At 41.2% G+C, this 142,314-nt stretch overlaps 7 protein-coding genes, 4 non-coding genes and 2 pseudogenes across 15 annotated transcripts in view; 7 read left to right on the forward strand and 6 right to left on the reverse strand.

Annotated features, from left to right (window-relative positions):
* PARP2 (poly(ADP-ribose) polymerase 2) overlaps positions 1-12,531 on the reverse strand; it is a 17,087-nt gene extending 4,556 nt beyond the window's left edge. The window contains exons 1-9 of the mRNA XM_053595271.1: positions 12,397-12,531; positions 9,168-9,335; positions 8,419-8,489; positions 6,930-6,980; positions 4,874-4,970; positions 4,168-4,243; positions 2,084-2,186; positions 853-1,015; positions 467-605 (exon numbers count right to left, since the gene is read on the reverse strand). Of these exons, the coding sequence (XP_053451246.1) occupies positions 467-605; positions 853-1,015; positions 2,084-2,186; positions 4,168-4,243; positions 4,874-4,970; positions 6,930-6,980; positions 8,419-8,489; positions 9,168-9,335; positions 12,397-12,436 (908 nt within the window). The 5' untranslated portion in view covers positions 12,437-12,531. The remainder of the gene's footprint in view (positions 1-466; positions 606-852; positions 1,016-2,083; positions 2,187-4,167; positions 4,244-4,873; positions 4,971-6,929; positions 6,981-8,418; positions 8,490-9,167; positions 9,336-12,396) is intronic.
* A 639-nt stretch (positions 12,532-13,170) lies between these two features.
* On the forward strand, positions 13,171-13,291 carry LOC128589288 (uncharacterized; annotated as a pseudogene).
* Positions 13,292-23,705: 10,414 nt separating this feature from the next.
* Positions 23,706-56,570, forward strand: CCNB1IP1 (cyclin B1 interacting protein 1). Of its 4 annotated transcripts, XM_053593795.1 has the most exons (7): positions 23,706-23,877; positions 26,686-26,773; positions 29,609-29,687; positions 32,026-32,141; positions 46,053-46,384; positions 53,453-53,786; positions 55,794-56,570. In XM_053593795.1, the coding sequence occupies exons 4-7, from the start codon at positions 32,117-32,119 to the stop codon at positions 55,994-55,996; spliced, it is 894 nt and encodes a 297-aa protein (XP_053449770.1). In that variant the 5' UTR covers positions 23,706-23,877; positions 26,686-26,773; positions 29,609-29,687; positions 32,026-32,116; the 3' UTR covers positions 55,997-56,570. The 4 variants fall into 4 exon arrangements, with proteins under 4 accessions (XP_053449770.1, XP_053449769.1, XP_053449772.1 ...); XM_053593794.1 differs by lacking the exon at positions 29,609-29,687; XM_053593797.1 differs by lacking the exons at positions 26,686-26,773; positions 29,609-29,687.
* Positions 29,982-30,058, forward strand: LOC128589523 (small nucleolar RNA SNORD126). The gene has a single exon (XR_008381078.1). It is a non-coding gene; the product is annotated as a small nucleolar RNA SNORD126 (small nucleolar RNA).
* LOC128589510 (small nucleolar RNA SNORA79) lies at positions 33,596-33,742 on the forward strand. The gene has a single exon (XR_008381072.1). It is a non-coding gene; the product is annotated as a small nucleolar RNA SNORA79 (small nucleolar RNA).
* LOC128589522 (U6atac minor spliceosomal RNA) lies at positions 44,045-44,170 on the reverse strand. Its single transcript, XR_008381077.1, has one exon. It is a non-coding gene; the product is annotated as a U6atac minor spliceosomal RNA (small nuclear RNA).
* A 2,196-nt stretch (positions 56,571-58,766) lies between the features above and the next one.
* On the forward strand, positions 58,767-58,939 carry LOC128589289 (uncharacterized; annotated as a pseudogene).
* A 1,676-nt stretch (positions 58,940-60,615) lies between these two features.
* On the forward strand, positions 60,616-81,397 carry TTC5 (tetratricopeptide repeat domain 5). Of its 2 annotated transcripts, XM_053593789.1 has the most exons (10): positions 60,616-60,712; positions 65,934-66,066; positions 67,262-67,473; positions 67,869-68,019; positions 68,444-68,535; positions 71,982-72,038; positions 72,578-72,724; positions 73,289-73,503; positions 78,270-78,414; positions 80,789-81,397. In XM_053593789.1, the coding sequence occupies exons 1-10, from the start codon at positions 60,662-60,664 to the stop codon at positions 80,906-80,908; spliced, it is 1,323 nt and encodes a 440-aa protein (XP_053449764.1). In that variant the 5' UTR covers positions 60,616-60,661; the 3' UTR covers positions 80,909-81,397. The 2 variants fall into 2 exon arrangements, with proteins under 2 accessions (XP_053449764.1, XP_053449765.1); XM_053593790.1 differs by lacking the exon at positions 65,934-66,066 and having other exon boundaries at positions 60,656-60,712.
* Positions 81,398-97,239: 15,842 nt separating this feature from the next.
* Positions 97,240-97,343, forward strand: LOC128589532 (small nucleolar RNA U13). Its single transcript, XR_008381086.1, has one exon. It is a non-coding gene; the product is annotated as a small nucleolar RNA U13 (small nucleolar RNA).
* A 5,823-nt stretch (positions 97,344-103,166) lies between these two features.
* Positions 103,167-104,199, reverse strand: LOC128587540 (olfactory receptor 11H4). The gene has a single exon (XM_053593792.1). It carries the CDS (start codon positions 104,182-104,184, stop codon positions 103,213-103,215), a length of 972 nt encoding a protein of 323 aa, XP_053449767.1. The 5' UTR covers positions 104,185-104,199; the 3' UTR covers positions 103,167-103,212.
* Positions 104,200-116,412: 12,213 nt separating this feature from the next.
* On the reverse strand, positions 116,413-117,363 carry LOC128587544 (olfactory receptor 11H7). The gene has a single exon (XM_053593800.1). It carries the CDS (start codon positions 117,355-117,357, stop codon positions 116,413-116,415), a length of 945 nt encoding a protein of 314 aa, XP_053449775.1. The 5' UTR covers positions 117,358-117,363.
* A 6,872-nt stretch (positions 117,364-124,235) lies between these two features.
* LOC128587539 (olfactory receptor 11H6) lies at positions 124,236-125,228 on the reverse strand. Its single transcript, XM_053593791.1, has one exon. It carries the CDS (start codon positions 125,226-125,228, stop codon positions 124,236-124,238), a length of 993 nt encoding a protein of 330 aa, XP_053449766.1.
* Positions 125,229-139,574: 14,346 nt separating this feature from the next.
* On the reverse strand, positions 139,575-140,605 carry LOC128588640 (olfactory receptor 11G2-like). The gene has a single exon (XM_053595523.1). The coding sequence runs from the start codon at positions 140,511-140,513 to the stop codon at positions 139,575-139,577; it is 939 nt and encodes a 312-aa protein (XP_053451498.1). The 5' UTR covers positions 140,514-140,605.
* Between the last annotated feature and the right edge of the window lie 1,709 nt (positions 140,606-142,314).

The raw sequence follows: 142,314 nt of genomic DNA on the forward strand, positions 1-142,314 counted from the left end.
TATCTACAAATCATTTTGGCTCTGTATCTGTTTAAGATAGTCATTTCTTTAACAATAAAATAATTAGGCATGGAGCCCACTGCACAGTCACATACACCGAGGCTGACAGGTTTGAACCCAGCTTGGGCCAGTTAAACAACAATGACAACTGCAACAGAAAACAGCTGGGCGTTGTGGTAGACGCCTGTAGTCCCAGCTACTTGGGAGGCTGAGGCAAGAGAATTGCTCAAGCTCAAGAGTTGGAGATTGCTGTGAGCTATGTTGCCAAGGCACTCAACCAAAGGTGACATAGTGAGACTCTGTCTCAAAAAAAAAAAAAAAAAAAAAAAAAAAGAATTAAAAGATTACAGCTGCTTCACAGACAACACAGTCTGGTTAAAAACCAAAAAAGATTATAGCTGCTACTGATTGATATTGGGAAATGTATGCTTAGAAGAACAAAGTGAAGTAACAGCATAGGCCTTACCCAAAGTCATGTGGGATCCTGGTATAGAATTCATTGCATGCTTCCACGAGAGCTCGTCCATGCTGGCCAGCCCGAATACAATCCTCAATCTTCTTAAGAGACTGGTAACCTGCCTTGATTTGTGCCACTGTCAACTTCCCTGCAAACCCAGCCAGAAATCAGACTGCAAATTAGGGTTTTACCCTATAAAGTGTACTTACTTCCCTGCCCCCCAAAAGATTGTCACCTTTCAACTTTCAAAATAGTTTCTCCTCCCCTATGCAACCTCTCACTCTCATTTTCTTCAGTACTATCAGCAAGCTTTAAATTATGCCAGGGATGGAATACTCCATTAAAGGAAGTAGGGATTATGAAGAAAGAATTTAAAACAGAATCTGAAGTCCTACCAAGGGGGGCCTTCTTGGTATTATACTTCATTTCTATCATCATTTCTTCCATGGCCTGGATATTACAAATCAACTCTATCAGTTCCTGTACCCGAAGATCTAGCTGTGACTCTGGTTTCAAGGGAGATTTAAGAGATTCTTCTTTTTTTGGTTCTTCTTCACCCTATTAGCCAAAAACAAACAAACAACAAACCCCCTATAGATCATTTATAACACCTAATACAATATAAATGCTATATACATTTGTTATACTGTATTGTTTATGGAATAATAACAAGAAAAACATCTGTAAAAGTTCAGTACAGAAGCAATTTCCTTTTTCCAAATATTTCTGATCTGCAGTTGGTTGAATCCCCAGATGTTTTGGAAGGGTAGACTGGGTAGGAGAGTTGATGTAGGATCAACTTTACTGGTTCTACTTCCCACAGTTAGACACTCAGATTAAGTCTAAAAGGCCTTTGTCAAGATGTTGTTAAGGATATAGAGATTCTTTATGCTATTACATCTCAGATATTTTGTCCTAAAAAGTCTATGATTTCTCCATCTTTTGATATATGACAATTTTCAAGACAGTTTCAGCATCCTGGCATATCTCAGTTGTCAAAATACATTTTTTGGGGGGAAGACAGAGTCTCAAGCTATTGCCCTGGGCAGAGTGCCATGGCATCACAGCTCAAGCAACTTCAAACTCTTGGGCTTAAGCGATTCTCTTGCCTCAGCCTCCCAAGTAGCTGGGACTACGGGTGACCGCCACAATGCCCGGCTATTTTTTGTTGTAGTTGTCATTGTTGTTTAGCAGGCCCAGACCGGGTTCGAACCCGCCACCCTTGGTGTATGTGGCCGGCACACTGCTGGCTGAGCTATGGGCACTGCCCAAACAAATATATATATATATTTTTTACAGTAGTATAGAATCAGAAATGAAGACAACTTTAAATGTATTTTAATCAGTTTGATTTTTTATTACTCCTCTCTTGGTCCATAACATTAAACTTCTGGAAAGAGAGCCTAAGATTTTATAAAAACTTTAGTAAACTAACAAGACTAGAAGGGCACATTCTATTTTCATTCTTACTGCTCCTTTAAGATTACAAATCAAAGCGTTACCCCTGCAGTGAGAAATGACTCAAGATATCCAAGTCTGTTCTGGTCTACGACTGATCTAAGCCATCCTTTTACACTTTACCCTGGTTAAGAAGAAACATCTCTCCCACAGAGGTACAAAGTTTACCTGAGTATTGGTGGCATAGTCCATCTGCAGCATATCATATTTTCCAGGCACCTTTTCAAACTTCTCACGATCCTCCCAATTATTTTGAGTTTTGTCAAAGAATCTGTAGAACCCAAAGTGATGAGAAAACCTTACAAAGATCGACTTAGAACTGGTTCCTTAGACAGAAAATCTCCAAAAACTGTTTTTCCTACCACAGAGCTCCTTTACATATTAAGTTTCCATAAATCTGGATTCTAAATTAGAACATCAAATGGACAAAAAAGCTCTGGAAATAAAGGGAATTTTTAAAAAATGAGAAAGGGGGCGGCGCCTGTGGCTCAGCGGGTAGGGCGCCGGCCCCATATGCCGAGGGTGGCGGGTTCAAACCCAGCCCTGGCCAAACTGCAACAAAAAAAAATAGCCGGGCATTGTGGCGGGCGCCTGTAGTCCCAGCTATTTGGGAGGCTGAGTCAAGAGAATTGCCTAAGCCCAAGGATTTGGAGGTTGCTGTGAGCTGTGTGACGCCACGGCACTCTACGGAGGGCGATAAGGTGAGACTCTGTCTCTACAAAAAAAAAAAAAAAAAAAAAAGAGAAAGGGCCGGGCATGGTGGCTCACACTTGTAATCCTAGCACTCTAGAAGGCCAAGGCGGACTGCCTAAGCTCAGGACTTCGAGACCAGCTTGAGCAATAGCAAGACCCCATCTCTAAAAATAGCCAGGTGTTATGGTGGGCACCTATAGTCCCAACTACTTGGAAGGCTGAGGCAAGAGGTTCACTCGAGCCCAAGAGTTTGAGGCTGCTGTAAGCTTTGACGCCACAGCACTCTACCCAGGGTGACAAAGAGAGACTCATCTCAAAAAAAAAAAAGGCTCTAAAATGCCATAAAAGCTGTTAAGGTTTATTTATTTATTTATTTTTTTAAGAGACAGAGTCTCACTTTATTGCATGCGCCGTGGTGTTACAGCAACCTTTGGCTCTTGGGCTTAGGTGATTCTCTTGTTTCAGCCTCCCAAATAGCTGGGACTACAGGAACCCACAATGCACGGCTAGTTTTTGTTGCAGTTCGGCTGGGGTTGGGTTTGAACCCGCCATCCTCGGTACGTGGGGCTGGCACCCTACTCACTGAGTCACAGGTGCCGCCTAGCTGTTAAGGTTTTAAATAAAAAAATATCTATCCGGGCGGCACCTGTGGCTCAGTCGGTAAGGCGCCGGCCCTATATACTGAGGGTGGCAGGTTCAAACCCGGCCCCGGCTGAACTCCAACCAAAAAGAAAATAGCCGGGCGTTGTGGCGGGCGCCTGTAGTCCCAGCTACTCGGGAGGCTGAGGCAAGAGAATCGCTTAAGCCCAGGAGTTGGAGGTTGCTGTGAGCTGTGTGATGCCACGGCACTCTACCGAGGGCCATAAAGTGAGACTGTCTCTACAAAAAACAAAACAAACAAACAAAAAAAAACGAAAAAATATCTATCCATTCCTTTCGCTGAAAGAAAGACTCCTAGAGTCAGTTTCCATGACTCTAGGAATTTCTTCATCTGTATCACAGTAAAAGTTTTAAAAACACTAGCTGAATATTCCCCATCCCCTCTGAGAATCTCCTAAATTTGCTAGTCATGTGCTAAATATATTAGATTTTTCTGTTTGTAGTCAATTTTAAGGTTCTAGTTTGATGTAATCACTAAATAAGGATGTGGTTTGGTGTTCCTGTATCAGAATATCAGAATAGAAAGACATTAACATTTAGGCCAAATCACACTTATAAAAATCTTTTTATTTTTGAGACAGTCTCACTGTGTTGCCCTCGGTAGAGTGCCATAGCGTCATAGCTCACAGCAACCTCAAACTTTGGGGCTTAAGCGATTCTCTTGCCTCAGCCTCCCAAGTAACTGGGACTACAGGCGCACCACAATGCCCAGCTATTTTTCTGTTGCTGTTGTCATTGTTGTTTAGCTGGCCTGGGCCGGGTTGGAACCGCCAGCCCTGGTGTATGTGGCCGGCGCCCTAACCACTGAGCTACGGGTACTGAGCCACTTATAAAAATCATAAGGAAGATACAGCTAAGAAGAAGAGGGTGTTTTTTTGTTCTCATTTTTTAGCACTCACTTTTTCTGAAAGATTTCCTTGGCCTTGTTGAGGTTGCCTGAACAAACCACCAAGCTGTGCTGCCCCCTTTTCCCAACTGCAAAACAAAGGCCACACATAAGATGTTGTCCCAGTCCTCCAAACCCAGAATCATCCCCTAATAGTAATGAGACAGCTCTCCAGGATCTCACTGCTTACCATCTAAGCCAGTGGTTCTCAACCTTCCTAATGCCACAACCCTTTATATAGTTCCTCATGTTGTGGTGATCCCCAACCATAAAATTATTTTCGTTACTACTTCATAACTGTAATCTTGCTACTATTATGAACCGTAATGTAAATATCTGATATGTAGAAGACCCCCAAAGGGGTCGCGACCCACTGGTTGAGAACCACTGATCTAAACGAATGGCAGGAAAGGGAGAAAGAAAAGGTGAAAGCACTTAGGGAGCTGATCATATTGATAGGCGTTACCTGCTAACTACCATAGTCTATGAACACTGCTGGCAGTTGAAATGCAAGAGGGTGGGTGCTCAGATTCCATGGGAACTTCCTGATAAGGATGACTGCCATTCCAGAATTTCAAGACTCCTGACTCGATTCCCAAGTCTCTCCCAGACTCCAGAGCCTCTACTTAAGCGATTTAAACCCAGAGGATTCTTTGTCCACTCACTAAGCTGCTTCTGGCTTTCTGAATGACCCATAAAATCATAATAAAAGTCATTACCTCGGCCCCATCTCATCCAAACACTGAAGTTTCTCTGGGCATCATCTTCTAATAACTGAATCAGATAGTACTTGTTGTTGTTGAACTGGACATTGGTCTACGATGAGTGAGAGAAAAATGAACAAAAAAGGAGTTTTTTTCAACACCTGTTCTCTGAGTTTATAGAAATAGAAAAAAAAGAAGAGAGTTTTACAAATGGAAGTCACATAAACCAATGACTTCCTTAGTCATAGGTGCTATTAATTTCCATAAGGAAAAGGTTAGCATGATCAAGAAAATTAGATTCCCATAAGGGAAAGGATTTAAAAAAGGAACAGGGTTTATACATTAAACTTTGGTTCTGAGAGATTAAATGGGAGCCTGGAAGCTTCCTGATACCCTCCATCCAACCTAAAATGTTGTTGAGATTGGTTCCTCCCGCTTTATTCTTGCCTCAGCTCCCTTCATACATATTTTTCTAGAACATCTATGCTTTCTGGCTCCCAAGCCACTCTCCATAATTACTTTCCAATTGATGACAATTTTGATGCTCCAAAGGTCTAAACCCATTATGCTAAATTTTTTTTTTTTTTTTTTGTGAAGACAAGAGTTCTACCCTATGCCTGAGCAGAGTACAATGGCGTTGTAGTTCCCTGCAACCTCAGACTCAGGCTGTGGGCATCCTGCTGCCTCAGCCTCTGAAGCCACTGGGATTACAGGTGCTTGCTGCGGCACCCAGCTGGGTTTTTCAATTTTTTTCACGAATCGGGTCTCATTCTCATTCAGACAAGCCTTGAACTCTTGAGCTCAGGCAATCCTCCTGCCTCAGCCTCCCACAGTGCTGGGATTACAGGCATGAGCCACTGCACTCGGCTAGATGACTTACTCTTTGATAGTTTGTTCTACTTTACAGCTTTGGTTTGTCAGTTGCAGAAATTTGACAATGAGCTGAGTGCAGGACAATGGTGGGAGGGGACAAAGGACATGTAGAAACCACTGCCACATCTGTTCCATACCTAACCTGACCTTTCTTGGAGACAAGCAGAGAGAATATGACCAGTATCTCAAAGGAGGTATCTGTAATAACTTACGCAGAGTGAAGAGAGAGGGTAGTCCATGATAAGCACGGCAGTTAGTGCTGTAAGGCTGAGCCCTAGATATGGAGGCACTCTTTGTTAAGCATGTCCCCACTTCTATTTCCTGCTTGCTCACATTACAAAGTCATTGGATGTTAGGTCACAAAAAGAACCCTTAAGATATTTTCTACCTGCTCATGATATTTTAAGTAGGAGTATTGACAAAGAAATACTCCTAAAATAATAGTAATATAATAGTAAAAATTATATATGTTGGATAAAAAAATTCAGATTTGAAATGATATCTAGGAAATACATTCACTAGGAAAGTATATTACCTATTCCAATCATAGAAATTGACAAGAAAAAGACTAATTAAAAGGGAGAAATTTAGGCCTAGTGCAGGGACTCACGCCTGTAATCTTAGCACTTTGTGAGGTCAAGGCAGGTGGATCGCCTGAGCTCTGGAGTTCGAGACCAGCCTGAGCAAGAAAGAGATCCCATCTCTACAAAAAACTAGCTGGGCATTACGACATGTGCCTGTAGTCCCAGCTACTCAGGAGGCTGAGGCAAGAGGATGGCTTGAGCTCAGGAGTTTGAGGCTGCTATGAGCTAAGACACTATGCCACTCTACCTAGGGGAGGACTGAGTGAGACTCTGTATCAAAAAAAAAAAAAAGGAAAAAAATTGTATATTAAGTTCCTCAAAGCCAGTAAGAAAAAGACCAAGAACCTATTAGAAAAAGTGTAAAAGAATATAAACAGAAAATTCAAAAGTTCAATTATCAACATAAAATTTTCAAAAGCATTTGCTTCTCAAAGAGGACTTTCAAAACAGATGAGAGTGTGCTCTAGGACTGAGCACTCAGGTATTTAACCAAAACTGGCTAATGTTGCCTCAGCTCCCTTCATACTTCTAAATTTAAGATCTAGGCAATGGAATGCTATTACCAATAATTATCAAGAAGAGAGTCCCATAAACAGAATGGCTCCTCCTCTTACCTGATTTAGCATGACATCATAGACATCATTTCCTTCACAATACACATGAGCCTAGAGAGAAAAAAAACAACTGACATTAGCATAGTCTCATCTATGAAATCCTAAGTGAGGCTTTAAATTTTCCTATGCCTTACTGAACATGTCACTCTCCAGCTCCATCAATATCTATCTCCCAGGGAAAGAATTACAAACATATTTTTCTACACATAACCTGCCATTACTATAATGAAAAATGTTGCCTTTTTCTAATTACAGAAATACAAAAGATTCTGAATTAAAGGAAAACTGCTTCAGAACCAATTTTTCTTCTGTTTTCTTCAAATTCTTTATTTATGTATTTATTGATTGATTTTTTAGAGGCAGAGTCTAACTTTGTTGCCCTTGGTAGAGTGCCATGGCGTCATAACTCACAGCAACCTCAAACTCTTGGGCTCAAGTGATGCACTTGCCTCAGTTTTCATTTTTAATACAGATGGGGTCTCCTTCTTGCTCAGGGTGGTCTTGTACTTGTGAGCTCAAGCAATCCACCTGTCTCAGGCCTTCTTCAAATTCTTTCCCTGTTCATTAGTAGCTCATGCCATTCCAGGGCAGTTTCTCAATAGAGTAAGGAAACAGTTCCCATGGCTGGGTGCTTATAGCTTAGTGGTTAGGGTATCAGCCACATACACTGAGGCTAGTGGGTTTGAACCCGGTCTGGGCCTGCTAAACAACAATGACAACTACAACAAAAAAATAGCTGGGTGTTGTGGCAGGTGCCTGTAGTCCTAGCTACTTGGGAGGCTAAGACAAGAGAATCACTTAAGCCCAAGAGTTTGAGGTTGCTGTGAGCTATGACGCCACAGTACTCTACCAAGGGTGACATAGTGAAAGTCTCTCTCAAAAAAAAAAAAATACATAGAAAACAGTTCCCCCTTAACAGTGATATCATTTTCTGGTTGAAAAAGAGAATGAATGGCTGAGTATGGCTCACACCTGTAATCCTGGGAGGCCGAGGTGGGTAGACTGAGCTCAGGAGTTCAGACCAGCCTGAGCAAGAGTCAGACCGTGTCTCTACTAAAAACAGGAAAACTAGCCAGGAGTTGTGGTGGATGCCCGTAGTCCCAGCTACTGCTCAGGAGGCTGAGGCAAGAGGATTGCTTGAGCCCAGGAGTTTGAGATTACTGTGAGCTATGATGACACCATGGTATGCTAATCAGGGCGACAGAGTGAGACTCTGTCTCAAATTAAAAAAAAAAAAAAAAGAGAGAGAAAACAGAATGAAATGTAGAAGGCTGATGGCAAGCCCCCAAAGTAACCATATTAAAAACACTCTGATTATGAACCCCAAGCCCCACCAATCCCACCCTTGGAAAAAATTAATCACCAGCAATATTTTGGAGAGGATTCCTAAAATGAATATTAACAATATCCCAAACAGGAATCCTAGTAACAAAAGAACACGGCTCTCTGAGAAATCAATGGACCAAGGATCACTTCCAGAGTCTCTTACCTTTCCCACCTTGGCTGTGCATTCTGAGTCCACAGGAGCTTTGCCCTTTAACAGCAAGGCTTTCACAGACTCTGAGGAAAGACAGATATGTACTACTGTTTAAGAATCAAAAGCAGCTGTTGAGGTTAGACAGAAACCTGTCATAATTAACTTTGCCCTTCCAAAGCAATTCTGGTCTTCTGCCTTTTCAAAATATGAAGAATCAAGCAAGTAGATTAGGCTTGGTGCCTGCAGTTCAGTCGTTAGGACACCAGCCACATGCACTGGGGCTAGTGGGTTCAAACCCAGCCTGGGCCTGCTAAACAACAATGACAACAACAACAACAAAAAATAGCCAGGCATTGTGGCGGGTACTGTTATACCAGCTACTTGGGAGGCTGAGGCAAGAGAATCGCTTAAGCCCAAGAGTTGGAGGTTGCTGTGAGCTGTGACACCACGGCACGCTACCCAGGACAACATAGTAAGACTCTGTCTCTTAACCAGTGTGATGAAAGTATGTCAAATGGTATATAAAACCAGTGTATGGTGCCCTGTGATTGCATTAATGTACACAGCTATGATTTAATAATAAATTAAAAAAAAAAAGACTGTCCCTCCCCCCAGAAAAAGAAAGTAGATTAGTCCTGTGATAGACCCTGCAGGAAGAGATTATATCCTCTAGGAAGGAAGAAAGAAGAGTTAAAAGAACAAGGTATCAACCTTGCACCTTCCACAGACCCTCTTGCTGGGCCATGTCCTCTTTGACCTACCATCTTGCTTGTCTTCTTTCCTGTCCTTATTAGCTGCCACTCTTCCAGACATAGGTATCTCTTTTACCCCCTGTCTCTGACATCTTTGAATTTTCTTAGCAGGAGGAGGGTCTTCTGGAACTGTGTTACCATTATTAACTTTCTTGGCTTCATTTGATGCTACAGAAGCTAAGGGTAAGAAGAAAGAGCAAAGAATGAGGACACACTGACTTATGATCCTTCCTTGGAAATACCTCTTAAAGAAATGATTTAAGAACTCAGACACAAAAGAACAAATACCACATGTTCTCAGTTAAAAGCAGGAGCTCAATGTCTACATATAGAAGCAGAGTGTAGAATGATGGACAATGGAGACTCATAAGGGTGGAGGGGGTGGATGACAGGAGGTTGCTTGGTGGGTAAATCAAGTGAGTTGCTTCAGTATTGTATGCATGGAAGGCCCTGACTTCACCATATATAATATATTATGTATCAATGCAGCAAAATTACACTTGTATCTCAAGAATACATACAAATAAAAAGTACATGGGAAAAAATGGTTTAAGATGTTTTTTCAGTTTACAAAGAAACATTAATAGACTTGTGGTGGCTTAAGTCTGCAGTCCTACCACTCTGGAAGGCTAAGGCAGACAACCCTCTCTAGATCACTTTAGCTCAGGAGTTAGAGACCAGCCTGACTAAGAGTGAGACCCGCGTCTCTACTAAAAATAGAAAAAGTAAGGCCAGGTGGGTGGCTCATGCCTGTAATCCTAGATAGCCAGAGCAAGAGTGAGACCCCTTTCTCTAAAAATAGCCAGTGTGGCGGGCACCTATAGTCCTAGGTACTCGGGAGGCTGAGGCAAGAGGATTGCTTGAGAATCTAGAGATGTACCCAACCACATATCATCATTTAATCTTTGATAAGCCTTACAAAACATGCAATGGGGAAAAAAATCCTTATTTAACAAATGGTGATGGGAGAACTGTTTATCCACATGCAGAAGACTGAAACTGGACCCACACCTCTTACCATTGGCAAAAATTGATTCTCACTGGATAAAATATTTAAATTTAAGACACGAAACAATAAAAATTCTAGAAAGAGTGTGGGGAAAACACTTGAAGATACTGGCCTGGGAAAAAACTTTATGAGGATGACCCCCCCTAGCAATTGCAGCAATACCAAAAATAAATAACTGGGACTTAATCAAGCTAAAAAGCTTTTGCACAGCTAAGAGTACCACATACAAAGCAAAACAGACAGCCCTCAGAATGTGAGAAGAGTTTTGCATGTTATAAATCTGACAAAGGCCTGATAACCACAATCTACAGAGAACTCAAATTAAACAATAAGAACAGGGTGGTGCCTGTGGCTCAACGGAGCAGGGTGCTGGCCCCATATGCCGGAGGTGGTGGGTTCAAACCCAGCCCTGGCCAAAAAACTGCAAAAAAAAAAACCAAACAATAAGAATAGTGCAAACAACCCTCTCTAGAAGTGGGCAACTGACTTGAACAGAAACTTCTCTGAGGATGACAAATAGCCAAAAAACACATAAAAAAAGGCTTATCGTCTTTAATCATCAGAGAAATGCCAATCAAAACCACTCTAAGATACCACCTAACCCCAGCAAGATTAGCCCACATAGCAAAGTCACAAAACACCAGATGCTGCTGTGGATATGGATAGAAGGGAACACTTCTATACTGTTGCAAGCTAATACAGCCCTTTTGGAGAGAAGTATGGAGAATCCTCAAAGATCTAAATGTAGACCTTCTATTTGACCGTGCAATCCCATTACTAGGTATCTACCCAGAAGAACATAAATTGTTTTACCACAAAGACATTTCCCTAGAATGTTTATTATGGCTCAGTTCATAATTGCCAAGTTGTGGAAGCAACCTAAGTGCCCAACAACCCATGAATGGATCAACAAACTGTGGTATATGTATACCGTGGAATATTATGCAGCCATTAAAAAAGACAAAGACTTTACATCTTTTACATTTACCTGGATGGAGTTGAAATACATTCTTCTTAGTAAAGTATCAGAAGAATGGAAAGATGAATATCCAATGTACTCCATACTAACATGAAATCAATATATAAACAATTACATATTCCTAAGAACAATCAAACACTATTTTAATCCAGTTCAGGGGTAGAGGGAAGTGGGAAAGGGAACAGGGGAGGACATATGGCAGAGGAAGGGAGGGCCCGAGGTGGGATCTCACCTAATGTGCACATTGTGAGAGTGTGTAACACCCCCCCTGGGTGAGGGGCTCTTCTACAATTGAAACTTTGCCCTGGAAGTGAGAACTAAATATTGTACCCTCATATAATTTGAATAAAGTTTTTTCTTAAAAAAAAAAAAAGAGAGAGAGCTTGCTTGAGCCTGAGAGTTTGAGGATGCTGTGAGCTATGATGCCATTACACTCTATCCAGAAAAAAACAAAAAAAAAGAAAAAAATAACAACTGCCACATCACTACTCTTGGTAATACTTAGACTGAGTAATCCTTCCTAAATTGCTATTCTAGCCAAATAAAAGGAAGTACCATGGCTCTTGTAAATTCAAAGACAGAGGCATGAGTCTCATAGCCTGCTAATCTCTTCTGTTTACTTGTTACCTGATACCCCCTAAATACTTACCTCATCTCAGAGGCTGTAGGAGTTAATGGTTAGCAGCAAAATAGGGTCTGTGCCTAGTTTAGAGTCCAGTTTTGTTACTTCCAGCTATAGAAACTTGGAGAAATGATTTGCTCTCTTTGTACCTCTGTTGCCTCAAGGGTAAAATCCCGAAGATGACACACAATAGTTTCTAATTTAGAGGGTGTATGTACACGTTTTAGAACATAATACACAGAGAACTATCACTCAACAATACTAAGATTCTCATTTTACTGTCTTTGGTGTTGGGATGCATCTTAGAATGGATGACATATAAGTAGTGCATTATAGTTTAATTGGCATATAAAATAATAGTGCACCTAATGTTTTATTGGATGACAGTATTAACGGTATTAACAGCAGTTCTGGCACATTAGTTGTTACAGGTCCACAAGCCTCCAGCTACAATTTTGGAATAAGAAAAAATCTGAAAACCGAAATTTTGAAAAGTTTAGCACCAAAACTAGTTTGGTAGCCAAGTGCAAGTCGCGATGAGCTGGAAAGCGAAGGAGGCTAGTGTTAGAAGTACAGTTCCTCTTCCGACATTCCCCCCAGCATCCCGCCCAGCTAAAGTCCCCCGAACCTCGAACCCTGTCGCCGCTGGTCCTCCGTCGGGTCGCCATGAACCTCCAGAACTGAGGTCACCAATCAGATCCCACGAAGCGCAGGGTTAGCCACCGGCGGGAAACGCGCAGTGCGCGCGCGCACTGGTTAGTTGACGACCTTAAGGTAGCGGGTGTAGGGAGGCACTTCCTAGGATATTTGCATGTCGCTGTGCATTGTGGGAAGTCGCCATAATAGTGAAATGTGTCTATGTTTGGGAACCTTATAAATCCCTTGAATATGAAGTTTTAGGTGTAGGGCGGAGGGAAGCTCATCGGTGGGGCTACGAGCTGAGTGCGCTGTGTCACTCCACCCCCTTGTCCCCTGGGAAGGTCTGAGACTAGAGCCACATAAGCGGCCCTAACAGGGCTCTCCCTGAGTCTCGGGGAGGTGAGTTCCCAGAGAGCGGGTCTCTGCGCAAGGTTGGACTGGGCAGGAGATGCCGTGGACCCACCCCCCTCTGGGAGGGGCCCGGCGGATGCCTCCTTAGCCAGAGCTTGGAACAGACTCACGGCTAGCGAAGTGAGTTCAATGGCTGAGGTGAGGTACTCCGTATGGGGGCCTCATAACCCAATTCAGACTACTCTCCCCCGTCCTTCATTTTGGTTTGTTACACTTTTAGTCTTTTCTTGTTGTTGTAGTTTTTGGCCGGAGTCGGGTTTGAACCCGCCACCTCCGTTATATGGGGCCGCCGCCCTACTCCTTGACCCAAAGGCACCGCCCTTTCCCAGTCATTTTTGAAGAATAAGTCCCAAACTTAGCGCAGTGGCAGTGTCGTAGCCAATGAGGTTTATCCAAGGAGCGATTATGGCTATTTGAAAACTTTTCCCAATACCCCCCCATGACGACTTGAAATATAGTCGGCATTGGCCAAAAAAAGAAAAAAAAAGGAAGTCCCCAATGGTGGAAGACAGGCTGCTCTCCCTAAGAGTCGCAAGCGTCGCAAGCATTATTAGGATAAGTGTGCCAACTGTTACTGGGAGTGGTGTGTGAGAAGTGGTGTACACAAAACTTCAGAACATGGGGTAGGGAAGCGACGAGAACGTTACTGTCAGAAACTCCGAGAACGAAGCACGATGGTTAGGTACTTGCTGACGTTAGATCCGGGGCTCCCAAATGTCTCGTCGCACATGAACTGTGGGGTAGGAGGATGCACAGTTGAGCCGAATCTCTTCAAACCCTCTTGAAAAAGAGTAGGGATTCTGAGAGACAGGTGTTTTGTTGAAACTCACGCTTGGAATTAAGAAAAAAAAAATCAAAATTCGAAAGATAAATGATTAAAGGAAACTAGTATGTTTTAAAAAGCTTTAAAATTCTACATTTTAAAATATTGTTTTCTGTTGGTCTGTTTGATTGATGGTGTTTTTTTTGTTGTTGTTTGTTTGAGACAAGGTTTTCCTCTGTCGCTAGGGCTAGAGCACAGTGGTCCATCATAGGTCACTGCAGCCTGAAACTCCTGGGGCTCAAGCAATCCTTCCACCTTGGCCTCCCTGTGTGCTAGGGTTACAGGGGTGAGCTGCAGGCCGGTTGTTTTTAATATTGTTTTATGCTATAAATGAAGTTATCTATTTTCCAAAAGTAATTCGCAACACCTATTGAAGGAATTTGCATGCATATCTTGAGGAATAGCTAGGAAAAAGGATGTTGAGGAGAGCCTTCTGTGAAGTTTCCACAACTTTGGGAGGATCAAGAGATGCTAATTTAAACTGGAGAGGTCTTAAGCCAATTAAAAGATGGGGAAAGTGGTAGTTTGGGATTGGCGTGGAAGGTGGTGAACGGGTACAAAGACCCAATCTTTAGAGACCTAGGCTTCATTTAGGAAATAGGTGATATGGTGTCCTTTAGCCACTGAAGCCTATCCTTTGCTGCCATAGGTTGTTGGGGTCTCCTACTTTTCTGTTTTTTTTTTTTCTAATTTTTTGAGACAGTCTTACTCTGTCAGTCACTGTGACTAGAGTGCAGAGGCATCATCACAGCTCATTGCAACCTCAAACTCCTAGGCTCAAGTGATTCTTCTGCCTTAGCTTCCCAGAATGCTAGGATTACAGGTGTCAGCCACGGCACATGGCCTATGATAGAAATTATTTATTTATTTTTGAGACAGAGTCTCAGTATGTCACCCTGGGTAGAGTGCTGTGTCCTCTGAGCTCACAGCAACCTCAAACTCTTGGACTTAAGAGATTCTCTTGCCTCAGCCTCCCAAGCATCTGGCACTACAGGCATCTGCCACAACGCCCGGCTATTTTTTGGTTGTATTTGTCATTGTTGTTTAGCTGCCCCGGGTCAGGTTCTAACCTGCTCTTCCTGGTGTAGGTGGCTGGTGCCCTAACCACTTAGCTACAGGTGCCGAGCAGATGATGGAATTTTTTTTTTTTTTTTTTTGTAGAGACAAGAGTTTCACTTTATTGCCCTTGGTAGAGTGTCATGGCATCACAGCTCACAGCAACCTCCAACTCCTGGGCTTAGCCGATTCTCTTGCCTCAGCCTCCGGAGTAGCTGGGACTACAGGCGCTCGGGACAACACCCGGCTATTTTTGTTGCAGTTTGGTGGGGGCTGGGTTCCAACCCACCACCCTCGGTATATGGGGCCGCCGCCCTACTCACTGAGCTACAGGTGCCACCCAATGATGGAAATTTTTTTTTTTTGTAGAGGCAGAGTCTCACTGTACCGTCCTCGGGTAGAGTGCCGTGGCGTCACACGGCTCACAGCAACCTCTAACTCTTGGGCTTACGCGGTTCTCTTGCCTCAGCCTCCCGAGCAGCTGGGACTACAGGCGCCCGCCACAACAACGCCCGGCTATTTTTTTGTTGCAGTTTGGCGGGGGCTGGGTTTGAACCCGCCACCCTCAGCAAATGGGGCCAGCACCCTACTCACTGAGCCACAGGCGCTGCCCAATGATGGAAATTTTTAAAGAAAAGAGTTTTATGCTTTCTGGGATCTTCTGAAACCCAATAGGAGGTAGTGCAATGTAACTGAGTTTGGACTCTTAAGTTAGATGAGTGGTGTCTTGGCCTAGCCTTCTGTTTCTTAAAAAAGATTACCTAGATAATTTGTAAAGAAAAGAAATTCATTTCTTACTGTTTATGGAGGCTGAGAAGCCAAATGTTAAAGGGTCACATTTGTTGAGAGCCTTCTTGTTTGTGGATACTATCTGTGGAGTCCTGAGGCATGCAGGGCATCATGTGGCCAGGGGACTGAGTGTACTATTGTGACATCCTTAAGTCTCTCTGACTCTTCTCTTCTTTTTTTTTTTTTTTAGAGAGTCTCAAGCTGTTGCCTTGGGTAGAGTGCTATGGCGTCACAGCTCACAGCAACTGCCAACTCTTGGGTTCAAGTGATTCTCTTGCCTTAGCCTCCCAAGTAGCTGGGACTACAGGCACCCACCACAACACCCGGCTATTTTGTTGCTGTGGTGGTGGTGGTTGTTGTGGTTGTCATTGTTGTTTTAGCTGGCCGGGGCAGGGTTCAAACCTGCCAGCCTCCGTGTATGTGGTCATCTCCCTATCCACTGAGCTATGAGCACGGCCTTCTCTTACTCTCCTTATAAGACCACCAATGCCACTCCCATCCCAAGATATCCTATTAATCCATTAACACTTTAATCAATTAATCCATGAATGGATCAATGCATTCATAATGGCAGAGCCTTTGGGATCCAATCACCTCTTAAAGGTCCCACCTCTATTGAGGATTAATTTTTTTGGGGGGGGGCAGAGTCTCACTATGTCACACTTGGTAGAGTGCTTGGGCATCACACCTCACAGCAACCTCAAACTCTTGGGTTTAAATGATTCTCTTGCTTCAGCCTCCCAAGTAGTTAGGACTACAGGCGCCTGCCACAACGCCAGCTATTTTTTGTTGCAGTTGTCATCATTGTTGTTTAGCAGGCCTGGGCTGGGTTCGAGTCTGCCTGCCTTAGTGTATGTGGCCAGCACCCTAACCACTGAGTGCAGGCGTGGAGCCAGTATCTTTAACTCTGTTTCCTTATATGTAATTAATTACAATGAAAGTACCTACATTCTTGGATTACTGTGAAGATTAAACAAAGATTAAATGCTTAGCACCATGCCTGTATTTTTTTTTTTTTTTTTTAGAGACAGAGTCTTACTTTCTTGCCCTTGGTAGAGTGCGGTGGCGTCACACAGCTCACAGCTACCTCCGACTTCTGGGTTTAAGCGATTCTCTTGCCTCAGCCTCCGAAGTAGCTGAGCCTACAGGCGCCTGCCCTAACGCCGGGCTGTTTTTTGGTTGCAGTTGCATTGTTGCTTAGCAGACCTGGTCCAGGTTCGAATCTGCCACCTTAGGTTCATGTGGCCGGTGCCCTTGCCGACTAAGCTACAGGCGCCGCCAGCCTCAAACTTTTGGGCTCAAGTGATTTTCTGGCCACAGCCTCCCAACTAGCTGGAAGTACACAGTTTGCCACAACACTCTGCTATTTTTAGAGATGGGGTCTAGCTCTTGCTCAGGCTGGTCTTGAACGCCTGAGCTCAGGCAATCCACCTGCCTTGCCTCCTAACGTGTTGGGATTACAGGCAGCAGCCGCTGCGCCTGGCCCAGAAGGCCGGCTATTAATAGATGCAAGCATTTTGAACTAGGAAGAGCTAAGAAAGGAAAGGGCCAAGTGGTTCAGTTCTAGCATCCTCTTTTGTTTTATTATTAAAACATTAACATCTTGAAGTTATGTTAAAAAATTTAAGCATATCTAAGTCTCAATTTATAGGAATTATCCTTTCAGTGGGACGCGGTGGCTCACGCCTGTAATCCTAGCACTTTGGGAGGCTGACTGGTGGTTACACGGTACCAGTGGGTGGATTGACTGAGCTCACGTGTTCAAGACCAGCTTGAGCAAGAGCGCGACCCCGTCGCTACTAAAAATAGAAAAACTGGGGCGAGAGGATTGCTTGAGCCCAAGAGTTGGAGGTTGCTGTGAGCTATGACATCAAGGCACTCTACCCAGAGCGACAGCGTGAGACTCTGTCTCAAAAAAAAAAAAAAAAAAAAGATTTATCCTCTAAGGTTAAAAATTGGTATAGCATGCATTAGGTCCATGTAAACAATAACGTGTATAAGTAGCTTAAATCAGCCTGTTTTTGTGCTAAGTACATTAACCCAGAAGATAACTTGGTTTACGTTCACTCCAAAAGCAGCGCCAAGAAGCACCGCTGGCTCAGAAAGAGACTAGTGGCCGAAGGAGCGGCTTGCGTCATTTCAGCACCTTTTAAGGTGAAGGAGGAGGGAATCCTTGAACTCATTAGCCAATCAGGTTCTGAGGCCACTTCTAAGGGCACTTCCTGTCTCTTCACTTAGTCTCTCTCTCGGGTTTGGTGCTCTGGTGAGTGTGCGCTTAATTTTGCTTTCCAGTTGTTTTGAATTTCTCTTCCATTAGAGCCGTGTAACCACGTGGCAGGCCTTTATTTCAAGCCAGCATTGGACTTTGTGTGAGTGGCAAGGCGATTAATTTCGGCTGTGTGGAGGTTGTTGGAAGGCAGGAACGCAGTGAAATGCTGTGCCGGGCTCATTCCCACGTGGGCTTCTGCCGTACTGGGTTTGACTTACCCCAGACCTGGTGACCCAGGAACAATAGATTCTGCTTCAGGTACAGAGGGTATGTGTTCCTAGAAAACCCCGGCTTCATATTGCTTGGCGGGAAAGACATTATTATTCGGATGCTTGTTTAGATTTATGTCTTCCTGCTGACCATACATCTTGGAAGGAAGAGTTCAGCACAGTAGATTTTAATCCTCGGGTGAGTCTGGGGCCCAGGTAGCCATTATCTTTCCCTTGTCTGCTCAGAGTATTCCAGCTTTCTTGTTAAGACTGAGAGCAAACTCTGAAGACATGATTTTAGTGAGCCCTAAAAGGAGCCCCTGATTTTAATATTACCACTATGGTGAGGGTATCCTATAACCCTTAAAACTGACTGGAAAAAAAAAATTGCACCGGGCGGCGCCTGTGGCTCAGTTGGTAAGGCGCCGGCCCCATATACGGAGGGTCACGGGTTCAAACCCGGCCCCAGCCAAACTGCAACCAAAAAATAGCCGGCGGGCGCCTGTAGTCCCAGCTACTCGGGAGGCTGAGGAAAGAGAATCGCTTAAGCCCAGGAGTTGGAGGTTGCTGTGAGCTGTGTGAGGCCACGGCACTCTACCGAGGGCCATAAAGTGAGACTCTGTCTCTACAAAAAAAAAAAAAAAAAAAAATTGCACCATAGCTTGGTGCAATTCCAAGATTCAAATTCCAGTACCACAGTTTACTGCCCCTGGTGACCTTGGGAGCTGCAGGGAGCTATTCTGAGGCTCACCTTGTAAAGATCAAATAAAATGTATGAAGTCTTTTAATAAATATAGTTGCAGTACTTTCTAGAAGTAAACAACACTTATTTCCAATACATATTTTCTGTCTTTTTTCTCACAGAAAGTTTTATCTAATGACCTTGAGAGTAATTTCGTTGAATTCCTGTTTTTCTCCGTGATATACATTGGTTTAAATATATGTGTTGATTATCCTTATAGGCAGAAAATGTGAGAAAGACAAATAATAAACTTGCTAATTTAATGTATTAGTAACAGGCATTTGTAGGCCTCCCATAATCCTTATAATTCTCAAGCTTTATTGGTAAATTACTTCTTATGTTTGGAGTAGGTAATACATTCACATAGTTCAAAATTCAAAAGGGACAAACTATACAATGAAAATAAGAATATCCCTGTCCCGGCTCTGCGTGTGTGGCTCAAGCGGCTCAGGCGCCAGACACGTACACCTGAGCTGGTGGCTTCGAATCCAGCCCGGGCCGCCAAACAACAATGACGGCTGCAACCAAAAAATAGCCAGGCGTTGAGGCGGGCGCCTGTAGTCCCATCCCAGCTACCTGGGAGGTGGAGGCAAGAGAATCGCTTAAAGCCCAGAAGTCGGAGGTTGCTGTGAGCTGTGATGCCGTGGCAGTCTACCCAGGGCGACAGCTTGAGGCTCTGTCTCAAAAAAAAAAGAATATCCCTGTCTCTCAACCAACTGATTTCCCTCTCCAATAACAGTGTTAACAGTTTTGTTTTGGTATCTTTGCTAAGGTATTTTATACACATTTAAGGATACATGTGCATAAAAATATGTGTATTTATCTTTCCCTTCTTATATTAAGTGCTCTATCATGTTCCTTTCTTTTCACTTAACAGTTTTATATGAGTAAATAGTGTCTGTTCTTTATAATGGTTACATAGTATTTTAGTAATATGTACAAACCATAATTTACTTAGCTTTTAATGGGAGGCATTTTTTTGTAGTTTATGATCTTGATATTTCCCTCCAAATGAATAACTTTATTTATATAAAGTCACTTGGCACATAGTCATTTTAGTTGGGTTTTGGTATATTTTTCTCTAAAAGAACTGTAGATATTTTGTAGCACTTCTTGTTATTTAGTCAACACCCTAAATATATTGCTTAAGCAATGAAGATTTTCTACCAAAAGCAAAACCAAGCTTCTGGCCTTTATGTGAATATATGTTTGACCACTTTGGCTTGAGTAGGAGACAGTTTACCTTGTTAAGAGCACTATTTACTGCTGGGAAGGATTGACAGTGACCTAGAACATCCCAGTAGTCTTTGTATTCACAAGGGGAGAAGGGGCATGCTTTTGGTGTTTACTTAGAAAATGTATGCTGGGGGCGGTGCCTGTGGCTCAGTGAGTAGGGCTCCGGCCCCATATACGGAAGGTGGTGGGTTCAAACCCAGTCCTGCCAAACCGCAACAAAAAAATAGCTGGGCATTGTGGCGGGCACCTGTAGTCCCAGCTACTTGGGAGGCCAAGGCAAGAGAATCACCTAAGCCCAAGAGCTGGAGATTGCTGTGAGCTGTGACTTTATAGCACTCTACTGAGGGCAACAAAGTGAGACTCTGTCTCTAAAAACAAAAAAAAGAAAATGTATGCTGGATCTCTCCCTGGAATTAGGGTGCTGAGGGAGCAGACTCATGTTTTAGAATTAACTTAGGAAAAACTGAAATGTAAACATGTAAAATGAAAAGGAAGCTCTTGTGAATTTCTCCAAAGCTTATTTAAGTCTTATGAGGCTTAGTTCATGTCTTGTTCAACATCTAGTTTTTCAGTTAGGTTTTCTTAGTTGAGGAAAAAATTAGATTCTTTCCAACAGAAGTACGTTTTTGTTAAGAAGTAACTTCATATATATAGAATATGCTGGAGTTTTCATTGTTAAGAGGGAATGGAAAGGAAAGCAAGTGTGCGTCTTTTTCTTAAAAGACAGTAGTATCTGGCTCAGCACCAGTAACACAGTGATAACTGTGCCAACCACATACACTGAGGGTGGCGGGTTTGAACCCGGCCTGGGCCAGCTAATCAACTGCAACAAAAAGATAGCCAGCCTTGTGGTGGTGCCTGTAGTCCCAGCTACTTGGGAGGCTGAGGCAAGAGAATCACTTAAGCCCAAGAGTTAGAGGATGCTGTGAGCTGTGATGCCACCACACTCTACTGAGGGTGACGTAGTGCAACTCTGTCTCAAAAAAAAAAAAAAAAGACAGTAGTATCTAGGAGTTGGAAGAGCCCTTATAAATAATATATGAGTGACTTCTGGATTATAAAAAGTTAAATTTGAGGGCGGCGCCTGTGGCTCAGTGAGTAGGGCGCTGGCCCCATATGCCGAGGGTGGCGAGTTCGAACCCAGGCCCGGCCAAACTGCAACCAAAAAATAGCCGGGCGTTGTGGCGGGCGCCTGTAGTCCCAGCTGCTCAGGAGGCTGAGGCAAGAGAATCGCATAAGCCCAAGAGTTAAGAGGTTGCTGTGAGCCGTGTGACGCCATGGCACTCTACCCGAGGGCGGTACAGTGAGACTCTGTCTCTACAAAAAAAAAAAAAAAAAGTTAAATTTGGGAGTAAAATATCTGTATTACTACTCCTTAGCTGGTTGAGCTTGGATTAGTAATACAAATGAAATATTAAACATTTTTTGGGGGGGGTGGGGAGACAGCCTCAAGCTGTCACCTCTGGTGGAGTGCTGTGACGTCACAGCTCACAGCAACCTCAAACTGCTGGGCTTAAGCGATTCTTTTGCCTCAGCCTCCCAAGTAGCTGAGACTACAGGTGCTCGCCACAATGCCTGGCTATTTTTTGGTTGTAGTTGTCATTGTTGTTTGGCGGGCCTGGGCTGGATTCGAACCTGCCCGTCTGGTGTATGTGGCTGGCACCTTAGCTGGTTGAGCTACAGGCGCCGAGCCAATATGTTTTTAACATAGTAAACATTTAACTTCATGCCAGCTACAGTGCAAGATATACAGAGGGTGCCAAAAAAATGTATGCACATTTTAACAAAGGAAAATGTATTAAAATTGTAATGCTTGAGTCATGTTTGACTTTTGCTGTTACAAGAGGTGCTCAAATGTGACTTGAATCTTTTGTTATTAGTATAAATTGAGCATTGCAATTTTAATACAGTTCTCTCTTAAAATATGTATACATTTTTATGGTACCCTGTGTATTTATTACTTTATCATCTTCATGGAAGTTCTAAGAGGTAGGTTGTATTTGTCCTCATTTTACAGAGGAGGCAATTGAGGCTTTGAGAATTTGCATAATTGCCAAAAGTCATATTGAATATATGACACAACCAGGATTAAAATCCTATTCTGACTTCAAAATCCGTTTTCAAGAATACAAATGAGTGTTAGATATGGGAAATAGTGTGCAGGTTCCTCAAAAAATTAAAAATAGAACTACCATATGATGTAGAAATCCCACTTCTGGGTATATATTCAAAGAAGAAAAATCAATATGTCAAAGAAATATCTATACTGTCGTGTTCATTGCAGCACTATTCACAATAGTTAAGTTATAGAATCAACCTAAGTGGCCATCAACAACAGACGGGTGGATAAAGAAAATATGGTATAGATAGAGTGGAATACTGTTCAGCATTAAAAAGGAAGGAAATTGTATCACTTGTGACAACATGGAGGAACTTAAGGACATTTTGATAAGTAAGCCATGCATAGAAAGATAAATGCTGGGTGGCGCCTGTGGCTCAAAGGAGTAGGGTGCTTGCCTCACATACTGGAGTGGTGGGTTCAAACCCGTCCCCGGCCAAAAACTGCAAAAAAAAAAAAAAAAAGATAAATGCTATATGATCTCACTTAATATGTAAACTCTAAAAAAGTTGAACTCGTAGAAATAAAGTAGAATGGTGGTTGCCAGAGGTGGGGAGTGAGTGGAGGGGAATGAGAACATGTCGGTCAAAGAGTATATATAAAGTCTCAGACAGGAGGAATAATTTCTGAAGATCTGTTCTGCAGCATGGTGGCTATAGTTAAAAATAATGTCTTTGGTATACTTGAATATTGCTAAGAAAGTAGAACGTGTTCTTATACCAGACAAACATAATGTATACATGCATTAAAACATTACATTCTGGGCGGCACCTGTGGTTCAGCGGGTAGGGCACCGGCCCCATATGCCGAGGGTGGCGGGTTCAAACCCAGCCCCGGCCAAACTGCAACAACAACAAAAAATAGCCGGGCGCTGTGGCGGGCGCCTGTAGTCCCAGCTACTTGGGAGGCTGAGGCAAGAGAATCGCCTAAGCCCAAGGATTTGGAGGTTGCTGTGAGCTGTGTGACGCCACGGCACTCTACCGAGGGCGATAAGGGGAGACTCTGTCTCTACCAAAACAAAACAAAACAAAACAAAACATTACATTCTTCACTGGGGAAAAAAAAGTCTGTTATCGTAACCACTAAGCTAAGTTGCTTGGCAATTAATTAAATTGCCATTTAATCTTTAAACTTTGCTTGCATACTTATAAAGTAGAGATGATGTACTTGCAAAATGAGATAATATATGGAAAGTGCTTTATAAATTCTAAGATAGGCCAAATATTATGCAATAGATTAAATAGTAAGTTAGAGAAGAGAAGGTCTTACTGAGGCTTACATCCTGATTTCAATTTATTCTTTCCTGTTGTCTGACCCAATGCCCTAAGGCACTGTATTTTCATTTCATTTTTATTTGGTCCACTACCATAATGATTGGGACTGGGTGAAATGGCAGGATACACTTGGCATGAGCTGCATAGTTAGTCCGAATTTCTGACCTCAGCACTTCTATTTCACGTATAATCTGAATGGATTCTTCCGTACAAAGAAGTTAAAACTGTTAGTACTCTTAGCTAACACTTGGAATCTGCCCCGGTAGCAGAGCCTTATACAATTATCTCTAAAGGAAAACTATGCCAAATTATCAGTTTAGTATTACATCCTATGTATAAAGTTTTGTACTGTTTTCCTTCCGTTTCAGGTTGAAGATGAAATCCACCAAAGAGGGAAGACCTGAGTCTTTACTACCCCATGTGCCAGCAGAAAAAGGACTCTGGGAAGGCCTTTATAAAATCTATAGACCCCCCCTGAAAATCAAGTGGGCTTGGATTTGGACATTCACTAGAAAGGGTTAAAGGCTGATGGGACCATAAAGGTACTTACATTTTCACTAAGCTGCCTTAAGTTCTCTACATTATGTGTATGTGTGCCTTTTCTATCTAAAAAGATTCGAGATTATTAGAATTATTATTGTATCTCATGATGTTAGATACACAGAAGGCACTGAGTAAACTGGAATGGAAGTGGCCAAGTTGAGTTGTAATATGATCATAAAATGGAAATATTTGCTGATTTAGGACGTATCATCAATATGTATTTTGTATCAGGCCTTCATGAAACATCTATTCACACATATAAAATGTACCTTTTGGCTATGAACACCAGCACTTTGGAGAGCTTACTGCCCAGTCAACAAAACGAATGGGTCATTGATTGTTTATGTAGTATTTACAAAATGCTTAGAACATGAAATGACCTTTGCATGGTAGAATGACATGAAGCATGACTGAAGCATGACTAGAATCCTTCAGGGAGCATCACACATTGGGAAAGGCGTATTTAACGTTAGGATTTTTGTGCTAGGCTTTGTCCTCTTGGGTCGAGGACACAAAGACCTTGTACTCTGGGTTTTGTTTGTGAATAGAGAACTTGCCTCTTGAAGGAGGATTTTTTTTGTTTGTTTTTTTTTTATTTTTGTTTTTAATCAGAGCCTCAAGCTGTCACCCTGGATAGAGAGCTGTGGCATCACAGCTCACAGCAACCTCCAACTCCTGGGCTCAAGCGATTCTCCTGCCTCCGCCTCCCAAGTAGTTGGGACTACAGGTGCCTGCCACAATGCCTGGCTATTTTTTGGTTGCAGCTGTCATTGTTTGATGGGCCCGGGCTGGATTCGAACCTGCCAACTCAGGTGTATGTGGCTGGCGCCTTGAGCCACAGGCGCCTAGGCTTTTTTTTTTGAATAAACATAGTCTCATTCTGTTGCTTTGGGTAGAGTGCTATGGCACCATAACTCAACAACAAACTCAAACTCTTGGGCTCAAGTGATCCTCTTGCCTCAGCCTCCTAAGTAGCTGGGACTGTAAGTTCTGCTACCATGCCCAGCTAATTTTTCTATTTTTAGTAAAGATAGGTTCTCACTCTTACTTAGACTGGTCTCAAACTCCTGATTTCAAGGAACCCACCCACCCTGGCCTCTGAGAATACTAGGATTATAAGTCTAAACCATTGTGCCTGGCCTGAATCAGGAGTTTTGAGGTAGACACTGTTCAAATTGTAGAAACCTCTCACATATCTTGCCTCTTGTCTGCATTCCCTTATTTTTAATCATGCATGTTGTTGATCTGAAATCAAGAGTAAAAGGACACTTTTTTATTATTTTTTTTTTTTGTGGTTTTGGCCAGGGCCAGGCTTGAACCCACCACCCCTGATATATGGGGCCGGTGCCCTACTCCTTGAACCACAAGGTACCACTTGACATTTTTTTTTTTTTTGAGACAGAGTCTCAAGCTGTCACACTAGGTCAGCAGTTCTCAACCTATGGGTCGCAACCCCTTTGTAACAATGAAAATACATCATGGCATTAGTAAGGTTGAGAAACACTGCCCTAGGTAGAATGCCTTGGTGTCATAGCTCATAGCAACCTTCCACCCTTGGATTCAAGTGATCCTTTTGCTTCAGTTTTTCTATTTTTATTATTATTTTTTTGAGACAGAACCTCAAGCTGTCACCCTGGGTAGAGTGCCGTGGCATCACAGCTCATAGCAACCTCCAACTCCTGGGCTCAAGAAATTCTCCTGCTTCCACCTCCCAAGTAGCTGGGACTACAGGCACCTGCCACAATGCCTGGCTATTTTTTGGTTGCAGCTGTCATTGTTGTTCGGTGGGCCCAAGCTGGATTCGAACCTGCCAGCTCAGGTGTATGTGGCTGGCGTCTTAGCCGCTTGAGCCACAGGCGCTGAGCCAGTTTTTCTATTTTTAGTAGAGACAGCGGTGTCACCTTTTTTTTTTTTTTGCAGTTTTTGGCCAGGGCTGGGTTTGAACTCACCACCTCCGGCATATGGGGCCAGTGCCCTACTCTGTTGAGCCACAGGCGCCGCCCAGGGGGTCTCACTTTTTTTTTCAGGCTGGTCATGAGCTCAAGCAACCCACCCACCTTGGCCTCCCAGAGTGCTAGGATTACAGACGTGAGCCACTGTGCCCTGCCTAAAATGACAATTTTGATTATATCTCTCTGAGGTATTTACAATACCTTAATTACTTTTTGACCTACTGAGCCAGTATGACATTCTCATTATGTTCTAAAGCAAACTATCTTTTATAGCTCTGCTTACAATTTTATGTAGGAGGTGCCATGGTGATGGTGTTTTGATGGAACTGGATTTAATACTAGCTTTTAATAGTTAGATGACGTTAGGAAATTTATGTAACTTCTCTCAGCCTTAATTTTCCTTATAAATAAGGGGTTACGAAGTTTGCATTGAGACTGAGTCTCACTTTGTTGCCCTCAGTAGGGTGCTGTGGCCTCATAGCTCACAGCAACCTCAAACTCTTGGGCTCAAGTGATTCTCTTTCGTCAGCCTCCCCAGTAGCTGGGACTGGAGGTGCCCACCATAATGCTGACTATTTTTAGAGGTGGGGTCTTACTCTTGCTCAGGCTGGTCTCGAACCTGTGAGCTCAGCCAATCTACCTGCCTCGACCTTGAGCCACTGTGCTTGGCCAGTAGGATTTAGAAAAATAATTTTTTTTTTAAAGAGATGGGGTATTGATATGTTGCCCAGTATATTATTGGACTCAAACTCAAGAGCTGAAATGATTCTATTACCTCACCTTGTGAGTAACTGGGACTACAGGCACAAGCCACAGTGCCCAGCTAAGATGGTAAGATTTTTTTTTTTTTTGCAGTTTTTGGCCAGGGGCAGGTTTGAACCCACCACCTCCAGCATATGGGGCCAGCACCCTACCCCTTTGAGCCGCAGGCACCGCCGAGAAGGTAAGTTCTTTTTAAAGAATTATAGCTACGGTTACCTTTCTTTTCACTTATTGTGGTCAAACCCACCCTAAAAGGCACCAGTGTTCTGTGCCTTTCTGTGATGGAAATGTTTTAATATTTGTTACTGTCCAATGGTAACCATTAGCCACGTGTGGCCACTGAACAATTAAAATGTGACTAGTATAACTGAGAAATTGAATTTTTAATTTTGAGTGTTTATTTATTGGGCATGCAACTTTAACGTCCATTGAAGACTCAACTTTTTTTTTCTTCAGGAAGTTTTCTTCGGGAAATGCTTCTTTTCTTTTTCTGCTTTTTTTTTGGTGTGGGGGGGCGGGGGGAGGAGGAGAGATAAAAATCTCCCTGTGTTGCCCTGGCTAGAGTGCTAGAGTTCAGTGGCATCATTAAACTCACAGTAACTTCAAACTCCTGGGCTCAAGTGATCCATCCTCTGGCCTCAGCCTCCCTACTACCTGGGACTATAGGAGCACACCACCACACCTAGCTAATTTTTCTGTTTTTTTTGTAGAGACAGGGCCTCACTCTTGCTCAGGCTTGTCTCGAACTCCTGACCTCTAATGATCCTCCTGCCTTGGCCTCCCACAATGCTAGGATTATAGGCATGAATCACTGTGCCTATCTCAGGCCTCTTTTCTTTTTTTTCTTTCTTTCTTTTTTTTTTTTTTGTTTCTTGAGACAAGAGTCTCATTGTGTCGCCCTCGGTAGAGTGCTGTGAAGTCACAGCTCACAGCAACCTCAAACTCTTGGACTTAAATGATTCTCTTGCCTCAGCCTCCCAAGCAGCTGGGACTAAGGTGCTCGCCACAATGCCTGGCTATCTTTTTGTTGTAGTTGTCATTGTTGTTTAACAGGCCTGGGTGGGTTCAAACCCGCCAGTCTCGGTATATGTGGCCGGTGCCCTACCTTCTGAGCTACGGGTGTCAAGCCAGCTAATAAGTCTTAAATACAAAATTTTTCTAGCTAGTACAATTTTGTAATACAAAACATGCTCTAGCTAGTAATTAGGTGAAGAATAAGGAATAGTGGGAAAGTTACCTGCAGTGATGAACTGTGTACCCTGCATTTCACCTGAAAGTTAGGATTATACTCAAACTCTGGAAGAGGAAATTAAAACTTCTTTCTTATGTTGCCGTCATGTGGCAGATTTGGGTTCTAAATGATGCTAATTCAGTTCTCTTGTATTGTTTTTTTTTTTTTTTTTGAGACCGAGTCTCACTATGTCACCCTTGCTAGAGTGTGGTGGCTTCACAGCTCATAGCAACCTCAAATTCTTGGGTTTAAGAGATTCTCTTGCCTCAGCCTCCCAAGAGGCTGGGATTACAGGCGCCCACCACAATGCCCGGCTATTTTTTTGTTGTTGTTGTTGCAGTTGTCATTGTTGTTTAGCTGGCCCAGGGTCAGGTTTGAACTCGCCAGCCTGGGTGTATGTGGCCAGTGCCATAACCACTGTGCTACTAGCACTGAGCCTCAGTTTTCTTGTATTAAGGGAAGGTTTTCTTCTGATTATTGTGATAAAGGATTACTAAACGTAAATTGAAACATGATCTGAAAAAACTATTTGAGATTACTTTCTAATTTATTTGAATCTTTAGTTTTTTCTTTTTCTTTTCTCTCTCTTTTTTTTTTTTTCTTGAGACAGAGTCTCACTATATCGCCCTAGGTAGAGTGCTATGGCGTTACAGCTCACAGCAATCTCAGACTCTCTGGGCTTCAGCGATTCTGTTGCCTCAGCCTCCCAAGTAGCTGGGACTACGGGCGCCCACCACAATGCCCAGCTATTTTTTTTTGTTGTTGCAGTTGTTATTGTTGTTTAGCTGGCCTGGGCCAAGTTCGCACTCACCAGGCTGGGTGTATTTGGCTGGCGATGTAACCACTGTGCTACGGGCACCGAGGCTTTTTCTTTTTTTGAGACAGAGTTTTACTATGTCACCCTCAGTAGGGTGCTGTGGCATCACAACTCACAGCAACCTCAAACTGTTGGGCTTATCCTCAGCCTCCCAAGTAGCTGGGACTACAGGCACCCACTATAGTCCCAGCTATTTTTTGTTGCAGTTGTCATTGTTTAGCTGGCCAGGGCTGGGTTCGAACTTACCAACTTTGATGTATGTGGCTGGCGTGGTAACCACTGTGCCAAGGGCACCAAGCCCTTAGCCCCTGAATCTTTAGTTTTTTGAGACAAGGTTATACTTTGTTGCTCAGAGTACAATGGCATCTTCATAGCTCACTGCTACCTCAAACTCATGGGCACAAGTCATCCTCCTGCCCTAACCTTCCAAGTAGCTGGGATTACAGAATTACCACAGTGTTTTATACATACACACATATATACATATATATATATGTATATATTTGTGTGTGTATGTGTAAAGACTGTTCTTGAACTCCTGGCCTCAAGTAATCCTCCTGCCTCAGCCACCCGAAGTGTTAGGATTATAGGCATGATCCATCATGCCTGGTCTCTGAATCTTACATAAGAGTTCTTGACGCCTTCCTTTTGCATATCTGTTCTCTTATTACGAAGATGTTGACTTTTAGAGCCTTTTAGAGGTTGGCTAGACTTATTGTATAGTTTTACCTAAACTTTTAAATTTCTACAAAATCGAGCTTATATAGAGGTTCTGCCCTAATCTGATATAGAGCTTGGGCATTCAATGGCATTTTGCAAATAGATGGGTCAATAATTTATATTGCTTAATGGAGAGTCAAAGGATGAACAGTTATTCTAAATTTCCTTGTGACTTGATGTGGACATGCTAGTGTGGAGTTGTCATGTAATGATAACCTTTATGAATTTATTATTTTTTTATTTTCCAGTGATACTTAGGTAGTTGGTAGATACCATAATTTAACTTGATTCCTAGGTGGAAGCTGGATACTAGATCTGATACTAGAGGTAAGTTTAAGAAAAATCAGGTGGTGCCTGTGGCTCAAGGAGTAGGGCACCGGTCCCATATGCCGGAGGTGGCAGGTTCAAACCCAGCCCCGGCCAAAAACCACAAAAAGAAAAAAGAAAAGAAAAAGAAAAATCTTCATTTTCTTTGTCATTTGAATTTCTAATCATTAAGCAAGATTTGGAGCTCTGTTATTAGTAGCTGAAATTTGGTAGTTGAAAAAAAACCTAGTTCCAACCTGTTTTCCTGTTTAGGGGTGAGAAGCCAGTGGTAGTTTGCCCTTTACTGTCATTTACAGTTTGCCATGATGAAATGCATGTTAAGTCCGTGTTTCAGCTGATTAGCCTGATTAAACACATGCTCTGAGCAGACTAAAGGTAGGGGGGCAAACACTTAGAATTGAATTCTGAGCTTTTTTTTTTTTTTTGAGACAGAGTCTCAAGCTGTCGCCTTGGGTAGAGTGCCATGGCGTCACAGTGCGCAGCAACCTCAAACTCTTGAGCTTAAGTGATTCTCTTGCCTCAGCCTCCCAAGTAGGTGGGACTACAGGCGCCTGCCACAATGCCCGGCTATTTTTTTGCTTGTTTTTGTTACAGTTGTCATATGCTATTTAGCAGGCCCAGGTTAGGTTCGAATCTGCCAGCCCCGGTGTATGTGGCTGGTGCCCTACCCACTGAGCTACAGGTGCCAAGCCTGGAATTGAATTCTGCTTGTTGGGATTCCTAGTGGGATTTAGCTCATGATCCCAGGTAATTCTTAAATGTTTAAATTTGAATTTGATATAACCAACACTTTGTTCTCCTTTGATCTTTTGTGAAATCTCCATATAACAAAAAAATCACTATAATGAGATAGGACTAGGTTCAGGAACAGGAATCCTAATCTAAAAACTTAGTTGTTTTCTTTTTTTAAAGATAGGGTCTTTTACTGTATCATGCAATTCATGCTCTGTCACCTGGGCTAAAATGCAGTGGTGTAGTAACTGCCTACTGTAGCCTCAAGTGATCCTCCTGCCTTAACCTCCCTAGCAGCTGGGACTACAGGCACGTGCCACCATGGCTGGCTAATTTTTTAATTTTTTTGTAGAGACAGGGTCTCACTGTGTTGTCCAGGCTGGTCTCCAACTCCTAGCCTCAGGTGATTCTCCAGCCTTGGCTTCTCAAAGCTCTAGGATTACAGGCATGAGACACTACTCCTGACCTAAAAATTTAAACACTGTAGAAAATGCAGTGGTAACTGCTATAATTCTGTCAGCTACTTAGCTTAATAGTTCTAAATAAATCACTAATTTATTAGTCCGTATATGTAAAGATTAAGGGAATCCCAGAGTTGGTTAAGTCAATTTTGTGAGACCATATAATGCACGCTATACAGTCATTTAAAGTTATGCTATGGGGCTTGGTGGGTGGCTAACAACTGTGATATTAGCACTCTGGGAGGCCCAGGTGGGAATATTGCTTGAGGTCAGTAGTTTGAGACAGCTTGAGCAAGAGCCAGGACCTTGTCTCTACAAAAAAAAAAAAAATACAAAATATAAGCCAAAAAAAAGTTACGATATAGGTTTATTGAAATGGAGTGGTATTCTTTGCAGTTTTTTTTTGGCTGGGGTTGGGTTTGAACCCTACCACCTCCAGCATATGGGGCCAGTGCCCTACCCCTTTGAGCTGCCCATGGAGTGGTATTCTTGACATTAAGAACAGATTATAGACCAATGTTTCTACTTAAACTTTTTTTTTTCTGCTTAAACATTTTTATATGCATATTTTTGATTTGAGAAATCATCAAATGCTTGGGGTTATTGTCTCTAGCATTGGGGTGTATGAGTAATCTTGATGTTTTTGTTGACCCGTATTTTCTAACTTTATTATTCATGTATTATATTATTTAAAAAGTTATATTAAGGAGCTCAAGACAGGCTTACATTCTTTTGGGTTTTTTGAGACAATCTCACTCTGTTGCCCTAGGATCTAGTGCTGTGTCTTTAGCCTAGTGACAGCAACCTAAAATTCCTGGGTTTAAGTACCTTCTGCCTCAGCCTCCTAAGTAGCTGGCTGCAGGTGTTGGCCCCAAAACCCAGCGAATTTTTTTCTATTTGTAATAGAGACTGGGTCTTGGTCTTGCTTAGGCTGTTCTCAAACTTCTGTGCTTAGGGGATCTTCTGGCCTCTCAGAGTGCAAGGATTGCAGGCATGAGCCATTGTACCTGGTCTGTATTCTTTATTTGTACCTGTATTTTCAGCAGAGAATGAGATAGGTACGGGGGGGAAATAAAGGAAATACAAATAATTCAAAGTAATACCAGCACTTGAAATAATACTTTGATTTTTGCTGTCTTTTGTAGAAGTAAAGTTTCAAGGGACCAAAACCAGATCTGAATCTCACTTTTCTAGTATGGACCTCTTCAATGCTCTTATGTCCTGGATGTACAATAGATGATGACTGCGTTTTTCTTTTATGGTAAGGCTTGACATTGAGAAGCTTTGACATGCATATGAATTTTTGTAAATTTAGCTTTGTGAGTTCACAGCCAGCTGCTACAGTGCTATAAAATTTGTTTTTTAAAAGGTCAATTAAAGATGTTGAGAGGTACCATAGTATAATAGTTATATGTGTGTTCTGGAATCAGACTGGGTTCAAACCTATACTCTATCACTTAACCAGTTATGTAATTTTGGCAAGTTTCTTAACATGTTAGCTTTTTTTTTTTTTTTTTTTTGAGATAGAGTCTTAACCCGTGCTGGAGTGCCATAGTTCACAGTATCCTCAAACTCATGTCTCAAGCAATCTCCTGCCTCAGCCTCCTGAGTAGCTGGGATTACAGGTGCCCTCACAACACCTGGCTAATTTTTTCTATTTTTAGTAGAGACTGGGTCTTACTCTTGCTCAGGCTGGTCTCAAACTCCTGACCTTGAGTGACCCTCCCACCTCAGCCTCCCAGAGTGTTATGATTATAGGCATGAATCACTGTACCCAACCATCTTAGTTTCTTACATGTTAGAAAATGATAATAGTACCTGACTCAAAGAATAGTTAATTTGCATAATTAATTAGATAAATAGACAGGGCTTAGTACATTGTAAAGCATATGGTAAATGCCCAATAAATGGATTTTTATACTATCTGGCAGTTTTGTACATCTGAATAATAGGTTGTCAGAAATTCTTTGTTTTTATTGCTTATATGTCCTTTTGCCAATTGGCCTACCTCTTGTTACCTTCACTCCTGCACCCAAATCCTAAGTTCTAGAATTGGGTATAGGATGGTAATGGGACTCTAGTGTAAATCCCTATATAATTATTCCAATATATTCCAATATACTTTCTTTAATTTGTTATTTTTGGTTTTGGCACCTACTTATTTGTCATATAATTTTTCATTTGTCAAGTTTGACACAATTGATCCTCAATGGTCTTTTCTCATTCTTATTTAGATGTAAAGATTTTTTGTAAGAGTCTCTTGATGTCTTTATTTTTGTTTATTTATTTATTTATTTTGAGACAGAGTCTCACTATGTTGCCCTCAATAGAATGCTATGGCATCACAGCTCACAGCAACCTCAAACTCTTGGGCTTAAGTGATTCTCTTGCCTCAGCCTCCCAAGTAGTTGGGACTACAGGTGCCAGCCACAATGCCCAGCTGTTTTTTTTGGTGCAGTTGTCCCAGGCCAGCCTGGGTGTATGTGGCCAGCGTGGTAAGTACTGTGCAACAGGCGCCAAGCCGATGTCTTTACTTTTATAAATGTTTCTTATTTTTTTTTTATTTATTTTATTTTATTTTATTTTTTTTGTGGTTTTTGGCCGGGGCTGGGTTTGAACCCACCACCTCCGGCATATGGGACTGGCGCCCTACTCCTTGAGCCATAGGCGCCACCCATAAATGTTTCTTAAAATAATGTGGTTGGAGGTAAACTTTGATGGCTGTTCCTCTCACTGCTTGGAGCCTTAGGCAGTGGGATTTTGATCCATCATATATCAAAGCTGGCTTGTCTTCACTCAGAGCACCGTAGGGATGGGTTGGCTATCCCCTAGTGCCTCTGATTTTTGCGGAGTCAAACAATTACAAAGGATTTGGTGATTCTAGATGAAGAAAATGTACCTGTGACTAAAAGAAAAGGAGAACTCTTTGATTGATTATAATACTATTTGGATAGTTCTAGTCTAGAGCTATGAAAGAGCTGTAGTAATTGATTCTGAGAGATAAGTGAAACACTGTACTCTAAAGTCATTTATGTTTGAATTTTAAATGGTTTATTTTGTTTTTTAGAGTGGTTGCTTACACACATTTTAGGGAAGGTTTATAAATATCTTTTTCTTTGCAGCATGAAGGTAGATGATTCATCAAATTAAAGATGGAACCTGGCTGGGCACCTGTAGCTCAAGCGGCTAAGGCGCCAGCCACATACACCAGAGCTGGTGGGTTCGAATCCAGCCTGGGCCCGCCAAAACAACAATGACAACTATCATAAAAAAAAAGCCAGGTGTTGTGACGGGCACCTGTAGTCCCAGCTTCTTGGGAGGCTGAGGCAAGAGAACCTCTTGAGCCCAAGAGTTTGAGGTTGCTGTGAGCTGTGATGCCATGGTACTCTACCCAGGGCAACAGCTTGAGACTCTGTCTCAAAAAAAAAAAAAAAAAAGACGGAAGCTGACTTTTCTCACCACAAATAGTTTTATACAGTCAACTTACAAAAATGTAACAGATGATCTCATTAATCACAGCTATGATTTAATATTAATAAAAACCAAAATCAAAAAAAAAATGTAAGAGATGTCAAGGGGAAGAACTAAATCATACTAATTTATTTCTGTTAGTCTTGGATCTTTTGTTAGATTGTAAGCTCTACGAAAGCAGGATATCTTCTTTATCCCTAATGCCTCTCCTAGAATAGATATTTAAAAAATATTTGAAGTGAATTGAATTGAAATCTCAATTTTTTTTTTCCTTTTCTTTTTTTGAGACAGAGTCTCAAGCTGTTGCCCTGGGTAGAGTGCTGTGGTGTCATAGCTCATCACAACCTCAAACTCCTGGGCTCAAGAGGTTCTCTTGCCTCAGTTTTTCTATTTTCAGTAGAGATGGAGTCTCGTTTTTGCTTAGGCTGGTCTCAACTCGAACTCATGAGCTCAGGCAAACCACCCAGGTCAGTCTTTTTCCTTTTTAAATTTCTGGAAATGGCAGCCATTTTAATGGCCATTCAGCCAGGTATTTATATGGAGTAACTGGGACTCAAACCTTGTTTCTGATGCAAAATATGTATATATAGATATATAAAACTATCTGATTATTTACCAGTCTAGTTAAAAGTAGTAATATCTACTTAAAACTAACATGCTAGACGCTATCTCTGCTAAAAATAGGAAAAAACTAACTGGCACTGTGGCAGGTGCCTGTAATCTTAGCTAGTTGGTAGGCTGAGGCAAAAGGACCTCTTGAGCCCAAGCGACTGAGGTTCCGTGAGCTATAATGGTGCCACGGCACTCAACCCCAGGTTGACTGATTGAAACTCTGTCCCCAAAATAAAAAAGAAGAGATGACTGCCAAACAACCTATTATGCGAGGAATAGATTGGTAATAGCATACTGTCATTTAAGAAGAAATCTTTTATTATGAACATTATAGTCTTACTGGCTATTTATCATTGATTTAAACTGCATACCATTCATGTATGGTTAAAAAGTGGCTTATTTCTAAGGCCGAGTACAATGGCTCACGCCTGTAATCCTAGCACTCTGGGAGGCCAAGGTGGGTGGATTGCCTGAGCTCACAGGTTTGAGATGAGCCTGAGCCAGAGGGGGATTTTGTCTCTAAAGATAGCTGGGTGTTGTGGCAGACACCTGTAGTCCCAGCTGCTCGGGAGGCTGAGACAAGAGAATTGCTTGAGCCTAAGAGTTTGAGGTTGCTGTGAGCTATGACCCTATGGCACTTTACCAAGGCCCACAAAGAGACTCTGTTTGAAAAAAAAAGTTAATTTTTGCTTTATATTTAGTGTTGAAATATTCTCAATTGTTTTGGCTAAGTTATACTGCCCTATATTCTGTATTTCCATCCATGATGATATATTTAACATCCAAGGGGTACAAAATAAAAATCTAAATATTAGAAGTCTGGGGCGGCACCTGTGGCTCAGTCGGTAAGGTGCCGGCCCCATATACTGAGGGTGGTGGGTTCAAACCCGGCCCCCGGCCGAACTGCAACAAAAAAATAGCCGGGCATTGTGGCGGGCGCCTGTAGTCCCAGCTACTCGGGAGGCTGAGGCAAGAGAATTGCTTAAGCCCAGGAGTTGGAGGTTGCTGTGAGCTGTGTGATGCCATGGCACTCTACCAAGGGCCATAAAGTAAAACTCTGTCTCTACAAAAAAAAAAAAAAAGAAGTCTGGTATACATTACTGTTTTTTGGAATGAGATTTAATACTCGTGCTTATATCAGAATGTCATGAATGGTATGTAACTATAGTAACTTCTGTTGGCCAGAATATAAAACCTGATTTTCACTGGGCATAGTGGCTCATGCCTATAATTCCAGCACTTTGAGAAGCTGAGGCAGAATTGCTTGAGGACAGAAATTTGAGACCAGCCTGGGTAACATAGTGAGATCCCTGTGTCTAAATAGAAAATAAAAAAATTAGTGCTCCTATAGTCCTAGCTACTGGGGAGGCTGAGGGTAGATGGTCACTTGAGCCCAGGAATTTGAGGTACAGTGAACTGTGATCATGCCACTTGTACTTTAGCCTGGGTGATAGAGTAAACTCCTGTTTTTAAACAAAATAAAATAAAATTATATTCTTTGTTTTGATTAAGATTCTTAGTCCTCATTTCCAGATGGAACCATGGAGGGTATTGAAGAGAAGAAAAAGAAGTTTCCCACTGTACCAGAAACCCTTAAGAATAAGCAAAAGAATTTTGCAGAGCTGAAGATCAAGCGTCTGAGAAAGAAGTGTGCCGAAAAGATACTTTGAAAAGCAAGGAGGAAGCTTTATCTGTGAAAAAGCTAAGCATTATCATAAAGAACAAGATGTACAGAACTGAGATTAGGATGGCTAGGATGGTAAGAAAAGCTGGCAACTTCTATGTACCTGCAGAACCCAAATTGGCGATTGTCATCAGTATCAGAGATATCAATGGTGTGAGTCCAAAGGTCGGAAAGGTGTCGCAGTTTCTTCGCCTTGGCCAGATCTTCAGTGGAAGTTTTGTTAAGCTCAACAAGGCTTTGATTAACATGTTAAGAATTGTAGAACCGGGGCAGCGCCTGTAGCTCAAGGAGTAGGGCGCCGGTCCCATATGCCGGAGGTGCTGGGTTCAAACACAGCCCCGGCCAAAAAAAAAAAAAGAATTGTAGAACCATATATTGCATGGGGGTACTCAAATCTGAAGTCAGTAAATGAGCTAATCTATAAGCATGGTTATGGCAAAATTAATAAGAAGCGAATTGCATTGACTGATAACAGTTTGATTGTGTGATCACTGGGTAAATATGGCATCATCTGCATGGAGGATCTGATTCATGAGATCTATACTGTTGGAAAACACTTCAAAGAAGCAAATAACTACTTGTGGCCCTTCAAGTTATCTCCACGGGGTGGAATGAAGAAAAAGACAACCCATAGGCAGGCGTTGTGGCAGGCTCCTGTAGTCCCAGCTGCTCGGGAGGCTGAGGCAAGAGAATCGGTAAGCCCAAGAGCTGGAGTTTGCTGTGAGCCGTGTGACACCACGGCATTCTACCGAGGGTGGTAAAGTGAAACTCTGTCTCTACAAAAAAAAAAAAAAAATTGTTGGGTGGCACCTGTGGCTCAGTGAGTAGGGTGCCGGCCCCATATACCAAGGGTGGTGAGTTCAAACCCAGCCCTGGCTGAACTGCAACAAAAAAAAAAAAAAAAAGAAGAAGAAGAAAAAGACAACCCACTTTGTAGAAGGTGGAGATGCGGTAACAGGGAAGACCAAATCAATAGGCTTATTAGAAGAATAAATTAAGGCAGGGGTTCTCAACCTTCCTAATGCCATGATGTATTTTCATTGTTAAAAAGGGGTCACGACCCACAAGTTGGAAACCACGGAACTAAGGTATCTGCCCTGATTGTTTTTGTAATCTGGTCAGTTAATAAACAGTGACTGCTTTCAAATTGGAAAAAAAATTCTTAGGCCAGAGGCAGTGGCTCATGCCTGAAATCCTAGTACTTTGGGATGTTGAGGTGGATGGATTACTTGAGCTCAAGAGTTGGAGACCAGACTAAGCAAAAGTGAGACCCTATCTCTTTTTATTTTTGGCCAGGGCTAGGTTTGAACCCGCCACCTCTGGCATATGGGACCGGCACCCTACTCCTTGAGCCACAGGCGCCGCCCGACTCTCTCTCTTAAAAAAAAGAGAAAAAAAAAATAGCCAGGCATTGTGGCATCCTTCTGTAGTGCCAGCTACTTGGGAGGTTGAGGCAAGAGGATCTCTTGAGCCCAAGAGTTTGACATTGCCGTGAGCTATGATACTACAGCACTGTACCAAGAGCGACAAAGACTATCAAAAACAAAATTCTTTTTTTTTTTTTTGTAGAGACAGAGTCTCACTGTACCGCCCTCCAGTAGAGTGCCGTGGCGTCACACAGCTCACAGCAACCTCCAACTCCTGGGCTTAAGCGATTCTCTTGCCTCAGCCTCCAGAGTAGCTGGGACTACAGGCGCCCGCCACAATGCCCGGCTATTTTTTGGTTGCAGTTTGGCCGGGGCTGGGTTTGAACCCGCCACCCTCGGCATATGGGGCCGGCGCCCTACTCACTGAGCCACAGGCACCACCCAAAAAAACAAAATTCTTTTATTAAAACAAATATGGGTATCAAATGGGTTATAGATGATGCTAACAGTCTAAGTTTCAAAATAACAGAAAATTACCATCTCTGAAACACTTAGAAAAGTGGAATATAACTACTTGTAAGCTGATAGGTACTCAGAATATTGATACAAGATAAAATTCAGTCTTGATGGTAAAAATACCATTTTTGAAAGGTAAACGTAACCTGCAATTAAAGGGAATAAATTATGTATAAGCACAAATTGTACTGTCAGAATTTAGAGATCAAATGCCCTGCAAATTATTTCATGAGTAATATTTAATCTTGAATATTCAGTCATTAAACTATGTCAAAAATAATAAGAGGCTTGGCTCCTGTAGCTCAAGCTGCTAAGGCGCTGGCCACATACATCTGAGCTGGCAGTTTTAAATCCAGCCTGGGCCCGTCAGACAACAATGATGGCTGCAACCAAAAAATAGCCGAGCGTTGTGGTGGATACCTGTAGTCCCAGCTACTTGGGAGGCGGAGGCAGGAGAATTGCTTGAGCCCAGGAATTGGAGATTGCTGTGAGCTGTGATGCCATGGCACTCTCCCCAGGATGACAGCTTGAGGCTCTGTCTCAAAAAAAAAATAATAAATGTTAGATCTTTAAGTTGTCAGACTTTTTTGTTGAAATTCTCAATTTTCAGCTATTATGAAGTATAATAGGAAGTTAATTCAGGGATAGCATAACCACTGCTTGAAACCTAATGCTTTTACTCCTTCATTGTATCTCTAAACTGCTTTTCTAAATAAATTCTCTGAAAACTTTTTTGTACCTATAATGTTATTTGGAGTAGTTTTGGCTTTGTGGTTAGTTGTTTGGTTTTGTACAGTCAATATAACTATTATATGTCACAGGATGCAAGTAAATACATCATTTCCAATATTTCAATGTGTATTTTATCCCTTGCATGTTAAATATTACCTAGGGATGTAATTGGTTACTATTTTCATCCAAGATTGAGGTTGGAATATTTGCTGTCTTCAATACTGTGGCCACTGTCTCCTTCACAGCTCTTACTGTTATTTAGACTTTGTCTCTATATATGGAGAACAAACTTTAAAACTATTGAAAAGCATAGAATATGATATTAGAGTAGACATAAGGATGAAAAGGAAAAGTTGTATATTCTAAGATTCAAACTTTTGTTTTGAGACAGACTTGCTTTGTCATCCTGGGTAGGGTGCAGGGGCGTCAGTATAGTTCACTGCAACCTCAAACCCCTGTGCTCAGGTGATTTTCTTGCCTCAGCGTTCTGAGTAGCTATAGCTGGGACTACAGGAAGGTGCCATGAAGAATGGCTAATTTTTCTAATTTTAGGCTGGCATTGAAATCCTAAACTCAAACAGTCCTCCTGCTTCTGGTTCTCAGAGTGTTAGAATTACAGGCATGAGCCACCATGCCCAGCCAGATTCAAATTTATATGGTATGCATGTCATACAACTGTTAAATGATTCTATATAAAACAAGAAAATTGGCTTGGCACCTGTGGCTCAAGTGGATAAGGCGCCAGCCACATACACCTGAGCTGGTGGGTTCGAATCCTGCCGGGGCCCATGAAAACAACAATGATGGCTGCAACCAAAACATAGCTGGGTGTTGTGGCGGATACCTGTAGTTCCAGCTACTTGGGAGGCGGAGGCAGGAGAATCTCTCGAGTTCCATGGAGGTTGGATCGAGAACCACTCGAGAACCAGGAGTTCCATGGAGGTTGCTGTGAACTGTGATGCCAGGGCGCTCTACCCAGAGTGACAGCTTGAGGCTCTGTCTCAAAAAAAAAAAAAAAACAACAAAATTATCAAAGATATAAGCAGGCAGTTTACAGCTAAGTATCCCTATCATTCCAGACGTTCACATGGAAAGCTGCTCAATCTCGCTACTAATCAAAGAATTGTACATTAGAATAACATTGAGATACCATTACGCTATGATTGGAAAAAAGTGAAAACATTTCTTTATGTTGCTGAATCTGGAGCGTTGAGCTTTCATATACTTTGCTGGTGGCAGTGAAATTTATGTTAATACTTTGGAGAGTGGTTTAGCAATATCTAGTTTATTTGAAGATTCTTAGAATAACCCAGTCCGTGGGTATTACATTCTAGAAGAATTTTTGGCAGGTGTACTCAAGAAGATGTGCAGAATATTCAGTACATTATTATTTCTAATTGTAGTAACCTGGGATTAATGTCCATTAGAAGATGGGTAAATATACTTTATGGTGGGTGGTCATTAAAATGAGTTAATGCAGAATGAATTAACGTATTGACTTGGGTACGTGTCCAGGAAGTGGTCATACTACAGGTAATTTAGCTAGGATCATGAAGTTAAGTACTGGTCAAGTTGCAATGTTTTGTGGTTTTGAACTTTAAATGAGATTATACCTTTCTCTGTACTTTGGTATTTCTACATGTGGTGTAATTAAAACCAGAAAATGTACAAAAGGCTCAACAGCCAAAAACAGATGATAGGAATGGCAGGGTTTATACATGAACGTTGGATTTTTCTTTGAATCCAATTTGTACCACTTAATTTGCAGAAGACATTTTAGGAAAGGTATACAAAGGCCAAGATGACCCAAGGGAATTACCATGAATCAGTTGTAAACAGACAAAACTAGTAGGAAGTTGCTTAACTGAGGCAGTTTAATTGAAGGACAAAGGTTTAGTTAGCATTATGAATTCACAACTCATAAAGGGGTTTGCAGAGTTTGATGTCTCTTACTTAGCTGATTGTACCTGTTACTAATTCATAATAGGGTTACCTCTGGGAAGGTGGCTACAAAAGACATCATTAAGGCTTATAATCTGAGGTCTCTTCTTTTCCTCAGCTTCATTTTTTTTTTTGGCTGGGGCAGGTTTGAACCCTCCACCCCGGTATATGACGCCGACGCCCTACTCCTTGAGCCACAGTCACGGAGTCTCACCATGTCTCCCCTGGTAGAGTGCTGTAGTGTCACAGTTCACAGCAACCTCGAACTCTTGGGCATAAGGGATTGTCTTGCCCCAGCCTCCCAAGTAGCTGGGACTACAGGCGCCCGCCACAACGGCCGGCTGTTGCAGTTGTCATTGTTAAGCTGGCCTGGGCCGAGTTTGAACCCGCCACTCTCCGTGTATGTGGCTGGCGCCGTAACCATTGTGCTACGGCGCTGAGCCGATTCCTCTGCTTAATTTTAATCTACGTTCTGAGCGATAGGATCCAGCGTCACAGCTTAAAAGTGATCTACCTGTGTGCTGTCGTGTAATTGGTGGTGGTGTTCATGTGCTAGCAATTTTACTCTACTGCTGTTACCTGTTACTTTTCTTTGCTCATCTTAACAACTGTCATTTTTCTGCTTATCTTTATAAGTTTAAATTCTAACAGCACACAGGTAGATCACCTTAAAGTTGTGACACTCAATCTTACTCCCTAATTTCAAGTGCTGTAATGAATGTATCTAGCTGGAGACAGTCTTTGTCGCCCTGGCGTCATAGCTCACAGCAACCTCAAACTCGGGCTCAGGAGGATCCTCTTGAACCTCTCGAATAGCTGGGACTACAGGCGCCCACAACAGCGCCAGGCTAGTTTTTGGTAGAGATAGGAATCTTCCTCTTGTAATTCCACTCGCCTTGGCCTCTCAGAGTGCTAGGATTACAGGTGTGAGTCGCCGCGTAACGAATGTTCATAATGCAGAGTCAAAGTTACAATTTCTTTAAATGTGTAAAGAGGATGCCTGTGGCTCAGTCGGTAAGGCGCTGGCCCCATATACCGAGGGTGGCGGGTTCAAGCCCGGCCCCGGCCGAACTGCAACCAAAAAAATAGCCGGGCGTTGTGGCGGGCGCCTGTAGTCCCAGCGGGAGGCTGAGGCAAGAGAATCGCTTAAGCCCAGGAGTTGGAGGTTGCTGTGAGCTGTGTGAGGCCACAGCACTCTACCGAGGGCCATAAAGTGAGACTCTGTCTCTACCAAAAAAAAAAAAAAGCTGGAAAGATGTTTATTCCAAGATGGATAAAAAATGAAATGGAGGTGACAGTTGTCCGACTACAGGTATCACACACTTTCTTGGAATTTCTCCTGATACTTAGAAAGTCTGTGCTGCCCGCCATAATGCGCTTGATTTTCCTAGAAAACACAAGATTCACGCCCTCGCAGCCTTTAGGCGCGGGGTCTGACTGCCACAGCCACAGCCGCACTTCCCAGAATCCTGCGCACCAGTCCCGGGGCGGCCCCCGACTGCGCATGCGCTGTTTGACGTAGCGGCGACCGGCACCTTCACACGGAGAATCTTCGCTGGTCCTGAAGGTGTGAAGGCGGTTTCCCGCGCTTTTTCGAAGGCACGTCAGATTAAGTATTTTATTTGCGTTACTACTGTTATTATTATTTTCTCTGTCGAGTGCGGAAAGCAGGCTGAAAATCTGAGTGGACTTTTTGTAAGTATTTTTCTCTAAAAATTGCTCCTCAGCTTGTGTTGCCCATTAAATCGGCTTTTTTCCCTCCTGTGGAAAACTTGTAATTGGCTGCGCCTCTTGCTCTGCCTAGGAAAGGCTTGAGCTTCAGAACTGTTTCCAGCGTGTATGCTTCCAGTATGCCCATTGTCCTGCTGAGAGGTAAAATAGGCCTCCTAACTGGCTGTCAGGTGGCGTTTATCTGGGGAAACTCACCAGCGGTGACATTTGGGATAAAGGTGTCAGAGGGTCCCTGTTGGCTCCTGTGAACAAAGCAACATTCTTTTTATTTTTTCCCTTTTTCTTTTTTTTGCAGTTTTTGGCTGGGGCTGGGTTTGAACCCACCACCTCCGGCATGTGGGGCCGGTGTGTACTCCTTTGAGCCACAGGCGCGGCCCTCTTTTTTTTTTTTCTTTAAATTTCAGATTAGCATGAGGGTACAATTAGGTTACAGTGTTTGTATTTGTTAGGTAGGGTCCCAGTTGTAGTTGTGTCCCTCACTCAGGAGGTGTGCCATATACCCTTACATTGTGCCCATTAGGTGGAGCACAACAATCCCTTCCCTACCTCCCTTTCTCCTCTCTCCTCCCCCAAACAACATTCTTTTATTTTATTTTATTTTAATTTTTTTATTAAGTCAAATACACATAGATCATGAATACATTTATGCATATGTAGGGTACAGTGTGTTGATTTTTTTTTTTTTTTATACAATCTGACGGGGTTAGATCAAACCAATCAACATAGCTTTCACCTCATTTACTTGATTATTGTGCTAAGACACTTAGGTTCTACACTTGACAGATTTGACTTGTAGCTTGTCATAGGCTCCACAGGTGTGGTCCCGCCTTTTACCCTCCCTCTGTCAAACCTCCCCCATCCCCTGCCTTCCCACTCCATTTCTCTCCTTCATCCTGGGCTATTGTGTTCTATTTTTCATAAGAAAGTGTGAGTAAATATAAATAGGTTTCATAGAAGTACTGAGTACATTGGATACTTTTTCCTCCATTCTTGAGACACTTTACTCAGGAGAATATGTTCCAGATCCCTCCATGTAAACATAAAAGAGGTAAAGACTCCATCTTTTTTAAGGCTGCATGGTATTCCATGGTATTGGTATGCCACAATTTATAAAAAGGATGGTTGAGTGCCACGAAGTAGGTGGTAGTGCCTTAACCTTATGCGTGTTGTCAGGCCTGAGGGCCTCTTTTATCCTTGTCAAGGGGAGTGCTAACCTTCTTTCTTTTTGTACAACACCAAAACAACATTCTTGACAATTTCTCAGTCTATAATGTAAACATTGTTCCACTATTTTATGCAATATATGGCTTGTTTTAGTATGTCCAGAATATTGCTTTAGTTTTGTAAATGTTTTAAGCAGAAGCATAGCATTGAATAGTATAATGTTTATATTAATTGAATTGTTTAACTCACCATAAATATCTGCAGAAGTTTATACAGATTTTCTGTCTTATTTCATGGTGAATTACTTGTATATTAGGTTAGTTTCCATACAGTGCTACCAGACTGCTTTTCTTAGTTTTTGTTTTTTTTTTGGCGGGGGCTAGGTTTGAACCTGCCACCTCTGGCATATGGGACTGGCGCCCTACTCCTTGAGCCACAGGCGCCTCCCCAGACTGCTTTTCTTAAATCAGGGCAATTCAGGTGGAGAATGTGAGACCTGCATATGTGAAAAGCCTAAAAGTATAGCATAAAACTTTGCTCTAAAGAATGACTGAAATCAGTGTGTGGACTTGTAAGTTTGTCAAGTGTCAGATATGGTCTTCTACTAAAATATTGTAGGAGGCCAGGTGAGGTGGCTCATGCCTGTAATCCTAGCACTGTGGGAGACAGAGGCGAGTGGATCACTGGAGTTCATGAGTTTGAGACCAGCCTGAGCAAGAGCTAGACCCTATCTCTATTAAAAACAGAAAAATAGATGGGCATTGTGGCAGGTGCCTATAGTCCCAGACACTTGGGAGGCTGAGGCAAGAGAATCACTTGAGCCTAAGACTTCGAGGTTGCTGTTAGCTATGTCACCACAGCATTCTACCCAGGGCAACAGGGTGAGACTATGTTTCAAAAAAAAAAAAGTTCTAGGAAAGTATGAATGGGTAATAAATTAGGATTTTTGTTTAGGTTTTTGAGGAATGGTAGAAAACACTGCTTTAATTTTTACTTGTTTGTATTTTGTAACTACTGCTTCTTTCTTTATCTTTTTCTTTTGAGCCTAGGTCTCCCTCTGTTGCCCGGGGGTAGGGGACAGTGAGTGTATCATAGCTCATTTCAGCCTTGAACTCCTGGGCCCAAGCAGTCCTCTTGCGTCAGCCTCCTAAGTAGCTGGAACTATAGGCATGGGCCACCACAGCCAGCTAATTAAAAAAAAAATTATTTTGTAGTGCAGGGATCTTGCAATTGTGCTCAGACTGGTTTTGAACTCCGGGCCTCAAGCTATCTTTCTGGCTTAGCCTTCCAAAATGTTAGGATTACAGGTGTGAGCCACTGTGCCTGGCCTTGTAAATGTTCCAAAACTTTTTCATTGTGCATGTTAGTTTTGACCTTAGTAAGATTTTTTTTTTTTTTTTTTTACCTTAGTAAGATTTGTAACCTGTCTTTAACTTTTCTCTAATTTTTTTAGAAGCTGGGCAAAGGGGCTCACACCTGTAATCCCAGCACTTCAGAGGCCGAGGATCTCCTGTGCTCACAGGTTTGAGACTAGCCTGAGCCAGAGCGAGACCTTGTCTCTAAAAATAGCCACGCGTTGTGGCTGGTGCTTATAGTCCCAGCTACTTGGGAGGCTGAGTCAAGAGAATCGCTTGAGCCCAGGAGTTTGAGGTTGCTGTGAGCTATGATTCTACAGCACCCTACTAAGGGCAACAAAGTGAGACTCGGTCTCAAAAAAAAAAGAAAAAAAATTTTTTTTAGGAAAAAGAAAGGATAAAGGAGCACAAAAAATTTGTTGAGTGACAATATTTTTTGAATATGTGTTGATTAGAATAAATACGGAAACAAAATGTAAGTTATTTTAGCATGATAGGATGAAAACATGAATACTTTATTTTTTACTCATTATTTATATCATTTGCACTGTAAACATTGTAATTTAACTTATCTGACCTTTTCATTTACTTCTTATTAGGACGCTTCAGCATCTGGAGACCTTGTTATCCTAGTATGTCTTTGTGTGAAGACATGCTGCTCTGTAATTATAGAAAGTGTCGCATCAAACTCTCTGGTTATGCATGGGTCACTGCCTGCTCTCACATCTTCTGTGATCAGCATGGTAGTGGTGAGTTTAGTCGTTCACCAGCTATCTGTCCTGCCTGCAACAGTACCCTTTCTGGAAAGCTAGATATTGTCCGCACAGAGCTCAGTCCATCAGAGGAATATAAAGCTATGGTATTGGCAGGACTGCGACCAGAGATTGTGTTGGACATTAGTTCCCGGGCACTGGCGTTCTGGACATATCAGGTTAGTACTTAATGCTAATTTCTCTTGAGAGTATGATTTAAGGCATATGTGTGAACTTCTAATGTTTTTTCTTTGCTATTTTATGTTTTTTTTTTTTTTTTTTTGAGACAGTCTCACTATATTGCCCTCAGTAGAGTAGTGCTGTGTCATGGCATCATAGCTCACAGCAACCTCAAACTCCTGGACTCTGGCAATTCTCTTGCCTCAGCCTTCTGAGTAGCTGGGACTACCGGCGCCTGCCACAATGCCAGACTATTTTTGAGGCTGGGATCTTGCTCTTTTTAAGGCTGATCTTGAACTTGTGAGCTCAAGCAATCCACCTGTCTTGACCTTCCAGAGCGCTAGGATTACTGGTGTGAGCCACTGTCTCCAGCTTTAATATATTGTTTTCTTCTTTTCAAAAGCATTATTGTTGAAAATCCAAGAGAACCAAAAAAAAAAAAAATTATAATTTCATCACTCAGAGATAGCCATTGTTAATAGCTTTATATGTAAATATTATATATATATGAACCTAAATTTCTGTACAAAAATAATGCCATAATACTTTTTTTTTTTGAGATAGAGTCTCACTTTGTCCCCCTCCATAGAGGGCAGCGGCATCTTGGCTCACAACAACCTTAAACTCTTGGGTTTATGTGATTCTTGTATCTCAGCCTCTAAAGTAGGTGGGACTACAGGTGCCAGCCACAATACCAGACCATTTTTAGAGATGGGGTCTCTCTCTGGCTCAGGGTAGTCTCAAACTCGCGAGCTCAGGCGTCCATCCGCCTCAGCCCCCTCCTAGAGTGCTAGGATTATAGGCATGAGCCACCATGCCCAGCCCACAATACTGTTTTTATGATCAGTTAAAGTTGACAATGTATTATGTTTGCTGACTATTTTCTTAAATATTTTTAAACTATTTTATAACCCTTTTTTTTTTTTTTTTTTGTAGAGACAGAGTCTCACTTTATGGCCCTCGGTAGAGTGCCATGGTATCACACAGCTCACAGCGACCTCCAACTCCTGGACTTAGGCGATTCTCTTGCCTCAGCCTCCCGAGTAGCTGGGACTACAGGCGCCCGCCACAACGCCCGGCTATTTTTTTGGTTGCAGTTTGGCTGGGGCTGGGTTTGAACCCGCCACCCTCAGCATATGGGGCCGGCGCCCTACTGACTGAGCCATAGGCGCCTCCCACCCTTTTTTTTTTTTTTGAGAGAGAGACAGGGTCCTTCCTGACTAGGCTAGAGTGCAGTGGTGTCATCATAGCTTCTGTAATCATTTTTAATGGTTGCTTTGTATCATAATTTGTTCCCAAGTTATTTATTTATTTATTTGAGACAGAGTCTTATTATGTTGCCCTCAGTAGAGTGCTGTGGCATAATAGCTCACAGCAACCTTAAACTCTTGGGCTTAAGCGATTCTCTTGCCTCAGCCTCCCAAGTAAATTGATTCTTTATTTTTATTTTTATTTATTTATTTAGTTTTTATTTTTATTTTTTTATTAAATCATAGCTGTGTATATTAATGTGATCATGGGGCACCATACACTGGTTTTATAGACCGTTTGACACATTTGCATCACACTGGTTAACATAGCCTTCCTGGTATTTTCTTAGTTATTGTGTTAAGACATTTATATTCTACATTTACTAAGTTTTACATGTACCCTTGTAAGATGCACCACAGGTGTAATCCCACCAATCACCCTCTCTCTGCCCATCCTCCCTCCCTCCCTTACCCCCCCTCCCCACCCTCTCCCCCTTCCCCATATTCTTAGGTTATAACTGGGTTATAGCTTTCATATGAAAGCCATAAATTAGTTTCATAGTAGGGCTGAGTACATTGGATACTTTTTCTTCCATTCTTGAGATACTTTACTAAGAATAATATGTTCCAGCTCCATCCATGTAAACATGAAAGAGGTAAAGTCTCCATCTTTCTTTAAGGCTGCATAATATTCCATAGTGTACATATACCACAATTTATTAATCCACCAAGTAAATAGATTCTCTTGCCTTAGCCTCCCAAGTAACTGGGACTATAGGTGCCTGCCACAATGCACAGCTATTTTTTTGTTGTTGTAGTTGTCGTTGTTTAGCAGGCTTCACCGGTTTGAACCCACCAGCCCAAGTGCATGTATTTGGCACTCTAACCACTGAGTTACAAGTGCCGAGCCACAAGTTCTTTTCTTTTCTTTTTTGTTTTTTTTTTTGGAGACAGAGTCTCACTTTGTCACCCCTTGGTAGAGTGCCATGGCGCAATAGCTCACAGCAACCTCAAACTCTTGGGTTTAAGCGATTCTCTTGCCTCAGCCTCCCGAGTAGCTGGGACTACAGGCACCCGCCTCATCTCCCAGCTGTGTTTTTATTGCAGTCATCATTGTTTAGCTGGCCTGGGCCAGGCTCAAACCTGGGCTAGCCTCGGTGTATGTGGCTGGCACCATAACCACTGTGCTACAGGCACTGAGCCTACAAGTTATTTTCAGAAATGTTGTGATGAGCATTCTTATCATCTCCACATTTTTCATTATTTGCTGAGATTAAATTTGTCCTACAGTAAAGTATATCCATTTGTGCTCCCTTAAGAAGTATGGGAGGTGCTTATTTCTCCACATTTTCTACTCACCAATTAGATACAGGTAAAATAGAATCTTATTGCTCTTTGTTTTACTTTTTAAAATTTTATTTATTTATTTTTGAGATAGCCTCTTGCTCTTTTGCTGAGGCTGGTGTGTACTAACATTATGGTAGCCTATTGCAACTTCAAACCACTGGGTGTAAATAATTGCTGAGGTAATTTTTGTATTTTTTGTAGAGATGAGATCTTGTTGACTTCAAGCCATCCTCCTGCCTTAGCCTCTGAAAGTGTTGGGATTATAGGCATGAGCTACTGTTCCCAGCCTCATTACTCTTTCAATATGCATTTTTCAGATGACTGTGATAAATGCATTTTCTTGCTTTTTTGGGAGGGAGGGAAGAGTCTCACTCTCACCCTAGGTACATTGCCCTGACATCATAGCTCACAGCAACCTCAAACTCTTGGGCTTAAGTGATCCTCTTGTCTCAGCCTCTCAAATAGCTGGGACTAGAGGCATATCTCACCATGCCCAGCTAATTTTCTTTTTAGTAGAGACATGGTCTAGCTCTTGATCAGGCTGGTCTGGAACTCCTGAGCTCAAGCAATCCTCCTGTTATTTCTTTTTTTTATTTAATGGATTGCCTATTTCAGATTGCTTATTTTAATTGCTGTAGTTTTTCTATTTATTTGTTAGAATTCTATCTTTATATATGTGGTACATAACTGAAATGTCACAAGGAATTTTTTCCCACTTTTGTCTTTTTTAAAATATTATTCTGAGACAGGGGCTCATTTTGTTGCCCTCAGTAGAATGCTGTGGCATCATAGTTCACAGCACCTCAAACTCTTGGGCTTGAGTGATTCTTCTTGCCTCAGCCTCCGCCTGGCTATTTTTAGAGATGGGGTTCTCGCTCAGGTTGATATCGAACTCCTGAGCTCAGGCACTCCATCCACCTCCGTCTCCCAAGTGCTGGGATTACAGCCTTGAGCCACCGTGCCCGGCCTGGTTTTGGTTCTTGTATTTCTCTGGGTCTTCAGCAGCCATCTTAAGTCTGCCCCCAGTAAATACTTATTGACTGAACAGAAGTAGTATCTAAATGTAGATTCTTCTTTTTATTAAACCATAAGTGTGTGGGCAGCGCCTATGGCTCAAGGATTAGGGTGCTGGCCCCATATACCGGAGGTGGCAGGTTCAAACCCAGCCCTGACCAAAAAAAAAAAAACAACAACAAAAAATCATGACTGTGTACATGCATTTATGGGGTTCTGTGTACATTGATTCATTTATTGATAGACAGCGTGAAATGCTTACATCGAACTGATGAACACATCCATCACCTCACTTATTTGTTATACTAAGACAATATTACTCTATTCTTAATAGTTTTGAAATGTACCATTGCATTATGCACATTAGGTGAGGTCCCCCCAAACACCTTCCCTAAATGTAGAATCTTATTAAGGAGTAGTATTTCTTGAACATGCTATGTGTGGTATTGTTTTCATCCTTTTTTTAATGTAGTGAAAACTCCAACTCCTTAAGTGATTCTTCTGCCTCAGCCTCCTTAGTAGCTGGGACTATAGAATCAGGCCAAGATAATTAAAAAAAAAAATTTTTTTTTGTGGGGGGACATAGGGGTATAACTGTTGCCCAGGCTGGTCTTGATCTCCTAGTCTCAACTGATCCTTTTTCCTCATCATCCCAAAGTACTGGGATTACAGACCTAAGCTGTTACACCCAGTATTCTCTTAGTATTATGCATTTAAGTTTGACAGTTCATTTCTTTTTAGTACTGCATAATAGTCTCTTGTCTGGCTATACCACAGTTTCCATTCACCTACTGAAGGGCATCTTGGTTGCTTCCAGGTTTTGGTAATTATGAATAAAGCTGCAATAATCATTCATGTGAGAGTTTTTATATGGGCATAACTATTCAACTCTTTTGTTAAATACCAAATAGTGCTGTTGCTGGATTGTACGTTAAGAATGTTTAGCTTTATAAGAAATTGTAAAACTGTCTTTCAAAGTGTACCATTTTGCATTTCCACCTTCAGTGAGTGAGAATTCCTGTTGCTCTGAATCTTTGCTAGAATTTGATGTCCATGTTCTGGATTTTGACCCTTTTGTCCTTTTTCCCCTGCTTATGAACTTCCCAAGCAAATTTTGGCCATTTTAATAGGTGTGTGGCTTTAATTTACATTTCCCTGATAACATGTGATGTACAGTATCTTTTCATAATGCTTAATTGCCATTTGTAAATTTTCTTCGGTGAGATGTCTGTTAAGGTTTTAGGTCCATTTTTAATTGGATTGTTTGGTTTTTTATTGTTGAGTTTTAAGCATTCTTAGTAGTAGTTTGGATAATAGTCCTTTATCACATCTTTCTTTTTGCAAATACTAGTATGTGGATTGTTTTTTCTCTCAACAGTATCTTTCACAGAGCAGAGATTTTAAATTTTATTTATTTATTTATTTATTTTGAGACAGAATCTCACTAAGTCACCCTTGGTAGAGTGCCATGGTGTCGCAGCTCATAGCAACCTTAAACTCTTGGGCTTAAGCAATTCTTTTGCTTCAGCCTCCCAAGTAGCTGGGACTACAGGCACCCACCATAACGCCCAGCTATTTTTTTGTTGTAGTTGTCATTGTTGTTTGGCAGGCCTCAGCTGGAGTTGAACCTGCCAGCTCTGGTGTATGTGGCTGGCCCCCTAGCCACTGAGCTACAGGCACCCTAGCCAGATTTTAAATTTTAATGAATTGTGCCTATCACTTTTTTCTTTCATGGATTATATCTTTGATGTTGTATCTAAGAAGTCACTGCCAAATAATAATGTCATCTAGATTTTCCCATATGATATCTTCTAGGTAGAAGTTTTATGGTTTACAAGTCTGTGACCTATTTTGCATTAGTTTTTGTGAAGGGTGTAAGGTCTGTGTCTGGATTCATTGGGATGTCAGTTATTTGCTGGTTATTGGCCAGAGGCTGCTCTTAAGTTAACTTGCCTTCTGGGCCTTCCCGATATGGCTACTTGTTTCTTCAAAGCTAGCAAAGCTTTATAAGGCAGGTGGTATAGTCTTATGTAATGTACTTGTAAATGACATCCTGTTAGCATTGACATATTCTACACTTTCCACCCACACTAAAGACGGGGGAGTTACATATGGGTGTAATTATTAGGAGGCAGGGGTAATTGGGGGGCTATCTTAGAGTCGGTTCTTAACTCTAGATTACTTAAAAAGTGGGATTATATTTCTTAAAAACCTTTGGGATACTCACTTGTTTTGGTGGTATAAAGGTAGTGATTTGAAAATATTCTTTTGATTGTTTTTATGTACTTAGTTTAGTATAAACATGTATTATTGTTTTTGGTAATAATTCATTTTATGTCCGGATTGCTTCTTAAACTAGCTTCTAAATGTTAATAACATCTCTATAAGCATGTTTCTTTTCCATTTATTTTATCTAATATTTTACAGTTTGTAACTTTGTACTTATTACTTGAAAATCTTTCTTTTTTTTTTGTAGAGACAGAGTCTCACTTTATTGCCCTTGGTAGAGTGCTGTGCCATCACAGCTCACAGCAACCTCCAGCTCCTGGGCTTAGGCGATTCTCTTGCCTCAGCCTACACAGTAGCTGGGACCACAGGCACCCGCCACAACGCCCGGCTATTTTTTGTTACAGTTTGGCCAGGGCCGGGTTTGAACCCACCACCCTCAGTATATGGGGTTGGCTCCCTACTCACTGAGCCATAGGTGCTGCCCCAAAATCTTTCTTTTTGGCCAGGCATGGTGGCTTACACCTGTAATTCTAACACTCTGGGAAGCTGAGATGGGATGACCCCTTGAGTTCAGCAGTTTTAGACCAGCCTGAGCAAGAGTAAGACCCCATCTCTACTAAAAAGAGAAAAAGTAGGGTGGCACCTGTGGCTCAAAGGAGTAGGGTGCCGGCCCCATATACTGGAGGTGGTAGGTTCAAACCCAGCCCCAGCCAAAAACTGCAAAAAAAAAAAAAAGAGAAAAACTCACTGGGGTATCGTGATGGGCACCTGTTGTCCTAGCTATTGGGGAGGTGTAGGCAGGAGGATTACTTGAGTACAGGAGTTCCATTTTGCTGTGAGCTAGGCTGAGGTCATGGCACTCTAGCCAGGGTGACAAAGTGAGACTGTGTCTCATAAAAAAACAACAACTACTTTCTGGCTTGGCTCCCATAGCACAGCACATTCTCTTACGGCACCAGCCACATACACTGAGGCTGGCAGGTTCAAACCCAGCCCTGGCCAATTAAGCATCAATGACAACTGCAACAAAAAAATAGCCAGGCATTGTGGCAGGCTCCTGTAATCCCAGCTACTTGGGAAGCTGAGACAAGAGAATCACTTAAGCCCAGGAGTTTGAGGTTGCTGTGAGCTGTGATGCCATGGCACTCTACCGAGGGTAACATGGTGAGACTCTGTCTCAAGAACAAAATAAAGCAAAACAAAACTTTGTTTTCTTTTTTGGGACAGGTACATCAGGAGCGTCTCTATCAAGAATATAATTTTAGCAAGGCCGAGGGGCATCTGAAACAGATGGAGAAGATATATACTCAGCAAATACAGAGTAAGGATGTAGAATTGACATCTATGAAAGGGGAAGTGACCTCCATGAAGAAAGTGCTAGAAGAATACAAGAAGAAGTTCAGTGACATCTCTGAGAAACTTATGGAACGCAATCGCCAGTATCAAAAGCTCCAAGGCCTTTATGATAGTCTTAGGCTACGAAATCTAACTATTGCTAACCAAGAAGGCACAGTTGAACCATCCATGATTGCACAGTCTGGTGTTTTTGGCTTCCCATTAGGTAAGAATGGACATGTGATATCTAATGTTTGTGTGTTTGTTCATTCATTTATTTTTTTGAGACAGAGTCTCACTATGTTGCCCTTGGTAGAGTGCCGGGGTGTCACAGCTCATAGCAATCTCAAACTCTTGGGCTCAAGTGATTCTCTTGCCTCAGCCTCCCAAGTAGCTGGGACTATAGGTGCCTGCCACAATGCCCAGCTATTTTTTTTTGTTGTTGTTGCAGTTGTCGTTGTTTAGCAGGCCCTGGCCGGGCTCGAACTTGCCAGCCTGGGTATATATGGCTGGCACCCTAACCACTGTGCTACAGGTGCCAAACTTATTTAATTTTGACAGAGTTTGATTTTGTTGCCCAGGCTAGAGTGCTAGCCTGAGCATCAGCCTAGTTCACAGCAACTTCACACTCTTGTGTTCAAGTGATCTTCCTGCCTCAGCCTCCTGAGTAGCTAGGACTACAGGCAGGGGCCATCATTCCTGGCTGATTTTTTTCTTTTTTTATTAATTTTAATTTTAATTTTTTGTTTTGGTTCTTGGCCGGGGCTGAGTTTGAACCCGCCACCTCTGGCATATGGGACCGGTGTCCTACTCCTTGAGCCACAGGCGCCGCCCAATTTTTTTTTTTTTTTTTTTGAGACAGAATCTCACTTTGTCACCTTGGGTAGAGTGCTATGGCATCATAGCTCACAGCAGCCTCAAACTCTTGGGCTCAAGCAATTCTCCTACCTCAGCCTCCCGAGTAGTTGAAACTAAAGGCTCCCGCCACAATGCCCAGCTATTTTTAGAGATGGGGGTCTCGCTCTTGCTCAGGCTGGTCTCGAACCTGTGAGTTCAGGCAATCCACCCATGTCAGCCTCCCAGAGTGCTAGGATTATAGGTGTGAGCTACTGTGCCCGGCCTGACTAATTTTTTTCTATTTTCCGTAGACATGAGAGTATCTCTCTTGTGCAGGCTGGTCTGTAACTCCTGATCTCTAGCAATCCACTCACCTTGGCCTCCCAAAGTGCTGGGATTACAGGAGTGACCCAGCATGCCTCTCTTAATTTCTCAATTTTTTTTGTAGAGACAGGGTCTTGTTCTTCCTCTGGGTAGTATCAAACTTCTGACCTCAAGTGATCCTTCCATCTTGGCCTCCCAGAGTGCTAGGATTACGGGTGTAAGCTACTATGCTTGGCCAAAATATTCTTTTTTTTTTTTTTTTTTTTTTTTGTAGAGACAGAGTCTCACTGTACCGCCCTCGGGTAGAGTGCCGTGGCGTCACACGGCTCACAGCAACCTCTAACTCTTGGGCTTATGCGATTCTCTTGCCTCAGCCTCCCAAGCAGCTGGGACTACAGGCGCCCGCCACAACGCCCGGCTATTTTTTTGTTGCAGTTTGGCTGGGGCTGGGCCTGAACCCGCCACCCTCGGCATATGGGGCCGGCGCCCTACTCACTGAGCCACAGGCGCCACCCCCAAAATATTCTTTTAAAAAATCTGAAACATAGCTGGGTGTTGTGTTGGGCACCTGTAGTCCCAGCTACTTGGGAGGCTGAGGCAAGAGAGTTGCTTAAGCCCAAGAGTTTGAGGTTGCTGTGAGCTGTGACGCCATTGTACTCTACTGAGGGTGACATAGTGAGACTATCTCAAAAACGAAAGAAAATCTGAAACAAAAGGTTGTGTGTGTGTATATACATATATATATATGTATATACACACACCTCTGAAGTATATTAAATAGATAACAAATAAAATGATATTACAAATTCTAGCTCTACTTAAAACATTTCATGTGTCTGTTTTGGTGACGAGATGATGCTGTCATTGCAAATTGCATCATAGAAAAAGGTATAATATACTGTGGTCAAATGAGGGACATTATAGTCCTTTTCCTTATTCACTATTAGGTCTATATTTTATCCACCTCATAGATGTTGAGTTCTGCTAAAATATTTATTGAATGCCTTTTGTCTGTTTGTTTCTAAAGATCTACCAGGAAATAAATGCCTAAATTTTTTCTTTTTTTTCCTAGGGAACAACTCTAAGCTTTCATTGGATGATACACCAGTTCGAAATTGGGGCGGTGGGGATGGAGATTTTCAGTTCAGACCATTTTTTGTGGGTTCTCCCACAGCACCTGAACCCAGCAACAGCTTTTTTAGTTTTGCCTCACCAAATCGTGGATTACAGCAGGAGCAAGTCTCTAGCAGGGCCTTCAAAGTAAAAAGAGTTTAGCTCACTTTATAGAATTTTTCTCTGCTCACTTCTAGTAATTCCCTTTAGTAAAAAATCCTTGTTGTAGATAAGAATAATTAACTTTTATGCTTTTAAGTCTTTGAAATTGTCTTCATATTATCAACTACAAGAAACTCTGGCTATGAGGAATGACTTTAGTATCAATCTCAATTTTATCACCAACTCTTACATTTTCATGGCTAGTGAAAATGTCATGATGTTATTGTTATTTTGTAGATCATTATTTCTGTCTGAGTTATTTCTAACTGAGCTCTGTGTTATGCATATGTACATAGGCACTTATGTTGTATGTCTAATGTCACTTTGCATTCTGGTATATATGCTCATATGTATATGTACATGTGTTAATTTACACTGATATTTTGCTGTATTTGCTGGTATATTTCTGAAAATTTTGGTCTTGGAAAATGGTGAGTGCTTTGGCTTGATATTTGGGTGTGTGTCTTTATTTGTATATCAACATGTTTGGAGGTGTGCTCATGTCTGTGAATGAGAGTACAATTTGATGCTTGTATGTTCACTCCCTATTTGTATTTAAAAATAAATCACATTGGTAAAGTTATTTTGTGAAGTTGATTTTTTGGCTTTTATAGTTGGCCTTTCATATCCTTGAATTTTGGCCCTCCACATCTGTGGAGTCAACCACCCACAATTTGAAAATGGTCAGAGAAAATAAAAAAACCATACAGCAATAAACAACAAAAACCCTAATAAAACCCGCAATACAACATAACACTTATTTGCATGACATTTACAGTGTATTAGGTATTTTAAGTATCTTGAAGTTATTTAAATTTTACAGGGAATGTGAGTAGATTATTTGTAAACACCAAGCCATTTAGTGAAAGAGACTGGAGCATTGGAGAATTTTTTGTATCCAGGGCCAGGCTCAGTGGTTCACACCTGTAATCCGAGCACTCTGGGAGGCTGAGGCAGGTGGATTGCCTGAGCTCAGGAGTTGGAGACCTGCCTGAGCTCAGGAGTTTGAGAACAGCCTGAGCAAGAGTGAGACCCCATCTCTAGAAAAAAAAATAGCAAGATACTGTAGTGGGCGTCTGGAGTCCCAACTACTTAGAGGCTGAGGCCACAGATTACTTGAGCCCACGAGTTTGAGGTTGCTGTGAGCTATGATGCCACGGCACTCTACCAAGGGCAACAAAGAGACTGTCTCAATTAAAAAAAAAATTTTTTTTGTATCTGTAAGGGTACCTAGAACCAATCCCCTGCAGATGCCATCTGGTAACTGCATTTAAAAATAAATCTACTTCTTTTTTTTTTTTACCTTTTTGCCAACTTACCTTGGGTTTTATTTATGTAGATGCATTTCTGTAGAAAATTCACCAAAATGTTATTGATCTCATGAGATTATATTAAAATGTATAAGATTTATTATTTTTCTTTATTAAATAGTATTTCTGATTGGTATTACAGAAGTAAATTATGTTTAATTACTTAGTTTAATTATTTAAAGCATAAGAATCAAAAATTTGAATCACATTCTCAGTAACTTTATGTCCTGTTAAAGGTAAGACTTGAAAGCATATTGGTTGGGGAGGAAGGACATCTGAGTACTGATTGTGTTATGTTCCCATGTATTGATTGTGCAAGTTGGAAATTAAAGTTTATGGGCTTTCAATGTCCAGTGGGCATTGAATTAAGTTATCCTTACAGCCTTTTGTAACTCTTAAATTTTATGATCAATTCTCACTGGTTTGGGATGAATTATAGTGGAATTTCCCTAAACACCAAGTTCCATTTTTTTTTTTTGGTAATAAAATACTGAAATCATTTGAGAATTTTTTTTTTTTTTTTTGAGATAGAGTCTCACTTTGGCACCTTGGTAGAGTGCGTTACAACTCAAAGCAACCTCAAACTCTTAGGCTCAAGTGATTCTCTTGTCTCAGTCTCCCAAATAGCTGGGACTATAGGCAACCGGCTAATTTCTTTCTTTCTTTCTTTCTTTTTTTTTTTTGCAGTTTTTGGTCGGGGCTGGGTTTGAACCCACCACCTCCAGTATATGGGGCTGGCACTCCACTCCCTGAGCCACAGGTACTGCCCCCAGGTAATTTTTTAAGAGATAGGGTCTCACTCTAGCTCAGGCAGGTCTAGAACTCCTGAGCTCAGGCAATCCACTGGCCTTGGCCTTCCAGAGTGCTGGGATTACAGACATAAGCCACTGTGCCCGGCATTTTTTTTTCTTTTTTAGGACAAAGTCTCATTCTGTTAACCGGGTGACAGTGAGTAGCATGGCCTCATCCTAGCTTAAAGCAACCTCAAACTCCTGGCTCAAGCAATCTTCCTGCCTTAGTCTCCTGCGTAGCTGAAATTATTCAATCTTGCCTCGAACTCCTGATCTCAAGCAATCTTCTTGCCTCAGTCTCCCAGAGTGCTAGGATTACAGGCATGAGCCACCACGACCCGCCAAAGATAAAACATCTTGAATTAAAAGTTTTAAGGCAAGATCAGTGGCTCAGGCCTGTAATCCCAGCACTTTGGGAAGCTGAGGCCGGAGGACTGCTTAACACTGGGGGTTTGAGACCTGCTTGGTAATGGTGAGACTTTATCTCTACAAAAAATAAGAAAAATAAGATGGAGTAATTGATGGTATGTGCCTGCTACTTGGGAGGCTGAGGCTCACTTGAGCCCAGAAGTTGGAAGCTTAGTGAGCTCTGATCATAACTACTGTACTCTAACCTAGATAACAGAAAATGTGCCCTCATCTCCACAAAGGAAAAAAATATTAAAAAATAGCTTTCCTTGGTGGCAGTATCATAGCCAGTGAGGTTCATCTGAGGTGTGATTATTGCTAATTGAAAGCTTTTCCCAATACTTTGAGGTGACGACTTGGAACAGTCAGCACTGGCAACTTCTTTTTTTTTCTTTTCTAGCAGCACTGGTAACTTTTGATGGTCTGTATAGAGAGACTGAATTTATATATAAATATATATACAGTTTTAAAACATCTCTCGTTTCATAGCCAATGACAGATTTTATACACTACAGTAGAAAGTATTTTTCTTCCCTCTATATTTAATATTTTGTTGGAAAATGGTTCAAGGGAGTGATTTTACATACATTTGTGATTTCTGCCTTGAACGTTTTACTATATTAGGTTTAGAGCCAGTTTGAAGTACAAGTAAGCTATAATTAAAACTAAGTAAGTAAAGAGACAGTCTTTCAGGAATATTACATGGTACTTTAAAAAAATTATTTGAGGCTCGGCACCTGTAGCTCAGCGGCTAGGGCGCCGACCACATACACCCAGGCAGGTGGGTTTGAATCCAGGCTAGGCCTGCCAAACAACAATAACAACTACAACAAAAAAATAGCCGGGCGGTTGTGGCAGGCGCCTGTAGTCCCAGCTACTTGGGGTGCTGAGGCAAAGAATCGCTTAAGCCCAAGAATTTGAGGTTGCTGTGAGTTGTGACGCCACAGCACTCTACCTAGGGCGACATAGTGAGACTCTGTCTCAAAACAACAACAAAAAAAATCATTTGAGGTTAATACATTGATAGTGGTACAAATTCAAAGGGTACACAAAGGAAAGCCAGAGAGAAAAGTCTCCTCTCTTCCACCTCTGACCCCCTAGCCACGCCCACCCTTTGGAAGCTGGTGTTTATTGTTGCCAGTGTCTGGTGTCTCCAGATATAGTCTGTAAAGAAGCAAACATTTTTGTTTGTTAGTTTAAGAATTGTGTTTATTACCGGGCGCGGTGGCTCATTCCTGTAATCCCAGTGCTTGGGAGGCCGAGGCTGGTGGATTGCCTGATCTCAGGAGTTCCGAGATCAGCCTGAGCCAGAGAGAGACCAGTCTCTAAAAATAGTCGCGGGTTGTGGCAGGCGCCTGTACCCCCAGCTACTCGGGAGGCTGAGGCAAGAGAATCGCCCAAGAGCTGGAGGTTGAGTGAGCTATGAGGTCATGGCACTCTACTGAAGGCAACAAACTGTCTTTAAAAAACAAAAGAAAAGAAAAAGAAAAAATAATTTGTTTTTTTTTTTAATAAATAACGCATGTATATGGTAAAGACTTTAAAAAGGTACACAGTGAAAAGAACTTTCTTGGCTCACTTACAGCTTCCAGTTGTTTTGTTTGCCTCTCTAGAGATAGTCATTGTTTGTTTTTCTTATATGTTCTGGAAACAGTCTATGGTGTACAGTATGATGGCTTTTATAATATCATCTTCAGTGTAGCATATTTATTAGGATAGTAAATTTAAAATGATAAAATGACTCGTATAGAAAATCACTGCAAAGTTTGGAAAAAAATTCAGACAACTAAGTTACTATTGTACCACATTCCCTTCAAATTTTCAAACAACACTGTTGTGTACTGTCTAACCTGTCTTTTTTTAGGGGATCTTATAGTCGTGGTATTAAATAAGTTGGGAGATAGGAAACGAAAATCTACCTTTAATTAAGGTTAAAATATTTTGTTTCCAGGATCTAGGAAAGAAACAAGTTTATGAACTCAAAAGTGTAGAGAATCTGCTTTTTGCTATATATGCAGTGGGTTAGGTTGGTTGAGAAAAGCCCTTCAGGTGCAGGCAAGCCTCCAGAGCCCTAGAGGTCGCTGTGGCTCCACAATGGGCGCGAGCCGGAGTCTCTGTACAAAGTTGCGGGCGGAGAAGCCTAGAGTGGCTGGGAAATGATGGCTGATGAAGAGGAAGAAGCGAAGCCGATCTTGCAGAAATTGCAGGTGGGGCCAGAGATTAAAACCTATATGTGCTTTTGTTACTTGGAAAGAAGCAGTTTATACAAAGCCTGCGAATTCCTGGGCACGTGTACGCTACTGCAAGCGCCTGTATGGTTACTATAACAACTCCCGAGGGTGTAGTCACAGCCGGCCCGGGGAGCCCTCCGGGCCAGGGGAGGGGTGCAGCCGTGTGCTGGGACCTCCTGATGCTGTCCTGACTGCGCTTTAATTTCAGTCCTCTATGGAAGAGGTTTGTTGCTTTTAACTTAATTCATGTATATTGTTAGAGGAAGTTTTCCCCCCTCGATTCATCCGTAACAAATAGCATACATATGTGTATGGCAGATATGCGTGTACTGTTATTACATGTTGTTTTGATCCCTACAGAGGCCATTTCTTTTACATTGCTTTGAAATTGGCGACAATCACAATAATGGCCTGTACTCAAGTATCTTGGTTACTCGCCTTTGGACGTTACGGTTTTGCTTTTTGTGAGCATGTGTAATCCCGGTTTAGGGTCCAGACTCCACGTAGTTCACAGGTGACTGTGTTTCTGACTAGGACTAGTCTCTTGTATTATACTTGGTAGGTAGGTGTTAACCGGTTGTTTGGCTTTTTACCTTTTAATGACCCGAGATTTTCCTTAAACCTCAGGAACTCAGTTCTTTGTGTTCTGGAATTTAAACATTAGAACCATGACGGGCTTGTAACTTGCTTAAAGGTGTCTAACACAAGTTTAAACATTGGTGAGATTTCTTTGTTTCTAGAGTAGATTAAAATAACACTTTTTAAGAGTGTAGGCTTTACTTCCAACTGACTTGGATTAACTTTATTTTATTCCCTAGTTGTGACTGGTTGAAATCAGAGATTGTCAATCCTGGCTCCTTATTAGAAACATGGTTTGCATATATATACTCATAGATACACACACACACGTATATGTGCATGTTTGTATATGTAAAGAAAAGAAAATCTGAAAAAATATTCTAAAGAGTGGTCATCCTTATGCTTGTTTGGGGTAATTATGAGGATGGTTTTTTTTTTGTGGAGACAGAGTCTTGCTCTGTCATCATGGCTAGAGGCGTCATCTTAGCTCACTGCAACCTCAGTCTCCGAGGTTCAAGTGATCCTCTGGCCTCAGTGTCCCATGGACCTAGAGGTGCACACCACCAGGCCTGGCTAATTTTTCTTTCTTTCTTTCTTTCTTTCTTTTTTTTTTTTTTGCAGAGAAAGGGCTTAACACTTGTTCAGGATGGTCTTGAACTCCTGGCCTCAAGCAATCATCCTGCCTTGGCCTCCCAAAGTACTGGGATTATAGGTTTGAGGCACTGCACCTGGCCTACTGACTGTTTTTTACATGTATCTATTTGAATTTTAACAAAATATTGATTTTTCTATGACAAAAAATTACTAAAAATGTTCATTACAGTGAAAGAAAACCAAACATCAAAACTAAACAATTTCTTGCATATTTGTTTTAGCAACTAAAACCAGACAATAAAGGCTGGGTGCAGTAGCCCATGACTGTGATCCTAACACTCTGGAATGCCAAGATGGGTAAATTGTTTGAGGTCAGGAGTTGGAGACCTGTCTCTAAAAACTAGCTGGGCGTTATGGCGGGAGTTGGAGACCCTGTCTCTAAAAACTAGCTGGGCATTATGGCAGGTGCCTGTAGTCCCCAGCCACTTGGTAGGCTGAGGCAAGAGGATCACTTGAGCCCAGGAGTTTGAGGTTGCTGTAGCTATGACACCACAGTACTTGAGAGGGTGAAAAATGAGACTCTGTCAAACAAAACAAAATAAACAAAGAAACAACAGAAATAAGACCCTCTCTAAAACTCTTAATTTGAAGCTGTGATGATTACAGTACAAAAGGAAATTGGTTGTAATTTTCCACGACCACTGCCTTTCCTGGGATTCATTTGTGTTATAAATCCCTAAGCAGCTTGGCAGAGGATACTTTGGGTATCAGGGGGGATAGTAAGTTCGGGAATGGAATAAAAGAGTGAAGTAGAGAAGAGGAAAAGGATTAGATAGTGATGTTGCTCTTAACGGAAATGGTGATAAGCTTTGATTTCATTGTTATAAGCATTTTAGGGTATAAATGCTAAGGATGTATAAAAGGAGATTTCTCAAAGTGTGTTTTACTATTTTCAATACAGTCATTTGGGGTACTTATTAAAAATGAGGAATTGGGCGGCGCCTGTGGCTCAGTCGGTAAGGCGCCGGCCCCATATACCGAGGGTGACGGGTTCAAACCCAACCCCAGCCAAACTGCAACCAAAAAATAGCTGGGTGTTGTGGCGGGCGCCTGTAGTCCCAAGCTACTCGGGAGGCTGAGGCAAGAGAATCGCTTAAGCCCAGGAGTTGGAGGTTGCTGTGAGCTGTGTGAGGCCACGGCCCTCTACCGAGGGCCATAAAGTGAAACTCTGTCTCTACAAAAAAAAAAAAAAAATGAGGAATTTTTTTGTCCTGCTGAACTACTAAAATCAGAATCTCTACAGGCTGGGTCCTGGAAATAGTATAATAAAATCTGAAAATTATTACTACAGAGGGTGCTAGTTTGTTCTCTTCATTTTGTATAGGATTCTAAATTAGGTAAAGCATACATGTATTTGTTAGAACACGAATGATTGAGGGAATCAATTCAGTCAGTATAGTTAATGAGAGCCTCTCAGGTCTCAGGCCCTGTTGGTACTTAGGAGTAGCTCTAAACAAAACAGATGAAAGTCCTTTCCATCATGGCACTTATGTTCCAGAGGGGAACAGACAATAGACAATGAATGGCACACATAATTTCAAATGATAAATACTATGAAGAAAAATACAAATGTGATTTAATAGTGGAGGTGGTGAGGATGGGGTTACTTTGGTTTGGTAATTGAGGAAAGCCTCTTTGAGAAGTTGATATTTGAGCTGAGATCTAAATGATGATGAGGAATGAGTCATGCAGAAATCTGGGAAGAGAGAGTCCAGGCATGGGGAAAAGACTGCAGGTGAGGTTAAACTTGGTGGGTCTGAGAAACTGCATGAAGGCCAGTGTGGCTTGAGTATTGTAGGAGAGAGAGTGATAAGAAATGAAGTTTGTGGCAGGGTGGGTGGTGGGTCAGATCATACCGTCTGCTAGGCCATGGCAAGGAGTACATTTTATAAGGTCACTCTGACTATGGTGAGAGTATGGGAGGGAGTAGAAGCAAATGAGCAGTTAAAGGGCTATTGCAATAGTCCAGGCAAGTAAGAAAGCTGATTTAGTTCAGGGTGGTCATGATGGAATGGAGACAAATGGATGAATTTAGGATGTGCTGTGGAGGTAGTTGATAAGACTTGATGGGATTGGATTATATGTCTCTGCTATCTATTCAGGAAAGGACAGATAGAGATTGAGTATCCCTTATCTGAAATGCATAGGACCAGAAGTGTTTCAGATATGGACTTTTTTGGATTCTGAAATATTTACTATATATAAATGAGATATCTTGGAGATGGGACCCAAATCTAAACATGGAATTTATTTATGTTGCATATACACCTTATACACATAGGCTAAAGATGATTTATACAGTATTTTCAGTAATTTTGTGCATGAAACAAAGTTGTGTTTTTTTTTCTTTGTTTCTGTTTTTGAGACAGAGTCTTACACTGTTCCACTCTGTTGCCAAGGCTGGAGTGCCGTGGCTTCAGCCTAGCTCACAACCTCAAACTCCTGGGTTCAAGCAATCCTCCTGCCTGTGGAACGGCTGGGACTACGGGTGCCTGCCATAACACCTGCCTAATTTTTTCTAGTTTTAGTAGAGACAGGGTATGACTCTTGATCAGGTTGATCTCAAACTCCTGAGCTCTAGTAATGCTCCTGCCTCAACCTACCAGAGTGTGTGGTTTATAGGCATAAGCCACCACTACCAGCCTGCTGAAACAAAGTTTTTTTTTTTTTTTTGGACAGTCTTATCATATCACCCTCGGTTGAGTGCTGTGGTGTCACAGCTCACAGCAACCTCAAACTCTTGGGCTTAAGTGATTCTCTTGTCTCAGCCTCCCAAGTAGCTGGGACTACAGGTGTTTACCACAACGCCTGGCTATTTTTTATTGTAATTGTCATTGTTGTTTGGCAGGCCTGGGGCTGGATTCAAACCCGCCAGCTCTGGTGTATGTGGCTGGCGCCCTAGCCGCTGAGCTATAGGAGCAGAGCCTGAAACAAAGTTTTGACTGTGTTTTTTGACTGTGATCTGTCACATGAGGTCAGGTGTGGAATGTTTCCTTTGTGGCATCATGTTGGTATTTAAAAAGCTTCAGATTAGAGCATTTGGATTTTGGATTTTCTTATTAGGGATGCTCAATTTGTAATGGAAAAGCTTTGCCTAATATGATAGGAAGACTCAGAGGCATTTATAAGAGGAGAGAGAATATTTATTTGTAAAAAATGCAAGAGAGCTGGAAGATAACTTGCCAAAAACAAAACAAAATAAAAACTACAAGACATTTAAAGAAACGAAACTCTGCAAAAATACCAAGATTGCTAAGTTGCTGATCTGCTTCATGTTGGAAAAAAATAACTTTCTAACATGTTTTTCGTATTCACCAAGGTGAAATTTCATGTATCAGCATAGGAAAAATCAGGGATAAAATTGTTTTTGTTAAGAAGTCCATTTTTAAGGGTAAATTTCAGAATGTTATTTTTTGGTGACGAGAACCAGATAGAATGATCTTTTGGTTTATTTCAAGTTGCAAAGTACAGTAGAACCTCCATAGTTGACCTGCCTCCTTAAGTGGACCTAATTTTTGTAGACTGGACGTGCACCACATGTATGTATCATCAGTACAGTAGGCCTAATTCCTTATGTTGACCGCTTCTGTATGTTGATAAGTTTCTTACAGTCCTTTGGGTGGTCAACTTACAGAGGTTCTACTGTATTTCCCTCCTGACTGTGGTATGAGAAGTGCTTAGTCATATTAGAAGCCCTACAGGAGTTGGGGGAGAAAGAACTGTTATTGTGGTGCAGGGACTGGTGGGGGACAACTTGGGACCATGACAGTGGGCTTGGAGTACTGGCTGCTTTTCCTCATCGTCTTTGGCATTTTCATAGATGTGTTCACCTGCCCATTGTGCCATTCCTGGGTGAGATAAGAGAATTAGTATTTCTAGAACAAGAGCTGGTGTGGCTAGCTAATTTCAAATTTCCTTGTCCCATATACTCGCTACTTAATGGTATCATTCTTACACTTCCTAGGAACTGGTGGATCAGCTCTATTCATTTAGAGACTGCTATTTTGAAACTCATAGTGTTGAGGATGCTGGGAGGAAGCAACAGAATGTTCGGGAGGAGATGGAGAAGACCCTAAAGCAGATGGAGAAAGTAGTGGGTATGACCCCTAAAGAAAGTACAACCTCCTACCCTTCTCTGAACTGTGATAGGGTTTTGCTGTCTCTCTGTAGACTCTGGTATTTCTGTTTGTAGCTACTATAGGATTGTACAATAGCGGGCGGTGTCTGTAGCCCAGTGAGTAGGGCGCCAGCCCCATATACTGAGGGTGGCGGGTTCAAACCCGGCCCCGGCCAAACTGCAACAAAAAATAGCCGGGCGTTGTGGCGGGTGCCTGTTGTCCCAGCTACTCGGGAGGCTGAGGCAAGAGAATCGCCTAAGCCCAGGAGCTGGAGGTTGCTGTGAGCTGTGGTGCCACGGCACTCTACCGAGGGCAATAAAGTGAGACTCTGTCTCTAAAAAAAAAAGGATTGTGCAACAGAATATTTCCTCTAAGGGCCCCCTGTGCAGGAAGGCAACCTTTTATTCCCTAGCCTTCTTTTCCTAAAATTTGATTATAGCGAATAGCAAACAATAAAAGAACATACTTATTTTCTAACTACTGCAGAAATCTTCATAACTGACCTTTCTACTTCTAATTTCTTTTACTTTTAAATGAACTTATATACTGACCATGGCCTTGGTTATCTTTCTGAATCATTACTTCATGCATTTCATCTTAGCCTCTTGTCTGCCCCTTTGCTCAAGTATCTTTAAAGAGCCCTCCTGTTGACTAGCTGAAGTCTAACTCCCTTTTTTTTAACCTGTTATTCAAATATGTGTTTTCAAATCTCATCTTTGAGTACTTGCTCATAGAGGAACTTCTGTTTCATCCAGGTTGAACCATCTATTCTTCCATGGACATGCTACATGCATTTCTGCCCCTGTGTCTTTATTTGTATCATTTTTCAGCCTAGAGGGTCTTGTCTTTTCTTCTCCTGACTTTCTCAAGCTTACTTCAAGAAGCCATATGCTTCTTTTCCTTGTTTTAATTTCCCGTGTCTATGCTTTGTCTTCTCCGTTAGATGGTAAGCCCCTCTAGGGTAGAAATAGTGCTTTCTGTGTTACCCACTTATCTAACATAGTACTCTGCTTATGGTAAGCTTTTCAAACTGTTTTGTTCGTAAAGATTTTCTTCAGTTCTTTTCATTCCTAGACTGGCATGCAGTCATTCTTTGAGAGAATGCATCTTGGTCTTTAACTGTAAGACTGCCTGGGTTTTTCCACTTTCCTTTGTCTTTTTCCCTTCCTGCTAGGGTCTGTCCAGGGCAAGGCACAGGTTCTAATGCTAACTGGGAAGGCACTGAATGTGACTCCTGACTATAGCCCTAAGGCCGAGGAGCTTCTGTCAAAGGCTGTGAAGCTGGAACCTGAGCTGGTGGAAGCCTGGAACCAGCTGGGGGAGGTGTACTGGAAGAAAGGAGATGTTGCATCTGCCCACACCTGCTTCTCTGGAGCCCTCACACATGTGAGTCACCCACTATCCTCTCAGAAAACACAAATGGGAAGTATGGTGTTCCCTGGATTCTATGAATTTCCCCATGATGTGCATACTTGAGTAGAACTAAGTTTGAACTCTGTAGAACAAATCAGAAGGAAAGAAGGGTGGGGGAGTAGACTGCGGTGAGGAAAATGTGGTTGGGGGCTGGAAAAAGAAGAAGCTGATGGGATCAAGTTCACATGTAGATAAATAACAAAGGAAAGTTGCAGCCAAACTGATCCTTATAGGTGGGGTCCAAAATATAGATAGCAGCAAGAATTAAGATGAAAAGTTAGATTTAGGAGAAAAACTGAGGTCACTGTAGAAGTGGAAAGGGGAAGTAGAATCCAGAAGTTTTGAGTGTACGTCTTCTCCATTTGCAGTGCAAGAACAAAGTCTCCTTGCAAAACCTATCAATGGTGCTTCGCCAGCTGCGGACTGACACTGGAGATGAACATTCTCGCCATGTTATGGACAGTGTCCGACAGGCTAAGCTAGCTGTGCAGATGGATGTCCATGATGGCCGCTCCTGGTGTGAGTTCACTCAAAAGATCTCCAGCAAGTTTCTAGAGCAATGGCTTGTAACCATAGCTACATCTGGAACCCATTTTTTGAGTCTGACTCTAAGGGTTAAGCTGGGGCACCTTTGTTTTGAAGATGCCTAAAAGGTATTTTGGTGAAACACTTATCCTAGGAACTCTTGGATCATTTGATCCGAAATAGGAGACTGATGTTTTTATATAAGCAAGCCTGTTTTTATACAGTCTGTTCAGATTTCTCTTTGGGGTTCATGTTTGTCTTCTATGGTAGTGGAATTTGGGGTATACTAAATATATTGTCTTTCCTGGTTTGGGACATATGTGGGTGGGCCTTTCTGGTAGACTTTTGAAGGTATCCAAAATAAGCTATATTTTGAACTTAGGCATTGAGAGGATCCACTGCTGTGTTTGTTTTTCAGATATTCTGGGGAATGCATACCTTTCTCTTTACTTCAATACTGGCCAGAGCCCTAAGATCTCCCAGCAAGCCCTCAGTGCCTATGCCCAAGCAGTAAGTACTTACAGTCACCTAAGCCCCATAAATAGAGACAGCAACAGGAGGAAGAATATCATTCAGCTTTCCTTGTGGCTTTTATCAAGCAACATGGGCAGTGTTTGCTGGCATCCTGTGTGTGATTCTGCAAAGATGTGTCTACAGAGGTGACATTTCCTCTTATAAGCTGAGTGTTAGGAGCCATGTGTAGTGTGCTGCCTGGCTGCTAGAGAGCTTCTTGACCTGTCTAGATTTCCCACAGGTGTGAATAACCAATATGTTCATCTTTTTTTTTTTTTTTTTGTGGTTTTTGGCTGGTGCTGGGTTTGAATTCGCCACCTCTGGCATATGGGAACGGCATCCTACTCTTTGAGCCATAGGTGCCACCCGCAATATGTTCATCTTTTTTAATGGAAAAAATAATGCTTAATAGGGCGGCGCCTGTGGCTCAGTGAGTAGGGTGCCAGCCCCATATACCAAGGGTGGCAGGTTTGAACCCAACTCCGGCCAAACTGCAACAAAAAAATAGCTGGGCATTGTGGTGGGTGCCTGTAGTCCCAAGCTACTTGGGAGGCTGAGGCAAGAGAATCGCCTAAGCCCAAGAGCTGGAGGTTGCTGTGAGCTGTGACACCAGGGCACTCTACCGAGGGCAACAAAGTAAGACTCTGTCTCAAAAAAAAAAAAAAAAAAAATAATAATATTAATATTTTTTTACATTCATTCTAAAGAAAAATGAAAACTCTTAAATATTAATTAAGTGCTATCAACAAATTAACCATTGGATAATGTGGCTCTGAATTTCCCCTGGGCCTACTCGGGAGGCTGAGGCAATAGAATCGCTTAAGCCCAGGAGTTGGAGGTTGCTGTGAGCTGTGTGAGGCCACGGCACTCTACCGAGGGCCATAAAGTGAGACTCTGTCTCAAAAAAAAAAAAAAAAAAAAAGAGTCTGAATTTCCCCTGGGCTAAAAGAAAAAACAATATGCAGCCTATTCTGCATCATTTCCTGGGAATTAATTCACTGGCATTCTTGGAACTTTGCTTAGGCTTTCAAGCTATTTCTGTATCAATGAACACTGGCATTGAGTGCCTGATTACTCATTATTAAGGGTTCACATTAGCTTTCTGAGCACCATTTATTTAGCCCTCATGTTCACCTACCTTCTTTTGGTTTCTGGCTCTTTTTTTTTTGCAGTTTTTGGTAGGGGCTAGGTTTGAACCTGCTACCTCCCCCCGGTATACGGGGCTGGCACCCTACTCCTTGAGCCACAGGCACCTCCCTCTGGCTCCTCTTGACATAGAGAATTGCTTTTTAACTTTTTAATTAAATTAATTAATTGATTGATTGATTGAGACAAAGTCCCAAGCTGTCGTCCTGGATAGAGTGCGATGGTGTCATAGTTCACAGTAGCCTCCAGCTCTTGGGCTCAAGTGATTCTCTTGCCTCAGTTTTTCTATTTTTAGTAGAGACAGGGTTTTGCTTTTGCTTAGGCTGGTCTGAAACTTGTGAGCTCCATCAATCTACCTGCCTTGGCCTCCCAGAGTGCTAGCTTTACGGGTATGAGCCACCTCGCCCAGCCTGCTTTTTAATTTTTTATTACTTATCTGATCTTGTGGCAGCACAAAGACTACATACTACCATATATTCATGTTTGTAGTTCAGAGATTGCTGTTTTTTCAATCAGGGAAGTTTTATACTAATTTCTTAATTTGGTTAATATTTACATTTCAAAGAATAGTACGGTGTACACCATCAAAATTATGTATTTGATTTCTGCCAAATAGTTGCTTTTAACTCCTTTTTTTGGTTTTTGAAATAGTTTCTTTGCTGCCTAGGTTAGAGTCCCATGGCGTCATCATAGCTCACAACAACTTCAAATTCCTGGGTTCAAGTGATACTCCTGCCTCAGCCTCCCAAGTAGCTGGGACTATAGGTGCATGCCACCACACCCAGTTAATTTTTCTATTTTTTATAGAGATGGGGTCTCACTATGTTTCCTAAGCTAGTCTTGAAGTGATCCTCCTGCCTCAGCCTCTCAAAGTGTTAGGATTACCGGTGTGAGCCACTGCACCTGGCTCATTTAAACAATTTTAATTTATGTTGTTTATTCTTTTACTATGTGCCAGATAATGAATAGAATTAAGAAAATAAAATGAACATAGTCATGAAAATAGCCAGCGTTTTGTTCACAACACATTTGTCTGTACTGTCCTGCAATGTCTGCCATTTATTTTAATAAGAATCAGAATTTGGCTTTCCGTGTGTGTGTGGTTTTTTTTTTTTTTTTGAGATAGAGTCTCCCTGTGTCACCCTTGGTGGAATGCTGTGGCATCACAGCTTACAGCAACCTCAGGCTCTTGGGCTTAAGTGATTCTCTTGCCTCAGCCTCCTAAGTAGCTGAGACTACAGGAGCCCCCGCAAGGTCAGCTATTTTTTGTTGTAGTTGTCATTGTTGTTTTAGCTGGCCCGGGCTGAATTTGAACCCGCTAGCCTCAGTGTATGTGGCTGGCACTGTAACCACTGTGCTACGGGCACGAAGCCTCCATGTGTGTTTTAAGAGAGTTTCAATGTAGAAACATGATTCTACATGCTTTCCTCATTTATTGCCAGAGTCTCACTATTTAAAAAACTTTATTTATAGTGCAGTCCCCACCACAGCTACTCAGGAGGCTAAGGCAAGAGAATCGCCTAAGCCCAAGAGCTGGAGGTTGCTGTGAGCTGTGGTGCCACAGCACCTACCGAGGGTGATAAAGTAGGACTCTGTTTCTAAAAAAAAAAAAAACAAAGAACTTATTTATTTATTTTGAGACAGGATCTCACTGTTACCCTGATTAGAATGCCATGGTCTCATAGCTCACAGCAACCTCAATCTTTTGGGCTTAAGCCATTCTCTTGCCTTAGCTTCCAAGTAGCTGGGACTACAGGTATGATCACCATGCCCGGCTAGTTTTTCTATTTTTTAGTAGAGATGGGGCTTTTCTCTTGATCAGGTTAGTCTTGAACTCCTGAGCTCAAGCAATCCACCCACCTTAGCTTCCCAGAGTGTTAGGAATACAGGCATGAGCTATCGTGCCTGGTCTAAAAATTTTTTTTATCAGAATGCTTTCACATTTCTTATTATTCCATCTTTATAATACTATGTGGACAGGGTGGCACCGGTCCCATTTACTAGGGGTGGCGGGTTCAAGCCTGGCCCTGGTCAAAACTGCAAAAAAAAAAATACTATGTGGACAAATTATAAACATATTTTAAAGTGTCACACATACAAAAATGTTTACATGCTTGAGGCTTCAGGGACTGAGTAATATACTACACAGTTACTGTATGACCATAAGGGTGTAGGTAACAGTTTGACAAAAAAAGAAACTTCAGGTTTTCTAGGAAGATGAGGTCTGGGACATGTTGGACATGGTAGTCCTTGGGATGGAGACAGAATCCACTGATGATGTTTTCATTCTATTATAGGAGAAGGTGGATAGGAAAGCTTCCAGCAATCCTGACCTTCATCTGAACAGGGCGACGGTAAGACCTCTGCATGGCAGTTACCTGAAGGTCAAATAAATGAGACGTCTGATCATAGCCTGTGAGAACAACTGAGTATACACAGAGACGAGGTTGGGTCTGAACTGCAAGAGGAGAGCCACATTATTTCTAGGAAGAGCTAACTCAAGTGACTCCAGCAGAGTCATTTAGGGGAGAGTGGCAGGAGCTGAGGAACAGGAGAGTATGTAGGAGGGAGGGATGGTTAAGAACAAGACTTCTAAAATCATAAGTATAAATGTAGAGGTAGAGTGAACCCTTATATGTAACTTAACTAACTATTTTTAGAAGTTGGAAAATAGCTTCTTTGAAATAATTCCATGTTTGGAGTTGTGATCACCATGGTCAGGAGGAAAGATATAAGGCATCACCTGCTATTCAGACTGTTCATGGTAGAACAGGAAAATAACTGGGAAGGAAAAGTTTATTTTTCTAGATTCCTAGCTTGTTGTGCCCTTGTTCTGGCATGTTTTATTTGGATATACTTACAATCGGGAGTTTTTTGGTTACTTCTTGTACAGTTACATAAATACGAAGAGAATTATGGGGAGGCCCTGGAGGGCTTCTCTCAGGCTGCAGCCCTGGACCCTGCCTGGCCAGAGCCCCAGCAACGAGAGCAACAACTTCTGGAATTCCTAGATAGGCTAACTAGCCTCCTTGAGAACAAGGTAAAGATGTCCAAAGGGCTGAATCTTACTCTTTTATTCTGTTTCAGGTCAGTAAAATAAAAATATAATATGCTTAGGAGGAAGAGTCCCTATAGAAGTGGGTAGGTACAAAGGATTCTGGATTCTCATGGAGGGTGACTAATTTGTAGCTGTTTTTAAAATTCTATCTCACTTTGTCACCCTGGGTTGAGTGCTGTAATGTTATAGCTCACAACAATCTCAAACTCTTGGGCTCAAGTGATCCTTTTGCCTCACCCTCCTGAGTATCTGGGACTATAAGCGCCTGCCACAGTGCCTGGTTAGTTTTTCTTTTTTTTTTTTTTTTTGCAGTTTTTGGCCCGGGCTGGGTTTGAACCCGTCACCTCCGACATATGAGGCTGGTGCCCTCCTCCTTTGAGCCATAGTGCCTGGTTAGTTTTTCTATTTTTAATAGAGATGGCATCTCTCTCTTGCTCAGGCTGGTCTCAAACTCCTGAGCTCAGGCAATCCACCTGCCCTAGAATTATAGGCATGAACCACCATGCCCAGCTCCTAATTTTTGAACTATTTCACCTTCCTTCACAGGGAAAGATGAAGGCCAAAAAGCTGCAGAGCATGCTGGGAAACTTGCGCCCAGCCCATCTAGGCCCTTGTGGTGACAGGCGCTATCAGTCAGCCTCTGGGCAGAAGGTGACCCTGGAACTCAAGCCACTGAGTGTGCTACAGCCTGGTGTGAACAGTGGGGTTGTGGTCCTGGGAAAGGTGGTGTTTAGTCTTACCACGGAGGAGAAAGTCCCCTTGTGAGTTTCTTTTGCCTTTCCTTTTTTTAACCTAGATTCTCACTGCCTGGTCTTTCTTGGTAGTTGAGGACTTTGTCAGTGGTCACACGTTGGTGACTTCTGATTCCCTTCTAGGACTGTCCCATAAATAGATATTGGCAAGGTGATGTCTGATAAACTCTGTGAAGATTCTGTCATTGCTCATTTTCCCCCCTGAGTTTGGTGGTATGTGGATTCTACATCCGTAGCTAAAATTTGAAAGGACAGGTTTTATAAAAAAACCCTATAAAAGACAGAAACCTCAAAATTCTCCTATTCCTTTGTGTGTTCATGATTATAGAGGTAGGGGGACAAATTCTTAGTCCTGTATGGATTTAGGTATGCTTAGGGAGTTCTAGAAGGTGGGTTTTGAGTTAGAATTTAAAGTCTGGGGAGACGCCATATTCCAGTAATTCACCAAAATGACAAACACAAAGGGAAAGAGGAGAGGCACCTGATACATGTTCTCTAGGCCTTTTAGAAAACATGGAGTTGTTCCTTTGACCACATATATGCACATCTACAAGAAAGGTGATATTGTAGACATCAAGGGAATGCCACAAAAATGTTCAAAAAGGCATGCCACACAAATGTTACCATGGCAAAACTGGAAGAGTCTACAGTGTTACCCAGCATGCTGTTGGCATTGTTGTAAACAAGCAAGTTAAGGGCAAGATCCTCGCGAAGAGGATTAATGTTCATATTGAGCATATTAAGCACTCTAAGAGCCGAGATAGCTTCCTGAAACGTGTGAAGGAAAATGATCAGAAAAAGAAGGAAGCCAAAGAGAAAGGTACCTGGGATCAATTGAAGCGCCAGCCTACGCTACCCAGAGAAGCCCACTTTGAGAGAACTAACGGAAAGGAGCCTGAGCTCCTGAACCCATTCCCTATGAATTCATGGCATAATAAGCATATAACATAGCACACAGGAGTACCAGTGGACCCATGCTTTTAGGTGCAAGAACCTATTTATTCCCCATGAGCTCATGGCATAATAGGTGTACAGCATAGCACACAGGATAACCAACAGACCCCATGTAACAGTGATACAAGGTGCTGGAACCTATTTCCCACGAATTCAAAAGTCAATCAACACTTTGTCACATTCAATGGCAAGGTGCCTCCCTGAGCTACTAGAACCTCTTCCCCTATGAATTCATGGCATGGTAGATACAAATAACAGCATAAAAATGTTTCTTGTTCATTCACTACAAGTGAGTGTTTTTTTTTCCCCCCAAAGAAGTATTAAAGCAAATTTTAATGTGTCCTAAAAAAAAGAATTTAAAGTCTGGTTGGGAGATTGTCTCAGATGTTATTCAACAAATATTTATTGAGCATCTAGTGTATGTGTAGTAGGGAGTGAGGGAAATAAGAAATGTAAAGGACCCAGGAGAAGGGTACTCACGGTTAGTGGAGGAGATGAATTAAGAATATTGACTTAAGGACAGGGCATGGTGGCTCACGCCTATAATCCTAACACTCTGGGAGGCTGAGGCGGGTGGATTGCCTGAGCTCAGGAGTTTGAGATCAGCCTGAGCTCGAGCAAGACCCCATTTCTAAAACTAGCCAGGTGGTGTGGCCGGTGCCTGTAGTCCTAGCTACTTGGGAGGCTGAGGCAAGAAGATAGCTTGAGCCCATGAGCTTGAGGTTGCTGTGAGCTATGAACCCATGGCAGTCTACTCAGGGTGACAAAGTGAAACCCTGTCTCAAAAACAAAAAAGGGAAAAAAAAGGAAAAGAAAAAAGAAAAAAAGAATATTTACTTAAGAAATGTTTAGATCTTAAAAATTGGAGTTTAATTAGTGCTATCACTTCTTGGTCCTTTACTCACTTCCTAATCTTGGTTGACTGGTTTCCCCTTCCCTACTGAAGTTGTTTTTTTCCTAGGATCACCAGTGATTTTCTAGGCACCTGATCCAGTGGCTTCCACTATATACATACATAACATTCTGACTTATCTCTTAGTATTGCCTTTTATATCTCTTCTGTTCCATCTAAGCTGAAATAGTCACAATTCTTACTATATGTCTGGGCTATCTCCATGGTATTTTCTAGAGGCATATTTATTTGGTGAGCTCAAGAGCAAGAAGATAGTTGAGAAAAGTTTAGTAAATTAGAGCACACCCCCTAGAGCCGAGAGGAATGAGAAAGGGATATAGACGAAGATAGCTTTTAGGGGACCTTGAGAACAAGTAAATATTTTGCCACTCCTTGTTTTCGTTCTCAAGCGCTCTCTTTTTTTTGAGACAGAGTCTTGTGCTAGAGTGCAGTGGTATCATTGTAGCTCACTACAACCTCAGACTCCTGGGCTCAAGTGATCCCCCTGCCTCAGCCTCTAGAGTAGCTGGGACTTCAGACATGCACCATAATACCTGGCTAAGTTTTCTGCTTTTAGTAGAGACAGGGTCATAACTCTTGCTCAGGCTGGTGTCAAACTCCTGAACTAAAGGAATCCTCCCACCTCTGGCTCCCAGAGTGCTGGGATTACATGTATGAACCACCACGCCCAGCTCTTGTTTTCTTTTTCAGCCCAACTTCTAAATGATAGGTTCCTAGGACTCTTATTTTTGTTCCTTTCCTCTTTTCTCTCTATACCAGTTTGAAATATAGTTGCCACCTTTGGCCACTTGTCAGTGGCTGCCTGGTGTACTGTGTGGAAGGATTCTCAGGCCCTGACTGAGTTTATCAGAAGAGGGCTATGCTTGATTGCAGTGTTCCTGTGAATTCAGGTGTGCCAAGTAATGGCATGAGCGCCAGTTCCTCACCATCTCATCGATAAATCATGTTGCTTGGTGATGTCATATAAGCCCAAGGCTTTGCTTTGTCTGCTTCCTCTATGCTCACAGATATATCTCCAGCCCAGGCCTCGTTTCCAAGTTTTGGATCCCTATATTCAACTACCTTCGGGCTCCAAACAGAAATCTCTAAATCACTACATAGAAAATATTCACCTTATCTTTCTCTGTAAACCTGTTTCTCTTCCTTGGATTCTCTGATAATGAACAGTGCCACTTTTCTACTCTGTCAGTTAAGACTTGTGGAAGGTTTTCTAGACTTTTCCATTCTCCTCCATTGAAGCAATGGAGGTTTGTCTGCTTGTCCTTCCTTTTCTGTTTCTACTATCTTAATTCAGCTCCCATCATGTCTCCAAACGTGTCTCCTGACTCCCTGGTTTTCCTCCAGTGTTCCCTTGTGCCGCCAGAGAAACGTTTCTCAGAGAAAAACCCGACCATTTTCTTTTTCCTTAAAAATCTCTTACAGGCACTAAGCATTTATTTTGGGATAGAATTAAACTGCTTATCTCAGTTTAGCATAGAAAGTCCTTCACCATTTGCTCCTGACTCTCTTTTTATTACCTTCTGTCACTTTCTCAGATGTGCCTTTTGTTCCAGCCATGGGACTACTTTGTAGGTTTCAGAACAGCTATTTCCTTCTTTTTTTTTTTTTGCAGTTTTTGGCGGGGCTGGGCTTGAACCCGCCACCTCCAGCATAATGGGGCTGAGGCCCTACTCCTTTGAGCCACAGGTGCTGCCCCAGAACAGCTATTTTCATGCCTCTGTGGCTTACACATGATTACTTTGCCCGGATAAGTCTCCAACTTCTTGATGTAGCCAACTTTACTCCTCAACATTTCATTGTTAAAATTTGAAAGAATATTGTACAGTGAACATCTATGTATTTTACAGTTAATACTCTACTAGGTTTATCCATATCTGTCTAAATTTTCTTGCTATCAAAGCAAATTGCCACTATCGTTAATACTTTGCTTTAAGTACTTCAACATGTAATCATTAACTAGTTCAGTATTTATTTACAATTTTCTTTCTTTTTTTTTTTTTTTGAGAGAGTCTCTCTTTGTAGCACTTGGTAGAGTGCTGTGGTGTCATAACTCACGGCAACCTCAAACTCTTGGGCTTAAGTGATTCTGTTGCCTCAGTCTCCCAAGTAGCTGGGACTACAGGTGCCTGCCACAACGCCTGGCTATTTTTTTTGCAGTTGTCATTGTTGTCTAGCTGGCCTGGGCCATGTTCGAACCCGCCAGCCTTGGCGTATGTGGCTGGTGCCGTAACCACTGTGCTACAAGCACCGAGCCGCAGCTAATTTTTCACCTTTTAAGATTCACCTTGAGCATCAACTCCTCAAGGGAACCTTCCCTGCTTTCCAGTTCTGATTTAGACATTTCTTCTCTGGGTTTTCACAACCCAACTTGGGGCTTCACTGAATATAGCACAAGGGAAAAGCTATTCTAGCACCCATCACACTGTGCCATGGTGATTGTATTGTCTGACTCCTGCCAGACTATAGGTTGTTCACAGCTTGTTTTATGTCTCACTGTTGAGCACAGTGCTTGACAAATACATAATATTCAGTGAAAGTTTGTGAAATTAAATTGACAGTGATGGTTAGAGACTTTGGTAAGGAAATGATAGTTAAATTGACAGACCAGGAATAATGTTATAGCTGTAACATTTTGGGCTAGTTCATCATTAATATTTGTTGTAGGCCTCAGTATGCTTGTGTCCTAAGCTCTTAGCAAAGCGGCATATTGACGACTCTTAGCAAATGAGGACTTGGATGTACAAAGTAGATGATGGTACTTGTCATAGGTTTTCTAAGTCATCGAGAACACATTTGTTTATTTTGCTGGTAGTTTTTTTTTTTCTTAAAATTTTCTGGTCTTTTGAAAACTGTATGTGCTCTTCTTTCTTGCCCACTTGTCTCCCCCTGCCCCATCTTAACTTGGCAGTACATTTGGCCTGGTAGATTCAGACGGACCTTGCTATGCAGTGATGGTGTATAATATGGTGCAGAGCTGGGGAGTACTTATTGGGGACTCCGTAGCCATTCCTGAGCCCAACCTTCGGTGTCACCAAATTCAGCACAAGGGAAAGGTAAGTGGTAGCTAAGATCCTTTTCCAAGTGGTGGGCTCTGAAAGTGGAACCAAGCCTATCTCTGTTTAAAAAAACAGGCATAGAAGTAATGCATATGTGAATGTGTGTATATGCTAATATATATGTAGTTTTTGTACATGCATAGGTTAATTTTTTTGCTTATGTGTATGTATATGCTATGTATATGTGTTTTTTATTAATAAAGGGATGCTACTTGTAAGCAAAAGATTAAAAGGCAAACTGAAATATTATTAATCAGATACTTCTACTGTTAACAGTTTGGTGTATATGCCCGAAGTCTTTTGTTCATAAATATATGCACACATATTCATGTGTATATATATATATAGTTTTTTCTTTTTTTTTGTAGAGACAGAGTCTCACTTTATGGCCCTTGGTAGAGTGCCGTGGCCTCACACAGCTCACAGCAACCTCCAACTCCTGGGCTTAAGCGATTCTCTTGCCTCAGCCTCCCGAGTAGCTGGGACTACAGGTGCCCGCCACAATGCCTGGCTATTTTTTGGTTGCAGTTTGGCCGGGGCCGGGTTTGAACCCGCCACCCTCGGTATATGGGGCCTGCACCTTAACCGACTGAGCCACAGGCGCTGCCCTCATGTGTATATTTTTAATCATAAATGGATATTATGTGCAGATGTTTGTGAACTCTGTGTTTTTACGTATTTCATACACATTGTTTTGAATTGACATACAGTGGTGGTGGTAGAGATAGTAATGTTAGTCAGCATTTACTGAACACTTAACTAAGTGCTAGACACCATGCTAAGAGTTTGACTGCCCCATTTAATCTTCACAAAAATCTTAAGAATGTAGGTATTTACCCACTTTTTGCCATTTAGATCAGGAGTTGATAAATTTTGGACCAGTAACCAAATCTGGTTGATTGCCTGTTTTTGTTAAGAATGGCTTCTGTATTTTTAAATGAAAAAAAAAAAATTTAAAGACGGATAATATTTCAAATTTCATTGTCCACAAATAAAGCTTTATTGGAACATAGCCACTCTCATTCATTTACTATTGTCTGAGGCTGCTCTTGAACTACAGTGTCAGAGGTGAATTGTTCAGAGACCATATGACTGACAAAGCCTGAAATTTCTACTCTCTAGTTCTTTACAGAAAAAGTTTGATGACTCCATATGTAGATTATTTCTTCTGAGTATAAAAGTACTATAGTGAACACTTTTATATCTTTGCCCACATCCATGATTATTTCCTTAAATGAATTTCCAGTGTAGAATCCTAGGTCCAAAGGGTACACGGAATTCTAAGGATTTTGATACATACTGCCAAATGAATCTTTGGAAGGTTGTTTCAGTTAGCTGTTATTACCAACAGTGAATGTGAGAAATTGTTTCTTTGCAGTTTTCTTCTCAACTCTTGGTAGAAACCTTTGAAAAATTACTTGCCTGTATTCCCATTAGGACTTTAAAAAAATAGGTTTCTGAGATCTTTTTAATTTACTTTCACTTAAAAGAACTTGCTTCACACTCCAATGGAACAATATTTTTTGGTAAAGATCTTTTAACGTGTGTGTGTTTTTTTTTTTTTTTGAGACAGAGTCTCACTGTGGCCTCACAGCTCACAGCAACCTCAAACTCTTGGCTGTAAGTGAGTTTTGCCTCAGTCCCAAGTAGCTGGGACTGTAGGCACCTGCCACAACGCCTGGTTACTTTTAGAGATGAGATCTTGCTCTGGCTCACGCTGGTCTGGAACCCGTGAGCTCAGGCCCTCCACCCGCCTTGGCCTCCCAGAGTGCTAGGATTACAGGCGTGAGCCAACACACCTGGTCTAACAACATACTTTACAACTTAAAATACACTTGAACTGATAATGTGAGCTAATATCTTTTTTGTTACTAGGAAAATATCTACAATCTATTACACATTTCTTCAACTTGATATAAAAGGAAGAAGTAACTTTAACTTATAGTTGGTTAATTTAGGGCCTTATAAACAATTGAACAGAATTTCTCAGACATTCTATTGGCTGTAGTTGGCTGCTATGTGTATTTAGTTAATTGTCAAAAAAACACCATGGGAGAAGGCAGATTGTATGAGATACTGGTTGCATCCTTTTGTTAGGTAGTGCCAGAAATTTGCCTTTTGGATTAACTGTCCCATTCTTGTTGTGATACTACTGGTACCCTAACTGTCCCAGAGTTTCCTTCTTGAAGATCAAAAACTTGGGAAAAATTACATCCCCCTTTGTTAGCTCAGTTATATCTAATGTGAGATGGAGGTGGGGGATGTATTTACTGGGACTTGGGGAGGCATGGGAGTCGCATGTGGTATATCATGCTGGAATTTTTTACATCTCGGAATCTGTAATGAACCTATGTCTGTCTGTCTTTCCTAGGTCTATTCCTTTTCTAGTGTTCGTGTGGAGACGCCCCTCCTTCTGGTGGTGAATGGCAAGCCTCAGGGCTCCAGCAGCCAGGCTGCTGCCACTGTGGCATCTCGGCCGCAATGTGAATGACCTTCCCTGACTTGTGTGTTAGGGAGTGGGGGCGAGGAGATACACTGAAGGCACTCTGCAGCTGGACCAGCCACATCAGCGACTCAGCTGAGATGGGGGGATGTTTTAAATGAGGTCTTTCTCTTCCTCTGCTCTGTAAGACACTTTGTGTCTCTTCTCTCTCCCCTATTACCATGTTCCAGCTCTCTGAGGGGCCAGACCTTCCCCTGGTATATTTCTCTTGCCTGTTTCACTGCTCTCCATGTTTTAAGCAAAGAGTATTGAATTGGTAGAAGTGTTGGGATCTTGCCATGCGACAGAGTCTCTGAGGTTCCTGTTCTTGCCTCCTTCCTGAGCCTTATATGTATATATCAGTTTAATATTTATTGTTAAGGGAGGGGTCTTAATTTTTTAATGGCCTGGTTTTCGAATAATTTTTATTTTTAAAATTTAGGTCCTTCCTCATCTTTAGGACTGGAACAGAATTAAAATTTGTTTGGAAAAAAAAAATACCCTGTAGTTTGTTCTGCTTCATTCTCTTCACACTTGGATTCTTGCTTTTAGGATGACTTCAATCTATGAGAGTAATATCCCTTTTTAAAATGTATACAAAATAGTTTGTTTCTCTCCCAGTTAAAAGTATTCTGGCAATAGAAGCCCAGGGCAGGAATGGCAACTGACAGAGTTGCTAGAGATGAGTTTCTTTTCCATCTTCCCATTCTGTCGTCCCTGGCGTGGTCCCTATCATGGTCCAAGATGACAGAGCAGTACTATTCTAATAGTATTAGTAGGCTGAAAGACCAGAGATACAAGAAATCAAAGAAACTGAATATCAAAGAAATACTCAGTTTCTTTAGATTCTAGACATGTTTTTTTTTTTTTGACAGAGTCTTACTTTGTCACTCTTGGTAGAGTGCCATGGTGTCACAGCTCACAGCAACCTCCAACTCTTGGGCTTAAGTGATTCTCTTACCTCAGCCTCCTGAGTAGCTGGGACATCAGGGGCCCATCACAACGCCTGGCTTTTTTGTTGGAGTTGTCACTGCTGTTTTTTAGCTGGCCGGGGCCGGGTTCGAACCCACCACCCTCGGTATATGGGGCCAGTGCCCCACCCACTGAGGCACAGATGCCGCCCATCTAGTGACATGTGTTATAACAGTTTCTCTTAATACCCTTATAGAAAAATGGGGAAATGTGAATGAGGATTAATAACCAATTGAATGGCTATAATACATTAATGAATACAGATGCATTTGGAAGACTTCTGGTGATATTGCTCAGATCTTTGTCCTTGATCCATTTTTTTTTTGGTTTAGATCTGTGACTTAAATATCATTGATGACTGATTAAATTTATAAAGGATGTAAAATGCAGGCTGGGTGTCGTGGCTCATATCTGTAATTCTAGCACTCTGGGAGGCTGACACAGGAGGATTGCTTGAGGCCAGGGATTTGAGATCAGTCTGAGTAAACCTGAGACCCCATCTTTTTTTTTTTGGTTTTTGGCCAGGGCTGGGTTTGAACCCACCACCTCCGGCATATGGGACCGGCACCCTACCCCTTGAGCCACAGGCGCCACCCGAGACCCCATCTTTTAAAAAAATAGGAAAGTTAGCTGGGCATCTGTGGTATGCACCTATGGTTCCAGCTACTTGGAAGGCTGAGGCAGGAGGATCTCTTGAGCCCAGGCATTTGAGGTCACAGTGAGCTATGACAATGCCACTGCACTCTAACCTGGGTGACAGAGCAAGACCATGTCTTAAAAAAAATACAGAAGGCTCAGTGCCTGTAGCTCAGCGGCTGGGGTGCCAGCCACATATACCAGAGCTGGGGGGTTTGAATCTAGTCTGGGCCTGCTGAACAACAATGACAACTACAACCAGAAAAAAAAAAAAATAGCCGGGCGTTGTGGCGGGTGCCTGTGGTCCCAGCTACTTGGGAGGCTGAGGCAAGAAAATCGCTTAAGCCCAGTGGTTTGAGGTTGCTGTGAGCTGTGACGCCACTCCACCTATGGCAACAGCTTGAGACTCTTGTCTCAAAAAATAAAAAAAAAAATGCAGAAAACTCAGAGAATACATGCATGACAGAATAAGTTTGTCTATTTAAAGAAGTTATAAGGGCTGAATTTAAAAAGGTAAATTTTTGGGGCGGCGCTTGTGGCTCAGTCGGTAAGGCGCCGGCCCCATATACCGAGGGTGGCGGGTTCAAACCCGGTCCCGGCTGAACTGCAACCAAAAAAAAAAAGGTAAATTTTTGAAATCCATTCTTTTTGCCCTCCAAAGGCTGACTTTCTGAGGTGTATCTTCAATATCATGTATGAAAATTACTAACAACTTCAGTAGATAAGATAAAATCTACATGAGTAACCAGTCTCGTACAGTTGCAAAAATAATATATGAAGATTCTGTGGTAGCCAGAGAATTTTTCATGCAATTACTCTCTGTTTCATCACATGTGGAGTCTTGAATTCAGTTTCAGGTACTGATTTTACCATATTTTTTTTTTGAGACAGTCTCACTTTGTTGCCCTTGGTAGAGTGCTCTGGGATCATAGCTCACAGCAACCTCAAACTCTTGGGCTTCAGTGATTCTCTTGCCTCAGCCTCCTAATTAGCTGGGACTATAGGTGCCTGCCACAATGCTTGGGTATTTTTTTAGAGATGAGGTCTCACTCTTGCTCAGATTAGTCTTGAACCCGTGAGCTCAGGCAATCCGCCTGCCTTGGCCTCCCAGAGTGCTAGGATTATAGGTGGGAGCCATGGTGCCTGGCTCAGGTACTAATTTTGAGGCCTTTGTATCAAAGAGTGGTTGTGAGCTTCTGAGGTGTAAAAATATCTTGAGTAACAGGTAAAAGCAAACAGGATGGATGCAGGTGGTTGTGTGTGAATGTTAGGGGTGGTACAGAGCTGAGACTCAATTATGAATACTTTTCCCTTTGAATTTATTCAAGTCCTAAGATGATATGGCATGTTCTGTGTAGCACCAAAGAGTGGAAAAATGGCCACTAGATGGTACCTAGAGAGAAGCAGGGTTTAAGGAATAATTTAGAATACCTGTGAAATAATCCATCTGCCTTAAAAAACTAGAACGTCAGGGCCTATGGTTGGTGATTCACGCCTGTAATCCCAGCACTCTGGGAGGCCAAAGTGGGAAGATTGCTTGAGCTCAGGAGTTCAAGACCAGCCTGAGCAAGAGCGAGAGACCCCATCTCTTTTTCTTTTATTTTTGCAGTTTTTGACTGGGGCCGGGTTTGAACCCACCACCTCTGGCATATGGAGCCGGCGCCATACTCCTTGAGCCACCCAAGGTGCCGCCCGAGAGACCCCATCTCTAAAAACTAGCTGGGAATTGGGTGGTCGCCTGTAGTCTCAGCTACTGGCTGAGACAAGAGGATCGCTTCAGCCCAGGAGTTGGAGATTGCTGTGAGCTATGAAGTTACAGCACTCTACAGAGGACAACATAGTGAGACTCTGTCTCAAAAAAAAAAAAAAAAATAGAACATTACTGAATGCTTGGAAACTTCTGTGTGCTTCTCCATGATCTCATCTTGTTTGTTTCACAGCTCTGTAAGTCTCATTGTATGACTATATATGATTATACCACCATTTAGTCCAACTACTTTTAAAGGATATTTGGCTTTCCAATTTTTTTCTATCAAAGCATTACGTTATTAATATTCTTGTACATTTTCTGATATATAAGTGCAAAATTTCTTTTATAACAACAGTTCTTGAAGAGTGGTCCTTAGTATAATGGCATCAGAATCCTTTGGAACTTTATTTTTTTTGAGACAGACTCTGGCTGTCTCCCTAGATAGAGTGCTGTGGTATCATTCATCATAGCTCACAGCAACCTCAAACTCTTGGGCTCAAGTAATCCTCTTGCCTCAGCCTCCTGAGTAGCTGGGACTACAAGAGCCTGCCAAGACCCCTGGCTAGTTTTTCTATTTTTAGTAGAGACAGGTCTCATTCTTGCTCAGTCTTTTTGATTTATTTTTATTTTTTAATTTGGTCTTGAACTCTTGAGCTCAAGCACTACACCTTCGCCCAGATGTGAGCCACCGAGTCAGGCCTGGAACTTCTGGGAAGTACAAATTCTTAGGTCCCTACCCAGATTTAAATTTGAAATTCTGGGAAAGATCGCAGAAATCTGTGATTTCCAGGTGATTCTGATACACACTAAAGTTTGAGAATAACTGTTTCAGAGTATTAACGCAAGAAGGGCAATTGCTGGGTCATAGGATATACATACTATATATCAGAGGTCCTCAAACTTTTTTTTTTTTTTTTAAATTTTTTTTTGTAGAGACAGAGTCTCACTGTACCGCCCTCGGGTAGAGTGCCGTGGCGTCACACGGCTCACAGCAACCTCTAACTCCTGGGCTTACGCGATTCTCTTGCCTCAGCCTCCCGAGCAGCTGGGACTACAGGCGCCCGCCACAACGCCCGGCTATTTTTTTTGGTTGCAGTTTGGCCGGGGCTGGGTTTGAACCCACCACGCTCGGCATATGGGGCCGGCGCCCTACTCACTGAGCCACAGGCGCCGCCCAGGTCCTCAAACTTTTTAAACAGGGGGCCAGTTCACTGTCCCTCAGAGCGTTGGATGGCCAGACGATAGTTTAAAAAAAAAAACTATGAACAAATTCCTAAGCACACTGCGCATATCTTATTTTGAAGTAAAAAAACAAAATGGGAACAAATATAATCACACCACCTCATGTGGCCCGCGGGCTGTAGTTTGAGGACCCCTGCTATATACGTTCAAATTTTTTTGAGAAATACCAACCATCTCTAACGTGCTCACACCAATTTATTTCTCTACTATTAATGGATGAATCCTCCTAAAGCTGCCCAGCCTCTTCTCGCTTGCTGTTGTCTTACCTTTTAGGTATTGCAAATATAGGAGATTTGAATATTATCTCCTTGGGGCCTTAACTTTCATTTCTCTGTCAATGGGCTATGCTAGAGTATCTTTTTGTATACATACGTGTTTACAAGCCAATGATACTTTCAGTAAAATGCCTATTCGTGTCTTTGCCCACTTCCGTACTGGACTTCAGCTTGGTTTGTAGTGTATCCACTCCGCTAACCTTTTGTCAGTTTATGTGCCGCAGACATCTGTTAGTTTTTAGCTTGTCTTTTTACTCTCTATTGTAGCTTTTGCTGAATAGCAGTTCCCAATTTCAATGTTAAAGACTTTATCAATGTTTCACAGTTGTGCTTTTTATGTTTTAAGAAGTCCTTCCCTATCTTGAAATCATAAGGACATTTCCCTGTTGTTTTATGAAGTTTTTTTCCTTTATTAAATCATAACTGTGTACGTTGATGCGTTTGTGGGGTACAGTGTACTCATTTGATATACAATGTGAAACGCTTACTTATATGTTGTGGTAAGACATTTATACTCTATTCTTAATAGCTTTGAAATGTACCATTGCATTATGCACATTAGGTGAGGTCCCCCCAAATACCCTCCTTTCTCCTGGCCTCCCCTCTCCCTTCTCTTCCCTTCTACTTTCTGGACTATAGTTATGTTTTACCATTTGTATGAATGTGTAGGTGATTATATATTGATTACATAGTAGTATTGAGTACATTGGATACTTTTTTCCCACATTCTTGAGATACTTTACTAAGAATATGTTCCAGCTCCATTCAGGTAAACATAAAAGATGTGAAGTCTCCATAGTTTTTTATGGCTGCATAGTATTCCATGGTATACATATACCACAATTTGTTAATCCATTTATGTTTTATAAAGTTTTATCATTTTGTTTACTCTTTCATTATGACTTAAAATTTTTTTCTTTTTTCTTTGAGATAGAGTCTCACTCTATTGCTCTGGATAGAGCGCAGTGGCATTGTAGCTCACAGCCACCTCAAACTTCTGGGGTCAAGTGATCCTTTTGCCTGAGGCTCCCAAGTGGCTGAGACTACAGGCACCTGCCACCATGCCTGGCTAGTTTTTTTATTTTTTCAGTAGAGATGGGGTATCGCACTTGCTCAGGGTGGTCTTAAACTCCTGAGCTCAAGCAAATCAGCTGCCTTGGCCTCCCAAAGTACTAGGATTATAGGTGTGAGCCACTGTCCCCGGCCTAAAAATAATTTTTATTAAGAGACAGTGTTGGGACAAATAAAAGTAGCCCATGACCTTGAGACGAGACAAAACTATCTGGGCTCTCTCATCCATAACTCTGCTGGCCTGTGGGTCAAGACAGAAGTCCTTGTGTTCTTAGATAATCGTAACTAAGTACAATGATGCTTGTGTAACAGCTGTTTGACATGAGTATAAAGGGGGAGGAGATTTGTTGCTTGGGGGGACCTTCTGCACTGGCGGGAGCTCCCCCTTCCCTGCCTGCCTCTGTGAGCTGAATAAAGAACATGTCATACCTGCCCTCTCTGTTGAAGTTTTTCTTCCGTCTGTATGAAGTGAACCATTTGCACAACAGACAGGGTCTTGCTCTGTTTCCAGGCTGGAGTGTGGTGGCGTGATCATAGCTCCCTGTAACCTCAAACTCCTGCACTCAAACCATCCTCTTGGCTCAGCCTTGTATGACTGCAGGTGTGAGCCACAAGGCCTGGCTAATTTTTTTACTTTTTGTAGAGACAGGGTTGTCTTATGTTGCCCAGGCTAATCTTTTTATTTTTTTAATTTTTGCCCAGTACCAGAAGATAGACTGGTCTTGAAAAAGACAGATAATTGTGTAAAATCCCATTTGATCTCCTTTAATGCTGTCTAGGAAAGGATGTTCTTTCAGTCAGTACGTGCTTGGTACTGGCAGAGTTGGGGGTTCCTTCTTTCTAATCTTGATCTTTTATATTGATGTGTTTTTTTGTTCTCTTCAGGTATTTGGACAAAGATGCTATTTTTATTTTCCAAGTGAAAACAGTGTTGGTAGGGTCGATCTGTGGATAAGCCATAATCATATTTTCAATTTTCCTGGGATCTGGTTGGTTTCAGCACACTCTCAGCTCCTAGCAGATTTGCATAGAGTGGACGACCCTGGGGGAAGGGCTCACAGAAAGCTGAGCATGTGTATGTGTGGGGGTGATGGAATGGGGGGCACAAGTGGGAATATATGGGAAAAAGGAAGCTGCTCTGGATATATAGAGCATATAGGAGATGGCTCAGTACAGTGGGAAAGAGAATTGGGTTGTGGGTTTCTGCTCCCTAATTGTAACTTTTTCACTTATCCCACAAAGTTAAATATACAATGATGTAAAATTGGAAAGTTTTAACAAAGGATACAGACAAAAAGCTTCATTTTCATTCCTGACCTCTAGTTCCTCATTAGAGTAACTGCTCCATCCCCCCTTAAGATATTCTTTCTCTATATAAACAGTGTAGATTGCTTAAAAATGCACAAATGTGTTACTTAGGCAAATCTCATGAACTTCTGTTATTAATTAACTTAAGTTCTTTAAATTCCTAAATAGAAATACTTATACACACTTGGCCAAACCTAAACTTTGAAGACCATCAGGCATTTTACAAGGACAGGCTAGAGGGAGGGTAGTCATGGAAGTTTTTTTGTTTTACACAAAGAAGAATGAGTCACATGTGATCTGACTTGACAGGAGGCATCCTGAGTGGGCAGCAGTATTGTGTGTCAGCAGCCCTCTTGCTAACTCCACGGGGTATGGCTTCTCACATGTCCTGTCCCTCTCGTAGCATGCTGAGGTTTCCTTCATGGCTAAATCAGGAGATACCACTTGCACCCTAATTATCAGGTATGTATTCGCTTGGGACAGGAAGCGGAAACTTGCCAGAGTGTGGGACACCTCTGCCTCCCTCCTTCACTCCTCCCCTTTGACCCTCTTCGTCTTCAGGGAGTTGGTATTAGAATTTGGCTGATGCAACAGTTTGAGTCACTGTCCCTCAGTGCTGTGAGATTTACTCACTTTTAATTGGGAGTTGCTGGAATCATTTCTCTCTCCCTCACTCTGACTTCCTTCTCTAATTGGCTCTCAGAGGATTCCAACTCCTGCTAATCAACTAAAAAGCTGCTGCAGAGAGCCCCAGACCGGCACCTGGGGACCCCAGGCTCTGCTGTGACTTTGCTTCTTCAAATCTCTTTTCTAATCCATTAAACCAACTTTGTCTATGGATCAGGCCTGGGAGAATAGGGTTCCTGTGTGTGTTGCTGTCTCAGAGGCAGTCTGAATGGTGCCAACCTCTTCTAGACTTTGCCAGCTGCTATGTCCTGCCTGAACCTTTTTGTTCTTGTTAGCAGAGAGGAGAGAAAATGGTACCTGGTTGGGGTGTCCAAAATTGAGCTCATGAATGATGGCAAAAGTGCATAGATGAAAAAGCATACCATTTGAGAAAAGTTAACCTCAACACATTGGTCCGTATACTGCTTCTGTGTTAGCAAAAGGCCGTGTGGAAAGCTTACCTTGTCTGCTTCTGTTTGTCATTGTCTAAAGGAAGGTACATACTAGTTATGCATCTTTGGCTAATAATTATTATTGGGTTACATTTAAAAATTATTTTAAAAATAGATTTTATATTTTAGAGTAGTTTTAGGTTCACAGCCAAATTGAATAGAAAGTACAGTGTTCTCAAATACATCCTCACCTACCTCATGCCCAGCCTTCCCCACTGTCAACCTCCCATATCAGAGTGAAGCATTTCTTATGATTGACAAACCTACCTTGACACATCATTATCGGTCAGAGTCGATAGTTTACGTTAGAGTTTACTTTTGATGTTGTACATTCTATGGGTTTTGACAAATGCATGCTGACATGTATTCGTATGACAGCATCATGCAGAATAGTTTTACTGCCCTAGACATCTTCCATGCTCCACCTATCTATCCTTCTCTCCTCCCTAGACCCTGGAAACCACTGTCTTTTTATTGTCTCCACACTTCTGCCTTTTTCAGAATAAAGTTGCAATTAAAGAGTATGTAGCCTTTTTGGGTTGACTTCTTAGGTTACATTTTAAAGTGATATTTAGTATGATTTTAAAGCTGCAATAGAGAGTAAATATATCTCTTTGACATATCTAACCCCATTTGTGTAACTTCTTTCTTGACAAATGGATATATAAAGGAAATTATCCTGGTACCTAGTTTACCCCTGGAGAAGCAATGTGGTAGGTTTGCATTTGAGTGCTGTACTACCAACAAATCTAAGGTAAAGAGGATTGTAGTCCAAGTAAAGTTTGGAAAACACTTGTTGAGGATTGAATTGTGACTTTTTTTTTTGGAGACAGAGTCTTACTCAGTGGCCCTGGGTAGAGTGCTATGGCATCATAGCTCACAGCAACCTTAAGCTCCTGGGCTCAGGTGATCATTCTTGCCTCAGCCTCCTGAGGACTACAGGTGCCCATCACAATGCCCAGCTAGTTTTTCTATTTTTAATAGAGACAGGGTCTCCCTCTTGCTCAGGCTGCTCTTCAACTTCTGAGCTCAAGCTACCTACTCACCTAGGCCTCCCAGAGTGCTAGGTTTATAGGCATGAGCCACCACACCTGGTGAATTGTGACTTTTTTACTGACTAGTGTTAGCCTACAGATAAATTGCTTATAAGACCTTGGGACAAGACCAGGAAAGACACAGAAATCTGTCTATACATAGTTTCATCAGCATTCATCGAGAATTCCTTTTTTGATAAAGCAACCATATGTATACGTTTTTTTATTATATATAAGCAATTTTTAAATTATTATAAATATCTTCCAAGAGACTGTGGTCTTTTCTTTTTTTTGATATATATTTTTTTTATTGCTAAATCATAGCTGTGTACATTAGTGCAATCAAGGGGTACAATGTGCTGGTTTCATATACAATCTGAAATATTCTCATCAAACTGTTCAACGTAGCCTTAATGGCATTTTCTTAGTTATTGTATGTAGACATTTGTATTCTGCATTTAGTAAGTTTTGCCTGTACCCATTCTAAGATGCACCATAGGTGTGGCCCCACCCATTACCCTCCCTCCACCCTAGCCTCCCCCCTCCCTTGCCCTTCCTTGGCCCTTTCCTCATAGTCTTGTGCTATAGTTGGGTTATAGCCTTCATGTGAAAGCTATAATTTAGCTTCATAGTAGGGCTGAGCAACATTGGATACTTTTTCTTCCATTCTTGAGATACTTTGCTAAGAAGAATATGTTCCAGCTCCATCCATGTAAACATGAAAGAGGTAAAGTCTCCATCTTTCTTTAAGGCTGCATAATATTCCATGATGTATACATGTACCACAATTTATTAATCCATTCATGGATCGATGGGCACTTGGGGTTCTTCCATGACTTAGCAATTATGAATTGGGCTGCAATAAACATTCTGGTACAGATGTCTTTGTTATATTGTGATTTTTGGTCTTCTGGGTATAAACCTAGTAAAGCAATTATAGGATTTATGGCAGGTCTATTTTTAGGTCTCTAAGTATTCTCCAAACATCCTTCCAGAAGGAACGTATTAGTGTGCATTCCCACCAGCAGTGTAGAAGTGTGCACTTTCCTCTACATCCACGCCAACATTTCTGGTTTTGGGATTTTGTTATGTGGGCTACTCTTACTGGGGTTAGGTGATATCTCAAAGTAGTTTTGATTTGCATTTCTCTGATGATTAAGGATGATTAGCTTTTTTTCATGTGTTCGTAGATCGTGCGTCTGTCTTCTTTAGAGAAGTTTCTCTTCAATTCCCTTGCCCACCCTGAGATGGGGTCACGTGTTCTTTTCTTGCTAATATGTTTGAGTTCTCTGTGGATTCTGGTTATTAGACCTTTATCAGAGGTATAACCTGCAAATATTTTCTCCCATTCTGAGGGCTGTCTGCTTGTTTACTTACTATGTTCTTGGCTGTGCAGAAGCTTTTTAGTTTGATTAGGTCCCAGTAGTGTATTTTTGATACTGCTTCAATTGCCTGGGGAGTCCTTCTCATAAAATATTCACCCAGGCTGATTCCTTCAAGAGTTTTCCCTGCACTTACTTCAGGTATTTTTATGGTTTCATGTCTTAAGTTTAAATCTTTTATCCAGTGAGAGTCTATCTTAGTTAATGGTGAAAGGTGTGGGTCCAGTTTCAATCTTCTACAGGTTGCCAGCCAGTTCACCCAGTACCATTTGTTAAATAGAGAATTTTTTCCCCACTGAATGTTTTTAATTGGCTTGTCAAAGATCAAATAACAGTAAGTAGCTGGATTCATCTCTTGGTTCTCTATTCTGTTCCAGACATCTACTTCTCTGTTTTTGTGCCAATACCATGCTGTTTTGATCACTATCGATTTATAGTACAGTCCCAGGTCTGGTAGCATGATTCCTCCTGCTGTGTTTTTATTGCTGAGTAATGTCTTGGCTATTTGAGGTTTTTCTGATTCCATATAAAACGAAGTATTATTTTTTTGAGATCTTTAAACTATGACAATGGAGCTTTAATAGGAATTGCATTAAAATTATATATTGCTTTGGGTAGTATAGACATTTTAAGAATGTTGATTCTTCCCAGCCATGAGCATGGTATGTTTTTCCATTTGTTAACATCTTCAGTTATTTCTTTTCTTTTTTTTTTTATTTATTTTTATTTTTTTTTTGGCTTTTTTATTTTATTTCGTTGCTTATTTTTTATTTCTTTTCTTTTTTTTTTTTTTTTTTGGTTATTGGCCGGGGCTGGGTATGAACCTGCCACCTCTGGTATATGGGACCGGCGCCCTACTCCTTGAGCCACAGGTGCCGCCCTTATTTCTTTTCTTAAAGTTTCATAGTTCTCCTTGTAGAGATCTTTCACGTCCTTTGTTAGGTATACTCCCAAATATTTCATCTTCTTTGGCACTACTGTGAAAGGAATCGAGCCCTTTACTGTTTTTTCGGCTTGGTTATTGTTGGTATGTATAAAGGCTATAGATTTATAGGTGTTGATTTTGTAGCCTGAGACATTGCTGTATTCCTTGATCACTTCTAAAAGTTTTGTAGTAGAATCCCTAGTGTTTTCCAGATATACGATCATATCATCTGCAAAGAGTGAAAGTTTGATCTCCTCTGACCCTATGTGAATACCCTTGATCGCCTTTTCTTCCCTAATTGCAATGGCTAAAACTTCCATTACAATGTTAAAGAGCAATGGAGACAGTGGGCAACCTTGCCTGGTTCCTTATCTAAGTGGAAATGATTTCAGTTTAACTCCATTCAATACGATGTTGGCTGTGGGTTTGCTGTAGATGGCCTCTATTAGTTTAAGAAATGTCCCTTCTATACCAATTTTCTTAAGTGTTCTGATCATGAAGGGATGGTAGATATTATTATCAAAAGCTTTTTCTGCATCAATTTAAAGAATCATATGGTCCTTATCTTTTAGTTTGTTTATGTGCTGAATTACATTTATAGATTTATGTATATTGAACCAGCCTTGAGACCCTGGGATAAATCCCACTTGGTTGTGGTGTATAATTTTTTTGACGTGTTGTTGGATTCTGTTTGTTAGGATCTTATTGAGTATTTTAGCGTTAATATTCATTAGTGATATTGGTCTATAATTTTCTTTTCTTGTTGGGTCTTTCCCTGGTTTGGGGATCAAGGTGAAGTTTGCTTCATAGAATGTGTTGGGTAATATTCCTTCTTTTTCTATATTTTGGAAGAGGTTTAGTAATATAGGTACTAGTTCTTCTTTAAAGGTTTGGTAGAATTCTGACGTAAAGCCGTCTGGTCCTGGGCATTTATTTTTAGGGAGATTTTGTATAGTTGATGCTATTTTAGAACTTGATATAGGCCTGTTCAACATTTCCACTTCCTTCTGGCTAAGTCTTGGTAGGTAGCGTACTTCCAGGTGTTGGTTGATTTCTTTCAGATTTTCATATTTGTGAGAGTAGAGTTTCTTGTAGTGTTCATTAAGGATTTTTTGAATTTCTGAGGGGTCTGTCCTTATTTCATCATTACCATTTCTGATTGATGAAATTAGAGCTTTTACTCTTTTTTTCCTGGTTAGGTTGGCCGAAGGTTTATCTATTTTCTTGATCTTTTCAAAAAACCAACTTTTGGATTTATTGATCTGTTGTATAATTCTTTTGTTTTCAATTTCATTTAATTCTGCTCTGATTTTGGTTATTTCTTTTCTTCTGGGTTTGGGGTTGGAGTGTTCTTCCTTCTCCAGTTGCTTGAGATGTCCCATTAAGTTATTAACTTCCTCTCTTTCTAGAAGTTAAGCCTTCTAGAGGAAGGCTTGCAGTGCTATAAATTTCCCTCTTAGGACTGCCTTTGCAGTGTCCCAGAGGTTCTGGTAATTCGTGTCTTGATTGTTGTTTTTTTCCAAAAATATGGTGATTTCCTTCTTAATCTCATCTATAACCCGTCTATCCATCAGCATAAGGTTGTTTAGCTTCCATGTTTTTGTATGGGTATGCAGGTTCCTGTAGTTAGTGAGTTCAAATTTTATTCCATGATGGTCGACAAGATGCAAGGAATAATTTCTATTTTTTAAAATTTGCTGAGGTTAGATTTGTGGCCTAGGATGTGGTCGATTTTGGAGTATGTTCTGTGGGCTGATGAGAAGAATGTGTATTCAGTTTTGTTGGGATGAAATGGTCTGTAGATGTCTGTTAAGTCCAGATGTTGAATGGTTAAGATTAAATCTAAAATTGCTTTGCTTAGCTTCTTTTTGGAGGATCTATCCAGCCCTGCTCAAAGGGGTGTTAAAATCTCCAACTACTATGGAACTGGAGGAAATGAAGTTGCTCATGTCTGTTAGAGTTTCTCTTATAAATTGAGATGCGTTCTTGTTGGGTGCATAAATATTAATAATTGCAATCTCATCATATTGAGTATTACCTTTAATGAATATGAAGTGTCCATCCTTATCCTTTCTTATTTCGGTTGGTTTAAAGCCAATGCGTCTGCGAATAGGATTGCAACGCCTGCTTTTTTCTGCTTTCCATTTGCCTGGAGTATAGATGGCCATCCCTTCACCTTTAGTCTATATTTGTCTTTTAATGTAAGATGTGATTCTTGTATGCAGCGGATATCTGGCTTGAGTTTTTGTATCCAGTCAGCCAACCTGTGCCTCTTTAGAGGACAATTTATACCATTCACATTAATTGAGAATATCGATAAGCCTTTTGAGAGTCCGGTGGACATTTTTAATCCTTTTGCGACTGTGGAAGTTGGAATTTGATCAAAATTTTCTGGATGGGTTTACTTTTGTGGTGGAGGATTATGCTGGTTTTTATGGAGGACAGGTCTGAGAATATCCTGGAGAGCTGGTTTAGTTATGGCTAATTTCTTCAACATGTGAATGTCATTGAAGTATTTAATTTCTCCGTCATAAATGAAACTCAGTTTAGCTGGGTACAGGATCCTGGGTTGAAAGTTATTTTGTTTTAGGTTAGGAGATTAAAAGTCGATGACCATCCTCTTCTAGCTTGAAAGGTTTCAGCAGAGAGATCTGCAGTTACTCTAATATTCTTGCCCTTGTAGGTGATGGTTTTCTTTTGTCTGGCTGCTTTCAGAATTTTCTCCTTCATATTAACTTTAGTGAAATTAATTATGATGTTTCTGGGGGATGTCTTATTTGGGTTGAGTCATGCTGGAGTTCTGAAACTGCCTGCTATCTGAATTTCTGGATCTCTTGGCATGTCTTGAATGTTCTCCTTCATAATCTCATGGATAAGAGACTCTGTGCCTTGTGAAGCCACTTTGTCGCTTTCAGGGATCCCTATAAGATGTATATTGATTTTCTTCGAATTATCCCAGAGGTCTCTGAGAGAGTGATCTGTTTTTACCCTCCATTTCTCTTCCTTTTTGAGAGTTTGGGAGCGTTTGAATGCTTTGTCTTCAATGTCAGAAATCCTTTCTTCTGCTTGGTCCATTCTGTTAGTGAGGGATTCTACTGTGTTTCTCAGATCTTTGAGGGCTGCAACTTCTTGTCTCAATGTGTCAAAATTTTTGGTCATTTGGTCTTTGAATTTGTTGAATTCTTGAGATATCTGTTGGGTTACTGCTTGGAATTCTAATTCGATCTTATTTGCTATCCAGATTCTGAATTCGATTTCTGACATCTCAGCTATTTGTTTGTGCATGGGATCTTGTTCTGTGTCTGCCCCATTGATCCTTGGGGGAGTTGAGCTACTCTGATTATTGATATTGCCAGAGTTTTTCTGTTGATTTCACCTCATGATTGTTTTTCACTGTTGCCTCTAGCTGTCCTCAGAGTTGGGGAGGTGTCTCTCCAAATTGGACCCCAGCGGGATCACACTGTTGTTCCTGGATCTTTGTAGGGAGCCTGTGTAGTTTCTCTGGGGCTGCCCCAGCCAGGGAGTTCTGGTTGTGGAAGCAGCTCTGTAGTGTGACACACTTGGATCCAGTAACAGGGCGGGAGGTGGTGCGCATGGTTCTGGGAGTGCCTGGCACCCAGTGACTTTTGGGACAGAGAGCCCAAGGCTCCAGCAGTCTCTGGCCAGGAGAAGGGCTCTGTGCAGAGGCAGGGAGGGCTCTGGAGGGCACGCAGCTACCAGAGTCCCTGGCCAGATGAGTGGGCTGGTGTGGAGGCAGGGAGGGTACAGGAGGGAGGACGCAGGGTTGCGTGGCTCCCACAGTTCCTGGTCAGGGCATGCGGAGGGCTGGCGGGTATGGGTCGCAGTTTGGCGGTCGTGGCGCAGCTCTTATGGAGGTCCGAGCAGTGCCAAGCCCAGGAGTTTGAGGTTGTTATGAGTTGTGACACCACGGCACTCTACCCAGGGCAACACCCCGAGGCTCCAGTGTACCAAAACCTGTCTCACTCTGCCCCTAGCGTTAAAGCTGTAAGGTGGCTTAGTCCCCGCCTTTAGGCTGCTCAGTCACAAGGTTACTAGCTCCCGCCTGATCCTTGTTCTGCGACCCTGAGAGCGGAGCTTGCCGGGGCAGTTTTCTCACGATGGCTCCCTGCGGCCCACAGCTGAACATTATTAGCTCTGTCCGGCTCAGTGGCTCAGTCTGGGGCCCTAGACAATGCCCAAAGTTCTCCGCACTCTTGCTCAAGCTCTCCCCAAGGCAGTTCAACTGAGTGCCAAGTCCAAAAACACCGAAACAGTTCACAGGCAAGGCCTTTCTGGTTTGCAGTCTCACTGCTGCTTGTACTTACGGCTGCCAGTGGGATTAGGTCGATCGAACACATGCAACCACTTGCCAGTTTTCCACTGTTTTTGTCCTCCTCTTGGGGTCCAGAAGTCCCTTGTTGACTCCTTGTATCCTCAAAGGGATGATTATAGGCAGGTCCCACCAGCCAGAGATGCCTGGAGTCTTATCTCCCCAGACTCACCATGCCCTGTTGTAGGGAAGCTGTTACTCGGCCACCATCTTGGATTGTTCTCCTCGTGTGATAAATTTTGTCCTGCGTGTGGTCTTTTCTAGGTAGGAAACATATCTCTCTAAAATGCGTCCCTGATCCTTCTGCAGTTCATAAGTGTGAGAATTGGGTGCTCATATGCATGTATGCGATGTGCCTTCCTCAAACCTTGTTGTGATATTGGCACATTACTTGTCTGATGTGAAAAAAAAAAGAAAAACTACGTGTTTCTGACTCTAGCATGGTGTCTAATTATAGTATACAATAAATATTAAGTGAATATACATTAGCTTGTTGTTGATGACAATTCTCTGAACACATTTTTCTATCCCTGCTTGCCTTAGATTTATAAGGTCAAATTCTCATGTTTTTTCCAAGGTATTTGCATGTTTATATTGATAGAGAGGGTAAATAAAATGGCTTCATGTTCCTGCTTATGTTTGCTCAGGGCGGGATGTCTATAGAAGAGATTATACCAGAATCTCAGCAGATAAGTGTAGTAGTTGATGGGGACGTGGGGGTGGTGGTGGGGTGTTGTCATTTCAGGGAATGGTCCCACTGGTTGGGAGAGTATGTGGTTGACCAGTGTGGATAGGGAAAAGGCAATTTTCTCTGGAGATATGGAGTCCCAGGGAGGGTATGAGCCTACCAGGCTTCTCTCTTTCTCTAGTTATTGTTTCTCTTTGTACTTTTTTGCTGCTGGCCACTTCCTCTTTATCCTGTCAGATGGCTGAACAATTGGGAGGGAGGACTTTACCCCTTTTTAAAATTTACTTGGCTATTGCCGTGGCATAATTCATAAGTTGTCAAGCAAAGAAGAGATCTTCACTTCTTTACTGGTTCCTACGAGACTCAATTCTGAGTTAAATTCATAAATGCTTATGGAGCACCTATGTTAGCATTGTGCAATAGAGTGTTTTAAGATGAATAAGATTGTATGGAGTCACTAAGTGGTAAACCTAGGCTTAAGTGTGGATCTCTTGACACCAAGTTCAGTGCTTTTGACGCTATACCAGTCTCTTTTAGGGGGTTATTATATCAAGGGGAGAAAGTGAAAGGAAGTATGTCTTATATGAAAAGCAATTCAGGAAGGATTACAATTCTGAGTTAAGATTAGTTAGTACATGAGATTTAGTCACTTACGTGGGAAAAAAAAATTAGTTCGTATAGTGCCTAGTTCTCCCTAGGCATTTAGACTAATTTTATATGTAATTTTAAATGTAGTTTTCATGTATTTAATGTTTATATTCTCCTGTTATGGAAAATGTATGATTGAGGGTAAAACTGTGTTAATCTCTACTTTGAGTAAACCACTCTTGTGGGATGTCTGCTTCATACTACAAGAACATAACCAGTGTGATAGTTTATTTTGATATTGTCTTACAAGATCCTAGGAAAACATAAGCAGCCAAAGTCAAACTCAAAATAATGGCAAATATTATTCTTACAAATGTGAGAAAATCTTATTAAACCAAGGAGCACACTGAGTTGGTGGTTGTTGCTAAAACTATTAGGAAAGACGGAGATGATTGCCAGGGATGTGATGTTTAAAGAACTTTGAACTTCATTCTAAGACCAATGGGAAAAGTTTGAAAGGTTTGATTCAAGTAAGACATAACCATTCACATTTTTGCAATGCTGACTTGCTATAAGAGTTTCTAATGCTTTCTCTCAATATCTGCCCTTTTCTCATTGCAGACTCTACTTTGAGAAGCACCGAAATCAGGTGATCATCCCTTTTTCTTTAGATTACTTCAATGCTCTTATAATTGGTCCCCTCCCTTTACTCTTGACCTTTCTTCTCTAGAGTGTTCTTTATCTTGTAGTCATGTTGATCTTTCAAAAATGTGAATGGTTATGTCATGCCTGAGTCAAATCTTTGAAACTTTTCCCACTGGTCTTAGGATAAAGTCCAAAGTTCTAATTTTGATTTATACAGTGACCTTAAGTCACTGGCTCATGTTTAACTCTGTTTTCATATATTGTGACGTTTCTCTTTTCCACTGTATATTCCAGCCAAGATGAACCACTCTTACTCACTTTCATGTCTGATCTTTTGTAAATATTGTTTCTTTTTCCACACTCCTCCTGCCTCCCTCCTCATTGATAATTCCCATTCACTCATCACATGTCAGTTTAGAATTTGCTTCTTAAAGATTTCCTTACCATCTTCTGTACACTCTTAGGCCCTGACTGAGCTGTGTGCACCTCTCATGTGCTCTGACAGCATCCTGTGTTTATTCTGCTAACACAGGATTCTGTTTATTCTGCTGTAGCGCTTTGTACACTAAATTAACATGGGCTGTTCACTTACCTGCTTCCTGCCCCCTACACATGAGTCCTATCATATTTTGAGGAGAAAAATGAGTTTAAGCAACCCTAGAAAATTCACTCAGTTCAATTTTCTTATCTCACAGATAAAGGAGATGGGATCAGAGAAAATGACTTATGCAAGGACACATGGCTGGCTGGTGTAAAATTGGGATCAGAACCCCTGTCATTTGATTGCCTATTCACTGCTTGTCCCAACAACTTACACTTCCTGAGTTCTTGTGGGGGTAAAATATTATATTATTTTCAATTTACTAAGGTATAAAAGTGAGATAATATACTATAGAAACGTTTTAAAACCTACTATGAGAAGCTTTTTTTTTTTTCCTGGTCAGTCTTCAGTTGACTAGAAGATTCAATGAGCTGATTTACTCCTTTCCTTTTTTTTGGGGGGGGGGGTTTGGCCAGGGTTGGGTTTGAACCCACCACCTCTAGCATATGGGACTGGCGCTCTATCCCTTTGAGCCACAGGTGCCACCGCACTCCTTTCCTAATATTTTCAGAGGTTGAGGTTTTTCCTGCTTTATGCTTAGGCAGGCTGTGAAGCATAGTGACCAGTAGAGGGCAGCACTGCACACGTAAGACCGTGTTCTACCCCACCAAAAAAAAGATTTGTATGGCTAAGATTTTAAAAAATTTGTATGGCTAAGTTTTTTTATATTTTTATATTTGCTTCTAGATTTTTTCTCTCCCATCCCCTTATTAACCATTATTATTTTGTTATAAGAACACATAACATATGATTTACTCTCTTAGCAAAATTTTAAGTATATAAAACAGTGCTATTGCTCTCTAGGACTTACTCACCTTGTGTAACAGCAGCTTTGTACCCTTTCATTAATATCTCACTGTTTTACTCTCCGCTCACTCCAGACAACCACCATTCCACTCTCTGTTTCTATGAGTTTAACTATTTTACAGTCATCATATATCATATATTTATCTTACATCTGGCACATTTTACTTAGCATAATGTCCTCCAAATTCATCCATGTTGTTGCAAATGGCAGGATTTCCTTATTCCTTTTAAGGTTGAATAATATTTCATTGCATGTATACACTGCATTTTAAGAAATCCTTCCAGAGATGGACATTTGGGTTGCTCCTATGTCCTGGCTATTGTGAATAATGCTGCAGTGAACATGGGAAAGTGGATATCTCTTCCAATTACTTTGGATCCTGATTTCAATTCCTTTGGATATGTACTCCAAAGTGGGATTTCTGGATCGTACAGTAGTTCTAGGCTTAGTTTTTTGAGGAACCTTGATAGTGTTTTCCATTGTGGCTGTGTAAATTCACATTCCAACAGTGTGCAAGGGTTTCCTTTTATTCCATTTCATGAACATTTGTCATGTTTTGTCCTTTGGTAGCAATTATCTTAACAGTTGTGAAACAATATCTCATTGTGGTTTTGATCTACATTGTCCTGATGAAAATTCACACTTTTAAAGTGTACAAGTTAATAATTTTTAGTATATTCACAAGGTTGTGCCGCCATTACCATTATATATTTTCTGAACGTTTTTGTCACCCCCCAAAGAAATGGAGTTCCCGGTAGCAGTAGTCACATCCTCTCTTTCCCCTAGTCCATGGCAAGGACATTAACTGCAGCACTGTTTTAATTATAACACATTAGAGACAACAGAGTGTCATTAATTGAGTCATAAATAAATTATGAAACATTCATATAATGGAACACAATAATCTTGTTATATGGAATGAAGTAAAATTATATGAACTGACTTTGAAAAATACTGTGATATTTTATTGAATTCAAAAACTTTTTTAAACTAATGTTTATTGAGCTCTACTATTTGCCAGACATAATTGTAAGTGCTTTACAAGGAACAAACTCATCATAACTCAGCTTACCCACAGTTTATTATAACCCCATTTTACAGATTGAAGTTAGTGGAATTCAAGCAACTTGCCCAGGGTCTCATAGCTAGTAAGCAGATAAGCCAGAATATGACAAGTCTGACTTCAACGTTTATACTCTAACCAGTTCCCTTATAGTTACAAATGCAAATGTATTAGATATGTGTATAACAATTTCAGCTTTGTTTTTAAATAAGCCATCTTTAAGTATATAGATTTCCATGAATATAGCAAAAATCTAAAAGATAACCAGCAAACTATCTATAGTCAAGTTTGAAAGACAGGAAGGAGAGGGGAACTAACATTTGGTTGGAGCCTTCAAAATGTCTCTTACTGTGCCATGGCCCTTACATAAATGGTGTGATTAAATCCTTGAGATTTTCTTATAAGACATGATTTAGACCCATTTTCTTTTTTTTTTTTTTGTAGAGACAGAGTCTTACTTTATGGCCCTTGGTAGAGTGCCGTGGCCTCACACAGCTCACAGCAACCTCCAACTCCTGGGCTTAAGCGATTCTCTTGCCTCAGCGATTCTCTTGCCTCAGCCTCCCGAGTAGCTGGGACTACAGGCGCCCGCCACAACGCCCGGCTATTTTTTGGTTGCAGTTTGGCCAGGGCCGGGTTTGAACCCGCCACCCTCGGTATATGGGGCCGGCGCCTTACTGACTGAGTGACAGGCACCGCCCGATTTAGACCCATTTTCAAAGATAAGAACTTAACAATTTAAGTGTTAACTATCTTTTCAACTTGCATGGCAGAGTATGAGATGAGGCTCTTCAGGTTGAAAAAACAGCCTAAGAAAGATGCGAAGATGAAAAGATGATAAAGAGCAGAATGAAATGACTGGCTTGAAGGCTGGGGTGCATTCTGGGATGTGAGGAAAGCCAAAAAAAAAAAAAAAAAAGGTTTAGTGAGGCCATATTTGAGAACTAGACAGAAGAAAAAAAAAAAAGGTTTAGTGAGGCCATATTTGAGAACTAGACAGAAGAATTTAGATGTATTGACTAAGGAGCAGAGAGGAAGACTGGGAAAATGGAAGTGAAGATATAAAAATCTGTTGTTTATGTACTTCTGAATTGCCTTTGTTACAACAACCATATATTATTATTATTAATTATTATTTTTTTTTTAGAGACAGAGTCTCACTTTATTGCCCTTGGTAGAGTGCTGTGGCGTCATAGATCACAGCAACCTCTAACTCCTGGGCTTAGGTGATTTTCTTGCCTCAGCCTCCTGAGTAACTGGGACTACAGGCGCCGGCCAAAATGCCCAGCTATTTTTTGTTGCAGTTTGGCCAGGGCCAGGTTTGAACCCGCCACCCTCGGTATATGATGCTGGCGCCCTACCCACTAAGCCACAGGTGCTGCCCCATATAGTATTTTTGTAAGTGAAAAAAATTGAAATACAAATATTTCGAAAATATTTCTGGTGTTTTACTATATGATGGGTGTTAGGCTATCGTTGATTCCCATCGCACAAAGACTACCAGGAACGCATCTATACTCAGACAAAGTTGGGTTTACTGTTCTGTTGTAATGAGGAAGAAGATATGCGGTGATAAACCATGGGGCATCTCAGGTAGGAGCATATCTCATATAACAATTTTGTTTTGTCATTCAGAAGGACAGGCTTCCATTCCAAGGGCGGGCTTTGAAATTTTTTTTCTGGGTGTTGGAGACCAGTGAATTAAGAATTGAGTAGTCAGTATCAGAAAGGTGTTTGAGCTGGGCAGGCCCACTTTCAGGTAAAATATTAATATAAGACCTCTAACTACTCAGATTGAGGGCTAAAAGATTCTGAAACAACTAATACATCTCCATCTTGTTCTACATCAGAACTTGTAAGTGTGGCACATCTTTGGCTCATGAATTTTGACTAACTCTCATTCCGAATAGAACATTTCTCAGGGCAAATTTCATGTCCTTATTACGAAGACTGTAGATCAGGGGATTGAAGAGAGGAGTCATAACCGAATATACCAATGTGAGGATCTTCTGCATCCAAGTTGGGATGCCATATGTGGGGCTCACATACATTACCATGACTGTCCCATAGAAGAGAGACACCACAACCAGATGAGAACCACAGGTAGAAAAGGCCTTTTGCCGGCCAGCTGCAGAAGGGACCCGAAAAACAGCTCTGAGTAACAGGGTATAGGATCGAAGAATGTATGTAAGAGTGAAAAAGAGGACAAGGGAACTCTGAGTATAAAAGATAAATTCAGTAATAGGAGCTGGGGCACAGGAGAGAGCCATCAGTGGGTCCATGTCACATAGGAAGTGATCAATGATATTAGGGCCACAGAAGGGGAGTTGGGAGATGAAGAAAATGGGGATTGGGTATCCAAGGAATCCAGTGAGCCAACAGAAAGACACTAGCATGCCACAGAGCCTTCCGGTCATGATGGCAGGGTAATGCAGTGGGCGGCAGATGGCCAGGTACCGATCATAAGCCATCACTGCTAGAAAGAGACATTCGGTTGTGCCCAGTGAAAAGAAGAAGTAGAACTGGAGAAAACACCCAGAAAATGAGATGGCCTTGGTCTGGGAGAGAATGTTGGTTAGCATGTTAGGAACAGTGGAAGAAACATACCAGATCTCAAGGAAGGCAAAGTTTCCCAGCAGAAAGTACATGGGAGTGTGTAGTCGTGGGTCACATCTCACTGCACAGACGATGGCCCCATTTCCCACCAAGGTCAAGACATAAACCATCAAAAACAAAGAGAAGAGGAAAATTTGTATCTTCCAGCAACCAGGGAATCCGAGGAGAACAAATTCAGTCACATGTGTTGCCGACCTGTTCATGGGTCTCAAACCTATGAAGAAGAAAAACATTGAGTGTAACCCAAGTTTCTTTGATTTTTACGTATCTCAAGGACTTTATTGAGAAGAGAACTTGAACTATACAGAAAAATGCAGGAGATATTCTGAGACAAGGTGAGATTAAATTCCAAATACCATATGTGGTTCTAAATCTCAATATATATTTTTAAATTTCAAATTAATAGGAGGATACAAATTTTTAGGTTACATTATTCTCACTTCCAGAGTAAAGTTCCAGTTGTAAAAGAGCCCCTTACTCAGAGGATGTGTTATACACCCTCACAATGTGCACATTAGGTGAGATCCCACCTCATGCCTCCCTCCTTCTGCCAATCTTCCTCCTCCACTGCCCCCTCCCGACTCTCTCTACCCCCGTACTAGACTATATTTGTGTTTTATGATTATACAAGCATGTAATTGTTTATATATTGGTTTCATATTAGCATGGAGTACATTGGAAAATCTTAATATTATTTTGCAAGAATCCAATGCCACTAGAATTTTCTACATCAGCAGTATAAGTTTCTTTTTTTTCTTTTCCTTTGATGCTTGAAGACCTTTTCAGCTTTTGATTTGTTTTCTGTGTTGATTATGGGTTTCATTTTCTTTTACTTACCCTAACTTGTTACAAGGGAGACATATTTTGAGTATAGTTGGTATAAGATTGGGTTAGACCTTTGGCAACAAAACAAAATCAGTTCACTGGTGTAGGGAGATTTAATTCACACTAGGACAACTGAATCAGTTCTCACAAACATTACTATTCCCAAAACATTGGGCTTTTCTTAAATTTTCCTTTAAGGATTTTCTTTATCTTTTGTGTGTGTGTGTGTATTTTTTTTTTTTTTTTAAGAGACAGAGTCTCACTATGTTGCCCTTGGTAGAGTGCCATTGTATCACTGCTCACAGCAACCTCTAACTCTTGGGCTTAATCAATTCTCTTGCCTCAGCCTCCCAAGTAGCTAGGACTACAGGCGCCCACCACAACACCCAACTATTTTTTTGTTGCAGTTGTCACTGTTGTTTAGCTGACCTGGGCTGGGTTCAAACCCTCTAGCCTCAGTGCATGTGGCCGGCACCCCACCCACTGAGCTATGGGCGCCACACACACACACACACACACATATATATATATATATATTTTTTTTTGCAGTTTTTGGCCAGGGCTGGGTTTGAACCTGCCACCTCTGGCACATGGGACCGGCGCCCCACTCCTTGGAGCCACAGATGCTGCCCCTTTATGTATATTTTTAATGAACCTCTTCCTAAGGATTTTTTAGAAAAATCTCATTTTAGCCAATTGAATGGCACCTAAAAAAATCCTCACTATATCAAGTATCTTTGCTTTAAAGAACTAGTGAGAATATTTTTTCAAATACCTCAATTTGCAAGTATTTATTTTTATTTTTTTACAAATATTATACAAAAAGGAATTACCTTACCTTTATATTCATATCCCACCTAGATTAAATAAATAAAGGGATGTTTTCAATACAAAACATTATTTTATTTACTTAGCTCTCCACTTAATAAAAACAAAGGAATTTTCTAAAGGTATCTGAGATCAAATGGGGTTTTCCACACTTACCTGTACTTTTATCTATTAGAATTAATTTTGTTTATTGAAAGGCAGGAGAGGATATTTTCAAATATTTGGACTGGTACATACTTTTCAGTAGCAACAAAACTATGTATTTAATATTTGAATAAAAAATGTACAAATATGTGTTTAAACAATGATCTTGTTAATTGATTAATATTTTAAATGTGTAAGTCTTAACAAAAAATGATGGTTTCAGTATTAAGTTTCTTGTCAAATTCAGATCTCTTGCTTTGTTTTTTTTTTATTTTTTTTTAGAGGCAGAGTTTTACTATGTCGCCCTCGGTAGAGTGCTGTGATGTCATAGCTCACAGCAACCTCCAATTCCTGGGCTTAGGCGATTCTCTTCCCTCAGCCTCCCGAGCAGCTGGGACTACAGGTGCCTGCCACAACCCCTTGGTATTTTTTTGTTGCAGTTTGTCTGGGGCTGGGTTTGAACTCACCACCCTTGGTATATGGGGCTAGTGCCCTACCCACTGAGCCACAGGAGCCGCCCTCTTGCCTTGTTTATCGGAGGTTCAGCAGTCATAACTTTGTTAGGAATGTAAGAGAAAGAAATTTGTTTGTTTTTTTTAAGAGAAAGAAATTTGAAAGGTAATGAAGAACACAAAATATGAAGGAAGGATCATGCATTATCTTTGGGAACAAAGGTTTGGACTTAAATATCACTAGTCCCTTGACGATTTCTAAAGAAGTATAGAAAAAGTTTAGAGTTTCTGAAGTTGTCCAGCTTTCCAATCAGTGGTGAATTTAAAAGATACTTGTATATGTTCTTTCTTGAATTAGGTGCTCAACAGGTGATTTACAGATTGTTATTTTTAAAACATAAATAAGTCACTTTCTCTCTTTTAGGTCAGAGACCCCGTTCAGGAATCAGAATCATGAGATCTGAGCTTCCTGTCTTTTATTTTGAGAAATGCACTGTACCTGCTTCATGTGAATAACAGTTCAGAAAACTCCATTATACACTGACAACTTCACTCCACAGCTCATGTTTTCTGCCATCATACTCAGAAAGAGATTCATTAGCAGCAACATTATTTTTCCTAAAGTCTTTGAAGAAAGTGTACATAAGTGATAGAATAATCATGAGGTGGGGAGCTTAATGGAAAAGGCTGAAAAATAAATTTTTCACATTCATAGAATAATCAGACTCCACAAAGTTCTACATAATCACCCCCCACCCCAAGAAGTATCCAAAATTATTTTTTGGGTATAGTTTGGTAATTAGAATGGAATAGTCACCGTTTTCTGCCATAGTTATATTGCTTCTCATGCTTTGGGGGTTCATAAAGCATTATTTGAGCTAAAGCCGAGGGAACCAGATCTTTCATATACTATACTTCTTTCAGTACAAGAAACTACCAATCAACATACCAGTTCACTCACCCTAAATGTGATAGCTTGCTTAAATAACCTTCTTCCCAATGTCCCTTACTTAGTATCTTTTCTTCACATTAGCCTGAGAGAAGGAACACACCACCCAGCTACCTCTGGAAAGGGAGATCATTTTCAGAAAGATAATCACTACCAATCATAAAATCAGAATTGGACAAAGTGGTACATTGATCTATCCTGTTAAATTTACATGTATGGCCCAGAGAATTTTGCAAGGATGGCATGACTTTTCACCCAATGGATATGTATCCTGTGTTCCAAATATGGAACTTTTACACTACACTATCATCCTACTTCCTTTGAGTTTCTCCAGAGAAATAGCGCCTAATCAAATTTATGTAGTGAAAGGCACTCTGCAGTGGACCATAGCAGCGGCTGTAGCACAGGCTCTCAGTCCTTTTCTCTTACACGCAGTGATGGCTTTCGTGGCTCACCAAGGAGAGAGGGATGAGCATGGTGGAGCTGAACACAACCTTAGCTTCAAGCATCTCCTCCTCACTGGCTCTGACGGGGAAAACTCCGGGTGAGGTCATTATATGTGGTTCATTGCACTTCCTTCATTTCTGGAAACTCCAGAGGCTTGTTTACTAGGAACTTGCTGAGATGTGAATTGCTGTTAAATCTCTGTTCCTCTCAGGGATTACTATGAAACCCACTATCTCTCCCCGTGTGGTCTCAGTGGCTTTTTTAAGTTTTCCCTGGAGTGCTTTCTCTTTCCAACCCTTGGGGCTCACCTAGAATTTAGTACATTAGTCTTTGTCTATATTAACTATAGTACGTTCGCTGGAATCAAAGATACACAGGAGCGAGGGGAAATACCACATTTCAGGAGGCTTTCTATTGCAAAGGGAATGCATTCCACTAAGGAATCATGCTCTGTGGGCATCCGTGAAATACATGGTATTTTGCCTATGACTGTAATTCTGAAACTGAGACATGTTTGTGAACAAATCTTTTCTCTCTAGTTTAAATGGTAATTAGAATGGAATAGTCACAGAGAAACAGAAAACTATATTCTGTTGATCACTTAAAAATTGAATTTACTGATTTTTCTTGGAGTCTCTCACTGTAATGACCATGTGGTTGGTATTGAGTAGAAGTTGTCTTGAATGACCTGATACTAATTAATGTGGGAGGAATTCCAAAACTGCCTAGGTACGGAAGTCACTTAATTGATGAATTTAGTTAAATTGTCAGTTTCCACTTTGATGTTACTTTCTAATAGTGGAAAATTTGAAACCAGTGGAAATGTGAGAATAGATTTAGCTTCAGTGTTTTTTAAACATCAGCGGTCTTTTATTTTTCTGCTAAAAATATGGGATTACTTCCTAGAGTCCTTTTAATCCACTTCTTTAAAAGACAACTTCTAGAGAAAGGTGACAGTAATGAGCAATGAGAAAATCTTTACTGATGGTCACCGGGCCAGCTTGTAAATGAAATTGAGATCAATGACATTCACTGTGCCAGGAGTTCCCAAAGTTTAATGTGCACAGGAATCACCTGGAGATCTTAAACTGCAGTGTCTGATTCAGGAGTTTGGGACGTAAGAGTCTGATTTTCTGACAAGTTCTTAGCTAATGTTGAATTTGCCGGTTTTCAGGCCACACTGAGTAGCAATGATCATAGGCCAATGATTTTCAACCTTTTTGTTTTTTTTATTTTTTTATTTTTATTTTATTTTATTTTTTTTCGTAGAGACAGAGTCTCACTTTATGGCCCTCGGTAGAGTGCCGTGGCCTCACACAGCTCACAGCAACCTCCAACTCCTGGGCTTAAGCGATTCTCTTGCCTCAGCCTCCCGAGTAGGTGGGACTACAGGTGCCCGCCACAACGCCTGGCTATTTTTTGGTTGCAGTTTGCCTGGGGCCGGGTTTGAACCCGCCACCCTTGGTATATGGGGCCGGCGCCTTACCGACTGAGCCATAGGCGCCGCCCGATTTTCAACCTTTTTATACATTAGAATTACCTGGGGGGACTTGGCACCTGTAGCTCAGTGGCTAGGGCACCAGCCACATACACCTGAGCTGGCGGGTTCAAATCCAGCCCAGGCCTGCCAAACAACGACAACTAGAACAAAAAATAGCCGGGCGTTGTGGTGGGCGCCTGTAGTCCCAAATACTAGGGAGGCTGAAGCCAGAGAATCGCTTAAGCCCAAGAGTTTGAGGTTGCTGTGAGCTGTGACGCCACGGCAAAGAATTACCTGGGGGATGTGCATGTAAAACTCCTGATAGTCAGGGTTTATGGCAGATAAATTAAATGAAAATCTCTGGCATCAGTATTTTTTAAAATGTCTCCAAGAGGACAAGTGGTTCTCAGACCTTAAAGTGAATATGCGTCATCTGGGGAATCTTGTTAAACTACTGATTCTCATTCAGTAGCTTGGAGTATTACCTGGGATTCTAGAGCTCTAACTGGCTTCCAAGTGATGCTACAGTTCTTTTTTTTTTTTTTTTTAATTTTTTATTAAATCGTAGCTTTATACATTAATGCGATGCTGCAGTTCTTTGAGTAGCAAAGTTCCACACACAGGTCAGAGGATGAGCTCATTTAATGAGTAGTGTGATCTATAAATACCAGGTGGCTTGTATCAACAATTCATAGAAGTTAAAAGGGCTAATTTTTTTTTGTTTGTTTTTTTGCCTCACAGAATTTTTATTTATTTTATTTTTATTAAATCATAGCTGTGTACATAATGTGATCATGGGGCACCATACACTAGTTTCATAGACCGTTTGACACATTTTTATCACACTGGTTAACATAGCCTTCCTGGCATTTTCTTAGTGATTGTGCTAAGACATTTACATTCCACATTTACTAAGTTTCACATATACCCTTGTAAAGATGCACCGCAGGTGTAAAAGGGCTAATTTTCAACAGGCAACAGTTACAAAGCGTAGCAGGACTCAAGTACCAGGGATCAGAAAGAATTTCAGATAGGAGAAGTGTGTTGTAATGGTTATTTCCAGGAAAAAATATTCTGATGGCAGAGGCTTCTGAGTTAGTTCAATTAGATTTAACTCCTAATAGCAACTACTGGTTGCTGAGCAACATTCTTCATTTCTTTTTTTTTTTTTTTGGGTCAGGGCTGGGTTTGAACCTGCCACCTCTGGTATATGGGGACAGTGCCCTACTCCTTTGAGCCACAGGCACTGCCCCATTCTTCATTTCTTTCAGACAAAGAAGTTGGCCACATACAAAGAATCAGGAGTCAGAATGGTTTGGGACTTTTGAAGAGTAATACTGGAAGCAAAAAGACAATGGAGTATGCCTTTAAACTTCTAGTAGAGGACGATTTCCAACCTAGAATTCTACACCCTGCTAAAACTAGCCATAAATTGTAAGGGGTAAAATGAAGACATTTTGAGATATTCAAGGTGTTAAAAACTTTATCTCTTGTACTGATCCTAAAGAAGCTTCTCAAAGATGTGCATCACTAAAATAACAGAATAAACCAAAAAAAAAGATAGGAGATTCAATGCAAGAAAGTGGCAAAAGGAATATTTAGGAGTGAAGTGAAGGAAATTTTAGGATGACATTTCTGCACTAGAAATGGATAGAAACTACTAGAGTCTTAACTGGAGCAGAATGAATTGAGGGACAAATGTATTACAAGTTGCCATTTCCAAGATACCAGATGCCTGTGAAATATACCTCTTTTTTTTGAGATAGAGCCTCAAGCTGTCACCCTGGGTACAGTACTATGGCTTCACAGCTCACAGCAACCTCCAACTCCTGGGCTCAGTGATTCTCCTGTCTCAGCTTCCCAAGTAGCTGGGACTACAGTTGCCCGCCACAATGCCTGGCTATTTTTTGGTTGCAGCCATCATTGTTGTTTGGCGGGCCAGGCTGGATTCGAAACTCAGACCTACCGGACCTCAGACTATACCATAATTCAAAGTGATCAAAACAGCATGGTACTGGCACAAAAACAGAGAAGTAGATGTATGGAACATAATAGAGAACCAAGAGATGAATCCAGCTACTTACCATTATTTGATCTTTGACAAGCCAATTAAAAACATTCAGTGGGGGAAAAGATTCCCTATTTAACAAACAGTGCTGGGTGAGCTGGCTGGCAACCTGCAGAAGATTGAAACTGGACCCACACCTTTCACCATTAACTAAGATAGACTCTCACTGGATAAAAGATTTAAACTTAAGACACGAAACTATAAAAATACTAGAAGAGAATGCAGGGAAAACCCTTGAAGAAATAGGTCTGGGCGAGTACTTTATGAGGAGGACCCCCCGGGCAACTGAAGCAGCTTCAAAAATACACTACTGGGACCTGATCAAACTAAAAAGCTTCTGCACAGCCAAGAACACAGTAAAGCAAGCAGACAGCCCTCAGAATGGGAGAAGATATTTGCAGGTTATGTCTCCGACAAAGGTTTAATAACCAGAATCCACAGGGAACACAAACGTATTAACAAGAAAAGAACAAGTGATCCCGTAGCAGGCTGGGCAAGGGACTTGAAGAGAAACTTCTCTGAAGAAGACAGGCACACGGCCTACAGACATATGAAAAAATGCTCATCATTCTTAATCATCAGAGAAACGCAAATCAAAACTACTTTGAGATATCATCTAACTCCAGTAAGATTAGCCCATATCACAAAATCCCCAAACCAGAAATGTTGGCGTGGATGTGGAGAAAAGGGAACACTTCTACACTGCTGGTGGGAATGCCAATTAATACATTCCTTTTGGAAAGATGTTTGGAGAACACTTAGAGATCTAAAAATAGATCTGCCATTCAATCCTTTAATTCCTCTACTAGGCATATACCCAGAAGACCAAAAATCACATTATAACAAAAATATTTGTACCAGAATGTTTATTGCAGCCCAATTCATAATTGCTAAGTCATGGAAAAAGCCCAAGTGCCCATCGATCCACGAATGGATTAATAAATTGTGGTATATGTACACCATGGAATATTATGCAGCCTTAAAGAAAGATGGAGACTTTACCTCTTTCATGTTTACATGGATGGAGCTGGAACATATTCTTCTTAGTAAAGTATCTCAAGAATGGAAGAAAAAGTATCCAATGTACTCAGCCCTACTATGAAACTAATTTATGGCTTTCATATGAAAGCTATAACCCAGTTATAACCTAAGAATATGGGGAAGGGGGAGAGGGTGGGGAGGGGGGGTGAGGGAGGGGAGGGAGGGAGGATGGGCAGAGGGAGGGTGATTGGTGGGATTACACCTGTGGTGCATCTTACAAGGGTATATGTGAAACTCAGTAAATGTAGAATATAAATGTCTTAACACAATAACTAAGAAAATGCCAGGAAGGCAATGTTAACCAGTGTGATGAAAATGTGTCAAACGGTCTATAAAACCAGTGTATGGTGCCCCATGATTGCATTAATGTACACAGCTATGATTTAATATTAATAAAAAATAAAATAAAATATCTCTACTATTAGACAAAAAAAAGAAAAAAGAAATATAGTTTGATTTTTTGTATATTGATCTTATATCCTGCAACTTCACTAAATTCATTTATTACCTTTAGTGGGTTTTTGGCTGTATGAATGGATTTGTGCTGATTTTCTATAAAAATAGCATTGTGTCATATACAAGCAAAAATAGTTTTACTTCTCTTTTTCTGATATGAATGCTTTATATGCATTTTTTTTTAGTTGCCAAATTGCTCTTGCTAGAAATTCCGGTACAGTGTTGAATTAAAGTATTGAAAGCAAGTATCCTTGTTTTCTTCCTAATATTAGAGAGAAATTTTTCAGTCTTTCACTATCGAGTATAAGGTTAACTGTGAGTTGTTAAGGTAGTTTCCTTCTGTCCTAATTTGTTGAGTGTGTGTGTGTGCTTTTTTTTATTTTAAGGAGGATTTTTGTCTAAATCAATTGAAATGATTTTGTATTTTTTTCCTTTTCCATTTATCAATGTGGTGTATTACACTGATTTTTCTTCTGTTGAACCACCATCCCATTCTTGGAATAAATCCCAATTAGTCATTGTGTTTAACTTTTTAAATATATGGTTGGATTTGATTTGCTAGTATTTTGTTGAGGATTTTTGCATATATATTCATAGACGACAGTGATTTGTTGGTTTTTTTTGTGATATCTTTGGTTATCAGGGTAATGCTAGCTTCATAAAATGAGTTAGGAAATATTCCCTCGTTTTCATTTTTTGAAGGAGTTTGAGAACAACTGATGTTAATTCTTTTGAAATGTTTGGTAGACTATACCACTGAAGTGATATGGTCCTGCATTTTCTTTGTTGGATGGTTTTTGTTTTCTGATTAATTTTTTGTACCTATTAAAGATCTATTCAGATTTTCCATTTCTTCTTGAGTAAGTTTTGGTAGTTTCTGTGTCCATTTTGTTTGGGTTATGTAATTCTCTTCTAATCTCATTTATTTCTGTAACTGCAGTAGTAATATCCCCAGTGTCATTTCTGTTTTATTAGTTTAATGTTTTGTTCCCCTTAGTCCTTTTTAAAAGTTTGTTAAGTTTGTTGATCTTTTCAAAGAACCAACTCTTGCTCTTATTGATTTTCTCTATTGTTTTCTCTATTCTCTAGTTTATTTATCTTTCCTCTAATCTTTGCTTTCCTCCCCCTTCTTTTAGTTTTGAATTAGTATGATAGCTTTTTTTTTTTTTTTTTTTGAGACAGAGTCCTGGTCTGTTGACCTGGCTAGAGTGCAGTGGCATCATCATAGCTCACTGTATCCTTAAACTCCTGGCCTAAGTGATCCTCCTGCCTCAGCCTCCTGAGTATCTGGGGCTATAAGTGCCTGCCATTGTGCTCTGTTAATTTTTCTATTTTTTTTTTCAGACAGATTCTCTCTTTGTCACCTTGATTAGAGTGCTGTAGTGTCATAGCTCACAGCAACCTCAAACTCTTGGGCTCAGTTTTTTTATTTTTAGTAGAGACAGGGTCTTGCCGTTGCTCAGGCTGGTCTGGAACTCCTGAGCTTAAGTGATTTTTCCCACAGTACTAAGATTACAAGCATGAGCTACAGTGCCTGGCCCAGTATGATAGTTCTTATAATTATTTTTAGTATTAATACATGATCTCCTTATACAGATATTAGAAAGTCTAGTACAATCATTCCTCAATGTCCATGAGGGATTGGTTCTAGGACCTCCTGCAGATACCAAAATGCTTGATGCTCAAGTCCCTTACATAAAATGGTGTAGTATTTGCATATAATTTATTCATATTCTTCTGTGTACTTTAATTTATAAGAACTATCATACTCCTACTTTACTGTGCTGCCTCTGGTTACTTGAGGTTTGGGTGGGGAAGAAGAAAAGGCAGAAAGACTTTTCTTTGGTAAAGATGTGACCAAGTATTGTTGCTTTATAGGTTTTTGTTAAACCTGAATGTTGATTTTTTTTCTGTCTTGAAATATTTCCTTTTTATGAGATGGACTCCCCAAACAGCAATTTCCTGATGTGGACAATACTTCACTGGCTGGCTTCTTATGACTTCTTTCATCCCTGGATGACCCACTGAAATAGAGGATTCCCTCGCTTCTCCAAGCAGTACTTTTGTTGGGGTCCCTTTTAAAATGGTCAAAGAAGGGTACTTTCTGTAGAGTAGTAACCATGCTGCTCTGCTCTCAGAGCCAGTTCTTTCACAATCTTTAAATTTTTTCTAGGTATAAGTCAGAAACAGTCCATATGTCCTTCAAACTCCAGAGAACAAAGTCAAGCTCTCTAAGTGGTTCTCTCGATGCACTCCTCACTTCATCTATGGGGCTTGCACACTAAAAACTCTCAACAAAGGCACTCACGGCTTCAATTTAACTCTTAGCCTTCCCTTGTATACTGTTGGTGAGGATGGTGAAATAAGAATGGTGAAACTGAATCTGCAGTTTCTTAATGTATCCAACAATGATGTGCTGTCAGAAATCTAAGACAACAGGCAAATAGTTATGTCTTTTTAAAGAAATGATAGACAACTATTTTTAATTAATTAATTTATTTTTTTGGATTAAAGTTTAATATACAAATATCTATTATATACCATTAACAATTAGAGAATTAATGTTAACATGACAACACAAAATATGAAATGCATAGAAAATTCTTCGGAAATATATAGTATTTCTGCATGGAAATTATTATTATATCTATAATATCTAATTATTATTGAAAATATAAAAAGACACATGTCTATATATATTGCAAAATTATTATTAATGATTTTTTTTTACTTGTTTAGGTATTCCTTCTGTTATAACTTGGGCCGTATGTAGACCACTCAGCTCCTGGTATGTGACTAGGGCAGGGCTGTAGTCCGTTTTTTCAGGGTAAGATGGTGGGGATGCTCTGGGTGTCATTGGACCGTCCACTCCTCATTGCTGACTGGTTTCATACATGAGTGATATATCCAGGCAGGAATGCCATTCATCTTCACTGCTGTTGGACAGAATCACAAAGTAGGGGCCTTTTCACCATGGTTCAAGTGGGCTCAGGCTCCATTCTTTAATCCACACCTGGTTATCTGGAGAGTGGGGATGGACTGGGGATGATAAACTAACAGGATATCTATCATTCACCCATTCTGAAATCTGAAAACAGGCAAATTCTTATGTATCTTTTTAAAGAAATGGTAGACAACTATTTAAGCAGATAACCAGTATTATTCATATGATTTAACAAAATTGTGTGGACAGAGATCACATAATGATAAAGCCAAAACCTTCCTGGAAGTAGATATTAAAGATTTTTTTTTTTTTTTTGAGACAGAGTCTGATTCTGTCAGTCTGGGTAGAGTGCTGTGACATCATAGCTCACAGCAACCTCAAACTCTTGGGCTTATGCAATCCTCTTGCCTCAGTTTCATGAATAGCTGGGACTACAGGCAACCACCATGACACCCAGCTAGTTTTTCTCTTTGTAGTAGAGATGGGGTCTTGCTCTTGCTCAGGTTGATCTTGAATTCCTGAGCTTGAGCAATCCACCTGCCTCGGCCTCCTAGAGTGCTAGGATTATAGGTGTGGGCCACCGTGCCTGGCCAGATATTAAGATTTTTAAGCTTAATTTTTACCATTTATTGGGGAGAAATCTCTTCCCATGGAACATATTTCTGAAACTAGAAGTGCATCAAAATATGATCAGATACATGAAGAGTTTTGCTTTGCACAAAGCGACTGTGATGCATATGAATAAAGCCAAGTTAGCTTGTATTGAAGGGAGAGAGAATTATTCTTCCATTTGCAGAAAAAGGGTCAATGGGCTCTACAAAACCTTGTCATGAGCTCTGTATAATTCTTATTCCACAAAAGACATAATAGAGTGCGTATTTCATATCCTTATTTCGAAGGCTGTAGATGAGGGGGTTTAAGACTGGTGTTACCACAGAATATATGAGTGTGATGATCTTGTGCATAAAAAATGCATTGCCAGATGGGGGACTCACATACATCACCATTATGGTTCCATAGAACAGAGACACCACAACCAAGTGGGATCCACAGGTGGAGAAGGCCTTTTGCCGTCCAGCTGAAGAAGGAACCTGAAGCACAGCTCTGAGTACTAGGATGTAAGACCCAAGGATGTACAGAAATGTGAGAATGATTATAAGAGAGCTCACAGAATGTAATACATGCTCTATGATGGGGGTAGGGGCACAGGACAATGCCATCAGTGGGTCCACGTCACATAGAAAGTGATCAATGATGTTAGGACCACAGAAAGGTAGTTGAGAAATAAAGAAAATGGGAATCAAATGTCCAAGGAAACCAATGAGCCAACAAAGAGACACCAAGATGCCACAGAGCTGGCCAGTCATGATGAAGGGATAGTGCAGTGGGAGGCAGATGGCTAGGTACCGGTCATATGCCATGACACAGAGGAAGAAACATTCAGTCGTGCCCAGGGAGAAGAAGAAGTAAAACTGAATGAAACAGCCAGAGAAAGATATGGTTTTAGTTTTGGAGAGAAAATTGGCCAGCATTTTGGGGACTGTACAGGTCACATACCAGATCTCCAGGAAGGAGAAGTTGGCCAAGAGCATGTACATAGGGGTATGGAGTCGGTGATCCCACCTCACTGCACAAATGATGGCCATATTTCCAGTCAGAGTCAGGATGTAGACCAACAAAATCATTGAGAAAAGGATGATCTGCATTTTCCAGGGACCAGGAAAGCCCAACAGGACAAACTGTGTCACAGTAGATATCTTTGAGTTATTCATAGTCCCCAGACTGTGAAAAGAAGACAGACAATGGCAATTTACTTTGCTGCTGAGGCATCTTGGAGCTTCACGTGGGATAGGGAGTTTGACTCACGCAAGCAAATGTATTGGATATTCTAAAAGAAGTCTTAAGTAAATCTTAGCCTATTCTGATGGAGTCTTTTGGCCCTGATTGATTCTTTGTAAATTCCAGTCTGTTGGGATTTTCTGTGGCAGTGAACAAAAATCAATTCAATTTTACTTTTTTTAATATAAAGAAATCCTCAAGTAGAGGCAAAAATGATTTTTTACCCAAGTTTGTTTTAGTGAAAGTTGCTTATATGAAGCAATTACTTAGTGATATTCACTGGATAATATGAGGACATGTATGCCATTATTTCTAATTGATTTGAACCTGAGACTTTTTACAGATTTGAATGATTTGTGCTTTCATATTATTTCATATTCTTTCATCCCAGAGCAATTTCCATAAGGATAATTTATTTTTTATCTTTTTATTAGTGATACCAGGAGGAAAATCGACAAGAATATTTAGATGATAAAACTTTTTATACATTTTGATTTTTTCTATATAAATACATTTATATTATACTCTAGATCAATTGCCAATTTGGTATTCAATTATTGTCTTTAACAATAAAAGGTCACTATTATTCAATCCATGATTATTAATTTCGTGTGATTAGTTTATCATGCTTCATATTCATTTAAAATGAAATATTTCATTAAAGATAAATATACAATATGTATGGGAGAAGAAAACTACAATCACCAAGAGATTCTCTTTTAAAGCTCTTCTTATTACTACTGTCAGAGTTTTCTCTTAAAATTCACTATTTGGGAGATTGTATTTTAGTCCATTTAAGAAAGAGCCCCCAATATTCAAAATAATAAGATACAAAAGTATGAAAGATGTTTTGAAAAAAAATTATCCATGTTCCAAAATTTGCTCATTTTCTTTAGAACACCATCACCAAAGAAGATATATTTTCTTTTCTTTTTTTCTTTAGACAGAATGTCATTCTGTGGCCCTTGGTGTAATAGCTCACAGCAACCTCAAACTCCTGAGTTCCAGTGATCCTTTTGCCTCAGCCCCTCCAGTAGCTGGGTCTACAGATGCCTACAACAATGCCCAGCTAGTTTTGCTACTTTTAGTAGAGATAGGGTCTAATTCTTGCTTAGGCTGGTCTTGAACTCCTGAGTTCAGGCAATACACCTGCCTTGGCCTCCCAAAGTGCTAGGATTACAGATGTGAGCCACTGTGCCCATTCAAGAAGATATATTTTCAAGAATAAAATACAGGTCTGAGAAAAGTGCAATTGATAGCTTTAACATACGAGAAACTTCCAAAAGTTTTAAAAAAGATACCTTTAACTTTTTGGATTGATAAGAGGAGAATTTGCTTTAATTTTTTTTTTTTTAGACAGAATCTCATTTTGTTACCCTCCGTAGAGTGCTGTGGCATCACAGCTCACAGCAGCCTCAAACTCTTTGGCTTAAGCTATTCTCTTGCCTCGGCCTCCCAAGTAGCTGGGACTACAGGTGTCTGCCACAATGCCCAGCTATTTTTAGAGATGAGGTCTCACTCTGGCTCAGGTTGGTCTTGAACCGGAGCTCAGGCATTTCACTAGCCATGGTCTCCCAGAATGCCAGGATTACAGGTGTCAGCCACTCTTTGATTTGAGATGGGGTGTTGCTCTGTTGCATTGGGAAGAGTGTGGTGGCATCATCATGGCTTACTGCAACCTCAAACTCCTGGGCTCAAGTGATCTTTCTACCTCTGTCTTCTGAGTAGCTGGGACTACAGGGATGTGCCATCATGCCCCACTAACTTCTGTTTTTTTTGTAGAGGTGAGTTCATGCTGTGTTGCTCAGACTGGTCTTGAACTCATGGTCTCAAGTATATCCTCTCACCTCAGCTTCCTAAAGTGCTGAGATTCTAAGTGTGAGCCATGGAACCAGACCCTTAACATTTTTTGACTGAAGTACTGTATATATAGTATTTGATAGAAGTATTTTTTTTTGTATTTATAGTACTCATTGAACATAAGCAAATATTCACATAGAAAAAAAGCCCTTCTATTCAGTGAGGTTATATTAAATAAGATACGTGTATTTATAATTGTGCAGCTGTTGCAAGCTCAACAAATTAGCAGTGCATAACGTGAACTATGAATCGACCCATATGAAAGCAAACATAACCTTCCTATTGAGCTGGTTATGTCAAAACAGATTGTAGTCTGGGGGACAAGAAACCAAGAGCAGGAAACTGAAAGGTGAGGATCAATCTTTAATTTTTTGAACTAGGATGATTATGAAGAGCTAAGCCTGTATTTATAGTCATTTTGGTGAGACATCATGGAAGAATGATTCTCCACTGTGGGTACTGTACACATTCTCCATCTTTCTAAACAAGAAACCTCTTCTCTACAAGATCAGCAAGCAGTGATGCAGAGAGCAGCCACTCACCTCCGGAACAGAGCAGCAGCAACCGTGATTCCGACAAGTTGGATGCACAGACTTTGACCACAAATCAAAACGCACGAGACTGAGCTTCATGTATTTGAGCTATAGACTACTCTTGTTGATGTTAAAAACAACAAACCAAACCCTTGTCAAAGACTGCAAGCCCCAGGGAAAGCATGGTAAATGAATTTCACAGAAGATTTCTAACGTGATTGTAAGAAGCACTTTCTAATTTATTCACCGTTAAACTGTATGTGAGATCTTACTCCTCAGATACATGGATTTGCTTTTATCCTTTCTTCCTTTTTTTAATGTCACTTCTCCTGAAGGTGCAGGTAAGGAATGGAATGGACAAAGAGGGGAGAATTGAGAGAGGAGATTAAAAAATATTCCATTTTACTCTTGGTTTCGGTCTCAGCAGAGAAAGCTAGTTCCCTACTTTTTCTCAGAGTCTCTAAAAATCAGACCATTCCTTGTGCCTTCACCACTTCCTGAGAAAAGGAAGCCCTGTGGATGCCTTTGGCACCACTTAGTGCACTTATTTCGGAAGGTGTAACTTGCATGTTGATCTAAACATGTTATGGAATTTTTTTTCTTTTGGTTCTTGAGCTAAATGAGAAACCAGTATTCTTTGATACGCAGTCTCTTGAGCATATTGAATAAGCAACTGTCCAGCTGCGAAGGCTCACCTGTCTCCCACACACCAGGAGGCTTTCCTAGATCATGGGGGGGGGAAGCCTGTAAGGAGGGCACACAGGTTTCCTTCTTCACTGGCTCTAGTGTGGAAGTAACGTGGGAGAGCTCCCTGTGTGCCTTATTTCACTTCTCCTGCACCCTGTGATGCCAGTGGCTTGTTTCTCACTGTGTTGAAACCGTATATTGATTCTAATTTATGTCCCATTTTATCCACTATTGAGAATTCTCAAATCTCTCTTCATGTAATCCTATAACTTTCCATATTGTCCCTAGAGACCTCCTTATTTCTTACCTGGGGATTTCATTGGTAATATTATTTATTTATTTATTTTGAGACAGTCTCACTTTGTCTCTCTCAGTAGAGTGCTGTGGCATCACAGCAACCTCAAACTCTTGGGCTCAAGCAATTCTTTTCCCTCAGCCTCCTAAGTAGCTGGGACTACAGACGCCCACCACAATGCCCAGCTATTTTTTTTTGTTGTTGTTATTGTTGTCATTGTTGCTTTAGCAGGACCAGGCTGGGTTCGAACCCACCAGCCCTGGTGCATGTGGCTGGTGCCCTAACCACTGAGCTATGGGCACCAAGTCATTGATTTTATATATATATATATATATATATATATTTTTTTTTTTTTTTTTTTTTTTTCCCCTCATATCTTTTCTTTATTGTTGGGGATTCATTGAGGGTACAAGAAACCAGGTTACACTGATTGCATTTGTTAGGTAAAGTCCCTCTTACAATTGTGTCTTGCCCCCAAGAGGTGTGTCTCACACACACATTGACCCCACCCCCTCCCTCCTTCTCTCTCTCCTTGTTCTCCCCTTCCCCCACCCCCAACGTGTACTAGGTCATTAATTGTCCTCATATCAAAATTGAGTACATAGGATTCATGCTTCTCCATTCTTGTGATGCTTTACTAAGAATAATGTCTTCCACTTCCATCCAGGTTAATACAAAGGATGTAAAGTCTCCATTTTTTTTTTTTTTTTGTAGAGACAGAGTCTCACTTTATGGCCCTCGGTAGAGTGCTGTGGCATCACAGCAACCTCCAATTCCCGGGCTTAAGCGATTCTCTTGCCTCAGCCTCCCGAGTAGCTGGGGCTACAGGCGCCCGCCACAAGGTCTCCATTTTTTTAATGGCTGAATAGTATTCCATGGTATACATATACCACAGCTTGTTAATCCATTCCTGGGTTGGCAGGCATTTAAGCTGTTTCCACATTTTGGCGATTGTAAATTGAGCTGCAATAAGCAGTCTAGTGCAAGTGTCCTTATGATAAAAGGATTTTTTTCCTCCTGGGTAGTTGCCCAGTAATGGGATTGCAGGATCAAATGGGAGGTATAGCTTGAGTTCTTTGAGGGTTCTTCATACTTCCTTCCAAAAAGGTTGTAGTAATTTACAGTCCCACCAGCAGTGTAAAAGCATTCCTTTCTCTTCACATGCACCTGCAGTTTTGAAATTTTGTGATGTGGGCCATTCTTGCTGGGGTTAGATGGTATCTCAGGGTGGTTTTGATTTGCATTTCTCTAATAATTAGGGATGCTGAGCATTTTTTCATGTTTGCTAGGCATTTGTCTGTCTTCTTTAGAGAAGGTTCTATTCATTCATTGATAATATTTTTAATAAATTTACCACCAAGGATTATTGCATGTACAAATAGTGTGCTACATTAACACTGAGACGACCCCATGGTCTCCTTAAGTTTGTGCTGCTTACGCAGGATGTATGGGTTTGTGTCATGGGATACACAAAGCTCCAAATTAAATGTCTTCATGAAGGGCCAGTTTTACTTAAAAGGAAAATTTTATATTGTAATGTTTGCAATGTTTTTATTAAAATGTTTATACACTTTATTGGCACCCTCTGTATCGTTTGTGATAATTTTTAACATACAATTCTGAATTACAATGAAATATTATCCTCAAATGCCCCATGTTCTCTGATCGCTGTTGCAAAACATGCTTTGGTGGGGAGATCAAGAAGCACTGTACAAGAGCATTTCATCCCTAACACCAGCAGGCTCACCCTCCTCACACATCTAATGTCGTTGTGAAGTGGCCACGACTGAAAGGGTGTGTACTCATTCTAAGTAGATTGGCCTCTTTCTCAATGGCCTTTTCAGCTTAGGGTTTGGGCACAAAAATGGAATTTTTGTTGGCCTAATTTTCTCTGGATATTATGTAATTTCTTTTTTTTTTTTTGCCAGGGGTGGGTTTGAACCCACCACCTCTGGTATATGGGGCCGGTGCTTTACTCACTGAGCCACAGGCACCACCCCTCTCTGAATATTTTTCTAGTTGAGATTTCGCCTCATAGCCTCTGTGAGGCATCATTTGCTCTGTGGTTGATGACTGCTGTGTACTAATACAAATATATTAGAGGATAGTTCCACATTACACGTGATATTGGGGTTGTCACAACTGATTTAGGATGAAACACTGTGAGTAAGGATACCCAGTTGGGGCTCACGCCTGTGATCTCTACACTCTGGCAGGCTGAGGCAGGAGGATTGCCTGAGCTCAGAGTTGGAGACTAGCCTGAGCAAGAGCGAGACTCCATTTCTACTAAAAATAGAAAAAATTAGCTTGGCATTATGGTGGGTGCCTGTGGTCCCAGCTACTTAGGAGGCTAGGAAGGAGGATTGTTTGAACTCAGGAGTTTGAGGTTGCTGTGAGCTAGACTGATGCCACAGCACTCTAGCCCGGGCAACTTAGTAAGGCTCTGTTTCAAAAAAAAAAAAAAAGTACTCCATTGAAACAAAAAGCATACCTAGTTGGGAGTAAAGGTGTTTGAGGTTAAATAAGCAGACTGCTCATGGTGAAGTATAAGAGTTATACAGTGCATCATGAGGAGAGGAGACTGATCAGAGCAGCCTATGGAGTGAGGGCCTTGAATGGCAGGAAAGAGAGTTCATACTTTATCTCTAAGGGTCAGAGATGTGAAATACAGAGACGAGCAGCTTACCCTGTTCTTGGTGTGAAAGACTCTCAAACAATGGCAGAGGTCCATCACTATGGTTTTGTGTGTGTGTGTGGGGCCTCTCAACTCAGTGTCTTTAAAAATATTTATTTATTTTCTGAATTTAAAAGATTGCGTTCTCTTGACAGGCCTCAGGTACATAGGCAGTTGATTCTTTCCACTAAATAAGATTAAAAACCATAAAGATACATCACAGAAAAAGAATATATACATACAGAGGGTGCCACAAAATGTATACACATTTTAAAAAAGGGAAAAACTGTATTACAGTTGTAATGGTCAGGTCACGTTTGACATCTGCAATTATAAGAGATACAGTATACAAGATGAAAAACATCAGTATATAATCGAGTATTAAAAATTTAATACAGTTTTTCTCTCTTAAAATGTTTATACATTTTATTGGCACCCTCTGTATATACACCCCACCTCCATATAATTACTCAGTGAGGCCATGAATGTTTAAAATGTTTTATTCAGCATTTATTATTATGAGCTGTCCTCGAACTCTTTTTTTATTAAATCATAACTGTGTACATTACTGCAATTATGAGGTACAATGTACTGATTTTATATACAATTTGGAATGCTTACGTAACTCTTTAGGAACTATGAAAGATAAGTCTCCTTTTCTATTTGAGTGTGAACCAGAACGTACCTACTAAAGCCATTCTCTCATTAGTACAAATAACTAACATCAGAAGTGACCGATTCAGCTTCTCTCTCAACAGTGTCTCAGTTTTGGCTAATTATTAATCCTAGGACTTTCTTCAGGGCATTTTTCATGTCTTTGTTTCGGAGACTATAGATAAGGGGATTTATGAGTGGAGTCACTACTGAGTATACCAGAGTGACAATCTTCTGCATTCCTGCTGGGTTCCCTGATGTTGGGCTCACATACATCACCATGAGGGTTCCATAGAATAGAGACACCACTGTCAGGTGGGATCCACAGGTGGAGAAAGCTTTAGTTCGACCAGCACCAGAGGGAACCCGAAACACAGCTCTGATGACCAGAATATAAGATCCCAAGATGGACAGAAAGGGCCCAAAGATAATCACTGAGTTGAGGGCATAACAGATAAGTTCAGTGGAAGGTGCAGAGATGCAGGCCAGCGCAAACAATGGGCCCGGGTCACACACGATGTGGTCAATGATATTGGGTCCACAGAAGGGCAGTTGGGAGATAAGGACGATGGGGACTGGATAGCAGAGAAATCCACTCACCCAGCATACACAGACCAGGGTTACACAGACCTTCCTAGTCATGATGGAGGGGTAGCGTAGTGGGCGACAGATGGCCAGGTACCGATCATAAGCCATAGCCGATAAGAAGAAACACTCTGTTGTACCCAATGAAAAAAAGAAATAGAATTGGAGGAAGCAGCCAGAGAAGGAGATGGTCTTTGTCTCAGAAAGGATATTGATCAGCATGTTTGGGACAGTGGAAGAAATGTACCAGATCTCTAGAAAGGCAAAGTTTCCCAAGAGGAGGTACATAGGTGTGTGAAGCCGCCTGTCCCACTTCACAGCACAGACAATAGCCCCATTCCCCAGCAGTGTCAGGAGGTAGAGAACCAGGATTAATGAGAATAAGCAGCTCTGCATCTGCCGTTCACCTTGGAAACCCACAAGGACAAACTCAGTCACAAAATGCATTGTTCTGTTCTGAGGTCCCAGAGCTGTTAGAAAAACAGAAGTGACCAAGAAATCAATAATAGTCAACATTTATAGATTTTTCGAACATGTGCGGGAAAATATGCTAAGTGTTTTTACATATATTATCTTACTTGGTCTTCCTAATGACTCTTTGAGCTGTAGGAAGGTATTCTTCATATTTCTCTTTTACAGATAAGGAAACTGAAGTTTAGAGAGATTTAGGAAGTTCATGTAAGGTGCAAAGCAGTAACTTCTAGATATGCTGGTCTATTTGGAGATTGCTTTGGAACAAACCTCACTTGTTTCAAATGTTTCTATAACCCTGAATTTCAGTAGAGTTTCATCCTCATAGTAAAATCATTGCCCCTTGATATAAGTATAAACTTTGGACATATCCCTTTACTTTGAAGCAAAATTGAATGTAAACCTGAAGCTAAAATAGCTACTAAATTGCCATCTGGACAGAGCTTTTTATGTACAAGTCGAATAAAAAGCAGATAATAATGAACTGTGGGGTAGGGGTCTTGAGCTTCCTTCCTTTTGCTACTCCTAGCTAGGGAGGTGTCCCAGAACACCTAGGAATCTGTAAAATGGTTTGAAAGCTGCGTGTCTAGTTTCCTCTAGAGCACATTCTGCCTGGTGGCATCTGTATTTCCTGAATAATCCACCCTATTTCTCTCCTGAGCAGCTGTTCTCTCAAAGCACTTTTTTTATTTTTTTGAGACAGAGTCTCCCTATGTTGCCTTGGGTAGAGTACTGTGGAGTCACAGCTCACAGCAACCTCCAATTCCTGGGCTTAAGCGATTCTCTTGCCTCAGCCTTCCAAGTAGCTGGGACTACAGGCGCCTGCCACAACACCCAGCTATTTTTCTTGTTGTTGTTGTTGCAGTTGTCATTGTCGTTTGGCTGGCCAGGGCTGGGTTTGAACCCGCCAGCTCTGGTATATGTGGCTGGCGCCCTAGTGCTGAGCTACAGGCACTGAGCCAAAGCGCTTCTTTATGTTGAACAAAATTTGTCTCCTTTATTACTTCTGTTGATCCTGGGACTTCCCAGATCAACCAACAAATTTCAAACTAAGTCTAATTCCTTTTCCATGATGGTGATGATAAGGTCTTAAATAACTCAAGGCTGCTGTTATGTTCCTTGCGCATAAGTCTTTTGCAGGTGACCATTTCCCCCCAAGTGCCACAAGCTGCACTGTTCTAGTCAAGGCTTAGCTCTTGAGGCACCCTGCTGCTGGGGAAGTCAATGTCACTAGTAATAAAATCACGTGCCTTCCTTTTTGCTAGGAATTAAGCTCTGAACTCTACAATTTGTCTCATCATCATCTTGCTTTTACCTAAGGTAAATAATGAATGGAAGTGTTGCCTTAGGATGTGCAGAGATCAGAAAGATCTTGCTGATATTCACTGAATTAGAAGTTGAAACAAACTAAAAACCTGGATATTTTACTAACAGTCTTCTTGAAAATACTGGTTCAAGCTTATTTCTAAGTCCTCAATTTTCCCAGCTAAAGTTTGAAATATTTGGCTGGGTAAAGCACTATCAATATTTTAAATTTAGCAATATGTTGACCTTAAAAGTAGGATAATTGACTATATTTTTATTAATGTCTCCTATAAGATACTCACAAAATTTCATCCTTATGTCATGTATACAATCTGCAGAGAACAAGAGGCCTGCCTCTCAGTATTTGATCAAACCTGGAGCAAGCCAAAAAAGATAAATGTTCTATTGCCAAGGTTAACTTTGGATATTCATATTAACAACATTTTTATAATAATATAAAAAATTTTAGATAAAGATAATTTTTATGAAAATGTAAATTTTGTCCAAGCAATTTAATTTAATGGATTATAATAAAATGCGATGTATTGAAATTTTCAAGAGAGTTGTAATTTTAGAAATCCTTCCTCTCTCCTTTCCTCCCTCCCTCCCTTCCTTCCCTTCCTCTCTCCTCTCTCTCTTTCTCCCTTCCCTTCTCTCTCTTTCTTTCTTTCTCTCTCTCTCTCTCTCTTTCCTTTCTTTCTTTTCTCCTCCTTCCCTTACTTTTCTTGCACGCTTGCTCTGTTTCCTGGGCTACAGTCCAGTGGCATCATTATAGCTCACTCATTCATTGCAACCTTAAACTCCTGGGCTCAAGCAATCCTCCTGCCTCAGCCTCCCTATAAGTTGGAACTACAGGCATGTGCCAACATACTTGGTTAATTTTTCTATTTTTTACAAAGATGGGGTCTTGTTTTTTCTCAGGTTGGTTTCAAACTCCTGGCCTCAACCAATGCTCCTGCTTCAGCCTCCCAGAGTGCTAGAATGACAGGTGTGAGACTGTGCCCAGCCAGGAATTATAATGTTAATGCCAGAATTCATGCTATCATTTTTGGTTAGAAGATATAGTTATTGGTCTTGCAATGAAAAACAGGTTGGTTGCTGAATTTAAGTTGTAGCATTTCATCCATTTATTTATTCAAGCATTTAACAAAAGTTATTTACTATTTATTATATTCCTAGTAGCATGCTAGGATCTGAGGTACAATGGTGAACACACAAAACAAAACAAAATTCCTCCCCTTTTGGAACTTATGCTTTATAAAAGCAATCAAGACTGCCCCCTGTGTCTGTACAGTCATGTGCATGGACGAGGGATTTCTTGAGCTATATTTTGCAGCACCCCCCCTAGTAGGCTATGGGCTTGAAAAAGGGTATTTATTTCAGTTAAAAATAAATAAGTCTATGTAGCAGAGGTGGAGTGATAAATTTTCTTTGGCATAAATTAGATATTTTGGGTTTTGCAAGAGAGTAGGCAGAAAGACATGAGACATGAACTCACTTTGTTCTCAGGCCAGGAAGTTCTTGGCACCAAAAAAAGAAATGTAAGTCCAACTCGTGATACTTGACCAGGACCCAGACCTCATAAGTCTTGACTCCCACGTGATCATTATTTTATTTCATTATGTCCAAGAACGTGTTGATATTATTTGTGCTGCAGTGAAATTTTGGTTATCTACGGAATGTAGAGTCAGAGAAGGATGGATAAGTAAACTTCACAGATAATTTGAAATGTCAGTGCATCCATTTCTCTTGCCCCCTCTCCAATGCACACGTCTTAGTAGCTGAAATGGTAAATTTAAATTCATCTCTTTTATCTTTCTGTTCACCTCAAAGTGATAGTACAGGTGGGCAGTTGGACAGAAGGGGAGGAACAAAGAGCTTGGGCAGTTCATTCTGTATGAACTGATAAGGGAGCAGGATCCTCCTCTCTAATCCCAACCACTTGCTGGGAATTTAAGCCACTTGCCCAGGGAAGAACAGTTCTTTTAAATTTATTTATTTATTTATTTTTGAGACAGAGTCTCACTATGTCATCCTTGGTAGAGTGCTGTGGTGTCACAGCTCACAGCAACCTCGAGCTCTTGGGCTTAAGTGATTCTCTTACCTCAGCCTCCCAAGTAGCTGGGACGACAGGTGCACACCACAATGCTTGACTACTTTTTTTTTTTTGTAGTTGTCATTGTTGTTTTAGCAGGACTGGGCTAGAACCTGCCAGCCCTGGTGAAGGTGGCTGGTGCCCTAACCGGTGAACTATGGGTGCCGAGCCAGAACACTTTTTTTTTTCCTCAGTAGGGAAGAACAGCTTTTAAAATGTAAGTACAGGGGTTCTTTTAGGTATTTATATTTTTCAGGTTCATCTGTAGGGTAGATAAAGAGCGTTAGCTGTCTTACTTCTCAGTTTCTACTTGCCATTGGTCACTTGTCAACAACTGTAAGGACAGCCTACTTTAATTGTTCCTGCTAAAAGATAATCTGTAGATAAGAAATTCACTAATTTTGCAAAGTGCTACATGCTGCATTCTAACTGAAGGAAAATTAATGATCTCTCCAAAATATCCAAGATATTTGAGCACCATCTTCCCTAAGTGAAGTGTATAGTGGGAACACCGGTAACTGAGTGAGCCCTTAACGTGAATATATCCTACTGGAAACTCTTTAGGAGTAATGTCGGAAGAAAAGAAGCAAAGGGACTATCAAGTTTTTCTCGCAAAGAACAAAGGAACCAAGAATTAACAGATTGGTAGAAGAACCACGTATTCTTAGCGTCTGACAGCAGTGAATGCACTGATGCAGCAAGACTTTCCTCACATACCTGATAGCATTTCTGTCTCCAGGAGGAAGAGGAGAGGGAAGCTTTGGCTGCAAGAATCTCCTCATTTACACAGTCTTAAAGCTGTGTCATGGATGGAGAGTATTATTTCTGACTCCAAAAACTTGCTTTCTTTAGTACTCTGAACAAAATGAACTGTTTTTCATGTCAGTGATTATTAAGAGCTTACCAGTCTCTCCTGAATAGGATCCATAGTTCCCCAGGGTTCATTGGGAGGAACTTACTTTCTGTACCTGTATTTCTGTGAATGCATTTTGTATCTACCGGTTTGTATTTTCCCCAGTGGTTCGCCTAGTGAGACACAGAAGCAGGATAACTAACAGAGACTGGGAAAACTTTTGTCTGTGTGGGGATATCCTTCCTCTAAGGAACTGATCTACCTGGAATGAGGACGGAGGTTGATGGAAGAGGAGAGAAAGAAAGAAAATACATGCATGTGTCTAAGCATATGTATTGTGTGTGTGCACATGTGTAAGTATGACCTCTCCAAAACAGACTCATTGCATTCTTTGTTTGTAATCTATGTAATTGGTGAACATTTCTCACATACCTACACACAGACTCTAGCAATGTGAAGACTTCATGAAGATTATGTATTTATTTTGGGTTTAAATATACAGATATGAAGCAAATTTTTATTATATAATTTGAACCTAGACTTCCTTCATTCTTAGTGTCTAAACTGTAAGCACTTAGCTTAAAAGATTCTTTGTCCATACATAGTTTACTTAATCTTCAACATAAGATAATCTTCTTTTTTTTTTTTTTTTGCAGTTTTTGGCCGGGGCTGGGTTTGAACCTGCCACCTCTGGCATATGGGGCTGATGCCCTACCCTTTTGAGCCACAGGCACTGCCCGATAATCTTCTTTTTTGATTTTAAGTTTAGGCTGGGCATGGTGGCTCACGTCTGTCATCCTAGTATTCTGGGAGGCCAAGGTGGATGGATCACTTGTACTCAAGAGTTCAAGACCAGCTTGATTAAGAGTTAGACCTTGTCTCTACCAAAAATAGAAAAAGTAGCCTGATGCTGTGGCAGGCACTTGTACTTCTAGCTACTCATGAGGCTGAGGCAAGAGGATCACTTGAACCCAGGAGGTTGAGGTTGCTGTGAGCTATTATTCCATGGCACTTTAGCCTGGGACAACACAATGAGACTCTATCTCAAAAGGAAAAATCGCTAAGAGGATAAAATGTAAAGGTTATTACCACAGAAAATAAGTATTTGAAGTGATGGGTATGTTAATTAGCTTGACTTAATTATTTCACATTACATTCATAAATCATACCAGCACTTTATACCTCATAATATATGAAACTATAATCTGTCAAGTTATAATTTAAAAATGATTTTTACGGCTCGGCGTCTATAGCTCAAGCGGCTAAGGCACCAGCCACATACACCAGAGCTGGCGAGTTCAAATCCAGCCCAGACCTGCCAAATAACAATGATGACTACAGCCAAAAAATAGCCGGGTGTTGTGACAGGCACCTGTAATCCCAGCTACTTGGGAGGCTGAGGCAAGAGAATCACTTAAGTGCAGGAGTTAGAGGTTGCTGTGAGGTGTGACACCATGGCACTCTACCCAGGGCAACAGCTTGAGGCTCTGTCTCAAAAAAAAAAAAAAAAAAAAAGATTTTTACTAAGGTTTAAAAGTTCCTGCACAATTTCTGCTTTCTCTCTCTTCTTTTCTGCCTCTTTTACTATCTGAGTTATCTCAAGAACTTTGTCTTCTACCTCTGAAATTCTTTCTTCTGCATGGTCTAACCTGTTGCTGATACTGTCCATTGCATCTTTAAGTTCCCTAATTGACTGTTTCAGTTCCTTCAGCTCTGCTATATCCTTTTTATATTCTTCATATCTTTTATCTCTTATTTGATTCTGTTTTTGGATTTCCTTTTGGTTATTTTCCACTTTATTAGCAGTTTCCTTCATTGTTTCCATCATTTCTTTCATTGTTTTCAACATGTGTATTCTAAATTCCCTTTCTGTCATTCCTAACATTTCTATACTGGTGGAATCATCTGCAGTAGCTACCTCATGGTCCCTTGGCGGGGTTGTTCTGGACTGGTTCTTCATGTTGCCTGGAGTTTTCTGCTGATTCTTCATCATGAGTGATTTCTTTTATCTGTTTCCTTGTCCTAATTTTCCTTTCACTTCCTCTTGCTCTTTAAGTTCTCGTGCCTGTGGACTAAGGGTTACAGGACCAGAAGGGTGAGAAGGTTGAAGAGCAAAAAAGGGATGAAAGAAGGAGGACCAAGTGATAAGAAAAACAAAGAAAAATAGAGAAAGGAGAGGGGGTGGGTAAAAGGAATATTGACAAAAAGAAGAGAGGCATAGAAAGAGGGAGACAGAGCAACATAGGTGTACAGTAGGGTACTTTGACAGAACCTTAAAAAAACGCCACCTTCTGGGGGTGCCCAGTTGGGTGGTTCCCTTGAGGTCATCAGCTCTTTGCTAAGCTGATCAGACACAGTACCTCACCTCCACCAAGTAGAGAGGAAAGACAAAAATGCTATAAATAAAACCAAAACAAGCAAATAGAAAACTTTACGGGATAAAATTGGGTGGAAAACCAAATAATAGTGGTAGAAACACTAGCAAAAATGAAGTTCTAATTATTGAAAAAGGCAGCAATGGGAAATTATAATTAAACTAGAAAAATTGAGAAAGAAAAAGGATCTGTATGGAAAAGTTTGAAGTTAAAAAACAAAACAACGTCAACAACATCAAAATAGACAAAAAAAAAACAACCAAACCAAGAAAAAAACAAAAAAAACCAAAAAAAACCACACAACCAAAAACCAAGCAGTGTGTATATGTTATTGAATATTGTCAGGGCAACACGTGGTCTTCTGGGGTATGAGACGTTAATCACAGTTCTGATACGACTGGAGGCTGCTGATTTCTCAAACCCCAGCAGGTAGACACCCTAAGTCTCTCTTCAGCCCACTTAAAAGGCACTTTGAACTTGTTCACTTGCTGAGCAGAAGCTTTCCCAGGAAAGTGCTTGTCACTGGAATCACTGCTGAAGTGGCTATCCACTTACCCAGTGTGCAGAACTGGTCTCCCTCTGCCCCCGAGGGTTAGGGCTGCAAGGCGGCTCAGACCCCACCCTTAGGCTACTCGGTGGCTGGGTTACCAGCTCCCACCCAATTCTAGCTCTGTGACCCTGAGGGCGGAGCTTTCCGGGGCAGATTGCTCACAATGGCTCCCTGTGACCCACAGCCAAACACTATTAGCTCCGTCTGGCTCAGTGGCTCAGACTGGGGCCCTAGACATTGGCCAAAGTTCTCCGCACTCCCGCTCAGGCTCTCCCCAAGGCAGTTCAACTGAGTGCCAAGTCCAGAGACACCAAAACAGTTCACAGGTAAGGCCTTTCTGGTTTGCAGTCTCGCTGCTACTGAACTCACAGTTGCGGGTGGGTTTAGACAGATTGAACACACGCGACCACTTGCCGGTTTTCTACTGTTTTAGTCCTCCTCTTGGGGTCCAGAAGTCTCTCGCTGACTCCCTGTATCCTCACAGGGGTGATGATAGGCAGATCGCACCAGCCAGAGATGCCTGGAGTGCTATCTCCCCAGACTCACGGTGCCCAGATGCAAGGAAGCTGTTACTCGGCCGCCATCTTGCTCCCTCAAAGGGTGAGTTTTATATGTTAGCTACTTTGGCTTAAAAATGGCTGGATACGGTGGGGTATAAACCTCATGAGGAGATTTCAGGAACAGGGTGCAAGTGAGTGAAAAAGAAGCAAGTGTTGGGTGGCGCCTGTGGCTCAAGGAGTAGGGCGCCGGTCCCATATGCCGGAGGTGGCGGGTTCAAACCCATCCCCAGCCAAAAAAAAAAATACCACAAAAAAAAAAAAAAAGAAGCAAGTGTTTTGAGACCCTCCAGGGGTGCAATTACATTTTTAACTTAGAGATTATTGTGATATCTTCTGTCTCCCCTTGGGATCGTTTATGATTCTCTCAAGATTCCTTGGTACAGCCTTCTTCCATGCATAGTTTTCATATAGTTTAGCACAAATCGGACCCCAGAGTAAGATGTCTTGTTGAATTCCCAAAGATTTTCTTTTTGTTCTCAAGAAGAGTTCTAAAAAACGAATTTCTAAAAAATCAGTTGTAATTTCCTCACTTTCATTTCTAGTTTTTATTTGAGTCTTCCTTTTTTCTTTCTTAATCTAGCTAAAGTCTTATCAATTTAATTCATCTATTCAAAGATAGATGATTGATTTTATTCATTTTCTCTGCTATTTTTCTATTTTATTTATACATGCTCTAGTATTTATTATATACTTCTATTGCTAATTTTGTATTTAGTTTGTTTTCTCTCTCTTTTTTGTTTTTTGAGACAGGGTCTTGGTCTATCACCCTAGCTAGATTACAGTGGTGTCATTGGAGCTCACTGTACCCTCAAACTCTTGGGGTCAAGGGATCCTTTTTGCCTCAGCCTCCTAAGCAGCTAAGACTACAGGCGTGCATCACCACACCTGGCTAATTTTAGTTTTTTATTTTTGTAGATACAGGGTCTTTGTTGCCCAGGCTAGTCTTGAACTTCAAGAACTTCAAGGGATTCTTCTGTCTGAGCCTCCCAAATTGTTAGGCTTACAGGTGTGAGCCCCATTCTTGGCCTCTTTTCTAATTTCTTATGGTATAAAGTTAGGCTTTTGATTACAGATTTTTCCTTTTTAATTAATTGATTTAGTTAATTAATTGATTTAAGACTGAGTCTCACTCTTTCTCCCTGGGTAGAGTGCTGTGCTGTCATTGTAGGTCACAGCAACCTCAGACTTCTGGGTTCCAGTGATCCTCTTGCCTCAAGCAGCTGGGACTACAGGCATATGCCACCATGCCTGGCTAATTTTTCTATTTTTAGTAGAGATGGGGTCTTGCTGTTGCTCAAGCTGGTCTTGAACTCCTTAGCTTGAGCAATCCACCCCCCTCAGCCTCTCAGAGTGTTGGGATTACAGGTGTGAACTACTGCATGACAGGGCTGTTCCTCTATTCTTGTGATGTTTCACTTAGAACAGCGGTTCTCAACCTGTGGGTCGTGACTCCTTTGTAACAATGAAAATACATCCTGCATTTCAGATTTATACATTATGATGCATAACAGTAGCAAAATTATAGTTATGAAAGAGCAATGAAAACAATTTTATGGTTGGGGGTCACTGCAACGTGAGGAACTGTATTAAAGGGTCGCGGCATTAGGAGGCATTAGGAAGGTTGAGAACCACTGACTTAGAAGAATGTTTTTCAGTTCTATCCAGGTTGTCACAAAAGATAGTAGATTGTCATTTTTTATGGCTGAGTAATATTCCATGGTATGCATATACCACATTTTATTAATCTAGTCATGTATTGACGGGTTGTTTCCATGTCTTTGAGATTGTGACTTGTGCTGCTATTCGAGCCTGGATGTTCTTTTTATAAAACTTTCCTTATTTTTTAAAAATGTAAGCCATTCAAGCCATAATTTCTCTCTTAGTATTGCTTTCTTGACATCTTACAGATTTTGATCTGTTGTGTTTTCATTTTCCCTTGTGATTTCTTCTTTGACCCATTGCTTGGTTAGAGTGTGTTGTTGAATTTCCATATATTGTTGATTTTTTAGTTTTCTTTCTGCTGTTGATTTCCACTTTCATTTCACTGTGGTTGGAAAAGATGGGTATGATTTCACTCTTTCAAAATTATTAGGACTTTTTTGTGACTCAACAACGCTCTGAGGACCCTGCTTTAACTTTCCTAGCAAAAATAGGCTTCTAAGGAACCCTAGAATTGTGGGAGAAGTGATTTTCTAGATCTAATTATCAGAAAGTTCCCTAGAAATTTGTTCTTTGTTTAAAAACACCTATATCATTATTTATTTTTTAAATTAATAATACAAGCACATGGTACAGAATTTGAAAGCACAAAAAGTGTTATGAAGAAAGTGTTTCCTTTACTCTCTTTCTCTTTTTTCCCATTGAAGTATTTATTTACAGAGCACTTCTACGTTTTATAAGGTGGGATACCTATTCTCAGGGTACTCAGAATCTACCAGGGACATAAGGCAGAAACACATTTTTTTTTTTTTTGAGACATAGTCTCTCTGTTATTGCCCTGGATGGAGTGCCATGGCTTCATAACATACAGCAACCTCAAACTTTTGGGTTCAAGAGATCCTCTTGCCTCAGCCTCCCAAGTAGCTATGACTACAGGTGCCTGCCACAATGCCACAGTAGAAAAAAGTAGTTTTTCTATTTTTTAGTAGAGATGGGGTTCTATTCTTTTTGCTCAGCCTGGCCTGAGATTCCTGAGCTCAACCAATCTACTGGCCTGGGCCTCCCAAAGTGCTAGACAGGTGTGAACCATGACGCCCAGCTAGAAACACATTTTCAATTACCTTAGTACAAAATAATACATAGTGTCTCAATGACAACTCTAAACATCTTATAAATGTGATGTGAAGGTATATTAACATCTTAAGAAAAAGAAATGAAAATATTAACTAACTAATACCTGTTTTGGTTGCCTTGAACTTTTGTGATTTAAAATGCCCACACCCAATGGCAATACAGACATTCTTTCTTTACTAACATCTGAAAGGCACATGTTTCACTGGGTCCCTCTGAAATTTATCTATCCCCCCGAGTGGGTTGGATAGAAAGAACCTTAAGGAACTTCAGAGTGTCTCTAAAGCAGCAGCAGGTGATAAAAGTTAGAACAGAGAAACTAGGCCACTTCCTCACATTTGTGATGTCTGAGGGTGATGAGGGCCAAAAATCCAAGAGGGACATGAAAGAAGAGAGAAGACAGCAGCGCTGCCGGAGCACACCACACCACAGCCCTGCCCATGGGCGAGACCCGGAAGCCCCAGAGGTTAAGAACCTTGCCTGCGCCCAGACGGCTAACGCTCATCAACATGCACCCGGTGGTGTATATTAAATTATAAAAAGTTGTTACTTCGCGGTAGTGGGTTAATGACAATTCACTTTTTACATTCTGGCAAAAGGGACTATGTGGTAGTGATTAAATCCAGGACTTTGCGGTGGTAGAGTAGCTGGGTTTTCCTGATGGGTCTAATGTAATCGCGAAGGTCCCCGCAAGAGGGAGTCAGAGGTTAAAGTCAGAGAAATTTAAAGACTATACTGCTGGCTTTGAAGAAAGGGGCCATACCATGGAATGTTATGCAGCCTTAAAGAAAGATGGAGACTTTACCTCTTTCATGTTTACATGGATGGAGCTGGAACATATTCTTCTTAGTAAAGTATCTCAAGAATGGAAGAAGAAGTATCCAATGTACTCAGCCCTACTATGAAACTAATTTGGGGCTCTCACATGAAAGCTATAACCCAGTTACAACTTAACAATAGGGGGAAGTGGGAAAGGGGGAGGGTGGGTAGAGGGAGGGGAATTGGTGGGATCACACCCGTGGTGCATCTTACAGGGGTATTTGCGAAAGTTGGTAAATGTAGAATGTAAAGGTTTTGGCACAGTAACTGAGATAACGCCGGAAAGGCTATGTTAACCACTGTGATAAAAATGTGTCAAATGGTCTATGAAGAGAGTGTATGATGCCCCATGATCATATCAATGTATACAGTTATGATTTAATAAAAAAATAAATAAATAAATAAAAAAAGAAAAAAAAAAAGAAAAGGGGCTAAATTCCAAGAAACGCAGGTGGTGTAAGCTGAAAAAGGTATGGAAATAAATTCTTGGTAGGGCCTCCAGAAGAAACCTAGCCTTGCTGACACCTTGGTTTTAACACAGGGAGACCTATTTCAGACTTCTGACCTCCAAACATGGGAAGGAAGGGAGAGAAGTGGAGTTGGGGCACAGGGTCCCGTTGCTCACCCGAGGCACAAGATTCAGGCTGAGGATTTGCTGCAGGACCCCGGCCGAACCCCCGCTGCCACCGCTCCCCTCATGGCCCATCCCGCCACCATGATCTAGTGAAGGGCAAGCACCAGGGGTGAGGGACAAGCACCCGTAGTGCTGCCCAGGCCCATCCCGGCACTCTGCCGCCCCCAGCTCCCTTTAATCTTTTGTTCTTCAGACACCAAATTCTACAGAGCTTTCACAAACAATCCCTGTTACCATTTCTTGGCGTTATTTCTGGAGATACCATATGCATTTACATGGAAGGTAGCTACAGTGCACTGCTAGTCACCTTTTTTCACTTAGTATGTCTTGAGGTATTACTATGTATCATTATAAATGGAAACTTTAGGTATTTTTTTCTTTGTATAAACGGAAACTTTAATAAAGTATTCCATTGTATGACTGACCAAAGCTTATTTAACTAGGCTTCTGTTAGTGGGAACTGAGATTTTTCTCAACATTTTGTTTTTACAACAATGCTCTATACTTTCATCATTTCCCACATATGTGAGAATATCTATAGGCCAAACACCTTAGAAGCTGAATTGGTGGGTTAAAGGGCACGTCCCTTCTGAACCTTGACAGAAGTTGCCTACTCACCCCATGTAAAGTTTGTCATCTTGTTCTCCCACCAGCTAAGTGTGAAAGAGCCCATTTCACCATCCTCAACTTTAAAGTATATTACCAAACTTGATCTTTTTCAATCTAATAGGTGAAAAATCAGATACCATCATAGGCTTATTCTTTTTATGAATGAGTTATGGCTCTTTCTACAAATTTTTTTTTTTTTTTTCCAGTTTTTGGCCAGGGCTGGGTTTGAACCCACCACCTCCAGTATATGGGTAGGCGCCCTACTCCTTTGAGCCACAGGCGCCGCCCTCTTTCTACAATTTTAAGAATCTTTTCTGGATGTTAATTGTTTATATCTTTTTGCTTATTTTCCTTTGGGGATGTTGTTCTCTTACTGTTATACAAAGCTTTACATGGCAGGTCTGGTTGCATTCTTGATCTTCTTTCCTTATTAGAAAGAAAAAGGAATGATAGTTATTTTCTGAGGTATGTCTGGATTTGAGGGGGTAACCAAACTGGCTCTCCAAATGAAGGGCTGGGGAACGTCTATGGGGTGGTAAAGATGGAGGTGTGTGTCGGTCCTGAAGTCATCACACGTAGAGGCAGGTTCTGCTGGCAGCCGTGCACTTGGTGGTTATGTCTCGTCATGCATCACCTGTATCATTAGCATTTTGAATCTCAACCCTTGGACATTATTTTCAGACATGATTTTTAGCATTAAAATAAGATGACAATGAGGGAAAAATCAGAGTAAGGACAGTATGGGGGTCTTCTCTGGTTTGAGGTGGTTAGATACAGATAGGTCTGGTTTCTTTGTAGCTAGGGTCCTTATCAGCTGGCATCAGCCTCTTGCTTCAGTGGTCCAGGACAATATTACTCAAGAGACAAACAATTTAGCCCCTTTCCAAGATGGGCATAGGCTGAATTTCAGCAGCTAAGAGGTCATTTGTTTTTTCTTTTTTACCGTTAACTAGGCTGGGTCATGTTGCCCTATGTTGCCTCTCTTGGTTGGAAAGGAAGCCCAAGTCCTGTCCCTATACAGTCTCAGAGTGGGTAGCACAGAAATAGGAGGTCAGGACCTACCAGAGTGGAGGGGCCTTCTAAACAGTATAGGTGTGCAATTAAGATCTCAGAAAGGCCATGTTCCTGGAGTAAGAGCCACACCCTAGGAGTAAGACCAAAACTAGCACAGAGCATTTAAAAACCACCTAAAAATAATCCTTAAATGGAAGCAAAGGGATCTGCCTCTGCTCTATTTACTTGCTAGAAGAAAACTTAGCCTTTGTTGAGTTACTATATCCATGTATTTACAATTTTTATAATACGATGCCTAGTAGTCAATTAAAAAAATCAAGGCATGCTAAACAACAGGACATGATCAAGATCCAAAAGAAGAAATAACAGAAACATGTACATAGGTGTTTTGGGTTTTGGTCAATACTAAGATGAACAATTATCTGAATAAAAGTAGGTGTTTTCAACCTGAAAATACTTTGTTATTATTATTATTATTTTAGAGACAGAGTCTCACTATGTTGCCCTGGGTAGAGTGCTGTGGTGTCACAGCTCACAGCAACCTCAAACTCTTGGGCTTAAGCCATTCTCTTGCCTCATTCTTCCAAGTAGCTGGGACTACAGGCACCCGCTACAATGCCCGGTTATTATTTTTTTGATTGTAGTTGTCATTGTTGTTTGGCAGGCCAGGGCTGGATTTGAACCGCCAGCTCCAGTGTATGTGGCTGGTGTCCTAGCTGCTGAGCCACAGGTGTGGAGCCATGAAAATAATTTAAATACAAGTTTAATCACCCAACAGTCGTTTTGATTAATACTTTCCCAGAAATTTCTGCATGGCTTTTATCATATCTTTATTCCTAAGACTGTATATCACTGGGTTCAGGAGTGGGGTCACAACAGAATAAAACAGAGTCACAATCTTCTGCATTCCAGCTTCATGCTCAGATGTTGGGCTCCCATACATGACCAGTACTGAGCCATAAAACAATGAAACTACAGCAAGATGAGACCCACAGGTGGAGAAAGCCTTTCTTCTCCCAGCTGCTGAAGGGACCCTCAGCACAGCTCTCAGAACCAGAGCGTAGGACCCCACAATAAAGAGAAAGGGAATGATGAGAGGAAGAGGACTTAAGGTGGAGATGACAAGCTCTATCACAGGAGATTTTTTGCAAGTGAGTGCTAGAAGAGGACCTGGGTCACACAGGAAGTGGTCAATAATCCTGGATCCACAGAAGGTCATTTGGGAAATGAAAATTATAGGAATCAGGAACCAAAGGAAACCCAGTACCCAGCAGCTGCCCACCAGGATGTTGCAGAGACGTCCAGTCATGAGAGTGGGGTAACGCAGAGGCCGGCAGATGGCAAGGTATCGATCGAAGGCCATAACTGCCAGGAAAAAGCATTCTGTAGAACCCAAGGAGAAGAAGAAGTAGAATTGGAGAAAGCAGCCAGAGAAGGAGATGACCTTGGTGTCAGAGAGGAAGTTGGCCAGCATGTTGGGAACCGTGGAGGTGACATACCAGATCTCCAGGAAGGAGAAGTTGGCGAGCAGGATGTACATGGGGGTGTGGAGTCTCTGATCCCAGCGCACTGCACAGACGATGGAAGCATTGCCCATGAGGGTGAGGAGGTAGACAGCAGAGAAGAGCACAAAGAGGAGGATCTGGCCCTGCCTGGAGCAAGGGAAACCCAGCAGGAGGAAGCCAGCGATGGTGCTGGAGTTGCTGTGGATGTTGAAGATCTTCATGTGCCTGTGGGCTGTAAAAAATGATGGATGACAGTGCAAAGACAGGGAGGCACTCGGATTTGCATCAAGTCATTTTGGGAAAGAAAATGCATATATATTGCCAGCCATGTTTTTCTTCAAAACTGAAATAATGACCTGGGTTTATTCTCTACTCTCATTCACTTTTTCACTGTGGGCTCAAGAAAACTTTTGGTCAAAATTGACAAGCTCTTATATATACAGTGTTCTATGTCTAATATAATCTTCAAGCATGTTTACAGCACTGTCCTTCAAGAGCCTATACATTTACACACACACACACACACACACACACAAGAATACATTGCAGCCATTTGGGGCAGAGTGAGTCAGACTGCATAGGTGTGCAATGTGAACCTGTAGAACTTTATGAATTACTTCTGTTATGTAACTTTTGACACTGGCCTTATTCCAAATTATTAACTTTTTGATTTAATATTATCGACTGATTCCACAAATAAAACAGTCAAACCAACTGGAGAAAGTTAGCTGTGGTTGGTTTTTCTTGTGTGAGAACAGCAGTCCTGGCCATCAACAGCCAAACAGGCTGAAAAAATTATCAGCTGGCCATGCTGAAACATGTCTGTGTTTGTCTGGAAAGAGTTATGAATCTTTCTAGATTATAGTTATAGATATAATTCCATCCCAATAATACAAATGATTGATATTACTGATAACATGAAATTCTAAATAGCAGTGGTTTTGTAGGGGATGTTAAACTGACTATTCAGTCCATCTCCTAGTAACTTCTTGGGAGGATCTCAAGGCAGAGCAGCTGTTGCTCCACTAAATCTTAGCCAAAAGTCAAGAAGCAATTAGAATTGCTTTTAAAAGGCTGGACATCTGCATAATGACTTTCTTTTGTTCTAAATGAATTAGACTATCTTTGTGAAACATATTAAGACTTTGGTATCAGTTAGAGCCCTCTCTAAATAAGTGCATTAATAATAAACCTAAGTCTGTAAAGTCCTCATTTTGCTTTTTAAAGTTTGGGGACAAAGACCCAGGGTGTTGAAGGGTGGAAGAAACTGCCACCCCCAAATATACCACTTTGACATACGATTATTTTGAGCTGGCTTAGTGCCTGTAACTCAGTGGCTAGGGTGCTGGCCACACATACCAGGTCTGGCAGATTCGAACCCAGCCTGGACCTGCCAAACAGTAATGACAACTACAACAACAACAAAATAGCCAGGCATTGTGGTGGGCGCCTGTAGTCTCAGCTACTTGGGAGGCTGAGGCAAAAGAATCACTTAAGTCCAAGAGTTTGAAGTTGCTGTGAGCTGTGATGCCACTGCACTCTACTGAGGGCGACGTAATGAGACTGGGTCTCAAAAAAACCCCAGAAAACAAACAAACAAACAACCTCCCAAAAGATTATTTTGAGCTGAAGGTATCTGAGAAAAAGAAGATACAAAAAGCTCCCATTTCCCATTTCTCCTCCTATTATTTGCCTAAAAGCAGCGCATAAATTTGTAAAGGTGGCCTCTACCAGGAAGGACCAGAGACAACTTTAAACCCTTATCAGCCTGGAGATGTCTCTGGAGGACTCTATGTAACTAACCTTTCTTGTCTTCTATTAGTTTCCCATAATATTTACCTTCCCACAATTTGCCCTAGAAACACATTCATTGTCTTATCACTTTTCTAAAAATTCATTGTTTAGTTAGGATGCTACGTAAGCTCAATTCCTAACCAGCCTTCATTGTGCTCCTATGTGCATGTGCAATGCGTGTGCTGGGATCATAAGCTTTTGTTTTTTTTCTCTTGTTAATCTGCATTT

Source organism: Nycticebus coucang, chromosome 6, assembly GCF_027406575.1.
Source record: "Nycticebus coucang isolate mNycCou1 chromosome 6, mNycCou1.pri, whole genome shotgun sequence".
In the NCBI taxonomy this organism is placed as follows: Eukaryota; Metazoa; Chordata; class Mammalia; order Primates; family Lorisidae; genus Nycticebus; species Nycticebus coucang.

Bases quoted from the DNA above. Each gene is read 5' to 3' on its own strand.
- CCNB1IP1 (XM_053593795.1), top strand. From the start codon at position 32,117: ATGATGACTGCGTTTTTCTTTTATG. The intron at 32,142-46,052 runs GTAAGGCTTGAC...ACTTCTTATTAG, and splicing joins GACTGCGTTTTTCTTTTATG to GACGCTTCAGCATCTGGAGA. The intron at 53,787-55,793 runs GTAAGAATGGAC...TTTTTTTCCTAG, and splicing joins TGTTTTTGGCTTCCCATTAG to GGAACAACTCTAAGCTTTCA.
- TTC5 (XM_053593789.1), top strand. From the start codon at position 60,662: ATGATGGCTGATGAAGAGGAAGAAGCGAAGCCGATCTTGCAGAAATTG. The intron at 66,067-67,261 runs GTATGACCCCTA...CCTTCCTGCTAG, and splicing joins GCAGATGGAGAAAGTAGTGG to GGTCTGTCCAGGGCAAGGCA. The intron at 73,504-78,269 runs GTGAGTTTCTTT...TTAACTTGGCAG, and splicing joins ACGGAGGAGAAAGTCCCCTT to TACATTTGGCCTGGTAGATT.
- LOC128587540 (XM_053593792.1), bottom strand. From the start codon at position 104,184: ATGTTTTTCTTCTTCATAGGTTTGAGACCCATGAACAGGTCGGCAACA.
- LOC128587544 (XM_053593800.1), bottom strand. From the start codon at position 117,357: ATGAATAACTCAAAGATATCTACTGTGACACAGTTTGTCCTGTTGGGC.
- LOC128587539 (XM_053593791.1), bottom strand. From the start codon at position 125,228: ATGTTGACTATTATTGATTTCTTGGTCACTTCTGTTTTTCTAACAGCT.
- LOC128588640 (XM_053595523.1), bottom strand. From the start codon at position 140,513: ATGAAGATCTTCAACATCCACAGCAACTCCAGCACCATCGCTGGCTTC.